Below are 144179 nucleotides of genomic sequence, written 5' to 3' on the forward strand. Positions count from 1 at the left end.
ATTAATCATATCCCAATTGACCAAACCCTCTGTATATTCTGTCAGCAATACAATCCGGACCACAAAATCTTGTTCTTGTTGAGAGGAGTTTCCACAGAATTGTTACATTGGCTAGTCCAATAAGCCTGTACTAGTTAAGACTGTAAGCATCCCACTTTACACTCTACAGAATAATCTTCAACCACTGGCCAATGGACAAGATCTCAAAAATACATCCTCTTCTACAGTATGAACACTCCCAGGTCTCTCAGCCTTTCCTCATACAGAAGATGCTCCAGACCCCCTAATAATCTGTGACCCTATGGTGGACTCACTCTAGAAGTCCTGTCTTTCTTGAACTGAAGAGCCCAGAACTAGATTCAGTAATTCTAGATGTGGCCTCAGCAGAAAGAATAATCACTTCCCTTGCTCTGCTGGCCATGGACTTTTTAACACACCAAGATACCATCAGCCTTCTTGACCACAAGGGCATACTGCTACCTCATGGCCAACCTGCTGTCACAAGGACACCCAGATCCTTCTCTGGAGAGCTCCTTTCCAGCAGGTCAGCTCCTAACCTGTACTGGTGCATGTGGTTATTCCTTTTCAGCTAGAGGACTCCGCATTTGTCCTTGTTGAACCTCATCAAGTTCTTCTCTGCTTAACTTACTAGCCTGACCAGGCCTCAAAGGAAAGGCTCTAGATCTTTGACCTCCCTCACCAGACTTAGTTTCAGGTGAGCCTTAGCTTTCCTTGTTGCATCTCTGCATGCCCCAGAAAAGTTCCTATACTCCTTCCACGCGTCCAGACCCCTTTTACACATTCTGTGGACTTTCTTCTTCCATTTGAGTTTTCTCCATGATTTCCTTGCTCATGCATGCAAGTCTTCTTCCACCTTTGCCTGATTTCTTACTATTAGGGATTCTAATCAGGAGTTTAGAATTGGTGCTTGAATGTTAATCAACTCTTGGGCCCTTTACCTTTCAAGGCCAGACATCTCCAAATAGGTCCTTGAAGAGATCAACATGCACTCCCCTAAAGTCCAGAGTTGCAATCCTACTTACTGCCTTGTTTCTTCCATGTAAGATTCTGAAATCCCACTATCTCATGGTCACTGCTCCAAAGGCTGCCTTCCCCCAATCATAAAACTCAGTTAAAACTATTCTGTGTTATAGCTCTGCCAGATACAACCACCAGTCATCCAAGGAGCTCAAGTTTATATAATAGATGAGGCCATTTTATCAAGCCAGCCAGATAAAGCATGCATGTATTGATCTGTCACAAAAGTTAAGTTCCTAGTGAAGTGGCTAATGACTTCCATGTGAAATATTCAGCCACAAGACAATGATTCACTTATATTTCTCACGTACCCTCAGAAAGGCAGAAAAATAATTTTCCTGAGGATGCAGCTCTACCGCCTTGCACCATGTAAGGCAAGGGGATAAGTTGAGGAGTCACTTCCAGGAAAGGGAGGTTTTTATTATTTTTGCATACATTTGAAGTCCGTGGTCTGGTCATAAACCAAGATGCTGATGATTAGCTTCAAGATTCCCATTTGCCCATATTATAAACATTTTAGCCAGGAACAGTCTTTGTTACCTGTCTGCCAGATCCTCCTCCAGGCTCCTAGGGAAACTTGATGAGTTTTGATGGAAAATTTCTGGCAAGATTTTCTGAAGATTTGCTACACTCCCAGAACTATCCTCCTTCCCACTGACAAGGTCCAATATTGCATTTGCAAGAAGAAATTGGAAAAGAGGGAAAATAGCAGCACTCCCCCACTTCTCACTATCTCTTCCTCTCATATATGCAGGAATGTGGAATACCCTGACTCCAGGGATAGAAACAGGCTGAAGGAGGACAGTTCCCTGATATACTCTGGTAAAGCATAAAGTGCGTAGTAATACAGGACAGTTTTTCTGTATTAGCTTTTAAACCAGAATGCCCCTCCACTCTGAAGGATTTACCATCTCCTTTCAGCACAACGATTAATTTGGATTTATACATATAGCATTTGGTACATGCAACCACAGCATATGACTGAACAGTGAACAGAATAGCTGACCAGGAGCCTTGTCTGTTGTTACCAGACCAACTTCTCACAGATTAACACCTTCCCATTTTCCCAAGTCTTTCTGGGACTGGGTCCAGGTTCAGAAGTTCTCATATCCATGCCAGTGACAGACTGTCTGACCAGCTAGCATTCGGAGCTGATCCTGAAGGGGTTGAGCACCTCATCTCAGACTGCTACAGGCATTGATGTTGCTGAGATGCAATCCTTAAGAGTTACCTGGACAGACTAGCACTATGCATACTTTTTTTTAATCTCCAAATGATACATTAATTACTCTGTATCACTTCTGTCAGAGATCACTCCCAGATGACACCACAATCCAGTAAACCACACAGACCTTGTAGTAAACTTAAGGGCTGACTCTTGAAGTCAACAGCTGGCTCAGTTAGGTATGTTCAAAATTAGAACATAAGTGCTTTACTACATCAGTGAGAAAGCAAGTCTACAGCCAAGGCCCCAGAAAGACAAACTACCAGCAAACTATAACAGTGCAAACAAAAAACACCAACATCAAGATATACAAAATAGTTATTTGTAGAAAAAAACTGTAATACGAACTATATAGCAATGAGTAAAAGGCTATGTGAAACTGGCTCTTTCTCAACACTTACACGCATGTGATCACGTTGAAAAATAAACCAAAGATAAGCCAGGATTCCTCAACACTGTGCTAATAGTCTTTGAGAGCCTGGACAATACCTTCCAGAAATATTTTCATAAAAGGTGCTATTTGTTTTCCTCTACTTTCCCACTGACAAAGACAGTGAGAGATTTCTTTAGTTTCAGATTTTCTGACTTCCCCAATCTCATTGTGAACATTAGCAGAAAACTTCTTTAGAAGCACACTTGGGAAGACTGATGAAAGCTATTCTTCAAAAATCTAAAGTATAGAAATTACATTGTTTTTTCCAAGTGTTGGGATTTTTATCCTACCTCTTCCAGTTTGGGATGTTTTGTCCAGAGTAAGCATTCAGGAAAGAAGATGGGAATGCTGAATTTTATATTTAACCCTCACCAATTAATTGAAGAAAATTTCTGGAAGTAGCGTAACCAGGTCAGCCAAACAGTGAGAAGGCACTGTAAGGGGAGGATGGATTTCCATCAGTGCCAACTGTGACTGTGGTTCTGCTGTGGACATGGGTCCAGGGCATTGAACATCTGGTCATGTTACTAAGGAAAAAGTTTTGTTCAGCATTTCCAGCCATTTTGTGAATACAGGAAGCAGAAGAGTTTGTCCCAGAAAATTTGCTCAGAATTCAAATGGGAAATAAGAGGAAGGCAGCACCTGGAAGGTGACTTTGGTTTTGTACTTGAAACAATTATTTGAAGAGAGAACTGAGTTCCAGATGGTTAACTCATATTTGCAAAGATGAAGGATTAGCAATGTTCATTTCTTTAAAAATGTACATACTTGCCAGGAGTAAGCAGGATTTATTCTTCACCTTCTTTATGAATTCATACTCTGCAATAAACAGGTTTGCCACTAAGTAAGTTTCTTTTCATTGAAGAGCCAAATTCATCATCCATCATTGGAAAAACTGCAACACTTCTGACAAATGGATTTATGCCTGGCTCCATGCTCAAAGTGATTAAGAGTTTTTAAAGTGTGCTCTCTCCCTGTTTCTCTGGTTTTTATCATTACCTGAGCACTCCTGGAGGAATGGAGTCGGCGAGTGATGCCATTAGGCCACTCTTCAGCACCCTCACCCAATGCAGCAAACAAGGCAGAGGGGATCATTCCTCCCTGTCAGCAGTGTTGTGGAAAGGTTGCACTGGAAGCACAGTGGTTATTCTGCCTGCTGGAATTTTAACTCTTTTTATTTTTTAACCACCAGAAGCTCTTTTCCAATATTTCCCTCCAAGTGGATGATGCCTGCCTGAAGCTTATCCTGTGTGACTGCTGCCAGATTCTTTTTAGCAGAAGTTTCTGGCTAATCAGATATTGCACTCAACTAATGCATGTTTTAAAAGGCCATCCTTGTTTTCCTTGGGAAATCACAGGTAATAAATGGCTTAAAAAGTTTGCACGTTATTTGTTTGTCTTCATGTGGAATTCCTGGGCAAAGCAGCACATAAGATTGACAGACTGATTTTGCTACAGTTTTCTCGTAACAGTTGATAATTCTGAACTCCCTTCTCTCCTCTGTAGGAACAAGAAAAAGAGCCCTGGGCACAAAAGCTTTTCATGGACCTTTCAAACTGCATGCATTTCGGTATTGACCCACTGTGGGAGCCAACTGCTGCATTCCCCAGGCCCCTTGGACAATCCCAGCTGGGAAATGGGGAACAGCTCACTTGCTAGTTTCACACAGAGGGTGTCAGCCCACTCTTCATGTACAGGAGGATGGATAGGAAACTGCTGGGAACTGGAGCGCCCCACAGAGCATAGTCCTGCCCTCATCTGTAAGCATGTTACATTTCACATAGTGAGAGCCCAACAGCAGTGGTTGCCTGCTTCTCTGATTAGCAAATGACGAACCCGAAGACTTCCTGCTGAGCTGAAAGCCAGCTGTTAATAGCCAGGCTCTGGGCATTTCCAAATAGCATCAGATGAGCTGGAGGAAGGTGATTATCTGATTACTGTAAATAGTTTATTAGGGAAATTATTTCTATCAACAGTCAAAACAACATTTTGCCTTCATTTGCCTTCAGAAGCTCTTCAAATGTAATATCTGTCATATAGGGCTTGCCATTTCCTAGTTTTACTCTTGATCACTTTGTCCCTGTGCTCATCCAGGTGGACTCATTGCAGCCCAGTTGAAGAAAGCTGCCTAGGATAGTCAGTTTGCACAGAAAATCAGTTGCATCTCCCACATCCCCAGCATCCTCCTCATGTCCTTTTTTTTTTTTTTACAGAACATTTAAACCCATTCCAACTTAAGCCATGTCAAAAGCCAAAACAACTGTTAGAACAGCAGAGATGCTTTCAGTGTAGCTGGTGTTAAAATACAGATTATGGAAATTTCTCCACAAGACCTCAGCCTCAGTAAGCACACAGGAATGACAGAACTCATTTAACAGCTTCTCACTCTTTTCTTTCAACTTCTATTGCTCAGCATGGGTTCCTAAGCTTTGCTATATGCACAGTGCTTACTTTCACCTCCTTCATCCATCCTGCTCACCAGCATTCAGTCTCAGTGACCCACAAGCACTAAATTTAACATGTTCCCATGACCATTACTTCAATTTACAGATAAAATAGCAGGATGGAGCTAAAATAAAGTAGTAACCATTTTGAGAAATCAAGGCCCAGGTTCTCCTACACAGTTTCAGGCACCCACTTGAAGCAGGGTCATCACAGCTCCTCCACACTACCCTCAATGAATATCAACAGCAAACATCTACATGTGATCAGTCCTACACCATCTTGAGGATGTGCATGTTTTGGGACATAGATTTGCAGTCTTTGTATAGTGTTTGTAGGATTTAACCAGCATTAGCCATGCTGAACTCTAATAGCATCTTTTTCAATTGCTTTACAGGGCTGCACATCCTCTCCAGACAGATGCAAACCACCAGGACTCCTTTCCTCCACTCAACACAATTTGACAGTGATTAACCAGCCTCATATGCAACCAATTATCTAACTTTTCAGACGAGTCCCCATGACTCCACACTTTATCTCCATGAGGCATTTTGATCATGATGGATAACCCATCTTCAGCACTGGTAAACACCTCCTGGGAAAGGTAACTTTCCTAGAGATTTGCGGACTGCTTGTACAGCTCTCAGGCATGTGTAAAGCAGAATCAGTGAGAAAAAGAAGGCCCAGAGTAGATACAATGGATGAGTCTGACAACAAGTGAACACAGCCCAACAGGAAGAAGCAGCTCTTGCACTACTGAGTAGTCTAGGAAAGTGACAGATTTCTCATCACTCAAGACCATTAAAGATAGTTTAAACAGTTTGGGAAGAAATAACTGTCCTGAATTTTTGCATGCATCATGCCTAATAACTACTATTTCAACTCTACTACACTGCACAACTTGCTTGCTACTATTTCAGTTCTCTGTATCAGTGTTTCACAGATACTGTTACAGTTACAGATGCTTTTTCTTTTTTTATTCATCTTAGCCTTGTTTGTTTATGCAGAAAGCATTAAACTACACCTGCATCAAAAACTGTATTGCCAGCAGGAGCAGGGAGGTGATTGTCCCCCACCCCGTGCTCAGAACTGCTGAGGCCACATATCAAGTACTACGACCAGTTTGGGGCCCCTTTGCAAGGAAGACTGTGTGTCCAGAGAAGGGCAACAAAGCTGTGAAGGGTCTGGAACACAGGTCTTATGGGGAACTGCTGAGGGAACTGAGATTGTTCAGTCTGAAGAGGAGGCTCAGGGGAAACCTTATCAACTCCTGGAAGATCGTAGCAAGGTGGGGAGTTGGCCTCTTCTTCTGAAGAGCTAGTGATAACATGAGAGGTGATGGCCTTAAGCTGCACCAAGGGAGGTTGAGGTTGGACGCTAGGAAAACTTACTTCTTGGAAAGAGTGGTGATGCACTGGCACAGGCCGCCCAGGTGGTGTCACTGTCCCTGGAGGTGTTCAAGAAATGTGGAGATATGGCACCGAGAAACTGATGGTTGGACTAGATCTTTAGTGATCTTTTCCAACCTTAATGCTTCTACGATAGTCATGCTTGATCTCAAGATCAGCCCGGCCCCCTCTACTCCCTTCTGACAGGGCTTGCAGCCATCAGTATTACAAAACTCCTCCAATCCTCTATTCTATGTAAAGCAGCAAGATACAGAGAACAATCTTCCACAGAAATACCAGGAATATACCTTGGCACAAAGTTCAAGGAACATTTTAGTGCAAATCACATTTTCTTTCAATCAAGATGACATCAGAACAACAGGAAATAAATAAAAACAAACAATTAGCACATATATGCCCTCACACTCCTGATATTTGAATTGCCCAGGTCAGGGTCTTAGCTAAAAAAAAAAAAAAAAAAGAAATGCAGCAGCCACTTATAATCCCTCAGGAAGCTTCTGCAAGGGAGAGAACAGTGAGGCTGTTGCAGATTGGGTACCTTTCCTATCACAAGTTTGAAACAGCCAGGAGCAAGATGCCGGTGCTGGAGACAAGATTTCCTGCTGCTCCATGTCAGGATGTATCTGCACATGTGCATGCTTATCTAACTCCTAACAGCAGCCTGAAGAACCACACTATTTCCACAGACACATCTTCTTCCTGCTATAAGATCAAGGAAGTTTTTTTTGAAGACTTTGGGGGCATGGCTTGCCTTCCATGGGATGATTTCTAGAAGGTGATCTCAAGGGAAGAGCCAGCTCACTTGAAATCTCTCTGGCACATCACCCCAGTGCACACCTCACTCCTCCATGGTGGCTCTGCCACACTGCCTGGGAGGAACCACCACCAGCAGAGATGAGAGGCAGCCATTCCTCACCACATGGTTCATATCACTTTGCAAACAGATTGTTCCAATATGTTGTGTTGGTTTTATGAGACACACAAGTGTCTTACTGGACATAAGGTGTAATTATACAGCAATTTCAATTAAGTCAAACTAGTGTTCAATAAGGTAAAAAGGTCAGTGCTATAACTAGCAATGCAGCTGGATGGTGGTTTTGCACTTGGCTACAAAATGAAGGGAAATCACTAACTGGGGCCAAAAATATCCTCATCTTAGTCATGATTTTCTGCCAAGCATCAATCCCAAAGCAAATTCTGAAAGGATATTTGCCTGGATTTACAGCTTAAACAGTGCATTATACTATTCTTTGTTTTAGCAGGTTCAGGCTGGAACTTCCACTCCTTCCAGAAACTTTTCTTTCCTCCTTCCCAAGTTCTGATCACAAAACAATCAAACTGAAGCAATTCTATTTGTGGTGAGTCTCTCATTAGACTATAGCAAAGAAAAAAAAGAACAACCAACAAAAAGCTAACATGCTGTCCTGGTGTAGTTTAAACAGAGATTGAAGGGACAAACCTGAGGCTTGCCAGTTTATCAGCAGGAAATTGTCTCAGAGCACCTCCTAGGGGAAGAAGCTTGTGAAAACATCTGGAAGGGAATTCGAAGCACTTAGCTAGGACAACAAACAGCATAGCACTCAAAAGGGTATTTCGAGCCCTAAAATTCTCTAGAAAATTCTATATGCTTTGTTTCTCCTCAGTGTTGGAGCGAGCTTAACATCAAAAGTCAGTAGCTGGGCATAAACAACAAGGATACAAAGAGGCTGAGTAGGTGACCACCTGCAAAGCCAGAAGGGGAGACCAAGTAAATTCAGATAGTGGCTGGGACAGGAGCTGTGGGTCAGCCCTGGCAGGGGAATTCCTTATTATGAATTTCTCAAGGGCATTCACAGATCACTACATCTTTCCCAGAATTCAAAGAAATGCCAGACAACAAGATATTTTCCTTTAAATAGATCTTACATTGGAAATGAATACTTCTAAGATCTGGGAATACCTGCAAATCTCATAGGTTTGCTTCTGCCCAGTCAAGTAAACACAAGTTTAGGATTACAGATTTAGTGAAATCCTCAGCCTGACTTCTCATACAAAGCCTGCAAAGGGTTGCAGGTATCGTACATGAACACCACTAATCCCAAATGCTGGAGACAGCAGCAAGCTTTCTACCCCAGCCCTTTTGGAAATGCCTGTCATCAGCTGGGACAATATCTGTCAAGTTTTTGGCAGGTACAAAATGGAAATCTGGTTTTAAATCCGGGCTAACTAAAGGGTCAGCCACTTAATATTTCAAGTCAACCAATCACATCATGTCAGATGATTTTAAGTGGAAATAGCTTTTTCTTTTTTTTAGGCTGTATAGCCATTCAAGTGGGGAACAACATCTCCTTGTAACTAACTCCAGAAGCAGATGATGCAATCCATGGAAGAAAAGGCGGGGCCAGAGCAATTAATTTCACATTGAACTGGAGTAGCAGGACCTTCCCAAGTAGGCAGACTTCTGAAAGAATTTGTGTTCATCTGATGTGCACAAGAGACGGAGGTGAAAAGAGACAAGGCACAGAACTACGCCAAGATCAGGACAGAGATAAAATGTCTGGGGGATGACATGCAAAGCAGAATGTAAGACTCTGAAGTTATCACTCCTAGTCACAGTATAAGTGGGATGAATCCTGAAGAATGAAATATCCAGCATGTTATTACCCAAAATAGAATAACTGAAAAACGCAACTCTATGCCTGCTGCAATTAACTATGTCTCAGGTAGATTCAACAGACAATTTAGCTCTTTTTCCTTTTTTTTTTTTTTAACAAAATTTGCTGTGTTTCTTCTAGCAGAGGAGCTATTTTCACTCCATTCAAAAATAGCAAAGTATTGAATTGATTAGCTCAAAGCTGCCTGTTGTACAAAATAAACTTGCTTCTGAAAAAAAGTGCCTCCATAACAGTTTGCTACTGATCTTTTAATCTGAGCAGAAGAACCAGAAGTTAACTCATTGCTCACAGGAGTTGTCTGAATCACTGTTGGCTTCTGAAATAAACTCACACTATAGAAAAAAGGCAGAAGAGCTGTCTGACGACAGACCACACTAAAAACTGTCCTCCAGATATACTCATGTACAACTGGGACAAATGCAGAAGCAGATTCATCATTATGTTGAAGACATTAAATCCATAAACTATCTCATTATAGTAGAAAAGGCCATTTTACAAACTCCTGCAGAGTTGACTTCTGCAAGCAGTATCCTTTATAAGCACAGTCAATACACTGACAGTATGTTTTGAGACAAAGGCAAGTGTTGATTGCTGGAACAATCTGTTGCTGTTGATCACCAAGCCAGAAAGAAGAGAAAATGATCCTCAGTATAAATGGAAGCAGCAACTGGCATTGCAACCTGAGGCATCCTTGCAACCTGAAGAAATTAAAGAAACATCTCAGGAAACTGTTGGCTGGTGATTCTTAACCTTCTGCACCTGACAGTACAAGAAGTTAATTAGTTTGGATATCTCGCCATTTCCAGTTTTGTGTGACATGGCAAACAAAACTTTTCCTTGTCCCGACTGCTATTTGAACCAAGCATTTAAGTCCCAAAGGAAGAAGCTTCTTAACACTACAAGACATTCCAAATAACACCCAGGGCTCTGGCTAATTATCCTTCCATCTCTCTCCTGAATTCTGTCCAATGAGCTGGAATCACATTATGAAAACACCGCTCTTGATCCTGCACATGGTGTTCCATCCATCTCTGTGATCCCAGCACCTTTGGCCAAGTCTCAATTCCCTCTCCTCAAGACCATCCCCTTGCATTCAGCTTCCTCCCAGACAGCCAGATGTGGAGCTCAAGCTCAGGACCCCTTCACTTTTCAAACCAAAAAGTTGAATCAGCAACTGCCAGCTTTTTTGTTATACTTCAGTGATCCAACTTGCATACATGTAATAACTGAGAAGTGCTCACCACTGCTGGAAAAAAGCAGAAAACAGCATCTCCTGCTTGCCCCATGGATGCAGAGGAGCCAGGACTCCATTTTTCATCAGGAATGCATCCAAACCACACTGGAGGCAGGGATCAGCCCAGGAAGCCAAGCTGCTATACACAAACCATAAACTATCTGTCAACACCCAGAACTTATCCTGCCCAACTCCCTAAATAACCCAGACCCACAGTGTTATTCTGGGGAATCTCTAAAGCTCTGTCAACATTTCTTGGACCTCCCAACCTCCAGTTGTCGATATATTGAGACTTAGATTCTCCTTACATTCATAAGTAAAATCAGAAGCTGGGGGTGCAAATGTTATCCACTCCTACAGCCTTCCCTGCATGGAGGTATTGACAAGGTATGAGAACTGGCAGCAGCTTGTTAATGTTCTAGTTACCTAGGTAATGACACTGCTGGGCATATGGGAATTTTGTGGCTCCCATCAACCTTGTACTCCTGGTGCAGATGCAGCAGCACAGCACACTGTCTGTTAACTATGGGTAAGTGATAAAATGCAGGGAGTGATCTAACACCTGTAGCAAGGAGTAGAGAAGAACAAATGCATTTTACGCAATATAAATCCATTTTAACTCCTTCATGAAGCACTTCAGGAATCCAGCAAGACACAACACCTATGGCAGGGGTTTTCCCGCTTCTGGGTAGAAAAATTGGTTTAATACAACCCTCAGTACATCAACTGCATACAAGCTCAGCTTAGGGCTGGTATGGGGCCAGTTCACACAATAAGGGTACATGTCATGATTTTAGGTTCTATTTTATTTGTTCAGTTCTCATCAGGGCTTCAGGGCTCTGATATTATGAATAACAAAAATCACATAGAAGATAGCAGAGCAGAAACCTCAAGAGTAGAAGAAAATAGCAGTATATTACAGCCTGTAACCAGACTGGAAGCACTATTTGGTTACAAACTGTAGTAGATGGCAAAGATTCCAAATTCTCTCAAAACACTGCAGTGCTGCAGAGATAGCATGATGGATTTCAGCTCAAGACACTAAAGAAATATCCAAGAAAACAAAGCCTTTGATTTACACTTATGTAAATCTTCCTCTGGGTTAATCTGCCCAGCTCTGAGATAACATGTAGATATTTCTCATACAACCTAGTATAAACAAATCCTCCACGTGCCATGAGTAGTGGGGCAGCAAAGAAAGCAATTTGGAAGCACATACTTTCCAGGGAACAGCAAAACACTTTATCATTCACTCTGAGTCTGGCTCTCAGAAATGCTCCCAGCAAGCACTTGATATGATTAGCCTGCTACAAGGAGCTCCACTTCAGCACCAAATGTCTGCATTGCTGGACAATTACCAACACAGGGAGACTGGGAACATCACCTTACTCTTGCTCTCCCCCAGCCAAACAATTGGGGATGAAGTTAGCGGGGACTTGTGGTGCTATATCAATTGGCACTACTGATCCCAGGGGGGTGAAAACTGAAAGGTAGTCTGACATTTTTCCACCAGTGAAGCCAGCCTTCAGCTGAGCACCATGGACTTTAAGATTTTGTGCCATCAGCTGCTGCATGTTTCATTGATGTTTCACATCTTTCTGTTCAAATAGGACGCAGTGCTGCCATGTCATGGACAGAAGTGTGATGAGCTCTTGTTCAATCAGTACAGGCCTCAGAGGAAAAATGTCTTGGTTTTCAAATCTTACAAGCAGTGAGCCTATCTCAGGGATAAAGGCAGTCCTGGCTGCATTCAGCCCTTTCCTGCCCTTTCACTACCTGCGTCAGGCTGCACAGAAGGGAGGACCCTTCCTTCTCTGTGGAGCAAGAGGCAACACCAAGGAAGGCTGTGAACACTCAAGTGCTGAGCTCTGCATGGGGAAAAGAACTCAGTCCCACAGATGTCTGCTTCAAAAATATCCCTGCTCTGTTAGCTTTTATCCGCAGTAATGTTTTAGGAGCAGCTGAACACTTGGATTCCCCTTTCCCTAGACTTTCCTCTAAAAAGCAAGCAAAGACAGCTAGCATACACAGCTGCTCCTTCATTTAGAAAGCGCTTTGCAACTGCTTGAGCCAAAGCATGGCAATAAACAACACTCAGATAAAAAACAATTAACATAGTAACAAAACATGTTAGGAAGTAACAAACAGAGCACTTTTCATGTACACTGAGTGCTACCCCAGCAAACAGGCTCTCTGGGATTTCTACTACAAATATATATTTTTCTTGCAATGGAAAGTATCTTAGACCTGCTTGACACATCTCAGGCACTACACTCCCTATAGACAGTTTTGGAGTAGCCAAATAAAGCCAAAGGCAGCAATATGGGTTCTTCAAATATACTCTTACCATCAGCAAATCCTTGCTAAGTGCTGTGTGTACACTGCACTGTAAGCACAGCTATGGAGATTATGCTGACCATGCTAGGGCTATGCAGAAAGCTAAAGGAATTGGGTGAAAACTCACACTGGTCATTTTACAGTGCTACTGCCTTTCACCTACCAGAGGGAACAGATTGATGGGATTTATCCCCAATCACTATCCCCATTACAGCACCTCCCAGCCAACTGCCTGCTTAATAGAGAGATCCTGGATCCAGGGAATGCTTGGGCAAGCATAGCACTAAGTTAATGTGCCTTTATTTACATGTCCCAGAGGGCCACATTTCCTGTAGTACAAGCTCCACAAAGGGAAGTTAGTTGTTTCCTTCATCAATGTCTGGCTCTGCTCCAGAACCTTATTTTCTCCACAGAAGCCTCTCCAGTGAAGCTGTTTCCTCAGGCTCTCTTTTCCTCACGTCCAGCCCTCAGGAGAGCAGGGGTAAGAGGAGCCCCTCTCAGGTACCAGCCTGGACCCAAACCAACTGGGATACTGACACTCATTCATGCATTGTGCCCCAAAGTTGCACTAAGGGCTTCCCACCAGCTTGCAGGGGCTGAAGTCAGACTCACCTCCTCCCAGGTCAACTCTCCCTCACCCTAATCCCTGAAATTAGCCAAAAAGCATTTCAGGGAGAAGCTGGAGTCATCTCTCATCACATACATACTCTTTATACATAATTTCAGGCTGAGCAGTGATAGCAGCAAAACAGTTTACTTCCAGATAAAGTTTTAATAGGTTCTGACCTCCAGCAGCCACACAGCCTGGCAACCTGCTCCTTTGTGTGAATGCTCATATGAACACTGCAGTAGAGACAGTGAAATGAGCACATACCAGATTCTTAAATTGTTAACTCCATCTGTAGACACTGTCAATACCCTAAACTCCGACTTATTTGCTACCCATAGATAAATCGTTTAGAAATACAGCCATGGCCATCTTTTATCAGTGGAAATGCACTTCAAACAAGGCAATGTCAACTCTCAGCCCAAAAGCAAGCATCATGACAGAAATCAGAGCTAAAGATATATTAGGTAGCCCAGTAGGGCTACACAAGGCTTGTTTTGCTGACAGCTTCAGTACACAAGGCAGCAGGCACATGACAGCAAGGAGAAGGGAATGGAGTTGTGCACAGGGTTCACAATAGAGGGGAAGTAGACAGTTTTCAGTGGTTTTCATACAGTGAAGTCCAATATATTTTGAGGCTATTCTGTACTCTTCAGTACCATTGTAACAAGAAACCGCCATCAATTTTGACAGAAGCAGGTTCATTTAAGCTATACAAAAGCTCCATGGAGAGCAGCACAACAGTTCTTAGTATGAGAGGACTCAGTAGGCTGGAGACATTGCAGATTCTCCGTACTGAAGGGATGTACTGTACTGAATTGTCCACTGCTTCTGGGATTCAGGTGACAAAGCTAAAAACTTCCCCTGTGGCAGCAGTAAGACCTTGGCAAGGAGCAGCATAGAATTCTAAAGCAGAGATTGCTATGGGGTGGGTCTGATACAGGGTAAACTCCTTAACTCATAAGCCACTCTTGAGAAAGTGAATGAGTAGAACAGCAATTCTGCAAACCTACTTCAACTTCACTGAATTTAGAGGATTACTACACAAAACTTCTAAAGAACAATACCTTTTATCAAATGAAATATTTACCCCTCTTAATGATACTCCTGAAGTACAGATTTGTTTCCAAGCAGTTACAGGAGAAAAAAAGAATCCCTTCTTCACAGCCATCCATGCATACCCACTGTCCACCCCAACAGCTGTATAGCTTCAGTACTGCTGAATACCTTTCCAGATTTATTAGCTGTCCTGCTACAAACTTCTGATTGTTCCTGGTTGCACAGTTTTGCCAGGGGTGAGGAATGTGGGAGGGATCTATAATATTTTTATGACTATTGTATGACCTTCTGTCAGCTTGATGGGATTGAGTCCCAGGGCTCTCCCTGAGAGCAGGGCAAGCAACCCTTGAAATGGATGTTTATGGAGAGACAGAGGTCAGAGTGACAGCACAGCACAGAACACTGGTAGGAGTTCTAATTATGAATGCAGCTACTATAGGTTGCTATTCTGGGAGCTGCTAACTTAACAGACAAGTAAGAAACAGGAGGTTCTTCTCAAAAGATAGAGCACTTCCACCTCCTGCTTATTAGGGATGTGAATTTTCTAAGCCAGCAGTGATTTGCTGTGTCTACTTTATCTAGGTCACAGAGAACCAAATCAAATCTCGTCTCCACTTCTATCTTTTTCTCCTCATACCAAGTTGGAAGCTCATTACCCTAAATCCCTCTCACCAGCACAGATCAAATTGCTTAAGAAAAAGTTTCACTTTACTGGCTGAAGGCTAATATTATTGACTTTGTGGCAGCATTCCCACACACAGTGTTTCCTTGTTAAAGCTGAGAGTCTTTCAAGCAGACATGAAGCTACTGTAAGGACAAATTCAGTTAGAAGTGGAACAACTGCATTGAGAGCTTGAATTTAAGAGAATTCTACCTCTCCTCAAGACTTCTCTTTCTCTGCCTGATTTTCTGAAAAAGATTAACTTCAGTACACAATTCAAAGCAAGAATTAAAAACAAGTTTTATCACAGGAGATGACAGTACAGAGGATTCACAATCCTGCAGTCCTGCCACAACTCATTTCTCATCTACTAACTGAAAATACTGGACACCAACTTGTGAAGCTGTCAAAGCAAGCAGTGGCCTTGAGCAAAGTTTGTATCTGCTGGTACTCTTGGGAGGAATACAAGGACATCAAAACGGCATCTTAAGCCCCAAACCCTCTTAGAGCTCAGAGTCCACTGTGAAGGGTTGGCAGCCTATTGCAAAGGCTGCCTGAACCTCAAAATCCTGCCCATATCCCCTGTTTGTCAGAAAAGCACAAAGCAGGCTGAAGAGTCCCCACATTGCCAAGTTTGGGGGAGAAGCACTTTTCATGCTCTTCGTAATTAAAGCTCTTCTCAGAGGGCACAGGGCAGTTTGCCTCCTCATGGTGGGGGGTTGCTGGTGCTCTGCTAATGGGAACAGGCTGCTGGCTAATAGGTAGTCTATGGACCCATTTGTTTGCTTAGGGAGCACTCCCAGGTCAGGCAGGTAAGCAGCATGCTGCCCTTACTGCTCCAGAAACTGAGCTCACAAACTGCACAGATCAGCAGCCATACAAGGTCTGGTGGGGACAGGACAGCTGAGCAAGAACCTACCACAGCCTGCAACAACAGCATGGGAGAACAGCTCTGTCCCCACTGCCATGGGACAGTCTGGGACATACAAAGCTGCCTGCATCAAATTCATAAAAGCTTAATTTGCTCTGTTGTCATTAGTAAAGGAAGGACTGAACACTGTGTTCTCGCCAGATGTTTATAATAAGGGAAGAAGAACTTTTCCAGGGGGCACCAAAGCTATTTGTGGACATAGACAGGCTCCAACAGGACTTCAGGAGGAATACTAGTGGAGCTACAGCCAGCTGCCTGCCACTGGAGATGATGGCAAAAACAGATCCACTCCTCCTCACATACACATTAGAAGGTGTTTTATGAACTTAGTTCCACTCCTTTTCAGCTGCAGAATCAAATCTTGAAACCTTGGACTATGGCAAAATAGAACCAGCAGCATGCCCAGTTAACCAGCAGTTGTAATGCAAGGCACCAAAGCGTATCATCTTATCTAGCCTAGATATTAATTTACATCAGTTGTCTTTGCACCTGACCTTACTCATTGCTTCTTTGTACCTGTACAGCTAGAACTCAGCTCAAGTGTATAAGACTAAAGCCTCTGTTTTGTTTTTAACGAAGGCAACCTGAGCAGATGCAACATTTAAACATCTCTGTCACCCAAAGGACCTTGTTAACACATGGAAAACAGAACCAGAGTTGGAGCAGAAGCAAAGTTGAGCTTACTACAACGGAGAACAACAATAGACCCGGACCCATCAGAGGCATTCATCCATTACAGCCTATTCAGGTATTGACCTCCCATTTCCCAGCTGATCTGGGCACAGTCTTCTGTTCTGCCAAATGTTCCAACCCTCAGACTAGCACTCTTCCCTGGATGGGGCACTCACCTTCAGGAACAACAACAAAATAGAAAAAAAAAAAAAAAGTAGCCAGTGTAAGCATACATCCTTACCTTCAAACCCAAGCATCTAGAGACAGCAGTAGTAGGGGAAAGTGTGCTTCACAAAGCCCACTTAAAAAAGGGTGGCTATATTCAGCTCCCCAGGAACAAACCCCAGACATCTCCCAAGAAAACTTGTTTATCCCTTGCCACTGATATTTAAGTACCCTGCTGTGCTCCCATAGGCCAGCACAACCTGTCAAGCCTACCTTGCACCTGTGAGGTGGCTACTTCACAGGTGCAGCCCATCTGGGCTTCTAAAATCCCAATCCCAACACCCCCAGGTGCAGTCTAGAAAGTACGAAAAAGGCTGGGGAGGGAACAAACGTAAAGATGCTAGCCAGTAGATGAGCAACAGTGTTTGTTTGTAGCCCGAAATCACAGGTTTGTATGTTAGGATAGTCCCATAGAAACATGCTGAGAACGTTCCTGGAGAGTGTGATGGCAAGCTGTGCTTAGACAAGTTGAAGCAATGCAAAATGATCACATACAAGTATGTTGTGCTCAGGCTCATGGTCTGTTTGCGTAACAGTGTGCCTGAAACTTTGCTTTCTTTTTAACTGAAACAGTTTGTCAGTGTGTTTGTAGCACGAGATGTGCTATTACTTCAAATTAGGAGTGTTCCTTCCTCCTGAACAGCTGCTCTGAAGCCTTTCCTCAGATTGAACCCTGCTGTCCACGGCTAGCCTAAGCCTTTACCTTCCACACCTGATGTGTAGTGCTGGTGAGTTGAAAGGATAGCCAACAGCCGCCCCATGCCCACAATGGGCTACTGAGCACCAATGTAACCTGATGTTTCATTTTTAATAAGTATCCTCAACTGAAAGCAAGTGCTGCCTCTCAGAGTGTTTCTCGTAAGCAGAAGAAGATGAATGCAAGCCAGACACCTGAATGTGGGAGGAGGAAGAATGCATAGTCCGCTCCCAGCTGTCATCACGTTGCTCTTGCAGGCAGCTTCCCCTTCTTAGTGGTTTGCACTGGAGGAGGGGATGGCTGAGAGTATTGCAGTGGGAAACCTCACACCTGGCTCTGTCCAGACTGATGGGATAGTCAGAAATTATAAATTTGGTCTTAGGCTGTGTCTGCTTGAAAAGAAGACTCACGGATACATTAGGTAAAGGTGCTTGTGTCATCTCAGAGCTCCTGGGGGATGTGCGTTGCTCACGAACGGCATTGATATAAGCCCAAAGGTAATGGCAGCTACTTGTCCTCTGATCTGTGCAAAATTCTTGGCTTTTCAAAGCAGCACTCTCAACAGCCAGCTTAGGAACCAAGGCAGCTCACAGGAGGGCAAGGCTGGGCCAGGCTGGCATCATTCTTGTGTTGCCTCTCAGCAAGTTCAGTCAGTGTGTTTGGGTGACCCAGTGCTCCCCAGCCCACATGCAGCCGTGTCGCTGCCCAGTGACCATATCTGGAGCACCTTCACTGAGGCTGGGTGGAGGAGAATGAATTGTTTTTGAAATTGCTGGCAGGGCACAGCTAAGTCATATTTAAGTGAATCTCCCTTTGTGAGAATGCTTAAAAAGAGCCTGAATCAAAAAGCTGGATCTGACCCGTGTTCGCATCCACAGGTGACCTCATCACCTATTGGTCCTTTTGCCAGCAGCAGGAGCTACTGGTGTTCACATTTGTGCAGCCTCAAGTTGCTTCCAGCCTCCTCAATTCTCACTCATGTTTCCCTCCCTAACCTCCACACGTCTTCTTCCAGCCTCATCTTTAGCTTACTACAACTGTGATGGCCTCTCTTACTAAATATAAATGTGCATACTCAACTACATAAATAAAATGGCCCACATGGTAAGCACACATGAGGGCAAGATGTCTTTCCCATGGACAGGACAACCAATTGCTAAACAAATCCCAAACTCTGCACTCCCATGCCAAGAAAGGAAGCAGAAGGCCTAGGAGCAATCACAAGTTGGCTTAGAACAGCTGATATCTACCTCCAACTGGGGTGAGACATGCTGACAGGACACTCAATGCAGGACAGCCTACTCCTCTCCCTCCACACCAGCCAGGAACAGTGGGGTCACAGGTTTGCACAGGAAGCCCCCTCTTTGCTGAGTTATTTCTCAGCCCCATCAGAGCCTCATCTCCAGGTGTTCAATCTCTGTGCCTGTTGCTGCTCCTTCTCACTCTCAGCTTCTCTCTCTCCCCAGCCCTGGCTGTGATAAATCTCCACTTTTAAACATCAACACTCAAGCCCCTTTGATACAACACAGAGATGATGGGTCCTGCTGTGCTTGTTTGCTTCCCAGCCTTTCAGAGGCAGCTCCAAGTACAATGAAGATCCAGAATAAATCCCACTGAACAGAAACACTTTCATAAATAACCTAAGCTATATAGCTTGAAAGTCCTCGTGTATTTCTTCATCTCCACAGTAAAAAACATGTGTTTTGTGTTGCTTCACATAAATCTCTCAGTATTTATCCTCACAAACTCTTCTATAAATTGCTCACTAGGCTTCAAAACGCAGCAAGCAGACTCTTTGATGTGTGTCTCAAACACCAGGTGAATCAATCACTGCTGCGTCACCTTGTTTGCTCCCACGCAGGGAGAAGTTACCGGTCCCCTTTGCCAGAAAAAAGGGCAAGAAGTCAAATGGTTTTGATGGATGGATAAATGTCTGTGGGCTGACCCTCCTGCACAGAGCTTGTTTATACTGCGACTTAGCAGTACTCCCTCCTCCTGATAGCTGATAAAATATTCCATCTCTCCATACACTCCATACACTCCAGACCAAGAGACTGCACATGAATATTTGATCTCTTTGTAAACTTCTTTTCCACTATTGCACTTCCCCCATGGTAACAATTCTTCTCTTACAGGAATAAGCAGAGCACCATTCCTGTCCTGTAGTGCCAAACAGGTGTACCAGTCCTGTACAGACCCGCTATGCAGGGGTGGATTTCACTCAGCACCATTGCAGCACAGCTTGTAGCATTTACCCTGTGAGAAATTCATGTTAATTCAGGTTACAGCTTAGGTGAATAATCTTCCTGGTTGAGATCCACCATTGGATTTCTCAAGGGATGTGCAGGCAGGAGGGATGCATCACCCTGGGCTGAGCTGTGCTGACCTGTTGTGTGCTGTCTGCATCGAAGCTCCCTGCCCCAGCTTCCACACACAGAATGGAGATGAGTCAGTGCAATAGGAAAACTAGGAGCCTCTCCTTTGTAATGACATAGTGTTCCCATTGGCAATGTCATCAGCTCTCAGCACTGAGAACCAGCCTGCACACCCTGCACACTGTAGCATGGTTGCTATTTTATCCCAGTGTGACAGCTCATCTTAGCAATGATTTGCTAGGGGAAGACAAGGGGATGGAGAAGTTGGAAAATGGGAACTGCAGCCTGAGGCTGCTTGGCCAGTGATGTGACAATCCCAGTGGTAGGGAAGGAGCTGGCTGGTTTGGGGAGCTCCAGTCTTTGTTCAGGGGTCCCAAGAGCAGCTGAGCTGCTGATCTAGAAACAATACATGTGATTGATTTTATCCCTTCTTCTGCTATACAGCAACAGGCTGAGTCTGCTCTGGAGTACCCCATGGGTAGTCTTTCTGCCCCTGCACCACTCCTGTGCAGTTACATGTTGTATCCCCTGGGCTCTATGCTTCCTTTTGACCTGTGATGTGGGAGCTGGACTTGCTTTTGCTACAATCCGCTCCTTTATGGTGGAGGTTCCTGTATGTGTGAGCTGCATGTATGGTTCACGTCACCAAGCTAAGATCTCCTGTCATCACCTGAGAGCCTAGGTCAGGCTCCAAGGCTTGAGTCCTGCCTGCGGGGAGCATTGCATAGCATGAGCACCGCATCCCTGCCACGGCTCTACTGGCACTGCAGTGTTTTCCAACTGTCAGCCCCACTCCTGCTTCAGCCGTCATACCATTCACTCTGCTGCCAGCAAATAAATGTCATGGGCAGCTGAGAAGCAGTGAGACCAGAGGCAGTAATTGCCGTGGGGTTTAGCAGCACCTTGACCCCAGTCTGATCTCTCCTGATGTCTTCTCTTCTTGCTGCATTCCTGCTTTAGCTCTGCTGTCATCCTATTGAAGAGCATGAGTTTAAATAATGCAATTAAAAGTAATACTAGTAATAACAGTGAACAGAGGGAAGGGTTCCACTTGGGAATTTTCTTATCGCTGGGTTTTGAGTCTCTTTTTGCAACTTTATGAGCTGGGAATGTATTTTCATTGGGGCTTGCATAAGGGGTACAACATTAGTCCACTGCGGGGAAAGCCGCAGAGTCAGACAGGCAATCATACAGGGGAAGGGGCGCTCATGCTGACATGTACAGATATCTTGTTCTGATGAGAGCAGCTAACCTGGGCTTGGAGGGAGCCTTGAAGGTGTCATAGAACTAGCAGCCCCACCCCACCCTACATAAACTGTTATGGACTGATGCCAGCCTCAGCTCTGGGATCTTCCGATCCTCCCAGTTTCCATGGGATCCATGTGGTGTCTATCACACTCTTCTTACTCAGATAGTAAAACTTTATGGCATCTTTCATCATTGCCTTGCAGAGGGCTGGCTGCAGCTTGCAATTTGCAGGGAACAGCCAGGTTGGCAGTGGGATCCTGCTGTTCCCTGCCAGCAGCCCCACATGGTTGTGACACCATCAGGGTGGCAGCAGGCCTGGCAGACCACAGGCAGATCACCTCATGACACCAGGCCAGGGTGATACTTAGAGAAACCAAACAGAAACCTTCTCTGATTCGCACCAGGGCTGAATGTTTGAAGTTACAGCACTTAATGCTCTTTCACAGGGCGAGGTGTGGGCCGCTAAGCGCAGACACAGCACGGTGGCCATGGTGGCCATACTCCTACAACGTGACTAAAATGAAGTGCAAGAAGTGAAGGATGAAAGTGGGGACTAGCATTGCTATGAAACAGAAACATGGCATAAAATCCTCTCACCTAAAACTATACATCACTGGAAGCAGCCAGTAAATGTGAATCCTGGCTGGCAGCCAGGGTGCAAATGGCAAGGTTCTATGCGCGGAAAGTAGCTTAATGTGCAGTGGAGACCACTGCTATCAAGGCTTCCAGAACAGGCTGTGCTGGCGCATAGGTTTTGCAGTGTTGGTTACAGGCTGTTAAACCCCTCTAGGTCATAGATTCTCATCATAGATTCTCATTCTCTTTTAACTGCATAAATTCACTCTGAAAGTCCTCAAAGAAACACACAGAAATGGCTCGTAGCTACAGTGGGGGTATCAGCTCCCCAGTTGAAAGAAGGCAGAATGAGGGGAGATCCCTCTACCAAGAAAGGTCACGTTTATATGACATTACTTCATAGGAGCACTAGCCAAAAAGCTCCTAAATGGAAGGAAATACTGGTAGTGTTGGCACTGAGGATGCCTGTCCTGCTCACACCATACCTTCCCTCACGCAGGGGACAAGGACTCTCAGCAAGTCAAGTGTAAGCCCACTCTGATGCTGGAAAATGGCAACAAGAATGCAGGAGGGAGACAGGAGGTTTAAATCATTAATGTATTAAGTTGCCTTTCCCAGATGGACTATGTTTCTCCATCACCACCCCTACCTACAACTTTATTTTAAACCCTGGGGCTTGTTGCTGGCAAGAAAGGAAACCTTGCTGTCAAGGGCACCCAGGAGAAGTCATTTAATTTCTGGTTGAGAACTCACTGCAATTGGCTGTTAGCCCCAGGATGACCAACTGAAGTTTTACCACGGTTCTAGTGTGGGGACCATGTTGTGAGGTGGGGGACAATGAGCGTGGGCACAGAGCCCCACTCTTCAGAGACAGGCACTGAAGACAAGTCTCAGGACAGCAGCTTCTTCAAGGCTGGGCTAGTGGCTCTCAGCAATCCTGAAATTCCTTCTGTTTTCCTTTGGCCTATGCACTTATTTTTCAGCTTTCATGCTTGTAAAGAAACACCTGGAATTCAACACATCAAGGTTAAAAAAAGGGAAAAGAAAAAAAAAAAAGCAAAATAAAATGCATCCAGACAATTTACAGACTTAAGGTTCTTCAACCAGTGCAGTAATTTCTGGAGCCATTGGCCAGAGGAGCGCAGAGGCCATTCCTGCAGCATGTCAGTGACAGTGGGCAGGGAGCAGGACACCAGTGGAGTCTGCTCCCCTTGATCTGCTGGTGTGTACTGGTTTGTCCATCCCTCTTGAGAAAGAAGTGCAGGCTCACAGCTGAGCCACCAGCTGTGGAGATCCTAAATCCCTGTTTCTTCCAAAAATATGCTGTGGGGCAGGTGATAGAGAGCGAAACCCCTTTGTGCGGGGTCTGTACTGAGCCCACACTGGCGGGAGGCATGGTGAGGACAGGAGCCATGGCGTTTTGCCCAGAAGATGAGATCACTGCCTTGTGAATAACAGCCCCGTGGGCACCAGTGTGTGCACAGGTCTCCTGTTGTGCTTTGGGAGCAGAGACTGTGCTCATCCAGGGAGTAGGTGGGGATTGGTGACCCCCGTGAGATGAGCTGTGTTCAGTGGGACGTGGGATCACGAGTAGGTGCACACTGCCCTATCTCAGCTTTCACTGTAGTGAGAGCTGCCCCTCCTCAGAAGCATTGTGTCCCAGAGAAACAGGCCAAGGATCCTGATGCTGTCTGCCAAAGCCAACAGAAATAGGCCAGAGTGTATACACATAGCCCTCCTCCTCTGACACCACTCCACATGCCAGTGGGACCCCAGTGCAAGTGGCTGTGGTGCCACTGAAAGGCTGGGGAGCCCAGGAGCCCCACCATCTACCAGGAGATGCTGCTCCCTTGTCAAAAGCAAGTATCATCCTCCTCACAAATGGTTAACCTGCAGGGAGCCGCACAGCACTAATGACTTCACATGCATTTAATCAGCTTGGGCTTACAGAGCTGCTGCCTTGGAGCAGGAAAGCCACGCATGCACCCCAGTTGCAAGGCTGCAAATGCTCCCAAAGCCGCACCCCCCCTTACCAATCATTAATCATCATAGGGAGGGCGGGTGAGGGGGAAAAGGCCAAGCATCTGTAACGCTGAGGCAGTGCTGACCGGTTCCCTGCAGTTCTGCCCCTGTGGAGGTGGCCAGTCCTTTGGGAAGGTCACCAGGACCTGCACACAAGAGGCTAGCCTGCAGCTGGAGGTCTGAAGACGGAGCCTCTGCTTAGCTGGCATCACCTCCATCATCTTCACCATGCGGCAGGAAGCATTCTGGAGTGCCTTGGAATATACCTGCCGATTGCTGGGCATCACCACCGCAGCAGGTAGGAGCAAGCTCCCTTTCTTTGCTACTAAAAGAATAGGGGTGGAGGCTCTTGAGCTGTTTCTCAGCCTTTGGCCAGGTGTAGCTGTTCTGTGCTGGAAGGGGGTTGAGGGAATTTGCTCCCTTTTGCTTTGAGACACTTCAAAGGAAAGTGCCGGGTGCATGGGCTGTTTGCAGAAGACAAGACAAAGTGCAGGTGGAAAAGAAAGCCAAGTTATTTTCTTGTAAAAACAAAGGGGAACAAGTATAATGTGAATGAGACTGAAAAGCAAAATACTCAGGACAGCACAAAACTTTTGGGCTGCCATGGTGGTGCAACATCTCATTCACTCAGAGTTGGGCTGTGGTGGACAACATCCCAGCCCCACAGCACGTCTCTGGGTGGGATAAATAGCCAGGGCAGGGACAGTGAGCTCAGAGATTCACTCTAGTACTGCTGCTGACTCTCTCTCACGGGGCAGGGCAGGCAGAATTCTGCCTCAGTTTCTCCATCAGCAAAGCAGAGATCAAAAGGCTTAACTTGCCTCATGGCTGGAGGTGTGAACAGAGGTTCCTGATGAGAGTGTCTCAGGTGCCTGTGTCAGACTCCAGGAATTTTGGATTTCAGACATCACTTGGTAGGTCACAGCAGGCCCTCCCACCCTGGCGTTTCCTTTATCAACTGCAGACACTTTGCTTAAGTCAGGGACGAAGCAGAAAGCACAAAGGTCAGCTGGAGAGCACACAGGTCCCCAGGGACACCCCGAGCCCTGCTGGGACAATGGAGACTGTGCTCCACAGTGTACTTTATAGACTGATAAAGTGCAGAGGTTCAAGTCATTGAGTTTGTACAAACTCCCAGCACATCATATTGAGGTTGCAACAGACAGGAGCTGGCACACTGCTTTAACTAGTAAATGCAAATCTGTCTGTTCCCATCCTCCTCAGGCCCACATGAGCCCACGCTGATCATATTCACTCTTAAAGCTCCAAACTCACACAGAGATATTCTTGGGTGAAAACACAGTCTTGTTGCAAGAAAACTAAAGCTAGAACAGTAAAACTGAACGTAGCTTACAGTTTGGAAGAGTCTTAATGGACTATAATTTCTCTTGACTGTTTGCTATTTTCCATACTCTGCATCATCCATACCCCTTCCCGTAGTTCTTTTTGAAACCAGCAGTGCAGTCCCCTCAGCTGAGCAACTGCAGAGTACAGACAGCTGCACCGCCAGTCTCTGTACTTTTCCATATCTCCGCTCTGATGCCTTCCCACTATCAACTGGTTTTCCCAAAAGGACAGTGAAGGAATGGGAGGTGCCCATGCTTTATTCTTTTGTGTGTCTCAATGGGGTAAGAAAACAGCTTGATGCAGCGCTTAGTGCCTGATGAGGTGTATGAGGTTTTCACATGAAATGGAAACCACGCAGAAAGGAATCCCTCAGGCTTTGGTTGAATAAGAATAATGAAAGGGAGAGGAGAGTGCATCAGCCTCACTAATTGATCCTGAGGAGGTCTGGCCAACTCCATAGGCTTGCAAACACAAAAGACTGCCCACAAAATGTAACCCCTTCTTCCCCCAGGACTTTGGTGTGCAATGGGGCTTCTTGTGCAGGAAATATCCTGTTGTCCACGGCTCGTCAGTGAGGAGCAATCAAACCATCCCATAGATGACCTCTTTGTTGGGAGTATCTCCGTAACTCAGAGATTTTAGGCCTCGTGATTTCTGCATCTAGAGAGTCTTTACTTTTTTCTTAATTCTCATGCTTTCAACCATTTAATTCCTAATCATGTGCCCTTAACCACATGATTTGGAGAAGATCCAAATCAAGGCAGCAACAAGCCCAAACAAACACTTCAGAAACAACCCTTTGCCTTTTGCAGATACTTTACCCAAACAGCTTTGCAGATAAAGCAGAAGCTGTGCAAAATCAGAAAAATTCCCCAGGCAAAGCAGAGACTAGAGCTGTTGAATTCTGCATTTGTCTGTGGGGAATGACTGAATGAATGAATTCTGCATTTGTATAGAAAAGTGTTAAGAAGGATGCTTTATCACAGGATAACGAAGGACAATTCCTTGTGTGTAGGACTGCACAGCTTGGTCCCTTCACAGCCCTTTGATGACAGTGATATCTCCTGCCTTTTCTTGGGCGTGGAGAAGAAAAGAAATTCTGCAGGGAACCAGGAGGGGCCAGTACAGGAGATCAGCAGCTGCAGGTGAAACTGCAAGAACAAACAAGACCACAGCATCCAGATGGGGCTTGGCTTGGCTGGATCAGCACAGCATGCTCAGGCACAGACCCACAGTACTGGCCCACCTTATGGGCATGGTGGGCTAGAGCTTGGCTCACTGCTTGTGAGCCTGGTACCCTACTTCTGGGTGGGGCGCAGCCACAGCTCATGTAATGTAATCCAAAATCTGGAAAAAAACTTTCTAACTCCAGTGTGGTGTTAGAGTAACCACAGCCAACTGGCACCTCAGGTCTTGGCCAGTGTCCACTGAACAAGCTCTCTGCAGCTGGTGCAAAGCACTTTGTTTCTGTGCTATTTTGGAAATACCCTTGAGGGATGTTGAAGGAAAGTTTGCATGCCATAAAACTATTGGCTCCCAATGACCAGTCCTGGAAGAACTTTAGACTTGCTAATACTCTTAATCCCCCTTAAACTGACTCCCCAGTGTGCTGCGCTGGCTTGTGTTCTGGGGGGATGTTCATTCCTTGTTTTTAATCTGCCTGCTCCTCTTATAGGTTTTTCTGTTTGGCTAGCAAAGAATTTTAATGCCATGGCTACAGCCCTACCTGAATGCAACTGGCACAGTTCCCCTATCCTGCCTCTGCCCTACAGCCACATGTGGGGTGCAGCAGAGCTGGTGGGTATGGAGAGGATCAGAGCAGAGAGGTCTCAGCAGAGGCTTGTAGATGTGTGGGATGAGGGGCAGGAGCAGATAGGAAAGTGGGACTGAAGTCTCCACAGCAGTAGAGGGTGGGAAAGACATGGGACAGACACCACTGCTTATCTCTGTCCAAAGCTGATATTCTCAGAGCACATCTTCCCAGGCCGTGCAGCAGCGAGGCTGCCTGTTGGTATACTGCTGTGCTTGGTTCCTGAGCTGTACATCAAGGCCAGCACTCAGCTCTGATTCCAGGGTTCCTGTATCAGCTTGAGTCACCAAAGATGCAGAGCAGAAGCAGCTGCACCAACAGCCACAGACACCAGGGCATGGATGCTGGGAGCTGACGGGACACCAGGGAATCACAAACTGAGCCAGCAGTCAACATCTTTGCTGCCTTCCCTTTCTAGTGCTGATCGGCGTCGGTGTAGAAACTCTACAGCGAGGGCAGTTCAAAAACCTGGCTTTCTACCTGCTGTGAGTATTTTTACCCTTGCACTCAGAGCTAGTAGAGGTGGCACAGTTGATTCCTCCACCAAGTATAGCACCAAACTAGCCTGCAACAGCAGCAGGGACAGCATTGAAGGCTTTGGGGAATTAAGAACTCCCTCATTAGGCTTCCAACGAGTAAGTTGATCCTGTTAGGGAGGATGACTTTCTCCTCATGCTAATGTAGATTCAGGCAGGCCAGAAGTGACACTGGCTGCAAGTTAGCCCTCCATGGGTGAAAGGTCTTGGGCCCTCCTCCATAAACCAGCCAGGTAGAGAGTATTCAGACCCTAGCAAACAGTCTTTGTTGTGAAAGGGACAGTAAATCCCAGCCCTCTATGCCCCTTCTTCCACCTGCAGAGCATGCTTCAGTCCAGCCCTGCTTCCCTGACAACTCTGCCTTTCAGTTTTTCAGGGTTTGCAGTTACTGTCTGTGAAGGCTTCTTCTTTCTCAGTTTGTTCCTGGAGATGTGCTTCACGTGAGTAGATCCTGTCCAGTCTTTCTCAACCCTTGTGGGACTTGTCCAGGGCAACCTGTTGCTTCCAGGCCTGTCAAACCTGTCAAAGCTGCAACTGCCACACCAAAGGTCCTGCCCCTACTGCCATGGCAGTAGTGCAGCAGGGAGATAAGTGGAGTCATGTCCACACCTAATCAAACCCAAGTTTGTGCCATAATCTTCTAAGTGTCAGTATGACAAACCCTAGTCTGCAGCATCTCCTTAGCACATGGTACAAAGTCATACAAGGGTCCAGGAGAAGTTTGAGTTAAAATGTAGAAAATCCTTACACACTTCTGCTGACTTTCAGCATAAGCTCAAAATCTCCAATTGCTAGGAGGCAACACCTTAATCCAACTAGTAGGTATAAGCATGCCAAGAAGAGGTCACATATAATGCTGACTTGTTACCTCTGCCCACCACACTCAGGACTCAGACTTCAGATAACTTCCTTAACCAAAACACCAGTTTTTCTTGGCAAACTAGACTGAGAATCTGAACCTTTAAATAGGTTGTGGTTAGGTCCAAATCCCCTTACCATGTACTTGGTGTACAAGGACTTCTGTTTCTCTCTCCAGATATGAGCCTGACTCTTTGGCACATTCCTGCTGGAAGCAAGCCAGACGCCCAGGGAGTTTCCAGAAATTCCTGGGGTACACTCTACTCTCATTGGCTTGCTTCTTGCATCCCATCATCGTCTGGCATGTCACCATACCTGGTGAGGAGTCTGTGCTGGGGTGGGGAGTGGTGAAAATGAAAGACGAATATGGTCTGTTGGGGACAATGGACTGGTATACCCACAGATGGTGAGGATGTGTGCAGTGCTGAGTTAACTGGACCAAACACTTACTGGCTAGCATTTCACATTAGGCCAACCCTCAACCAACATATCCTTCTCTCCAGGGTCCATGCTAGTGCTGACTGCCTTGGCCTACTTCCTGCTGAGCAAGAGGAGAAAGACTCCAGGGCACAAAGAGGCTCATCCTGAAGCAGGCCAGTATGTGGACCCTTCAGCCACCATGGCAGCCCCAACCATTGCTGGTGACACTGAGCAGACCTACACCTTCTACGAGTCCCAGAGGGAGCAGCACTGCTCACTGCTGGGCCACATGAAGAGCATCCTGAAGGGCAGCAAGGACAGAAGTCTGACCCATGCAGCTACACTCCAAACAGAGCTCCCACCAGCCCCACGTAAGCAAGTGCATTTCCAGGAGAAGGTGGTGCAAATCATCCCTTCTGTCAGCGAAAGCCTGGATGATGTGGAAAGTGAGACTGAAGAAACCACATCAGATACAGCACCCATCCTCACCCCTCCTGATACTCCTGTTGTCCTCACTCCCCTCAGTCCCACAGGACTGTTTTGAGGACTCAGCACCAACAAGGAGAAGGCAGGCACACTTGTACTGGTGTTCCTCCCTGAGATTCAGGCAGCTGATAGACCTTGTACCATGGGCAGCACTGCTACAATGACTAGAGTATCACAGCCTCCTCTGTGCTTTCTATGATCCTGGCAGGTCAGCAGGAAATCCCACAGGCCAACCCCACAGCTAGCAAGTAGGATGAGAGATGGAGTGTGCATCACCCATGCCCCAATGTGGAGGAGTGGCCCTCCTGGCCCTCCCTACTCTGGCTGGTTCACCTGTTATGCAGAGACTGCATGTACAGATCAGGCCTGTAGCTAGTGTGTGGTGGTCTGCAGCCCTACAGCATCATGCCCAGGGGACAGGCCGTGGATTGACCAGCCCATTGGAAAGACAGTAAGGTTTCTCCTCCTGGGGAATCTCTCTCTATGTCTTCATTCATCATCTGTTACAGAATGACATGCCGCAGCAGCAGCTTCTGCCTAACATCACAGCCATGGCATTTGCTTCCTAAGAGGCAGGAAGAGGGCTACCATCATCCACCAAGCAGCCTCTGCTGGGAACAGTTGTCTTCCAACTGTCCTTGTTGTGCCTGGAAGAGCTCATGGAAGCTTGGAGTTATCAAGCACTCTCCTGGAGATAGCTCTTGCTAAATGTTCTCCTTTGAGACATGCTCTGGGCCCAGCAGGGGAGTCATGTCACTGTGGGAGCAGGGAGGACCCTACGGAGACTTCTGGAGTTAGAAGAGCATTAGAATGCTGTAGAACCTCAAGTTCCAAGGTTCAGAAATGGTTGGCTCAGCAGACTGTTAAATATGGCCCCCAGAAGGCAAAGGCAATAATAAAGTTACAATGCTGCCCCACTGGCCCTCTCCAATCCCTGAAGTCTTCACTTTTGCCTTAATACTACTGTATCCTTTGCTCTTTGAAGACCTATAATACTTTGATTGAGCATTTCTTTCCTGCTCAATCCCTCAGGCAGGATTTGTAACCTCTCCGAGGTTCTACCAGAGAAGTATAGGGCAGATAGCCCAAGACTTTTCTCTGCTCCTGGATCTATTAGCAAAGGGACCTACAACTCAACCTGTGCCTGCAGATGCCATCAGCAAGACTCTCTCATAAGCATCAGGCAACTCTCATGGCTGCACATGGGAAGGAATAATTTGCTCGGACACTGGACATGAGTGCTGGAGTGCGGGATGGTGAAGGACAGGAAATCCTTGAGACCTGCTTAGGCTGATAATAATGCAGAAGTCAGTGTCGACTTTTTTTTTTTTTTTTTTTTAAATACATTGCTTCACTTTAAACGTTCATCTCTCTGAGATACAATCACCACAATTTCCATTTAGGAAAGTGATGTATTTTGAAGAGAAGTGGGAAAATGTGAAGTGCAAATGTTCAGAAATCGAAAGGCAAGTGATGAGAACTCAGTGCAATTTTTTAATAGATTCTGATTAAGTTGCTCCTGTTATGGGAGATGAATGGGGAAGAAGGCAGAAGATATTGACTCACAATGTTTGACTGCTTGTATTGGTTAGTGAAACTATCCTCAGGAGGGGCTTATGGTTGGTCTTAAACACTCAGTTGTTCCTACAACTAGACATGAGCAAAAAAGCTTCTTGTTCCGTCACTGATGTTTGAAATGATAACTGCTATCAATCTGCTCTATACACAAGGCAGAAATTACAGACCTCTTCCTTCCAGTTGCCCAAATTAAACCTCCACTCCAAAATAGCATGCTGGAGAAGAGTCACATATATATCTGACTTTAGGGAGATTTAGTTTCCTACATCTCCAAAACTGTATTCAGAAAATTGAAGCAATTTACAGACTAACACCACACCATTGATACCCTGGACAAAGTCACAACTCCACCCACAAGCTGGTCTATTCATCACATGAAGAAATGAATTCGAAACTATTTTCCTCTAAAGTAGATAATCAAACAGCATACTTGCACCATCAAAGGCCTCAGCCCAGCCATGCTGAAAGGGTATCATCCTTGTCCACTTCTCCAAAAGACTGTGCTCAGAGACGGCTCCTTGACTCAGTCACACATCTGCCCATTATACCCACTCTTAGTGGCATGCAACTTTCTGCATCATCCCAGGCTGTTCTCTGAATGTTGAATAACTAATTATATATAGAGAGATAAGAGTTATCAAAAAGGCAGAGCTCTTCATAGATCAGCTGATCTGCAGATGAAAGATCACATTTATGCCACTGCCTTTTTAACTCGAGCTAAGCTCCAGGACAGCCTAGGTGCGTACAGCCAACCTGCATCCCAATATCACGCATCTACCCTTACACAGCAGACCCACACATTATATCCATAAGACAGCAGAGATAGCTGGCAAGGGGAACACCAATGGAGTGAGAGTTCTTGGGTGGGGAAAAGGAAATTTTACCCCAAATTTTATTGTGCTGTGAAATGCATTTATAGAGTTCTTAATCATAAGCATCTACAGAATCAGGCATTTTGTTTTCAGGCATATCTCAATGTAGGATTCCATTGGGAAATGGGACTGGGGAAAGCTGCCAGTAAGGTGGCTGCTCGGCCTTGTTGGGAATTCCCCTGGGCAGAATGCTCTTCCATATCCCTAAATGCTTTTCTTGCCTGCTCCCTTCTGTTGGCCTGGCTTTTCTCCATCCCTACAGCTAGCTGCCCTAGAAGACAAAGGTTAGAAAAAATCTGCTCATCACTCCTGTGTTAAATTGCTCATTCAGTTAAGGTCCATCTCTGACTCACCAGTAATTCTGGAGATAAATGCTCCTTCAGAGGCAACTAAGCTATAGCCCAAAACAGCCCTGAAGGACACACTCATGTCACACAGGCTGAGCTGCTGCTCCACATTATCCTCTTTGTGCATCCCCAGCTCTGCTCCCTATTGTCTATCCCATCCTAGTACTATTGGCCAGATCCATCAGCTGATAGAGCTCATTAGTCCAGAGAAAAAAAAGAAAAAAGTAATTAGGAAAAAGAAAGCAGGTGGTTGTCTTCTAGAGTTAATGAGCCAAATAAATCCATGGAAGAAAGGGCCAAGCACAAAATGAAGGAGGTGAGGGGAATAAGAGCACCCTTTTCAAAGGCAGCAGACTGTTAGAGAAGCTCAGCTGTGCAAAGAAATGTAGCCTCAGGAGTTCCTTAAAATCCCAGTGTAGAAGGAATGCTCACCCTCAGAAGGAGATGGATGACCTTGCAGAGACTGCTTGCTGAAGTATTCATTTCTTCTTTGGACCCTCTTTCTATATGTTGTTATGAGAGGCACCTCAGGGTCTACCAAAAGCATCAGAGGCAGTGGAGAGTTGGAGGGTGAGGTATCAGCATGGAAAATTCACAGAGGCAGGGTGACTGCAGGAAAAAAAAGAGTAAGAACTTGATGCAATCAACTGTGAAGTGCAGTGATACCTGAAGTTGAGCTGCCTGAACTGTCAGTCCACACAGCATCACATGAACCCTGGTATATTATTTTTACATTTATTACTGCTAATTCATGATACAGCTAATCCACTAGGATTAGCCTACTGAGTTACAGTTAACTGTATCAGCTCATAAACTCCTAATGTGTCATATGCTGAAAGGAAAGAAGATGAATCACCCAAAAGTTGTATGTGTACAAGGTGAAACTCCACAAGGTAACCCTGACAGAAACAATTCCAAAGTTTCCTCCAAAGACCTTCCTGCATGAGTTAAAGTCTGCCTGCTTTGTATGTATAAGTGTTCTGGAAACTCATCACAATGCTATTTGACAGCAACACCTGCAATAGTAAAGCCTGGTGTTGGGGTCAGTGGCATGAGCAGCTCCTGACTCAGGGCTGAGTCACATGAACACGCAGGAGAGAACCTGCCTCCATTCTCTTATGTGAATCAGGAAATGAGTGCTGCATGTTGACATACCTGCAACACTACCACTTCACAGCCCTATGCCTTATCCTGTTACATTCATAAGCTTCTCCTACGCCTGGGCCAGAAATTCAGATCCGGTTTTGGATGGACTCCCTCACTCTGTGCTCTTCAGAGAGCTACAAGGACCAGAAACCAGGTGCCAGGCCTGCCTGGTGTTCCTCAGAACTGTCAACATCATCTTGGCATGGGGTGGGCAAGGGCAGGAATCTGGCTTCTAGCTGCCAAACTCCAACCTGCATACCACAGGTGCAATAGTTGCACTTAGGTTATAGCCTAGTGAATGATTAATATTCCTTTAGGAAACTAATTCTAGGCAGCTACTCACTCAGTATATGACTTTAATGAATCCTGTTTTGATCTTGTATGTAAAATGCCAGGAATCTGATTGCCCAACTAGCTCTTTGGATTACACACGAATAGCCCAGAGAAAGGAGGCTATACAGCACCCACACCTCTGAGAAGGCAATGCCGTGAGTGAAGGTCTTTTGTAGCTAACCTGGAAATGTTTAAGGCCTTTGCAGATTCAGTCTGAAGATGTAGTCCCTCACTACCAAAAACAGCATGACAACGCCTCTGTGTTCCAGGCCTGTGCATCTCTTCATAGCTGTTTTGCCTGCACATGTCTACAGTTCCTTGTGCAACACTCAAAAATTTTGTTACTCATAAGGTTGCTGTTACTGTCTGCCTTTGCTTTATAAATAGCATTTAATAACATAAACAGTACTTAAGTAACACTTTCAACCATGGAAACATGGGCACAAAATGATAAAACATATTTTGTTCGGTGTCCTGTAGCCACAGTGGAGAATGTCTCAAGCCGATTAATTACAACATTGCTATTTCCTGAAACAGCAGCAGGGAACACGTATCTTTTTAAAAAGGTGCCATAACCGACCATGCGATAGAAACTATCCAGGAAGGCAAAAGCAAATGCACCATATGAATTTGTACTGCGAGAGAAATGCTATTGCAGCCACTGCGCAGTTTCTGCCACAAGAAGACCCCCTGCTTTCTTGTTACCTGCTAGTAGCTGACAGTGATAGCAATATACTATTGCAAAGTTTGCCTCCAGCTGCCATCCCAGCATTTTCCATGGTTTCCACACCTGTGTGGCCAACAGCTGTGAAATGCAGTTACCTGGGGCTGTGTGGAGATACCATGTAAAGATTATTTTTGTTACTCAGTATTATTAGCCAAAGTAATTATTGTAGTTACTTCTCCAAAAGCATGAAGGCATGAAAACAATTTAAGAGTTTAAAGAAAAATCAGCTTAGGCAATGTCTTATATATTTTATATAAGACTGTAATTTCCATGTTTCTGGCATTCAAATGGGCCATTCAGATGGCTTTCTTTACTCCCTAAAAAGAGTAGAATCACAGAGTCATAGGACTGCTTGTGTTGGAAAGGTCCTCAAAGATTATCCAGTTCCAACCACTCACCATGGGCAGGGTTACCAACTACTAGATCAGGGTTTAAAAGGTTTTAAAAAATGATGTGTCAGACAAGAACACTGGAAATTATGAGTTGAATGGGATTAAGCTAAAGCTAGTCTCAAGCAGAAAATCATTAACAACAACTGATTGTAAACAAACTTCCTTAAGAATTTTTCTTATCCTAGAATCATAGAATTACAAGGTTGGAAAGGACTTATAAGATCATCTAGTCCAACCGTCTTCTCATTACCACTGCTACCACATCTGGACCATATCTCATAGCTCCTCATCCAGACGTCTCTTGAACACTGCCAGGGACAGTGACTCCACCACCTCCCTGGGTAGGCCATTCCACTGCCTGACCACTCTCACTGAGTAGGTGTGTATATGTCTATATGGCTCAATCTCTACACAGGACAGCTACTAAGAAGTTGTACTGAAACCAAGTAGACTTTATTTTCTACATTGTTCTTTACTTTTTTTTTTCCAAATCTGATTTATTCAAAATAGTGGTGAGAAACTTTAATGGGGCCCTAAGTTCATGAGTCTGTAAATTTATTCTGTCTCATTTGAGTCACTCTAAAACAGACATGTATGAAAAGCAGTCAGAAAATAATTTCATCATCAGCATCTCAGAAATAAAATCTACTACATGACTGAAACACAGAAAAAAGACCCGAGACAACAGGTTGCATTTGTTCTATAAAAAATCATATGTTGACTTTCGGGAGGATACATGGGTCAGGAAACAGAGTAGATGAAATGAACAATGACTGGAATAGAATAGAATAGAATAAACTTCAGCTAATATAAATGTAATTCCAACATAGGCAACACTTCAAGTATCCACTACTGAAGAAGTGGAATTGCTGAGGAATGCTCCCGAGCCAGACTTGATGTCCGAAGATAAGTTATTGATTCTGTTTTAAAACTGATAATTTCTCAAATGTACTTTTTCCCCACATCTGCCTGTCTCTTCCATCTGACAATAAATAAATAAATAAATAAATAATGAAGAAAAAAAAGAAAAAGAAAAAAGAAAAAAAAAGGCTATATGCTGTATGGTCTGGAGAAATAAACCAATAGTATGACACTGAAATGTTACTTATTCAGATCAGCAATCTGATTTAATTGAAAAAATTCCATGACTAAAAGCACTGGGATTTCACCTGGGGCTTTTGTGTGTGTGACTACTTGATAGGATGTGAAGGTCTACGGTGGACAGCAGAGAAACAGTGATGAAGTAAGGAAAACATCTATGAGGATCATGAAGGCAGAGCAGAAAATTGTGTGCAGGAAAGCTGAGAAATGGGAGGAATGTGGGTTTATGAAAAGCTGAAGAGCTGTAAAAGGATAGGTAGATGAGAAAACATAACAAGACACTAAAACAAAAAGTAAACATGAGAGATATGAGGTGTTGATGGACACACAAGAAAACAGTGAGAGCAGAGGACACCAATAGGACTGCAAGGAAGACTGAAGCACAGAAGAGCAGGCAAAGGACAGGAGACAGGCTAGGTTAGGAGCTGGCCTCACCTCACAAGAAAGGAGAGGGTAAAGGAAAACTTACTTCATTCATCCAAAGTAGAAGTATGGCAACATGTGTTTGAATTTGAAACTCCAAATTGCATTACATAAATTAGGAGTGGCTCTTTCCTCTTGAAAGGCCAGAAGGCAGACTGAAAAAAGCAGACATACATCAAGCATAAGCAAACATGTCAATGCATGAACCTGTGTAACTTTTTTCAACATCTTTTTGATTTTTAGGTGGTTTAAATACATTGTGCAAAACTCCTCTGCTTCTTGCAGCATAGCTGTGTGGTTTCATGGGAGGAACAGTGGGACAAAGTGCACTACCTCATTGCAGATGTAGGTGACAGGATGGTGCACAGAGACAAGGCACACCAGGGTGTGTATGGGAATTTTCATGACACAGTTGCAGCAAATTGGCTTTTCCTTTGCACATTCATGAGATACAACACCTCATCGTGCCACAATCATATTTGGCAAACAAGGCTTACATGAAATTACCTCTCATATCTTTTATGAATAAGCAAGACAAATGTGCATTGCATAGTGCCTGCTATGCAATGCAGAGAGCCTGATATTTAACTCTGTGTTACACCAGTAAATCCACATTGCTTTGGTGGGAAGTATCAGGATGACTGTCTCCAATTAGGTGCACTTACACTGCTGACTGTGATTTCCCAGGCAGAAATACATACGTGCTTGCATGGTAGTGAAACACAGTGTATTTGGTGTTTCAAAGGCAGCAAGTACTCTGGGATTAGCACAAAAATAGCACTAACCTCTGCAGCGTATGCTCTTCACTTCCCCACACAGACTAACTCTGTAGGTGTTGTACAGATGGGTGAAAACACAGTGGCCTGCTGTCCCTGTAGTGCATGTAAGGAAATATATCATGATCAGAAATGTCTGGGCATAAAGTAGGCTTACCACTAGAGGTAATTCCAAAACCAAATATATCAGTAATAAAATTAAAAAGAAATCTAACCTGCGCAATATGGAAGTACTGGATACAAAGATATAAAATTATCTGTCACATATTCTGAATTCTAAGGAGAACATCAGGACCTGTCTGCTTGTAATTCATAAGTGAAGCTCTCAAGGAACAAGCCTGACAGAGCTCAAGAAACTTTTGGACGATGCTCTCATACATAATGTCTAATTAAGCAGTCCTGTGTGGAGCCAGGGGTTGGACTAAATGATCATTGTGGGTTTCTTCCAGTGCAGGATATTCTATGATTATATAACTATATTTGCCATGTTTGTAGTAACTATGACAAGCTATAATTTAAATTACAATGATTTAATCATTAACAAATATACTTATTACACAGCTAGGATTTTATTGAAATGTTGGTCAGTATTTCCCTTAAAACTGGTGCTCACAGTCACATGAGGATGCCAGCCTCGCAGTGATAGAGAAAAGCTTAAAAACAAGGAGCTCCTAATGAGGCAGAAGTTTGCTCATGGCTCCGAATGCTGAGAGCTGGCTATTCTGTATCACCTGTAAAAGGAAAAACTGTTCAGAATTCCGCTTGTAAACAACCTCCCATTTTTAATTTGTGTTTTCTGTAATACTCAGCAGCAAACAGTAAACAATTTGCAGACAACAGATGCTCAGAAGTTTAACTAGCTTATGCCCATCAGCCATTACAGATAGAAATCTTTTCCACCTGAAAATCTGGTTGTTGCTTTGCTTAAACGAAGCAGAGGATACCTGCAAACCCAGTCTTCATTCTTTACTATTATTTTCATGAACAAAATGACCTTAAGCAGATTAGGATAAAACATGTATACCTCCAAACATAATCCAAGAAGAAGATGGTTCGTATAAACTGAATGCACTCAAAGCCAAGGTGTAATGCCAGAGGCAGGTAGGAAACCCAAGAACATCTAAAAGTAAGTGCTTAAACCTATGCTTGGTACTTCCTGTTGCTAGATCAATGATCTAGGAGCCTCGCGTAGCTCCTCATCTTGTTACACTCCTCTTCTTTGCCCAAGGTTCCACAGGTAGCAGAGTCCAGTGATTCTGGAAGACAGAAAAAAGAACGGGAAGCACATCACTGGTTGACATTCTCTAGTATGGTACCTTCAGTGTAGGTTGTCATTTACGTGAAAAATAAACACTATGAGTAGAAGGTTGTATGTACACACCCTATATTGCATATTCACCCACTAGTATTAATGATTTCACCCACTAGTAGTTGACAGTTGATGTACCACACATAGAAATATGTTTGACATAAGCAATTATGTAGCTCTGGCTTTGATTTTATTTTCTCACAAATAAACTCCAGGGTGTAATTCTCTGCAGCCCCAGATTAAAATTACAGACTAATCATCACTGAAGCCATGGCAGAACTGACCTGCTCCACATCCCTGTCAGCAGTGGACATTTCTGCACGTGTAACAACTGCCATGATGATGAACATGCAGGAACTCACTCTACACAATATCATGCATCTTTCTGTATCTACCGAAACCACTCAAAACTAGAACCTCCTGTTCACCTTCTGGAGAGCATTCTCCAGACAGAGAAGAGTTTCAGTTTCTCCCTCTTTGAATTTGAATAATGCTGACCAGTGAAAAAGGCAATGGCACCAGCTTCAGTGTGCTTCATAAGCTGGTTCTTTCTATAGAAGATGAATGCTGTTTTATGAAATTAAAAAAGCTGAGTGCCTGTTATATGCCAAGGTAAGAGTTTTATACTGCACATTTACTGTAAAGCTAAGGGTGAGTACATAACATCAGAGGAACTCGTTTATGCAAAACGTTTGTACGTCTTTACATTTGTGCATGTCTTTGAGAAGAATATAGCTCTAAAAAATCATCTTGCTTTGCAATAGCACTGTCACTTGCCCACAAACAAAGCCAGTATGAATCCAGCAACAGCATAGAACCATACAGTTATTTTAAGCCTAAGGGAAGATGGTTAAGCTGTCTTCCTAAGGAAACAATGCTCAGGGGATTATCGTCTCTGTGTGTCTGTATGCTCACTGGCAAATTTCGAGCCTTGTGACCATTTCTCACTGATACCAGCACATTCCTGGCCAAAATGACTGAGTCTTCATCTGTTTCATGGGGGAGAAGAAGAAAAAAAAAAAAAAAAAAAAAAAAGGATGACCAAGTAGAAGAGAAGGACTAAAAAAAAAAGGACGACCAAGTAGAAGAGAAGGACTGCAAGTATTTGTAATCATGTCTTACCCAGCATCACTGAGTACAAAGATCATGAGAAGAAACAGAAAACCAAGAGAAATACCCCAGTTACTGGAAATGTTGAATTTGCAACCAGCTGTAAAGTACCAACTGGTAAGAAACCATCATTTGCCTTACTTAGTGCTCAAACAACAATTTTTCAAACACAGAAGAGTTCTGATACGATTAAATGAAAATTCTGAAAGCTCCAATAATCTACTTGTCAGTTAAAAAATATTTTAAAATTGTTATTCTTTCAGATATTTATTACCTTATTTTAAAAGAAAATACAGAATCACAGAAAAATAGAATCCGTAGAGTTGGAACATTTAAAGGTCACCTACTCCAACTTCCCTGCAAGTAACAGGGACATGCACAGCTCAATTAGGTGATCAGAAGTCATTACTGACTTCTTCGTCGCCAGCAGTTCATTCTCCTACGTCTCTGTCATCACACCTCATAATAAGGACATTCCTGTCTTTATAGTTCATGTGAATCAAATCTGATATCCCTTAGGCAAGGATTTTAGCAACAATATTCATGTAGTTATCAGCTACTACCAGTATTTGGAATGAATACTCAGATTAACAGGAATGCAACTTGAAATACAACTCAGACACTGTTCAGACAAGTACTAGGAACAGCTTGTGCACAAAATCCTTGTAGACAGAGGTGCCAACTGGGCAAGGGAAAGGAAACAAAAACCCTGGAAGCAGGAGTGATTTAGACACAACAGTGATGAGCAACACTGCGGCTAGTGTCCTACTCACTAGCTGCAGCTCAGACTATGGCCTGTGCAGAATGTTCCGACACAGCCATCATGTGAAGGAGCACCTGAAATTTGTCCAGAATTTTATTGGTTCTGTTCCTATGTGACATTGTGAAACTGTGGTGGCAATAGCACATTAGAAGTACATTTCCTTCACGTAGCAAGAGAAAGGAATATTGTTGACACTAGTAAATTATACTGTGTAGACTCTTCATTTGTTTTTGAAAAGTATCAACTTGGGTTCAGCAGACAAATTTTTTCTTTATAAGGGAAAGCTTGTTCTGAAAACACAAACTGTGTTTGGTATGCAGATTTGCTATTTAAAGTACATTCTATAGATAAGTTTTAAACACTTCTATCATGCTGTTTTCCTTGCAAAAGACCAAAACAATATTCTACTCCCTAAGTGCAAGGAATCATCTTAATTTGTTACTATTTTTTAATTATTTTTATGGTGGACTAATTAATGTGGGAAAACTAATGCTGATGCCCACTCCAGGCTGCACTCAACTCAGGTCATCTTGGACCAGTTACAAGTGTGTCAAAATACCAGTTTCAACAAAGGATTTGTGATGCCATCAGCACCAATGAGGCTGCACCTAAACTATCGTGTTCAGTCTGGGACCTTTTGCTACAGGACAAAGAGTAAGGCCCTGGAACACATTCAAGGAAGGGCAATGAAGCTGTGAAGGGTCTGGAGCAGAAGTGTCATGGGGAGCAGCCGAGGGAAATGGAATTGTTCAGTCTGGAGAAGAGGAGGCTCAGACCATATCTCTCTGTACAACACACTGAAAAGAGATTGTAGCTAAGTGGGGGATGGTCTCTTTTCTCAGCTAACAGATAGAATGAGAGGTAATACCCTCAAGATGTGCTAGGGGAGGTTCAGGTTGGATATTAGAGAAAATTTCTTCTTGGAAAGAGTGGTGATGCACTGACACAGGCTGCCCAGGGAGATGGTGAAGTCACTGTCCCTAGAGGTGTTCAAGAAAAGAGTAGGTGTGACACTGAGGGACACGGTTAGTGAGCATGGTGGTGATGGTTGGCAGTTGGACTAGATGATCTTACTGATCTTTTCCAACCTTAATGATTCTGTGATCTCCAAGTCTCCCAGCAGCCTCTTTCAGTATTAGAGCAAGCCACTTACTTTAAATTGTACCTCTAAAACCACTACTCACTTTCTACTATTCCTCTGATCCTTAAAAGCAGCTGGAAAACTCCTGTAAATGCCAACACAAACCTGACTTGAGCGAATTGGCTAACGCATCACCACTGGCAACCAGAGCCAGTGCTGCCTGGTGCTACCACTGGCTCTAATTGTCCTGCCAGAGTATTTGAGCTCATGCCCCCTAACAACTTTCATTTCACAGCTAGTCAGAGTCACAGAATTGGAGTCACAGGGGTTGGCAGAGACTTCTGGTGATCATCTAGTTCAGCCTCTTCCAGGGCAAGATCCCTATAGTAGGTTGCACAGGAAAGCATCCAGACAGGTATTGAATAACTCCAGAAAAGAAATGCCAGAATATCTCTGGGCAGTCTGTTCCAATGCATACAAGAACAGTCTGTATATCATGCGGCTTTCCACGCATGCATGCAGATGTATGAATTCTTTTTTCTTATGAAGTGAATTTGATTAAGAGAGGGTGAGGAGAAATTGCATTATATATTACTACAAAATTAGCGGATGGATTAAAAGAATGGATTGTCATGTAATTGGACTCTCATGTAATACAATTTGGACAACCATGTAGAACAGATGAATTGCAGCAGACTTCATCTTCATCCATCCACATTCAGAAGTGAAGTAACCCTGTTTTGCATATGTCTCACAAACTTCATCATCAGCCAAATACACTGTAGAACATATTTCTATTGTCAAAAGCTGTGTCTTCTCTGTGCACACCAAAAAGAAAGGAGCCAGCACTGAGTATTCTGCCCTTTCTCCAGGTGGCTGAGGCTGTAAGATATGTGGGCAGGAGTGCAGCATTTTCTAGGCACTGGGAGATGAAGTGTCACCAGGTGTGCAGCACTCCATTCCTCCCAAGCTCTGCCCTTTGACTCTTCACCTATGTTACACAAAATACTCATAACTGTGGAAGTGCTGATTTAGAGTTATCTCAGTCATCACTCCAGAACACCGCAGCACTCAATCTGGTCACTAGAACATGTCCAGAGAAGCCCACGCTATTTGCCTTGACAACAAGAACCAGGAACATTTTGTGGGCCTCATAGATCTGAGGAGACTCCCTCATTCAGGCAATGCCACTTGAACACAGCACATGATGTTTTGCACTTGTGTCCTATTCTGCACAGACTCCACTCAAAGCTCTCCCTTTGCTGTTGGGAGGTGTAGGGTCCATTAGGAGTCCCTTAGGACTCTGCCTCACCACCAGGGCATGGTTGTGCTGGGAGGCAAGAGTATCCCAACCAGGGAACTATTGAGGGGTGGATGGCTGAGGGCAGGCCTTGCCCTGATGGAGACTGCAGATGTTCCACAGATGGCATGAAGAATGCACTAGTAGCCTTGTTCCTAGTTCTTACTGTGTTTTGCTCAGTCTTGGCAAACAAATCCTCACACCACTGGCATGAAATATTTTTAGGGCCATAAGAGTACATGGAGGGTTCCTTCTGTTTTTTCTGCTGTATCTCCTTGGAGACGACTGGCTGGCAGCTCACACGAATATGGCTGTTGCTCAGTTAAGCATACCATCCTCTAAACACCCACCATAACACACTCAAAATAGAAAGATTTCCCTGATAAAAACATATGGTAACTGGCTGAAGAAGGCAAAAGGACATATTTGATCCATGAAGAACTATATTCAGCATACTGCAAATATTTTCTGTCCTTACCTCAGTTCCAGGAAGAGCCAGATCTAATCCTGAATCATGAGGGAGTAGAAAGAGGAATAAATCTGCAGAAAATATCAAAACACCAGGGATTATATCATCCTGTGTGTTGCTTTTTGTCTAAGAGAGAACAAGGAGGAGTTGAGGCTTCATAAACTGAATGCATAGCCAACAATTTATACAGAGGCACTCATTTATACAATGACAGTTGGGATGACCAGTTTAAAGTTCTTTTGAGCATACCCACAATTGTGAAGCTGCAGCCACAACCCTGACAGCAGTTTTTCAACCTTTGAGCATTTCCACTGACTCCCACACCTGCTCATACTGTGAGCAGCTCCCCTTGAAGCCTGTCAGATAAAAATGGAGCATGTGTCTATGGTCAAAATAATCAGCTGAACACACCTCAATCACATTCTTTCCTCAACACAAGTATTTGCTCCAAACAAGTGCTAATACACCTCAGTGATTATTTTATCCAGTCTTCTGCTATTCAGCTTGCTATTTAACTGGGTTTTCTTGGAGTGAAGACCATACATAGAATCACTAAGGCTGGAAAAGACCACTAAGATCACCAAGTCCAATCACCATCTCACTCCCATCATGCTTACTAACTATGTCCCTCAGTGCCATGCCTTCACAGTCCTTAAACACCTTCAACGATGGCGACTCCACTACCAACTCCCTGAGCAGCCTCTGCAAGTGCATCATCACTCCTTCTGAGATGAAACTTCTCACAATATTCAACCTGAACCTCTCCCAGAGTAACTTGAAGCCATTACCTCTTGTCCAAAAAGATGCGAGATGTTAGTTATATGCAAGGAAATAAACACAAGATTAAAAAACAAACAAATCCCAATCCCACACGAGACAAAATTTGGAAACAGATGCTAAACCCAACTCTGAAAATCATTTATTTTCCTACTTCCTTGACACAATCTGAACCTAGGCTGTTATATTTCTCGTTGAAGAGTAGTTCAGACATCAGATAGGGAACATGGCTGCATCATGTCTATACTGTGTACAAAGAGCCTCACAAATTCCCTATCCTGAAGACGTTGCCACCTGCTCAAACCTACCTAAGTTCCAATACTGGGTGATGCTGGCCTGCTTGCAGTATGCTTGAGGCCCACAGCCTTGTGGGTATGTTTCCTATGTCCATAAGGATATGGAAAAACATTCAAGCTTCCTAACTACACATTTAGGTAATACCCACTTTGTGGGTATTTGGTTACAAATAACACAAATAAAGGAAAATGTCCTGCTACTACTCTTGCAACAGCATTAAACTAGGGAACGACAACATCAGCATTAAAAGAAGAGAATAAAAATATGTGCAATGAAATCTATAGAGGTACTACTTTTCTGAAAGAGCAGTCAGGCACTGGAATGGGCTGCCCAGGGAGGTGGCGGAGTCACCGACCCTGAAGGTGTTCAAGGAAAATTTGGATGTTGTGTTGAGGGAGATAGTTTACTGAGAACTATTAGTGATGGGAGGATGATTGGACTGGATGATCTTGAAGGTCTTTTCCAATTTTGGTGATCTGTGATCAAAGAGTCAGAGTGTATCCCATTCTTTCTACATAAGATGAAAAGCTGGAATTGGCAGGCTGCAAGTTAACAAGAAACTTATTCTATATTTACAGTTTCCTGAGGTATGATATTTGTTCTCAGAACAAATCCTGTCCTGATCCTGCAGTGCCCACTCCACAGAAGCTGGTATTCTCCTTAAAAATCCATCTGTGATTGTAAAGAGAAGGCAGTTACATATGTAATGTCTAAGGAGATGAAAAGAATGAAATCTGAGAATAAAAGGAGTCACCTCTCTGCTGAAACCTGAAAGCTCAAGCATTAGCACAGGGAATGAGGAATGGGAAAGAAATTGATGTTTATTGGCAATATTTTGCATGATTGTGGGGGAAACACTGGATGATCAAGACTTCACTGCCTTCTTTGCCCAGCATTGCTTTCAAACACCCACAAAATGAGTCTTCCATCCCTCAGCCACTCAGCAGAACACACGATTTCTGGCTCAAGGTTAGTAACACTTTCACTTACCTAAGAGCAGCTAGGCAAAAAGTTTTATAATGTTTCTTCCTTTTCCTACAAAAGAGACAGATATCAGAATATCAGTAATATCAGAAAGAAGGAAGCAAGAATATAAATTGTGCATTTGTTTTGTGATTAAAAAAAAAAAAGCAAGCTTCCTCATGAAGGAAAGCAATCACAATCTCATTGAGTGGGAAAGTAACACGTGCAGTAGATTTGCTTGCTAATTCAGTCCAGCTCAGAGATATGTCACTGGGATCACTGAGGTTTCAGCACAGGCTCCAGGTGTTTGTACATCGCAGAGAGAATACTCATCCAAACATCCTGCATCATCTTTGAGCTGAGATCATAGATTATAAAGTTGCTGCATATTCATTCAAACAGGCCAGTTCCTCACAGTTTTTTTTCCAGTTCTAATTCCATAAACAAGCCTGGATGTAATTACATACAGTCCTTACCTATCAGTTACATTTATCAAAGCTCTCTCTTCCTTTCCCTATCCTCATTTTACAGATTGGACGAATTTCAGCACTGAGCAGTTCTATATAAATTACATTAGGCAACTACAAATAAATGCTTCATTTAGAAGCCTTAATCCTTATCTAGATGATAAATAACTTAACTGATTTACCCAATAACTCTAGCATCCCCAAGAGTAACCTAGAAAAGTTCTCTAATTAACATACAGAATAGGGACTTGGCTTTGTAACACAAGTGACTTCCTTCTCCAAAGAAGGAATGTAATTAGTTTCTACAAAAATGCTCCTTTCCTTGGATTTTCTGACGCTTTTCACCTTGATGAAGAGTAACGTTCTAACAAATGTTAGCAGAGAATCCACACTGCTGCCAAATTCCCTCAGACTTGTTTAATGTCAGCTTTGTTCAGTTTAATTAACAAGTAGAGAGCACCAGACTAACTGCATTTAGTTTTGAGCAAGACTTCTCTCACAGAAAAGCACAGAACCTGCCTGGACACAAGTGCAGAGCAGGACTCCTGATGGGTGTATACATTGTTTTATCCAGAGAGAAGATATGGCCATTTTTTGCTGTGATGTATTTGTTTCAAGGAATTAGTTGTTCAGAAGGAATCAAAAGAATGATCCTGAAGCATTTATGAATAATGTAAATTTCTTGATGGAATTACCTGGGGACAAAGGAATGCGTGGTTCACAGCAGAGAAATTTCTAAGTATTGTGAATAAAAAGGTAGACAAGCTGCCTTCATTTACCCAACCCTAATCACTCTACATGCTACTGTTTTCTGCTACAAATCAAACTCCTCTCCTTAGTACATCTGCAGTATTAATTTCCTTTTAATATCAGTTACTAGTTTGGCACTCTCCCTGTATCTGAAAGAATGAACATCTGGAATGCTCTGCCAGTATCAGCAAAGAAGACTCTGAATTTCTAGTAACTCAAATGAGAAGAGCAGATTTGAAACAGACAGCTTTTCAGAAGAGCACATCTCAACCAAGCAAGCTCGTTTAGGTCTGTATTCACTTGCTAGAATCTTGTTTTGTTTTGTTTTTTTCTTTTTTCTGTCCTGCATGAAAAGTTACATTGAATAATTCTGCAAGTACAGGTTCTAAAAAAAACTATCCTCTTTCATAAACGCACCCAGGCAGCTCCTCATCTCAGCTCTGGGAAATGCAAGCTCCTGCTATCATGCTACAATAGTTCTTGCATCACCATAATGCAAGGATTTGTGATCAGATGTCAGAGGTGCAACAGTTTTTAAAAATTATTTTCACTGAATAGTCAAACCCTGGCAGTCACACAAGGAACAAAGGAATTTTAGTGGTAGTTTAGGGGTTGCAATATCCCCATCTAATATTGTTTCATACAAATACTTAAAAACCTGAAAAGAAACCCCAGTTGTTTTTGCTCTCTAATATTTATTTGTAACAAATATCTTAGGCAGGTAGTGTATGAAAAGAACTTGTGCAAACAAATGCATTTGTTCTTTCTCTTGCAGAATGAACTTATTACATACAAAGGGTACCCCAGCAAGGAGTACAAAGTAATGACTGAAGATGGTTATATCATTACTATTAACAAAATCTCCTATGATACACGAAATCAGGAAAATCCAGGTACAGTTCACTAATAGGTGTTCTAGAAAGAGATACTGCAGAGTTATAAGAAATCTACCAGAGTCTGTGCACACAAGTGAAATTTGAGCATTCTAGCTGCCTTGAGCAGCTTGCAATGTCAACAGGATTTTATGTCAAGCACCTCTGCTTATAGTAAAAAAACTACTGATATGAATTAAGCATTGTAATTTCTTCATAATAGGAGTTGCTGAGTAAAGTTCAGATATATGTACGTGTGTGCGTGTGTACATCAGATAGAAGGTGCAGCCTGTCCAATCAGCCCATTTTGCAAAAGCAGGTCCAGCTTCTGAGTTTATTTTGTCTTGCACCTGTTTAATTTCAGTGTCTGATTCATATTTTGGATACATGAAATGTCTGCAAATGATCCCATATCTTCCTTGTTCCTATCAGTATTAAGCATCTTAAAATATACAAACAGTGACCTGAGGCTGCCAAGCCACTGTTGCTGATAATTGGACTTAGGTTCCCATTGATCTTACAAGAGATCCTCTCTTTACAGACAGGCATACTCAGTTCTTATGATCAGCTAGCTCCCTTAAAGATGGTACAAGGCCAAATCCCAATATTGAATATGATACAGCAATATCCCTTAACTACCAGAAAAAAAACAAGAAATTTTATGAAATGTTGTTTTGTTTCTGGTACGGCTTTCATACATGCAAAACCTGCTGTATTTCTCCAACATGGACTACTGGGAGATGCCAGTAACTGGGTCACAAACCTGCTCAACGGCAACTTGGCCTTCATGTTAGCTGATGCTGGCTATGATATTTGGATGGAAAATAGCAGAGGGAATCGCTGGTCCAGAGAACATCAAAATTATTCCACTGATCAAGATGAGTTCTGGGCTTTCAGGTAGGTCAAAACATTGAGGAGTATATTAATCTCATTTGGTTCAATCATATTATTATCATATATTACTTTTTAAAAAGCTTTATTTACATTCACATTGGCTGAGATGTCTTTATGCAATTACATGGGCTTAACAGTAGTGCAGACTACTCACCTTCTATATTGCTAGCAGAGTTCAGGCTGGAGGCACAGTGTGAGGGAAGTTCAGAGGGATCTTCACAACTTGTGTCCCAACTATTCCAGTTTTGGAGGGCTTTTAGAAACACTGGCTCGTATATTTGAATGACAGAAAAAAAAAAATCACAAAAGATGCAAAACAGTTTTTCTACTTATCTTAACAAACACTGAAAAATACACCATTTACTGGCAAGTTGTGTAAAATGCATGAATCCATTAGCAAGATCTCTTCTAATGTATCACCACTTGTTACTTGTAGGTAGTCCTTTACAGTTCAACCCAATGCTCCTTGAAGTCAGAATCCTCTTGTTGAAGTCAGGGGAGAAAATAGCCCAGCAAAGCTCAAGTAGTATTTTCTATATGCAGTGCCCCTAAACATTGGATCTAAAACAGCTAAGTGATTCACAGAATACCTCATTTGCCAACAAGTCTATAATAAGAACGTAAATTCAAATGATATCTTAAATTATGCACACCTCTCTTTCAATCTCCTACCTGCAGTTTTAATGAGATGGCCAAGTCTGATCTTCCAGCAGCAATAAACTTCATTGTGAAGAAGACTGGACAGGAAAAGCTATACTATGTTGGTTATTCACAAGGCACCACCATTGGTAAGTTACACATAGCAGATCAACACTTCAGGAAAATAGGAGTAAAGCTTAGTTTGAGACACTCAATGTACCTGCGCTTTTTTATCAGCTCTTTGCTGGAATAAAAAACACATGATGAGATGTTTTCAGCATGTAGGCAGGTTTAATTTATTGTAAAGATGATTAAACCTAAGGGGTCAAATGTACCACAGCTGTAAGTGCTTCAGCTTAGAATTATACCAGAAATTATTTTGAGCCTTTTTGTTCCTTTTGAGATGTGTGTGCTCAACAGCAGCCGGCTAGCTAAAAATAATAATAATAATAATAAAAAGCAAAAAACCCACACAGAAAAGAAAAGCAAAACAAAAAAATACACACACACACACACACAAAAAAAAACAACCCACAAACAAAATAGAAAGAGGATGGAAGAGAAGGACATTGGCCAGTTTGGGATAGCAAAACACATACATACATACATAAAAGGGATTGAAAGAAAGGAAAACATCTGCAACTCACAACACTATACCAAACACATGCGTACATCAAAGTGTTTACTTATATTTAAATGAACTCAGGAGAAAATTGCAAATGCAAAACATATAAATTAGTGTCTCTGATGTGGGAAGTAAGACCACAAACTGATAATACAAGGAGCAGAGATACTCCATACCAAGCCAGGCTGAATTACAGCCTCTGAAAAACTAACAAGGCTGCCTGTAGTTTTGAAATAGCAGAATAGTATACATAAATACTGCAAAAAGTCTGAGGTACAAAAATGATTTTCTTTTCACCTTGTTTTTATTTCTTCAGCTTTCATTGCTTTTTCAACAATGCCAGAAGTGGCACAGAAAATCAAACTCTTTTTTCTTTGGCACCTGTCACTGCTACTAAGTATGCCAGAAGCCCAGCAATAAAACTCCTTTACCTTCCTGAAAAACTGCTCTGGGTACACGTAGGATTATCTACACTTTTTTGCTCAGCTCTTATAGGGGACATATAGAAGGTATAGCACTTTATAAAGTTTACCTATTTGCAGGTAGGTAAATTCACCTTATGATTATAGTTCATGCAGGACAACAGGAAAAGCTTTTCTGTAGGACAGTAACGTGATATTGGAACAAGTTACCCAGAGAAGCACAGCAACGCAGACCCTCGAGATTTCCAGCATCCCTCTAGAAAAAGCCATAGCTAGCTTGGTCTGTTTCTGCTTATATTTCTGCTTATAGGAGGACTCCAGATGAAACTTCCAAAAAGGTTCTTCCAAGCAACTTTTTGGTGGCTCCACAAACTAAATTAGAACTTCCTCTAATCTTCAGCTTTTAAAGGCATGAAAGAAGCAGGTTGAATGGCTAAGGAGCTGCCACGCTACCATCCAGGTGCAGCCTATCAGTAATTCCAAATTTGTGGCCATAGAGGATACTCTGAGCCCAAAAGTCATTTCCTCTCATCAGGTGTCATTGTTAACATCTTTTAAAGGTGCCAGCCATGCGACAATGAGCTGGAAATTGTAGGAAAAATGTTTCTTGATTTGTCTTTGCAGATTTTGGCAAACTGAGCTAACACAAAAAGGAAAAAGGAGGCCAACGAGAATAATGTGTGATGTTTTTTAGGATAGCACACAAGTACACACAAGGTTAGGTTTCTACACAGTCTTGGATCTGCCCGCAAAACATCCAGTTACTTATCCTATCAGTTGCCATTAATTGCAGCAGTAAAAAATTAATTTCTTGATCTCCAGACCAGCAAACACTAAAACCAGAAATGAGTGCACTCGCTAATTCATAGTGATATGAAAATCAGCCTCAAATCAGTGTGGCAGATCATATGTGCAATGCTACTTATGCATGGAATTATTTGCAAGCTTAGAGCTAAAATATAATCAGAGTTAACATTTAACATATACCTTCATTAAAAAATGATGTAACACAAGTTGGGCAATGCCTGACAGGCTGATGCAATGGAAAACACCTAGGATCGTTCTTGTTTGTGTTAACATCATCTCACAAAGGAAGAAAATATGAGAACCAACAAAAGCTCTGGGCAAGAGGAACAGGGTCCAAACCTTTTTAAAGGAACATTATACAGTGCACATTCTGAAATGAATGCTACCTTTCTTTCACAGGGTTTGCTTGGCAAAAGAGAATTCCTTACCCAGACTGAATGTCTAAGGAGGCAGCCACCATGCTTTTGCCAAGCTTTGTAGAAATGTCGTCTTCAATGTACAGGGCTGTAACATGAATAACATTGACATGGTATGTACTGCTCTTACCAGTTTGAACAACAGTTTAAGCTTCTGCTCCCAAAACCTACCTCCCATCCTGTACAATGAAGCCAGAACTCTATTTTTTTTGCATAAAACAGCAGGGAACAGTTCCAGTACCAGACAGTGCTATCCACTGTTTACCCCAGTGCTGGCAGGGCAGCATGGCCTTTCTCCTCACAAGAGCACCTGGCACCATCTCTACAGCTCCACAGCTGCTTCAAGACTCCCAAATAAATCACTTGCTGTGGTAGGAAGACTGCTGACTTTCCACCTAGGCCTTCTCCATCTGTTAGATTCTTTCAGGTTCTTGATCATCCTGGAAAATGTTCTGATTGGCAGCTGTCCTTTTTCTGTTGCTCCAAACCTGATGCACATGGAGTTCTAGGGGAGTCTCTGGTCACACCACTGTGCTTTCTCTTCGTTTTATTGGTACAAGATGCTGCTCTGGCTGCTTACGATGCGCAGCTGAGTAAGAGGGAGGAAGAGAACATTCACTGAATATTTTCTTTCAGAACCGGGTCAAAGTGTATATTGCACGAACTGATGCTGGAACTTCTGTGCAAAACATAATCCACTGGAGTCAGGTACAAGTGATCAGACTTCTGGCACACAAAATAAGTTCTAACCCCTGGTTGTACTGTATGGAATGCGGGTAGCTGATATCTTGCTCGGAAAACATTGCTCACTGCCAGGAAATACGTGCAATCTGTTCTTCACAATTAATATCTCAGTTCAACACATTATTTTCCACTGATCTCTCTTTTGCCAGCAGAACAGAAATACCCTGTGTGACACAGGTACATGTGAAACCAACAGTGAAACACTGAATTTGTGCATGCTGGAGGTTGTATATGCAGATGTATATGCAGATGTATATTATTGTGTATCCAGTATCCTGTACAAATGGTGTCAGCACTTCAGTGCAGAGCCTGCTTTAAGAAATCACCGTTTATTTCTCTAGTGTGGGGTCAAGAAATGAGCAGAGACATCAGCTGCTTTGTAGAATATCAGATTTGGTGAATAAGGACCCTTGTATTTTCATGTCTTGTTTTCCAAGTTTTCCGTTTGTGAGCAGAAATAGAACTATAAATAATAAATGGTTTATTCATTTACAAAGTACTGTCCATCAGCAATGCTGATAGAATATGCCTGTTTCTCTTTGGGCTTGTCATACAGATTGTTTTATGTAGAGAGGTTTCATGGCAGCACTGTGGGCTCTGCCCTGCAGCGGAGCAGGAGTCACTTGCAAGCAGGGTGAATTTGCAGGAAAAGCTTGTGCACTTTTCAACATAGCAAACACAAGAACGTGTTTGAGTTACAGCTGCACAGGCATTTACTCAAAATCAAGTAACATCTTGGCTATGAATTCACACGAGATATTAGATGATAAGTTGTTTTCATAACCATTGCAGACCTGTAAGGAAGAAAGGCTACAGAGGTATGGTGAGGGAGCTCTGCAAATAGACTGAGGTTTAATTCAGCATCTAGTCATAGACTGGCAGGTACAGACATGCGGGAGTAATACTCCCAAGCTGTTGTTGTTATTGCTATTATTACTATTATAGGAGTTAACAGACACCTTGCCTCAGTATTAAATCCCACTGGTGGCTTCTCTTATGGTGGAACAATGCATGCAGTAGGCCAAGCCAAGGAGCAAGAGGGGAAACCTAGAAATGGTGACTTCTGTATTCAAACAGGAGGGAGAAGTGAAAACCTAGAAAGGAGCCACTCCCAGAGCTGAGGGATGGTAACATGACTGTCAGAAGGGGATACGGCAACAGCATGGAAGGGCACTAGCTGGAGGCAGTCACTAGTAGCAAGGTTACAGATGCCTGTGACAGCATCCCTAGGTCTTTCTACAGGTGCACTGATTCTTTTGACGTGGATAAAAATGTTCAACTCATTTTTGCTGCTTGAGGCTTTTAACTAACTGCTGTCTCTTTCATAGTTCTTAAAAGAGAAAAGCTTCAGCTGAGGCTTTGGATTTGTGTCATAGGCTTAGTAGGGAAAAATCCCATAACCTTCCTGAATGACAGCGTTGTAACTACTCTTCTCTGGTTCATTCTATTAGGAAGCCCATTCAGGGAAGTTCCAAGCTTATGACTGGGGCAGTTCAAAGAAGAACATCGAGAAATACCAACAGGTACCATTCAGTGAAACAATATTGTCACCCTTTGGCAATGCAGAAGCACAGGGAAAGAGAATAATGATGTATTAGGAGTCACAGTTTCTGAATACATGTAGAAGGACTTAGCCACCACCATTTGTATTATGATTTCCAGTTTGGAAGTTAACAGAGAAAAATGCAAGCATTAATGTCAACAGAAACTGGGAAAAAAAAGAGAAAAAAAAGAGAAAAGGAGAAAAAAAGGAATAAAGTAGAAGAAAGAAGGAAAAAAATAGAATGAAAAAAGATAAGAAGATCAAACCTTTTTTCATGAAATGGCCAATAGTAATAATAAGAAAGAAGGGCAGAAGAGATGGAAAATGAATTCTGAAAAAGAACATCTAGTGGATCAGACCAAAGAGGAATTTTGCCTACTAGCATGGCTGACAGTTGCCAAAGGGAAACAGTATCAGGAATAAGGCAAGTGGTGAGTCCTAATGTGTCTAAAAGCTACCTCTAGATTCTGGACACAGGCGACTTTGACCTTACACACACCCTGAGCAACCTCTCCTCCATCCAAGACTCTGAGCCCATCCTTGACCCTCTGACCCTTTAGGTTTCCACAACAGTCTGTCATTAGGAGTTTAATGTTATGTGTTTTGATGATGGCTTGCATGAAAAGTAGCTTCCTTTGGTTTGTCTTGAATTTTCTTGCCCCTGGAAAGTCACTGGATGCCTTCTAGGTTTTGTGTTCTGAGAAATAATGAGATAATTACTTCCTGTGTTCTTTCTTCATACCGCTCGTGATTGTTTAAGCCTGTCTCCTGTCCCTGTGCTGGCCCCTATTCTCCAAATTCAGGAATCCTAAGCAGCTTCCTCTCTTCTACTACAGAAGTCACCTCATGCTTCTTTTCATGCTTGTGACACCTTGTCTTTTCTAACCAGACTATGTGTGTCTTCTGGGGCTGACCAGCACTCCAAAAGGAGTATGTGAGATGAGGACCAAGACAGAAGTTTATCCAGACATCCTCTGTCTTGTTCTGGGCTCCTGCCCTACAGTTTCCTAGCTGAGAGAGCAAAGATTTAATTGCAATTGTTTGTCAGCTCAGGAGGTGTGTTTCCTTTGCCTGTATTGTCATCTGATCATCACTGTGAACACAGACAGAAAAGGCAAGCAAGGGCACTTCCCCGCCCTTTGTCTTAGGCAACCCTACTTTGAACACTGACCTAAGAAAACACCAGATGCATGTTTAAAGGTTATTCTTCTTTACTGGACATTCATTCCAGCACTGCTCCATGTTTTCCAGGCTACTCCTCCTCTATACAAATTAGAACAGATAATTTACCAACTGCAGTATGGACTGGGGAACAAGACTTGCTCCCAGATCCCAAGGATGTGGCCATTTTACTTTCTCAGATTAAGAGGCTTCTCTATCACAAGATGATTCCTGAATGGGCACACTTGGATTTCATCTAGAGATTGGATATACTTTTGTGTGTTTACAGTGAAATTATTGATCTGGTGCAGAAATATCCTTAACTCACAAGCAGTAGTCTTACCTGCCTGACTTTCTCTGAATGTGATCATTGATCTCAAGAAGTTTTCCACTGATTACATAATTTCTCAGTTTATTGGGTTGGCAGTTTTTGAAAGGCCTGTATAAGCTGAGATAACTCCAGCAGTTACGGCATTTATCAGTTTTCATTTATTAGTAATATGAAAATCAGAAAGAAAAAACAGAGTTCACACAAAATGTTCGGTACTGAAAAAGAAAAAGAAAAAAAAAGTTGGTTTGTTTTCATTTGAAAGAGAGCCCTTCCCTAGGCTGGAAAGAGTGCTTTGGAAAAAGCGCTGAAGAAATTATCATCCTATTCCATCTCCTGGGGGAAATCTGTCTCTACAAACCTTGCTGCAGTGATGTAGTTATTGCATAAAAGCACTCACTTGAAGGGTAGCCTCCTTGGTTATTAGGCTACAGTATTATAGCTTTCTGCATCTCCACAATGAAATGTCATTAGTGGAAAAGAAATACAGTGCACTTAGGGTGTCACTTTTTCACAGTGTCACCCTCAGTCTCCATTTGAATCAAGATGAGTGAAGTCTGGGATGCTAACCAGCAGATACAGCTGTCGCACTCAGATAGTTTGCAGGTGACATTACATAACTCTATCTTTTTCATCTTTCCACATAATGCTCTCATTGTGGTGTAACCCCATAAGGTAGTTCAGCACCACACAACCCAAACCATGTTCTCTACTTTGTATGTAAAGTAGAACTGTTACTGTGTCTTCTCTGATATCCTGTTCTTATGTCACTTCTCTCCTTCCTCTGCCACCCTACAGCATTGTATTAGCAGCTGAGAATGTATCTTTCATCTGCTGCTCTTCTAAAAGCTCAGCAGTCAGTCTATGACAAAACACAAGTTCTTCCAAAGATATTTATGAATTCATCAGCCAAAAGCCTGGTACTCAGGCATGAGGATTCTGCTTTGACTGTAGCCTAAATGGCTGCCTAAAAAAACAAGGTGCTCTTCTAGTCATCATTCTAGCCATCAGTTTCAGTGAGAATGAGCCTCTGAGCTGACCACAATTAATCCAGCAGTCAGGAAGAGGGCCCCCAAAGATACAGTGTTTTCAAAGTTTCTGAAAATAGCTAGGGAGAAACAATAACTCTTGTTTATTCTCTCCCTGGGAGAAAGGTTTTACAAAGTGTTCAAGCCTTCTTTGACATGAGAGTGTCTCTATGCGAGCCGTGTCAACTCTGAGAGAGTAATCGAGAATAATATGGATATCCAGAGTTGTGGTCCTCACTCAAAAACACATTTAGGAATGTGTGTGCAATGATAAATTTGAAGTTAACATAAATAAATGCAGATTAGTAGCAAGAAGAATATTCTTCAGACAGTATGTTGTGAGAAATTAGACACTTCTTACTCTTCATCCTAAAATATTATATTTAAAGCAGCCCTCAAAACGTGAAACATTACAGGTCAAGGTCTGCCACAGCCCAGGGAACTGGAATGCCCAGGTCTGTGCTGAATATCATAACCACTGGTATGTAAGCAATTGTTAACCTCTCCTGATACATGGTTTTGTGAATTTAACTGGAAGATCTTTTTCATCACAAAGATTTCCTCACTTCTGAAGCACTGCCAAATCAGCAGTTAAACATGCTCTACAATACATGCTGCCAACTCATGACACTTGCTATCCTGAAGTGCTCATTGTGTTTGGACTTCCTTTTATTGGCATAGGTTTCTGCCAGTGAATCATTCTGCTGCTGGAGACAGACAAGGAACTGCAGCCAAAGACACAAGTAAGGCAGTCAGAGCAGAGGTAAGTTGCTTGTACATATGTGTTCGTGATCTCTTTCTCTGTTGCCTATCTCCATAAAGACATGCAGTCCTGGTTTTGTGCAGTCAATTGTAAGAATAGATGGCTTGTTTCCTCTCTGATCTGTAAGCCTATTGCTATGCATGGAAGTACATTTGCTCAAGTTGGAAGACTAATAAGTTCAACCTGCAGTGAAAAAAAGAAAAAGAGTGACTGTTTCATTTTCCTCTACTTATTTATTCAGTCTAAGAACAAGAGAATTAAAGTCTGAGTATTGAAGCAGTGTATATAAATTGGACATTCAGTTCTTGAAGTTCCATGCATATGTGCATTTTATTAGTAAACCAACAGATTCTCATTTATATGGATAAATTTCTGAAGGTCTTGTAGCACAATTTCACTAACCCTTAAAAGTCCCAAAAGATCTTTCAAGGGCATTTCCTTCTCTGACTTTTTCCTCCTGTTTCTTTTCTGACAGTTTACCATATCTAGCATTTCCCTATAGTTTCATTTCTCTTGAAGTCTTTGCTCCTGAAGCTTACTGGAGCTCTGACCTGCTAAGACTGATGTTACTTAGCCTGCTGCATCTGATTTAAAAGGTGAATACCTGAAAGCCTGTGAGGCATGCCAGATAAGCTATGTGACAATTGAGTGCTTTGAGAAAAAATTGCCCTAACAAGAGGAGTGATTTAGCCTCTTCATTGCCCCATTATGATTTGCTAGAGATTTGAAAGCACGCTGAGACATTAGCAAAGTGTTTTCTTCCCAAATGAGATTCTATGTACAGAGACAGGGAGCTGCATTTTACTCCCACTGGGACAAAATAAAACAACAGAAAGCAGAAAGGACTATTGTGCTGACTCAGCTTGTAGCTGGAAGTCTTCCTGTTTGGACAACAAAAATTAAGAAGTATTCAATATACAAACAGAACTGAATGGTATTTGTTTTGATGCCAAGTTTAAAGTTTTGGGTGTTTCCAAACTCTGCTTCATTGCAGTTGTCTGATGACTAAGGAGGTTTGGCTTCTTTAAGTTTGTTCAGTAAAATTTGAAAGTTAAATTGAAGATCAGAAAAAGCCAGAACTACTTTTTTCATAGGAGATTCAGAGTGAAAAAATCTCTTGGTTGCCTCCTCCCCCTCCCCCCGCCCCCCTAAATCCTGATAATCTTCCGCATTGTTTGCCAGGGAAATACTCTTATTTTCTCTTAATCTACAGCTCAATTTCCAAGCCCATATGAGTGACATGTCTTGCTATAGCAGATACCTGACACTAAAAGTAGAATCCAGAATGTGGAGAACTGTTGTCCTTCATTAAAATCAGATTCTCTGTGTTCAGTGTACCTAGCAATGCACAGTCTCAGAAAGACTTTTTACCCAAACCTTATTTACCTCCTAATGCAGATGGGTCTCCTATGAAATTCCCTCACGAATCCTGATGACCAGGCACACGTACTGTGGCTGCCTTGGAGCTGTATGAATGCTGGTTAGCTGGCTATGTCACTTGTGCTGACTGCTCAGCTCATTGTAGAACACGTTACAGCTGGCACAAATCCCCTGAATAGTCCTTCCCCTCAGGAGATCTTGGGAACCCCATTACTTCAGAGACTTGTATCTCAATGTTGCACTTAGCAGAAGTTCATCAGTGACATAAAAAAATAATAACAGGATGGACAGAACGATGAACAAAGATAAACACCCACAGTGACAGAAGCATGCCCTGTTCTGAGGAAACCGAGCCTACAAGAGCCATAATGTCCCCAGTCACCACTAGTGTGTCAGTCTTACAAGAAACCTCAGTGAGCTGAAACATTACATTGCATTACTCATCACTTTTGTCCCATAGATCCTACTGTTGAACTTTAGGTATTAAATCTGATCTGTAAGATTGTTATCCACTTGCAGAATGACTGCTACTTATCTTTTTCCAGCCCTTATTCTCTCCTCACACAAGCAGACACAGCACACAATCATTATTAGAGATATCAGAGCTTTTCCAGAAATGTAAGTCCAATCATGAGCTGCATGGATGAATCCTTTTTGTGAATTTCTTCACACTGGAAAGAAAATTCCTATCCCACTTATTTGCAGCTCTTTTGTAGGCAAGAAGCACTGAACACAACAGTATTTCTTTTGCTATCCAAACAGATTCAACTCACAGTCCCTAACCAGTAGCTTTCTATGACACATGGCATGCTCTTCCTTTTTCTAGGGAACTTTGGAAATAGAATTTGTGTGCTGACAAAAAGTTCAGGGAGGCACAGAGAGGGAAGTGTTCTATAGTCATCAACTGTGTTCTGGGAAAACAAAGACTAAAGCCTGGAAGTATATCTACTGTAAGAGGCATCAGCCTAAGCTGTTTCTAGACAGACTGCACTCTCCAATTTCCATTCAGAATAGCTACCATACAGTCCAGCCAGAAAGAGCAAGGTGTCACCTCCCCACAAGATTTTCAATGACAGCTGCTTCTTAGAGAGAAAGGATAGAGACCCTTGGCAAAACACAGTCAGTTTCCATTGTAAACTGCTCTAAAAATGAATAATTCCATGGTTTCACAGTGGTAACAGCCATCAGTTTGAGAGACAGAGAAACACTGGGTTCAGAACTAGCAATAGAAAAAATGAGGGAAAAAATGAAGATAGCAGAGAAGGCTCTTGGATGAAGTGGCAGAATTGGGCTGGTGAAGAATCCTGTTGTTATGGCAAATGGATGAGTCAAGCAACTCCGCATGCATGGCTTCCTGTGAAATCACAGTTCTCTCTTCCTAAAGCAAGCATACTGCATCTGCTCTTTCACACAGCCCCAAGATGTGGTGTCTCCTCATGCTGCTGTGCTCCCAAGCTGTTGCCTTTTCAGCAGGATTCACAGCACTCCATGCTCTGAAATCAGAGGAAGGACTGTACAGGAAGCAACGCAACCCTGAAGACCTCATGAACGTTGTAAGTTGTGTCATTTTCCCTGCATACCTTCTTAACATGTCTTTCACAACACCACTACCACTGTACCATCTTAAACAGGCCATGTGAAGAAGTCTAAAGAAGAGCCCCCTCCCTATTGCCCACTTCCCCAACCTGCCTTTCCCAAAGCCACTGCATTAGAGTCAGGACCGCAGTGAGGGCCATCTCCGAATGTAGTGGGGACAGACGTGATTTATGTGCATTGCACCAGGACACTGACACAGCACTAGAATAGAGCGTGTTGGCTCTCGCTCTTGGCTCAAAGGCCCAGCAAGTCCCCAGAAGCTGCTGGAGAGCTTGGAGATCCAGGCCACTGAATTTTAACCTCAGCAGCAACTGGGGTGTGTCACACTCCAGTGTGTGTCATACCCACAGTGTGACTGCTGTGGGTAATGCACACAATACACAATTTCAGCCTGAACAATAGGATTTCTCTGCCTGTATTTAGGGTGAACCCTAATAGATACATGACAAACACATGGCTTATTACTGTGACTGTTGCTTGTACAGTCACATCTCCCAACACACCTTGATGTTTCCAGCTAAAGCTGCACACAGGAAAAAAAGATCTGGGGGTGTTAGTTGACAGCCAGTTGAACATGATCCAGCAGCACTCCCAGATAGCCAAGGCCAATGGTATCCTGGCTTGTATCAGAAATAGCTCAGCCAGCAGAAGCAGGGAGGTGATCATCCCCATGTACCTGACTCTGCTGAGGCCACATCTCAAGCAGTGCATTCAGTTTGGGACCTCTCACTGCATGAAAGCTGCTGAGGCCTTGGAGTGTGTCCTGAGAAGGGCAACAAAACTGTGAAGGGTGTGAAGCACAGGTGTTATGGAGAGCAGCTGAGGGAACTGGGATTGTTGTCTGGAGAAGAGGAGGCTTAGGGGAGACTTCAACTCTCTCTACAACGGCTGTGGCGAGGTAGGGGTCAGCCTCTTCTCCCAAGTAACAGTGATAGGAGAGGAGGTAATATCCTCAAGTTGTGCCAAGGGAGATTCAGGTTGGATATTGGGAAAAATTTGTTCTTTGAAAGAGCGGTGATGCACTGGAACAACTGCCCAGGGGGATGGTCGAGTCACTGTCCTGGAGGTGGGTGTCTAGAGAGAAACGTGTAGATGTGATGCTGAGGGACACAGTTAGTGGGCAGGGTGGTGATGAGCTGATGATTGGACTAGATGATCTTAGTGGTCTTTTCCAATCAACCTTAACGATTTTATGATTCCGTGCTCAGTACAGTGGTAAGGGAGGTTGAACCCTTCCTTCAACCAGCAAATTCTCACACCACTAAGTAATTCAAGTATTGTGAATTTGTAATAGGCTTACATGGCTTACCTAACCATACTTTGGCAGGAAAGGACTCATTACAGACTACAGAAAACATTTTTTGGCATAGTCTTATACCAATACTGGTGCATGTTATTACTCTCTGGAAAGGTACCATCTGTATCAGCCTGGCACAACATGACAAATTATCTCCCTTAGACTTGCTCTGAGAGCTGAGGTAGTCTCCCTTGAGGAGACAGCACCTGAACACAGGGAAACCTGACTTTCCACGCTCCTTTCCCCAATCATCTCACTTTACAGCATGCAACTGATCTGTTACCTTGATTTTTAGACACATGGGTCTAGTGAGGAGATGAAAGCTTTTAAGATTTGCAATGTACTGAATGCTGAGCGCAGCCAAGTACTACCTGCCTGCCTTCCTCTGCTTCAGAATGGGATGGCTTGCGTGTTAATAAGCTCTCCTTTGGTTTCCCACAGAGTGAAATGATCAGGTATCATGGATACCTATGTGAGGAGTATGAAGTTACCACGAAGGATGGATACATACTTGGTGTTTTCAGAATTCCCAGTGGGAGGAACATGCATAATACAGGTGTGGCACAGCTATAACACATAAGGAAGGTCTGGGATCCAACTCCTGCTTGGGTGCCCCCATCTTTCACACTTGCATGTGCAATGGCATATTCTATGCTTTTCCATCTCAGCAAAAGCAGCTAGCCAGGAGTTCTGAATCCATCAGAATCCTCACATTTAATGTCTCTGTCATTATTTCAGATTTTTCCAACAATTTTGTTATATTCCAGTTTTTCCCTGTCATGTGTGTTGAGGGAAGGGTTTTAGAGAGATTTACCATTAACATTCTAATATAGACTTAAAGTAGCAAACAGAGGCTTGACAACTGGCTAGGCACATCAGTAAGAATGCTCATTTTTTTGAAAGACAGATGATAGCCTTAAATGTGATGAGAAATCAGGTTATCATGGAGGACCAAATGCATTTCATCTGAATAGAATTAAAAAATTCAACTTGGAATTCAAGGTGCCTTGGATTGCACTACTTCATTTATTACTCCTTAAAATTATTCTGTAATTTGTTTTGGATGCCTTCCTTGGAGATCTGGACCAGCCTTTTCATCCTCACGATAAGACTGATCAAAGTTAGATTGGCAATCCTCTCTTCCACATTCCGTTCTGTCTTCAGCATTTTTCATCTGTAGATAGGTGGTTTCAACTTGTACATTGACTGTCCAGAGCAAAATTAGCTGGGGACTGGCCACCTCATTAATTTTTTTTTTTTTTTTTTTTTTTTTTTTTTTTTTTTTTTTGCCAGTCATGACATGAAATGGTTAAGCTGCTTGCATGGTACAAACTCTTCAGGTTTCTCAGCCCAGTATCTATGCATAATTATTCTGGAAGCTTCTTAAAGGAAAGACTTAAAATCTCTCACAAATGAAACTCAACTCAAATCTGAAATCAACATTAACTACTGCTCCAGTATAAGAATATTTTAATCTTTTCCAGGACAAAAGCCCGCAGTCTTCCTACAGCATGCTTTTCTAGGAGATGCCACCCACTGGATTTCTAATCTGCCCAACAATAGCCTGGGATTCCTCCTTGCAGATGCTGGCTTTGATGTCTGGTTGGGAAACAGCAGAGGGAACACCTGGTCTTTAAAACACAAGACCCTTAAGCCCTCCCAGAAAGAGTTCTGGCAATTCAGGTATTGTGGGGAGGGGGAATTACTCAAGATGGAAGGTCCCAAGGGTACTAGATAGCTTCATCCTGATGGGATTTTTGCTTAGCATTAGAAAACAGGGTCTACAAAATGCAAGGAGAGTTAAAAAGCCAGACAAAGAAGGATGACCACTGGTACTCACAGTTGGGAGCACAGGCTGAGGAAGAGATTTCAGACACTGGTAAATGAAAGGGGATGCTGAGGAGAAGAGAGGCAGCACTAAGAAAAGGAGAACAAGAAGCTCAGCTGGAACAGGTTGAGCAGCCTTGTCTGAGCTGATCTCTCATAGCTGAAATCAACCAAAAGAAATGTATTTTGTAACCCTTGCTACTGAAAGCCCTGATTAAATTCACTTTATCAGGGGCCACATATGACAGTTTTGCACCTCCTCTGCTGACACCCCAAGGCATCAAGCAACCTATCAGTACAGATGTGTCCTTCTGTCCTTTTCTTGTCTTTCAGTGGATCCTGCTCAGTGCAGTGAATGAAATTAACATTCAGTAATTCACATTATGATAACTGCCTGCCAGCTTTCTTTGTTTCTCTTCTGTAGCTTTGATGAAATGGGTAAATACGATATTCCAGCAGAGCTGTACTTCATCATGAATAAAACTGGACAAAAGGATGTATACTATATTGGTCACTCTGAAGGCACTGCATCAGGTAAGGTCAGGACACTTATGGTTCACAATCACCTGTGTTCCCAGCTGATCAGGAGGTAGGTCTTCCCATTGACTGCTGTTTTCTTTGTCTGTGGAGAAGTGCCTTCTGAGATTAGAGTGCAAAACAAGAAACTTTTCTAAAAACAGTTTTGGGTGCCATTAATAAACAAAGAAATCTAACAGGAGTTAGAAATATAGTCCGACTTTTTAAATAATTAGATACTTAAAAGCCATTCCTTAGTGTACTCTGGATACTGGCACTGGGCATTTTTCTTAAGTTCTCTGCACCTGGAATTTTAATTAAGTTCATCTTTTGTGTTAAGATATACAGTTATTTTCCTTGTGAACTGCAAGGAAAAACTAATAAGAAAAAAAATGCATATAAAATACACAATTTCAAATAATAGAAGACAAGGAAGAAGAATTTTAACATTACTAAGTTGTATGACTTAATACCTATCTTATAAACACTCATGAAATATGGTTTAAATAGTCACTGGCCATATTACCATTTAAAGAGCATTGCCAGAGGCTGAAAATTAGGATCTAAAAAATGCTAATAACATATTTTCTCCTTGAACTAGCCTTTAGCATTAACCAAATTTATGGCTTTTGAGTGCAACTTTTTTTTCAGAATCAGCTAAAAGTTTTGATGTTTATAGCTTATGTGTAAGGTTCATAAGTGGATGTCGATTGAAAATGAACAACAAACCACTCATTAGGGAAAACTGTTTGGGAAAAAAAGATATGAAATTGTGGGAAAATAATATACCATCATAGGTCTAGATCTTTCCTTTCTTATCCTCTCATAAGATTATTAAAAGATTCTCAAGGCAAAGCTAACTGATCCTACAGATGCCTCTGGTGTAAACAATCAGTTGAAAATACTCAAAGTTCTAGTATTCAGCTTATTATTCTACTGTTCCATGGATGTATAAAAACCTACGGCCATTTAAAGGCTATAATCTGAAATTTTTATTTCTTTTTACAGCGAGTTTTATGAATATTAGAGGGAATCTGATCTTGTCACCTAAAACTCTCTGCCATGTCACCTGTAAAAACTGTTCTGATAAAGGCAAAGTTTAGACATTCTGTCATGTTCAAGATGAACTCTGCCTCCCAGATAAAATTCATTTCAGGATTTAGCATTAACACTTGCCTTAGCTAGAAGATGCAGCATAGATAAACATGGACAACAGGAAATGGGCTACAAATCTTGTCTCACTTCTCATTTGCTACCTATTTCATACTTGTTTATTTTTGCCCATTGAAGATGTTTTCACTAACTCAGATTGGCTCTTCTGTGTTTGCAGGCTTCATAGCATTTTCTACATATCCTGAGCTGGCTAAAAGGGTGAAAGTATTCTTTGCTCTGGGCCCAGTAACCACTTGCACATATGCTATAGGCCCTTTGATGAAGATAACAAAACTTCCTGCAGCAGTGCTCAGGGTATGTCTTTCCTCCCCCCACAAAGCACAAGGTCCAGCTTACCATCTCAAGGTCCAGGCTGCACAGTCTAGACAAAGAGCTTTCAAAGGGACAAGATGCTGATACAGAGCTTGGGATAAATTGTGTGCTTTTGAAAATTCTCTTCTGAAACTCTGGGGTGGGAAAAACACAAGAGAAGAGAAAACTGGGTTTGCAGCAGGACCAGTGGAGTATGATATTCTCTCATTACTGCTGTTATCAAGGGTTTTGCTGGCCTTGTATAGGAGGAAGTAAAACAGAGCTGTAATAACAGCTATAACAATCTCAGACTTCAGAAATAAGTAGCACTGAGGCCACAACATTAGAAACTGAAGGATGGTTTCCTCCAGGACCGAAGAGAGTAAAATAAGTAGGAATGACTTGTGCACCATGGGGAAAATAACACCTCAATGGGTACTAAGAGGGCAAACTGTTTCAGAAATCTTTGAATACAGAGTTGGGAGGCTAGGCTAGTATCAAGTTTCCTGGGTAAAATGCTCTTGTAACAGAAAAAAAGTGTTGCACTTTTCCCTTCCCTCAGTTAGCATTTGGCTGGAAAGGAACCATGCACCAGATTGGATTTATGCAAGGACCTGTGACGCAGTTCTGTACAAACAGCGATAGATTTTGTGGCAAAATACTCTGTTATATAGCTGGGGGCAACATACAAAATCTGAACACAGTAAGTATATGCAAAAACACCTACACAAAGTAAAATTAAAGTTATTTTGGAAATTATATTTTGCACTACATCCTTAACCTTTTGTCATACACATTAATGTAAATAAAACACAGCATAGTTCTCAGCAGAGAGAGTACAGGACATTGTGTGGACTAAGACTAGAGTTGATGATCAGACCAACAAGCAGACATACTCTGTCTCAGAAGGAAAAGGCTGAATTTAGTCTGCCGCCATATTGCATACATCTCTAGGTATGTCCTCTTTTGGGGACAACCAGACCTGAATTTGGTCATATACACATGCTCTTTAAAAAGAGCCAGTGGATGATGGAATCAGACTTCAGTGTTATTCCTTAGCAGGCAGACACTATGGTCCTTTGAACAATAATTAAAAAAATGGAAAAGTTCTGCTTCTGTTTCCAAATTTTAGACTACTTGAGACAGAATTCAGTCCCAAAGAGCTACACAAAGGAGAATGTCCCATTTTTGCTATTCTCAGAAATGGGCCGAACAGTTTAATCCACAACACAGAGAGCTACAGAAATTCCTTGCCCTGTGCCTGAGGACTGCAACACTATGAGATTCCTAGAGAAAAGTACTTGACTTGGGTTAAGTCACTAATGTTCTCCTCAGGGCTAATGTTCTCCTCAGGGCAAGGTAAGTCTGAGAAAGAAACTGAGGGGATGGAATTAGAACATCCCTTTAAGAAAACAATAAATACAAGCAGATGAAAAGTCCAGCCCATGATTTGTAAGGTTGCTTCTTTAGCACCTGCAGAAAAATAAGGAGAAAATGAGTCTTCAAAAGACTTATGCATGTGTGGAGGTTAAGCAAGGATTCTACTCTGAAATGACAGGAAGGTTTTTTTCTGCTGTTGAGAACCATAGGATTCCAGTGGTACTGTATTACGTCCTCAATATAAGTTGCCTTCAGGAGAAAGATCTGTGTGCAGATTCACACTGTTAATGAGCTACTCCTGTATCTGTCTACCAGTTTTCTGTTTGATATTTGAAGATTATCCTATTAAAATGGAGCTATAACACAGCATTGTGTTGCTCAGCATTGGATCCCTGCCTTTATAACATTTTTGCTTTCTCTCCAGAGTCGAATAGATGTATACGTAGGACATTCCCCAGCTGGAACATCAGTACAGAATATAATACATTGGCAGCAGGTATAACTGCATACTGAAATATAAGCACTTACTACAGCTTCTTATGCAACTGACAGGCCATGGGGAAGTCCAGAGACAGTGGTTTTGGGAAATTCCCACCATATTTTCTCTAATCATGTCCTAAGCAGCTGCCACTGGGGGAGCACTGCTTCCCACACCATTACCCTAACTGACCCTTTGGTAACAAGCAAAGAGATTTCCCCATGGCACATCAGGCCTCTCTGCTGTTGGGCTCCAGTGGCTTCCAGCCTCCAGCTTTGCTTTTGCCATGAAAGTTGCAGAAAAGCACTCAAGCACAGCCTGGGCACTTGGCAGGCAGTAGGAGGACAGTGAAAACCTGAGCAGGCAGGGGATGAGCCAGAAAAAAGATGTGATCCAGGTTAAAGCTCTCTTCCAGAGGGGTAACTGCAGACCTGAGTTTGAACCAGAACATGGCGAGAGAGTGCCAGCTCAGGAGCACTGCACGTGCACAGCAGTGTAACTGTTTCTGCCAGCACTAAATAAAGAGTTCAAATCTCCAGCATCTAGACCATCAGCAACCAGATTTGGCAAAGGGAAGCAAGGTAGCAGATTTCTATAGCATCCTCAATTACTCAAACCTTCAACTCAGCCCATGTGGGAATAAATGAGGAAGAGCTCCATAATGGCCTCTCACTTTATCTCACATTATCTAAAACCACACACTAATCAAATTACTAATCAGGTCTGAATTTAAAAAATGCACTCACCTTTCCAGTAGGACAGAGTCCATTTAATTCCTTTTTATAACAAAACAGATTCAAGAAGACTACTGCTAAGTGACAAACTAATTATAATCCACTTATAGAAGCTGAACTCTTGTAAGAATAACGGTGTGTCTGGAAAGGTCACCACTACTGTGAGCAGATCAGACCCCACTGACACACAAATGATGTATCCTTGTGATGTGTGATGTGAGGAGATATCACAGATTACACTACACAACTAATAATAACCCTGACAGGTTCTAGACAGGTCCTCTTCACAGTGTGAGAACTGAATACAGCCCCACGTCACAGCTAACTGAAGTGACTCCAGCCAAATTTGAAAAACAAAACATCCCAATGGTGGCAGCTGGGGAACAGGACAGAATGTTTGCAAGGGTAAAGTTGACAAAGCCACTCATCCTATGGCCCATTCCAGGAAAGCCTGCAACTAGAGGAAGGGCAGGAAGGAACTCCCAATGCACTGTCTGATCCTTGTGTTCAATCACAGGGAAGAAAAATAGCACCAGCACTCTGCTCTGTCTCTTAACACTTGCATTTTATCTGTCCTTGTTACAATATCCACAGGTATTCCATGCAGACAAATTCCAGGCTTATGACTATGGCTGGAAGGAAAATATGAAGAAATACAATCAGGTAAGGCAATATCATTTTCCTGAGAACTTCTTGAGCTTTGGCAAAACTAAGAACGCAGCACACATGACCTCAGCTGCTACGGATTGTCTAAGGTGTTCTGAGATAACGTTTCACCTGAACCTAACTAATGTAAAAAGTGTATTGTTCATAGACAAAGCATAGGCAGTTTCTTGCAGACAGCTAACTTCATTTTTTTTTCCCTACTGATGCAGGGATGTATTTATTGATATGCTGATTTACCAGCCATACTCGATAGACCAAGATCCATGGCTAAGTCCTAGGACTGGATGAGTATGAAGCTCCAAAAAATCCTCAAGGCCTGCCTTTCAGTTAGGGAAGAGCCTCCATATGTGATCTCTCCATATGGTTGACAATCATTAAACTTTTAATTAGCACATTTTATTTGGAGCCTGCCGTTCTGTACTACAGCAAGTTGCTTTCTACAGATCGAAAAGCTGCAAAGACATCAGTTGAAAAGCAGCAAAGTTCTGTCTATGCACAAAATTACAAATGGACAAATTATATTATTGCTACTTCAGTCCTAAATATAACAACTAAGACTAACAGATGCACTTCTTACCCCAGCAAAAAATTAAAGAGATTTCCATGCTAGGTATACACGCGAGTAAGCTCCACAGTCTTTTCATGGTAAATGGATACACTGCTCTTTCTACATCCATACATGTATATGATCAGAATAAGCAGATGTCAAATTTCAGGACAACTCATAGCCACGCACTGCAGAAAGATTCTAAGAATAGGATGGATCATTCCCTTCCATGATACATAGGGACTGGAGCTAGGGAAATATGCATTAAGAGAGTGGACTTGATTCCTACTGTTTTCCTGTAATGAGTGCAGAAGAGAAACAAAAACCTCTGCGCAGAATCCTTTTTCTAAATAGCTTCTGATATAACAGCATTCACTCAGATGTCCTCCCTTTCTTACAGTCTACTCCTCCTGCATACAAGATAGAGAAGATAAGCACGCCCATTGCCGTTTGGAGTGGTGGACAAGACAAATTTGCAGATCCCAAAGACATGGCAAAGCTGCTTTCTAGGATTACTAATCTCTGTTATCATAAGCATTTGCCTGATTGGGGACATCTTGATTTTATTTGGGGCCTTGATGCAGCTGAGAAAATGTATATGAAAATCATTGAACTACTAATAAAATACCTTTGAAACTACATGTACAGTGTTGATCCATTCAGTAAAATCTCCAACGTTTTTATTTCGCAAGAAGGATGATACCTGAAGATAAATACAGAGACAAGAGTAAAGAATTCTAGTATAGGTGTTTACCTGCACTTGCTTATTTCTTGCTTTCTGCATAGTTTGAGGTTTTCCATGATGTTACTGTTTCTTAGGAATTTTCTTCCTAAGAAAATTAAAGTATATGTGAATAAAAATTGAAAACACAAATACAATAGGCAACATTCTTCAAGGATAACTTAATTTGGACAGCTCTTACTTACACAAGACTGATTTTTGTAAGCCTAAATGATATATTCTCTTGTATATCTTACATCTTACTCCACAGTACCATTGTCCAATGTTTAAACTGTACCTTTTGTCCACCTGGCAGAGCACTTGGCTTTTTTCTTTTTCCCTCCTCATGTTTACTAACATTGCCATGATGAGAAAGAAATCTTCAGTGACAAGAATCAGAGCAGGCAATCAGTGATTTCCAAATACTGAGGAATTCAATTTCAAAAGACAATCTCAACCTTGTTTTTTTGGACTTATCCAAGTATTCTCCTGCCCTCCTTGCCCACATATCACCCAAAGATTTGTTCACGCACTCTAAACCCTCAGCTACATGGGTTGTAGATGAGGAATAAGAAGATGCAGATACATCAAGCAAGCCACACTCCCACCAATACAGTTGTCACCTCATGCAGTAATCTTAAGACACGCAATTAAGTTGTTGAAAGCACTGTGCTGTTGACTTTGAATTTTACATAGTTTTGTGTCTTGGCCAAAATTTGTTCATGGCATTTCTGAAAGCATTCAATTGTTCTCCCTTCCAAGCCATTAGCTGAAAGAGACAATATCTTAAACCTATGCCATCTGTACAAGTACTTCACATCTACTGATATATATGTTGATCTGGTTGAGTACCTGTCCTCAGGTTATGCACAAAGTGGTCATCTCTACAGTCTCAGACAGGTAGCTTTGTTTCCTGGGATGATTCTGGGAGGGATCTAAAGCCTGACTATATGCTCAGCCAAGACTGCCTGCAGTTGGAGTCAGTATCCAATAAGTTAGGTACACAGAAAAGTATGCCAGCTTTGCTACAGCACAGGAAACATACTCTAACTTTGTCCATGCACCTAGTCTAGCAGCCAGTAGCAGTGCTGATCATAGCACCTATATTCCAAACTTATGACAGCTTACACAAAACGATCAAAACTGCTGAGACAGATAAAGATCCATTAGACCAAGGAAACAAGACGCAGCAATGTTTGAAAGCAGACTCCCATATATAAGTGCATTATTAAACCACAAAGAGGCAGGTCAAGCTAACAAATTGTTTACCACTTCTAGTTTCCTACGTCTTTACCCATGCAATAAAAGATTCATGAATTTATTATTGTTTTGGTACATGCACTCTCTGCTGTGTGCACCACTCTTAAAAGCATACTATCCTGTCCAGTCCTCTGAGAATAATATATCTGGCTCCCATCATTACAGCATTTCACTGTTTTATTTTTTTAATTTTAGTAATTTTTTTCTATATTGGAAAAGTAGTCAAAAGATTTGCTTCAAACAGATTTTCATTGTTATTTATTAATTCATTAAAGCAACTTGGGAACTGTCTTTGCTTCTGGACTCCAATAATTCAATCTCTTCTTGATGCTTCTTTTATGTAAAAGCATAAGATAATCCTTCTCTCATAGCAATATCTTCAGAATTAATGTGTGTGAAATCTGCAGGAGTGAAGGAAGAAGTGCTAAGGAGAGCAATCTATTTGAATAGTTGTTCCCATGGTAGGAAAAGAAGGCCTTGTATATGCTGTTGTGGTATACTTTTCAGTTGTATCCCGTAAGGATGCTGTAACACAGAAGGATATTCTATTTCTTCATTGGCTGCTTATCATCACGTATGGTGCTTAGGTTTCCAGAAGCCTTATCTGTGCAAGTCAAGCAGTAAAACTGGACAAGCAGATGGGAAGAGCAATATTTTGAATGCAATTGTACTCATTCACAGCTTAGTAAAAGCAAATAAACTCCTTTCAGTTCACACAGTCCTGAGGGTACTCACAAATCTCATACAAAATAGTCAAAGCCTACATCAATTTGGATCAAGTATCTATCAATTATCAGTCTGCAGCCCTCTGCAGGACTCTTGCTGCTATACAGAATGTATTGCCTGATGGAATGATTTCCTCCACTTTCAACAGTCCTTGATAAAGTCCCACCAAGCATTAGGAAGTTTTCCTTAGCATGCTTTCAATGCTGCTGAACTGTAGTCTTCTTGCAATATCTAAAGGAGTCTCCCCATCCTGAAAGAAACAGATGAAGTACATCAGACTATGATAAATATAAGTACAAAGAAGTTTCCTGAACTTGCCGTCCTTGGTGTTCTGCATGAATTTCACTGTCACTTCTTTGTTCTAAAGAAAAGTTTTCAGTATGTGCTGTGTCTAACAGAACTCTTACTGAAGTATAGGGTAGCATCCTTGCCTCTGCTCGAGTAGCAACAGCTGATCCACCATTCCCTGGGGATAATGTCCAAAGATATTGCAGAGTTAAGAGCTAACACAGTCAAGAGCAACACAGTCAAAACTTCATTTGTCTCAAATGAACAATACAGATACTCCTGGATATTTCTTGTGACAGTATTTGAGCTTCTTAAAGGACAGCAGAAGCTTGACTTAGCCCCTTTCAGAAGAATGGTGTCTAGTGCTACACAGAGCTCCTTGGAGGGCTCTTAACACTTCTCTGCATCCTGCATCTTAGGAACAACTGTAGCATAGCTCTGAGTTGAGCAGTTTTGCCAATCTAGTGAATGTGTAGACTGTTGCTGATGGTAGAAATCCAGTGTGAAGTATCCGGACTTAAAGTACCTGTTGCCAATAAAGGAAATTGGGCAAAAATTGCTTTAAACCCCACAGCAAACAAGTTTGCTGCCAAGAAGCTGTGCACTACATTTTTTTTTTTTTAATTGCTACACACCATCTAAGGCTTACAACATATTGATTCACCCTCCTGATAAGGTTACCCAGTTATAAGCTTCACCTTCTTACCTGATTCTTTACAGAAATATCTGCATGAGCTTCAAGCAGGAGAGGAATGACTGCCTGATTTCTCATTTGACAAGCGTAGTGAAGGGCTGTGCTACCATACTGAAGGGAAACAGTAGGACACGGATTTTAGCTTTATTCCTTCTTTAACAGAAATTAGGTAAGTAGTGCTAGCAATATCCCCTTATATCTTATAATGTTCCCCCTAAAAATTGGATGAATAAAATATATAATCTCATGTTCCAATGCACAACACAGTAAAGCACATTGTCATAATAGCAACAGGAAAAAATCCTCTTCTAGGATGCAGCTGCTAAAACAAGTCTGATACCTTTAGCAGGAAGCCAGTAACTCTTCACTTACTTCAAGGGATTTCATGATCTCTAGCTCAATAACTATTTCTTAATTTATATTCTTTGCTCAAACTTAAGTATTTTAGAATTTGATTGCTATTAAAATTGTAGTTTCTCCTTTTGTGCATTGGAGGAAAGGAGCTCCTTGCCACACCCAAGCAAAATAGTCAACACAAACACTACACGTGGCAGACCAATACACTCTAAAGACCAAAAAAAGAAACAGGGTCTAGTGCTAAGGCATGACCTTTGCCCAGAGGTCAACCTTAGCCTAATGGTGATAAACTCAGAAGCTATATCATCACATCACAGCAGTCAAGAAGCTGATAATCACTCACACTGGTCTAAGTAAAAGCATACATCTAACAATGTCATGCTAGATTTTAGATGCTGTGTTTTTCTTAGCTTCAGCAGTTGTTCCAAACAAGTTTGATCAAAAAACTACACTAAGCTGTCAGTGGAGAATTGTTTCTGAATACATTACATAAATATTGCTAAAGGGTCAAGTACAAAAACTAAATCTTCCTGTTATATCAGTTCAGTCTCTGATCCTACTCCGAAAGCCGTATTGCATAGCTAGAAGTCTGAAGTCTGCTTTTACTAATATAACATGCATACAAGCCACAACTACATCTATATAAATCCACTTACAGAGTCTGTAGCATTAACATCAGCTCCAGCCCAAAGCAACATCTTGACCAGGTTTTCATTCTGTTTCGTCTTTGAGATCTGTTTAGTGGCAGTGAAAATGTACACGGTGAGACATTTCAACTGCATACACTGTTAAGTAGATGTTGGTTAGATACTGTTTTCTCTGAATAAGAAGTGCCTGACTTCTGCAAATACCAGATTGATGCAGTGACATAACCCTGCCCCTTCACCAGCTACGCTCATAGTGAAAACTTTGCTTCTTCTGTTGCTCTCCATCAGTGTTTGCTGCAAAAAGAGCAGCCCATGTTCTGTGTAGTTTCATGGCCTGAAATATCTCCATAAGGAAGGTGATAGAGGAGAAGTAAATGTGTAGGGCCTTTTTTGCTTTCAACCAGACTCACCATGAGAAGATATCCAATAAGCAAAACTGGCATGAGGATTATGATGAGCACATAATCAAGGAAGGTAAACCGTTTTCTGACAGCATAATGCAGACAAGTGCGGAGTTTCTAAACATAAAATAAAATAACTCTGATTAGTATCAAAATCACTTCTCTGATTATATCTGTATAATATTGACAATACTAGATCCTTTCTGTATTTGACAAACATTTTTATTTAGGTTATCAACTAGAAGTAGTTCTCTGATTTTCAAGCAGAAACCATCACATGCAGTTTGTTTCCTTCAAGTGGGTGCACATTTGACTCATACAGACTCAGGGAAACTAGGCTCCACATGTAAGAACAATGGGAGATTCAAAGGATTTCATGAATATGGCTGCAGACTTGACTGTTGAGAGAAAGAAGGCAGAGTGGAAGTCTACCCTGACCCAGCAAGTTAAATCAGCAGGAAGAATCCCTGCCGCTCCTCACTTACAGAGGTTTTGTTACTGAAGTAGAGACATAGAAGAGCTGATGTCACCTACATGAAACAGGAAATTAGCAACACCCATAGCAGACTCCAGTGAGAAGAGTTTAACAATCTTTGAATATTGTATCTACCGAAGAAGAAGAGAAGAGCTATTAACTTGGACATTAAAGAAGATGAGTGTCCTACAATTCATTAAACTGGAGTCTGACAAATCAGGTTATGGTGTTATGTCATGGCCCAAAATAAGCTCAGAAGCCTTTCTGTGTAATCATCTGCTTCCTATTCTCAGTTCTGAGCACCAGTCAAGCTCTTCACCCAAGAACTTAATTCCATCTGTGAAGGTGAAAGAGAAAATAATTTAAGAAAACCAGGCAAGGCTAAGAAATGGCTGCCAATGCAATAAGAACGATCTTTCTGCAAAAAGAACATTTCAAAGGGACTTCAAGGTGAGACAGAGTCTTCTGGATCAAACAGAGCAGATAGAAGTAAACATTTCACTAGTCTCATACACATTTGCTGTGAAAAAAAACATGCTGGACACCAGAGGTGTAAAATAGCACGAGTGTGTAGGAACTTGCTAAACACTGACTTAGAGTTTGAGATGATACAACAGAATTGACAAGTTTAGATAATTTTTCCTAGCACTTTAGCACCCTTAATATCATTCCAGCTCCCACAAGAACAATTGTGAACAAGTGAAGCCAGAATATGCATTTTCCAGGCTCCTTTTCTTTGTAATCTATGGGAAACCTGCCACATAAACACACTTCCTTATCACCCTAGGGAAAATAACCACTCATGGCTGTTCTAGAAGGCAGGCAGATTTTAGAAAAATATGGATTAGGGGAAGAACAGACAGAAGGCTGCTCCCTTCAGCCCTCAGGTTCAGTTTCCTCAGGGATCCTTATGGGAGGAACGGACAGGCTGTCTTTCAGATCTTCCTTTTAACTATAGGGTGAAGATAAAGACAGATGGAAAAGAAAGGCTACAGGAAGAACAGATATAAGCTGGAGGGCAGATGAATGCAGAGTGCTGCAGGCAGAACTCACTGGGGACTGGGGATGACATGCAGCATTGACTAAATGGGAAACAAACAGAGAAACTGAGGATGGCAATGTTTGTTATATCTTGTGTGCATTGTCAAGTCAGGAAAATAAATGAGGAAATAAATAGAAACATAAAGGTTTACTGAATTACAACGTCAGGATTAGACATGCCTGAGCTGCAAACAAAGCTAAGGTTTAACAGTACTGCCAGTGTTCTCAGACATGTACTCAAAAGAGCAGCCAGTGCAAAGGCTGAGTCTGTGACTACTTACCTTGTTTCTGAGGTTGACATCAGCATTCTTTTTAAGAAGATAGCTAGCAATTCTGTTGTTTCCTTGCTTGCATGCACAGATTAAGGGGGTATCTCCACCGAAGCTGTCCTGGATATTCAGGTAGTTGCTGTTTTTATCCAAAAGGAGCTGAACTTCATTGAAATCGTTATTATAAGCTGCCTGACAAATGGGCTGAAGAGAGAAGAGAATGTTTGTCAGCACACACCATTCACTAACATCTCCGTACAGTCCATCCTGACTGCTTGCACGTCCCAAGAGTCTGCCGCGCAGCCCCGACAGAGGGTTGCCATTCCAAGCGTCTTCCAGAAGATGGCGGTAAGAGATACACCTGCAGCTGTACGTAGCTGTCAGCCCTCAGTGTGAGAAGTCTGACATGGACCGCGTACAGAGCATTAATTTTCTGTTCATTTTGGAACAGAAAGCAAGCAAGCTCTGACAAGCCCACACCTAGCCAAGCTTACAGCAAGCTTTCCCTTCAGATGGGCACTGCTTGAACAAGAGGCATAACTCCTGACTCATCAATTCACAGAGCAAAACCACATAGCTGGTGAAAGTTGAGCCAGAAGTATTTTTTTTTTTAATGAAAAAAAGAAAGGAAAAAAAAAAAAAAGAAGAAAAAAACACCACATTTCTTTTATTGGGCTTCAAAGTTAAACCTCGTACCTGAAGAATGTGGACATATATGGCCACAGCTCAGATCCTGCTTGGCTTTTGAAAACTGCTTGCTGCTCATGTCTTTGCTCAGTATGTTCAAGCACCTCTGACCGTATTTGCTATTCCTTCCCCCTTTAGCAGTAAGAAGTCAGAATAAGCACAGGTAGAGAGAAATAGGAGTACTATACACTTTCAGTCACCAGCAGGCAGAAAATAACAGCCTAACTTGTAACATTTGAAGTTCTTCAATCGAAAAAAAGAAAAAAGGTTTCTTTCTTATTTCCTCTTCAATATCAAGGTTCTTTGCCATTTTCCAATATAGTGTATTTCTTCAGTTGCTACCTGCAGGTTTTCATTCTGATCCTCTCTGTATCACAGCCTAAACATGCTACAAGATCTATCTCTAAACTCTGAGTCCTCTCTACTCACCCTCTCCTGCTGTTACACTTTTTCCACATAAAAAAGATTCCTCTTATTTACATTTTTACCTCAAACATTTACCTACAGTACAAGCTTGCCTCCAATATCATTGCTGCTCTTTTGAACAACTGCACTAGATAAATGATTTCCCAGTGTAGAGAAAGTACTTTCATGCTTGCCAGACCTTGTGTCACTTCTGGTTTTGTTTTCATTATATCAGACAAGAATTTACAAAGAACACATGCAACAGTGTAAACTTGTGTCATCTGTCCATATTCTTTTAATCCATTCCTATGACATTTGCTACACATTCTTTCAGAAACAAACCAATTTTAATGATTTAGAGGAGAAATCCCTCTTTTAAATTGCCTACTGGCATAAGAACCTTGAATATCTGTGCCATTTAATTAATCTGTTTGGCTAACAACCTCATTCTCAGTCATGTCTGTGTCTAGGACTACACCTTCACATCCACAGAAAAGAAGCTCCAGTGCACTCTGTCAGTAGTGAACAGTAGACTGTTACTCTTGCTTTTAAATACAGCTCTGTTCCTTTAAAGATGCAGGAGATTTGCTGCTTGGCTGAACACTGGCTTAAATCCCAGCCATTTACTACACAACCTTACTCCTTTCTACTCTGATTCTTGCTATGCCAGTAGCTAACGTCATCAGATGACATGCTGTAGTGTTTTTCTTTCCACACTGCTTCACAGAGTTTTATTGCTCAGCCACTGACAGAAGTATTTTTGACTGATATTTTCATTGACCCAAAGAATCTTTTTCTAAACCTCACAGTACTGTTGAATCCAGTTCTAGAACCATGAATAGTGATGAAGAAATTATTACACTCTAACAGAGTACATTACTTGGAACTGCAGTCATCCACAGACAGGCATGCAAGAGCCACACACGCTCTTTTATCTTCTGAAATTGGCAGTTCTAACAAAACATCTCAAGTGCAGATAATTTAAGGAAGCAATTCCCAACCAGCTAATATATGTGTAATTTAAGTACTTAAAGTAACCTTTAAATGATTACCTTTTCAGTGAAGCGGGGTGTCTTTTTTAGAATTGACTCTTTCACAAATTAATGCATTCCATTCATTGAAACAAACAAAAACAAACAAAAAAAAAAAGAAACACTGCACACAAAACAAACAGGTTTTGTGGGTTTCTCTTAAGGCCCATTATTATTCTGCAGGTTTGCATCCTAGAAAATGTCTATTTTAATCAAAGAAAATGTATTAAAGGTGAAAAGGCCATAGCTCTGACATACAATATACATCCAAAATTGACAAACAGGATTTGAGGTCTGGAGGAGCAAAGATACAAGCAGGATATTTAACAAAGGAAACCAAACAACTATGAGCACATTGTTTTGATCACAGTAGTATTCAGGACATCACAATAGTATCTTCTTCTATGGAGAAGTACCTGGGTGTTCTGGTGAACAACAAGGTTGGCCATGAGCCAGCAGTGTACCCCTGTGAGCCAAGAAGGCCTATGGTATCCTGCAGCATATTAAAAAGAGAGATCCAACAGGGTGAAGGAGGTGATTCCCCCCATCTACTAGGACCTAGTGAGGCTACATCTGAAGTACTGTGCCCATTTCTGGGCTTGCCAGTTCAAAATAGGCAGGGATCTCCTCAAAGAAGTCTAGTGGAGGGCTGCAAAGATGTTAAAGGGCCTGGAGCATCTCTCTCATGAGGAAAGGCTGAATAACATGGGTCTGTTCAGTCTGGGGAAATGATGACTGAGGGGGACATCTGATTTATAAATGCCTAAAAAGAAGTGGGAGGCAAATGGATGAGTGGACTCTCACCTACACATCACCTACCAGCAGCCTGACCACCCCCACAGGACTCTGAACAGACCTACTCCTGCTTGTCAGTGGAGCACAGGAGATGTAGCATTACCCCCAGCATTACCCCATGAGCTCTGAAAAAAATGGCTGTGAAGAGTGGGAAGCAAGAACTTGAACTTGAGCTTAGGTATAGAGAAAGTGAGTGCCTCTTCCAATGCAGCAAAGCCCTTCACTTCTTCCCTCACACTCCTGCAGAACCACACAACATGCAGACATGCTGCACACCATGAACCTAACAGCGTGACGCTGCACAAAACACATGCTAATAGGGACACACATTAGGCAACAATTTTCATGGTTAAAATCACTCAATGCAAGATCACAAGATATGAAGTGAAAGTAAAAGAACATTAGCTGACAGATGGAAGGGTAACACCTCTACAGAACTGTTTTTGGTATCAGTTATAGGCCATGTGGCTGGACTGAGTGAACCTGGTAGTTTACTCAGATCCAGATGAATTGCACACTAAATTTTCCTACTTGCTTTCAGTGACTCCTTGCTTAGATTTGCTAAAGTAGTAATAAAAAACCAGCTAGCAGTTCAGCAAGTTCTGCCAAACATGATAAAAGTTTGTTAAAATGAGGGTGGTGAGGCATTGGAACAGATTGCCCAGAGAGGTAGTGGGTGTCCCATCACTGGAGACATCCAAAGTCAGGCTGGATGGGGCTTTGAACAAGCTGTAGGTGTCCCTACTCGCTGTAGAGGAGTTGGACTGAATGTCTTTTAAGGGTCTCTTCCAAGTCAAATGATTCTGAGATACTATGATAAAGTTTCAAGGCACAATACAAAGAAAAAAGCATTCAGCCACTAGGGAGTAGGCTAAAGGTAAATCTGGGACAAGAATTTCAAGTGGAAATTGCCTTCTCTTTTGAGAACTGCAAGGGACAGCCAAAGTTATATCAAATGTTTTCAACTGTCTAGACAAAAAGGAATATTTCATGTTATAAAGATATTCTGAATCAATCCACAGCCTTTTCCTGTGTGCTAAAAGTCATGCAAAGGCCTTCTACAAACTAAATGGGAAAATATAAACCATATTTGGGATGCTAGGGAATATACTAGTATCTCTTCCATACTTCTCAGCAAATAAATCTTGCACTTTATTTGCACTTCCGTAGATTTCTATCAGTGTAAATAAACTATCTTACCAAGAAAACTACATCTCACTAAAAACACTTTAAGACAAGAAACCAATGCATAATATATGATTAACTAGAAAGGACAGAAAACATGGAGAGCCTTTGAACATTCCCTAAGCACCATTTTAATTCTACTAGATGACTGTTTCTTGTACAATACTATCTCTGAGTAGCCAAACTGGAGAGAGACAAAAAAGAATGTGATGCAGTCTACTCATTCCATCAGTGTGTGAATGCACAGATTCAAGGTCCCTATAATACTGAAAGAAAAGATACTTTCATTGAATAGCCTTTTAAAATTAAAAGAGTGTCTTTCAGGATGAAAATGTGACCTTTTAAAGGAACAGATATACAATGCTATACCCAGAAAAAGAAGCAGCAGTGCTACACATTGTATTCACAATCAAAAAAGAACTGAAATCTTTATTTGTTCCCTAGGGTGCAAATGGAAAATTTATAAAATAATGAATATGCTTACATAGCATTTATGTTGAAATCCAAGGTTGTGCTGACTTATTTACAGTCTGGGGAAAAATTCATAAGATCTAAAAAATTTCTTTTAAGTCACATTTCTAAACCGAAGCTTCTCTAGATAATGTTTCCTTGGGCACCAGCTTTATTATCTGTATTCAACATAAGTTAAGGAGTCCACATGGAGTTCTTAGTTATTCATACACAATGTTCAGAATCACTCTGATCTCAATACAGTACAACAAAAAACGTTGAGCAAACATGAACTTTGTCTACAAAGCCACAATAATTATACTGGTTGTTGTGCTTATTTTGCTCCTACTAATGGTACTTTTTTCAATTTGTAATAGCTGAAGAACAGTATTCCAAAGGAAAAAAATTGCCATATTTTTAAGCCCATGTACGTGACGACATGAAGGAAACAAAGTAAAACCAACATATATCCATAGCTTCAATAGCTTCAGTTACTGTGCAGAAAATGACCACGTACCTCTGAATAGAATATCCCCATACCTATTCTTCTCTGCTTGAGTTCTTTCTTGTTCACCAGCCCAACACGTTAACCTCGTTTGAAATGCTCTTGAACTTGTTTGAATCTGGTTAACATTTAACTTAAAACACAGGAATCACTCTTCAGCTACATTTGCCTTCTGTGCTTTCTACTTGGTGATATGAAACAATTGTCTTCAGAAACCCAACCCAGCAAGGTAAACGTGGGAACAGCAGCTTACAGGAGACTGAAAGAACAAGTTGCAACAGAGAGAAACATTTCCCTTTGTCATCTTTGCAATAACAGCCTCTGGTTACCAAAAAAGGAAAGCAGTAAAATAGGCTGGGGAGGGGATGGGTGGTAGGGGAGGAAGGAGAGAAGAAAGAAAAAAAATAAGCTAGTGAACAAAGGGGGCAGAGGGGGAAAACGAGTAACTAAGAACAATATGTAGCTTGCCACTCAAGCTACTTTGGGTTTACATATCCCAAACTAACTTCAAGAAAACCTCAGAGGTATACTAAGATTCCATACCTTATTAAAGAGATTTCCTGGTGTAATTAGTTTCAGTCTCTTATTAACTAGACCAGCCCATTTCATCATCTGCTAACTCACCTCTTCCTAGCCTTGTCCAAACATTGAACATGACTCACAGTAGCCTCCTTTTGTGGTTTCACACTGATGAACAACTAAATACCACAACTGCTCTTACACCCTCCCCTGTCAAAGGAAAGGGGAGAAAATATGGTGGAAAAAGGCTCAAGGGTTGAGGCAAGGAAGACCACTCGCCATCATGGGCAAAACAGATTCAACAGAGGGAGATTAGTATAATTTATTGCCTACTACAAACAGACCAGAGAAGTGAGAAACTAAGATAAAAACACCTTCCTCACCCTGCACTGTCCCTCACTACCAAAACTTACTTCTAAAATTCCCATTCCATTTGAGTTTTCAAAGTTCTGAGGGTAAGATGACTGTATTTCTGTAGTACACTCAGCCAGCCTTTCTGAGGAAGATATGTGTATTTTAAATATCTATAAACACTCCAAAATCTCTCTTCTCTTTTTAATTTGTACTCATTACGTCTCCTCTCTTTCAAGCATATTAAAAAAAAAAAAATACATGTGCATGCAACTGCCCATTTTGAGTTCAAGTCCTGCGTCCAATTTCCAGGAAAACATTTGAAAACTTGTTACCACACAATTTTCACATTTCTTCTTCAGAAAAGTTGGGAGACAAATACAAAGGCTGGTTTGAAATCAGCACCTCCTATTTTATTTTGTTGGCCCACAACAACAGGGGTACATATTTGTGACACAGCAGTAAGACACAGCCTTCCCACCAGTATTCCATGTTGTTGCTGTGCGACAGATGGCAGCAGAGGGGCAGAATAATAAAATGGTGTCTGACGTGGAAGTGCATATGAACCAAAGGTGTGTCCCTGAATTCCTCCACGTGGAAAAAAAGGCACTCACTGACATTCATGAATACTTGCTGAGTTTTTATGGAGATTGAACAGTGGATGTGAGCACAGCGAGGTGGGGGGTGGCACATTTCATTAGTGGTAACAGTGATGTGAAAGACAAATCATGTTCCGGACGGCTTGCAGAGCTGTCTCATCATGAAATCAAGAGCTTCTCGATCAGTTCATCTGTCTCTGGATTACAGCCCGTGTAGTGCGTACAGAGCGGGTATTGGCTTCAGTGCATTGGAAATGGTGGCAGCAACACAGGAATATCACAAAGTTTGCTCAAGGTAGGTCCCAGGAATGCTTACACAAAAAGAAAGAACTCATATGCAAGTTTGACAGGATCTATCTCACCAATGAGGCAAAAGGTGGCAGTTTCCTGGATGGTACCATTACTAGTGGCAAGACATGGCGTTACCTTTATGAGCTGGAGTCAAAACAGCAGTCCATGGAGTGGCAGCATGTGAATTCCCCATGGAAGAAGTTCAAGATGCAGCCTTCGGTGGGTAAAACAACATGCACTGTCTTTTGGGATGGGAAAGGGGACATCCTTCTGGAGCATCTTGGGCCTGGAGCATCTCCCCTATGAAGAAAGGCTAAGTGAACTGGGTCTGTTTAGCCTTGAGAAAAGAAGACTGAGAGGGGACCTGATCCAGGTTTATAAATATCTGAGATGTGGCGGCCATAGTGGTGAGGCCAGTCTCTTTTCAGTGGTACGTGGAGACAGGACGAGGGGAAATGGACATAAGCTGCAGCACAGGAAGTTTCGCACGAATGTGCGTAAGAACTTCTTCACGGTGAGGGTGACGGAGCACTGGAACAGGCTGCCCAGGGAGGTTGTGGAGTCTCCTTCTCTGGAGATATTCAAGTCTCACCTGGACGCCTACCTGTGCGACCTGGTGTAGGGAACCTGCTTTGGCAGGGGGGTTGGTCTCGATGATCTCTAGAGGTCCCTTCCAACCCCTACAATTCTGTGATTCTGTGATTCTCTGGAACCAGTCAAATAACCAACCCTGACTGATACACTACAATGCTGACTAAGCTGAATGGTTGAACTTCCCATGCGTGACCAGAGGAGAATACAGCCTTTCTTGCAACACAAGAACACCAGGTCCCACACCAGCCTGAAGATCATGGAACACACTGCCAATCCTGGCTGGACTGTCAAACCACACCCACCATGTATTCCAGATTGGCACTTCTTGACTACTAAACTTTTAGGCAGATGAAAGATAGTCTGCGTGGGCTACGTTTTCCTAGCAACAGTGTTGTCACAGGAGATGTGATACAGTGGGTCACACCTCTACTGGTGTAGATTTTTACAAGCCTGGCATGCAGGCTCTTGCTCATTACTGGTGAAAATGCATATTTAATAGTGATGATTGTGTTGAAAAATAATGTTTTGTTGCTCAAATAGTTATTATACTCTTTGTATCTGTTATAGTTTAAATGGAAATAAATCAGAGACATTACTTTTGGAGCAACCTACATAGAACTGCTTACATTCAATCTTTCCCTAGTTAAAGTAGAATAGTTTCATGGACTAGCATTAGTTTGCTAACACAAGTTCTAAGCCTTTCAATGGCTGTTTACCATAAGAAAATTAGGTTGGATTGTAACTGAATCTTATTCTACATGTACCTGTGATAAATCTCACTACAATTCTCCCAATATATTGATCTTTCAGCATGGTGCAGAGACACAGAAGAGTAACATCTCAGAAGTGAAAGGTCCTTGCCAGTATTTCATTATGTCCAAACCTTAAGGAATGGGCATTCTCCCAAATAAACGCCACCTACTAGCTAAGTGGTTGGAATTTATAAACTACAACTCATTTAATGAAGCCTCAATCACTCAGCTGTTCTCTATAATAACTTTATAGGATACTTAATCCTCTGCTAACACCACTACACAAATCCACAATAGCAAGGTGGATTTTGGCTAGGGGATAGTTTATTTATGGTGCTGTGTTTTGTGTTTGTGAAGAAAATGTTGACAACACACCAATATTCTAGCTCTTTCTTGGCAGTGCTAATAAAACTTCACATCCTTTTTTTCCTTCATGTTGCCTTACCTGTGTGTGGTCTGGGAATGCACAAGAGGTTGTGAGGGGATATAGTCAAGACAGATGACCCCCAGCTGACAAAAGGATATTCCACGTGATATAACACCAAGTCCAGAAATAACAGCTGGAGAAAAGAAGGAGGTACGGAGGGCACAAGACTCTCACAGTTACAGCTTTTATCTTCTCAAATAAAACCTACACATAGTGGAGCTCTGTTTAACAATTTACAGGAAAACATCTGCCTGTCAATGGGGTGACAAATGGTCAAAGCAGTGAAGGAACTCATTTTGTGAGTTTTTTTTTTTTTTTTAATTAACTTTCTGTGTTCTTACCCTTCCGATTCTCTTCTCAGCCCCACTGTGAGGAATGAGCAAGCGGCTGTGTGGGAATTACTTGACCAGAGTTAACCCATTATAAAAGGAATTTTTTTAAATAAGAAAAAAGAGCACCTACAAACAGCACAGAGATAGCTTCAGGCATCACCTTTCACCAGATCACGTAGGTTACCATTTAATCCAGCATCACACCACTGACACATTTGTAAATCAGAAAAGTGACTACTGTGGCCAGAATTTTAGCTGGAAAATAGATAAGCAGCCCAATTAGATGAGAAATGAGATTAGCACAAAGGAGATTTGTAGAAATTTATGTATTCACAGGTTGACTTCTGCTTCAGATATATCCTTAGTGGTTGATTGTACTTACAAATGATTCTTTGAATCCTGATTATTACGATTTTTTTGTAGTTGATAAATAAGTCATTTTTCTCCAAAAGATACCAGGATTCAGTTCATGGGCAAACTGGGAGCTATTCAGCCTGTGTACTTCTTGAAAGAATTTCACAACACCCAAAATGTTTCCTGAAAGTCAGAAGTATTGTCCATTTGAAAATCTCCACAACACCAGCAAGCACTACAAAACTGTACAATGTATCCTAAGGACAGAATACAGGAGCCAGAGCTGCTGAATTTCTGTCTCTCTCTTCTGACTTGCTCTTAGGATTCATCATTCATAAAAGTTGATTCAGGTCTGCCTGAGCTACCATCCCCATAACCAGTTCTCTAGTAGTATTGCAAAATTTGAAACATAACAGCTCTTGAAAAATGAGTGGAGCTTTATATTTGCACAAGCCTGTAGATATACAAGCATTTGCAGCATCAGTGTTATCCTATAGGGTATTTCTTAATCTAAATTAGTCAAGTAGCATACTGAATGGGCGATGCCTCATCAAAGTCATGTATCTGATAAACAAGTAACTCCTTTCCCATGCACACCTGTTCAAACAGATAATCATCTGGAAAACGTAGGAAGAAAACTTAAAAGAACAACAAAAGTACTCAGAAAAAGGAATAGAGCTCAGAATCAGAAGGAAGACCATCTCCTTAAATGAATACTTATATTTCTATTTCAAAGTACTTATTTGATCTTCCCCAGAATGAATCCCTGAGAAAACTAAATCCTCACTTACAGCAACCACATTTTTGCCAGAATTTGTAATGTCTTCTTTAACCTTAGTAGTAGATAGTTTTAAATGAAAAACATTGACATGGCATATATAACTCTTACTAGTTAGATCAAAAGTTTAAGCTTCTGCTCCCAAAACCTACCTCCCATCCTGTAGAATCAAGCCCAAACTTCTATTTTTCCACATCACGCAGCACAGTCCCTGTACCAGACAGTGCTATCCACTGTTTGCCCCAGCACTGTCAGGGCAGCCCAGCCTTGCTCCTCACAAGAGGGCCCAGCACCATCCGTACAATCCACAGCTGCTTCAAGTCCCAAAATACTCTAGTCTGTCCTCTGCCAGACATCATCTTGCACACTGCCTCCTGGTCTCATTGCAGATCTTCAGTGTGCTGGCACACCATGGAAAAGGAAAGTTCTGTTTCATGTTTCCAGCAGTTCTACGCAAGGTGTATATTCCTCTTGTCCTCCATCTCCAAGCCTGCAAATCACCAGGGATTAGTTTAGAGGCACAGAATTAGACGCTGGGAGTTAAGACATACTTAAGTAGTTCGTGCTATGTCCAGCAGCAAGTCAGACCCACCAGGGTCTTAAGGTTTTGCTCCAGTGTTTTCAAGAAAGAATACTTACTATCTCAGCTGTATGCACCCTCTGTGTGAGGAAAGCACCACAATATGTTCAAGAAAATGACTGTATGTCTCTCAGGTTTTGTGCTTCCTTTGCTGTTTTTATAAGCACTACTTTCATCATCACTTTTCCGCGTCATCCTCTCTTTTCTGAACAAAAGATAAGAGACAAAATCTGGCTTTGTCTACCTTTTGCTCTTCACTTGATCACTAATAACTAACAATATCATAAATTATGTGAACATCGTACATCTTATCTGCTTGTGTGATATGGAACTAGATAAAATACTGTAAATTATTACAGACTGAATTAAAATTACAGTATTGCGTTACCTCAATCTACAGGAGAGCAAGGTCTGCTATCTCATACTGAGCAAGGATATCAGAATAGACATGCTGTGACATTTTTCACTGATCAATCACTTTTTTTTTTTTTGTCAATTCCACAGACTACTTACTACTTTAAAAAGCAGAACGATCCCTGTCATTACTGTTAGGTATTAGGTTGATCACTAACAAAGACTTGCTTCACTCCATTTTTCATACATGAAACAGCACATTAACAGCATCCGCATTCCAGTGAAATCGCTGTACAAGAATCACTTTCACGTGGTGTTCTTCTAAAATCCCACCATGATAAAACACAAGTTCTTCTGACAACATTTAGCAGTTAATTCACTGAAGGGACTGGTGCACATGCAGGAGAATTTGACTTTGTCTTCTAGCTCCTTAAGAACACACACTATCATGGCTATTGTCAGGAGGCCAGCTTCAGTGGGGACTGAGCCCCTGGGCTGACTACAGTTAATTCATCAGGTAGGAAAGCTTACACAGAATTAATAGAAGTAACTTGGAATAAACAAGAAATCTTGCTAGCATACTGTCTGTGATGAAGTTTACTGATGTTTTCAAACTTCATTTGCAAATTCCGAGCAAACTGGTCTTTCTTTACTCTGCTATTCACTGATCTACAAGTTTAGGAATACATGTTTAGTGCTAAATACAGACATTCTAAATCATCTGTCTTTTCATTCTAAGCTTACCTAAAAAACAAACAAACATCCAAAAAAAAAAAAAAACACCTGTCCTCAAGAGACCTGCAAGTGCAGTTCAGAAAGCAAGAGATAGGTGTTGAACCAAAGACCACAGCACCTTCTTCACAAATCACAATAGCAGAGATTATATTCTTAGTCAGGAAGTTTTGAGAACAGCTGCATTCATCTTCATTCCAAAATAATATGAACACTCCCCAAGACAGGCAGTAGTACAGAGCCTGCCACAGCTTCAGGGAACACGAACCCCCAGGTCCCTGCTAAACATCCTAACCACGGGTTAGGTGCCTCTTAACCTCTCCTGATCCATGGTGCAATTAGGTCTTTCAGAATGTCATACAAAGGTGCTGTTTATCATAAGTACTGCCAAATCAGCACATAAGAATGCCTGCCTATACACATAAGGAACACACAACACCCTACTGCTGCTCTTAAATGAATTTTTATTTCCTTTTATTGGCGTAGGTTTCCACTAGTGAATCAGTCTGCTCGCAGAGACAGACGAGGACCTGCCGCAGAGGATTTAAGTGAAGCAGACAAAGTAGAGGTAAGTTGCTTCTACATATATGTTTGCGGTCTCTTTCTTGTCTGCCTCCATAAAATGTGCAATCTTCTTTTGTTCGGTTTATTGTGAGAGCACTCTGCACCCTCTGATCTGTAAGCCTGCAGCTATTCAAAGGGCACATTTGCTAAACTTGAGGAGACGAAGAAGTCATTGACCAGCTAGTGCAAAGAAAGGAGTAACTGACATTTTCATCTTGCTCTGCTAATGTTTTCCTCTCAAAACTGTTATTATGGTTGACTGAAAATGTCAGTGTTGAAAAACCACACATGAAGTGACCATTTGCTTTCAAGTTTCAATTGCATTTAACTTTTCCTCATAAATCAACCAGGATATTCATATATCTGCTAGAAAAGTTAACTGATTGTGTGGCTTTTAGTCCCACTTACTGTTATACGTGGAAAAAAATATATCCTCAGGATTATGCTGATAGATTTCTAGAAACTTTAAAACTTACTTTCATGAAATAGCAAAAATCTTCAGAAGTTTTGAATAGCTTTCTTAATGTCTTTTAAGTGTTTATTCCTTTATTAATTTTTAATGAAATATTTCTGTTAATTCCCTTTTGCCTCAGATAAATATTTCCCTTTACAATGCCTTATAACATAGAAAGAATAGAAAGTAGTTCAAAGCTCACACGGTCAAAACTTCATCTCTGAAATTAATGAGGCAACTCCAAGTCTTGGCATGCATTAATTGGTGCACTTTATCTGATTTAGAAAGCATTAATCTTTAAGTGCCTTAAAGCATACCAGCTAAGCCAGATGACAATACAGTTGATAGGAAAAAAGTAAGCCTGAAAAGGATGATAATTTTTCCTTATAGAGTAGTTAGTCTGTAGAATGGTCAAAAAAAAAAAAAAAAAAAAAGTAGATTGGTCAATGAAAAATGTGACGGTTTGGTAACAGCGAAGTAAGCGTACTAGAGTAAATCTGCATAGCAATCTTAAAATTGAGTGTATTTCCTATTTAACTTAATTGTTCTAGTGACTCAAAGAGTATGAATGATTTAATTAAAAAAAAACTAAGAGAACTGAAAACTCACTCCCTCATGAAGAAGTTCAGAGAGAACAAATTTCTTAGTTATCCATTCCTAGCTCTCTAAATCTTGAAAGTCTTCTCCACCAATGTCAGATAGTACACCCTGTTTTCACAACCTCTGTTCTGGTTCCTCAATGCTGATTGCAAAGGCAACTACGGCTAAAACCAATGTAACAGCTGATTTTGCTTGTGTTCCACACAGTGAGGCACTAACTAGGTAGATTCCAGTTCGCAATTTCTATTCAGCAAATAGGCTGTCTCACAACAACTCCCACCTCCCTTCCCCCTCCCCCCCCCAAAAAAAAACCACCACAAGAGAAGGCACAATCTTATTCTTCAAGTGGTTAAGACGCACATTTACAAGAAGTAGGACCATATGTATAAGAAAGGAACGATCTCATGGCACAAACTGGCACTGTTGTTCAGCAATAACATTCCCCTAGGACTGTTCCACATCCTCCTGAAGCCCTTGACTAATTCCTTCTCCTGTTACATGATATTAACTATAGACAGTTCCACCTTACTCAGGTATGTATTTCTGTGAGCCCCTTAGGAAGCACACCTGATACAACCTTAGAGAGACTCCAGACTCAGGGCTCCCTGCAAAATTCCGCAGTTCTCTCTTCCTAAAGCAAGTATACTGCATCTGCTCTTTCACACAGCCCCAAGATGTGGTGTCTCCTCATGCTGCTGTGCTCCCAAGCTGTTGCCTTTTCAGCAGGATTCACAGCACTTCATGGTCTGAAATCAGAGGAAGGACTGCACAGGAAGCAACGCAACCCTGAAGATCTCATGAACGTTGTAAGTTGTGTCATTTTCTCTGCATACCTTCTTAACATGTCTTTCACAACACCACTACCACTGTACCATCTTGAACAGGCCATGTGAAGAAGTCTAAAGAAGAGCCCCCTCCCTATTGCCCACTTTCCCAACCTGCCTTTCCCAAAGCCACTGCATTAGAGTCAGGACCGCAGTGAGGGCCATCTCCGAATGTAGTGGGGACAGATGTGATTTATGTGCATTGCACCAGGACACTGACACAGCACTGGAATAGAGCGTGTTGGCTCTCGCTCTTGGCTCAAAGGCCCAGCAAGTCCCCAGAAGCTGCTGGAGAGCACTGGAGATCCAGGCCACTGAATTTTAGCATCAGCAACTGTAACTGTGAATAGCGCACACTACGCACAATTTCAGCCTGAACAACAGACTTTCTCTGCCTGCATTTTGGGTGAACCCTAGCAGACACGTAATGAACATGTGGCTTATAACTGTGACTTTCGCTCGCACAGTCACATCTCTCAACACATCTTGATGTTTCCAGTTAAAGCACAAGGAAGGAAAGAGTGGGATCCTGTCAAGACAAAGATCCTTCCAGCTCTTAGGAAGGTAGAGAATACCTTCCTAAGAGAAAACTTGACATCCTATCCAAACAGACTGAGCTGCTAGACAGAAGCGGAGGCAGAGCCTAGTTTCTAGTCTCAATAGAAGTCCTTCTCTTCTGTAACAACTTGTTTGCTCGGTACAGTGGCACAGGAGGCTGAACCTCTCCTTCAACAAGTAGACTCTCACAACACTAGTAATTCAAGCCCCCTTGCTCTGACTCACCAGAACAGGCAAGACTGTAAAAATAGGTGATATTTTGTAATAAGAGCTCCACCCTACATGGCTTACCTAACAATATTTTAGCAGGAAAGGACTCATTATGGACCAAAGACATCCATTGGCACAGTCTTATACCAACACTGCTGCATGTTTACTCTCTAGAAACATGCCATCAGCACAACATGATGGTCTAGGTTGTATTTGCTGTGGGAGCTGAGACAGTCTCCCTTCTGGAGACAGCATCTGAGCACAGGGAGATCCGACTTCTCATGTTCCCCTCCCCAGCAACCACACTCAAATCAGTTTTCATTTTAGAACGTGTCTGTCTTCCTCTGTCTCTACTTCACACAGCCATGCTCTAGGAAAAAGCCTTGCTGAAACACAATTCTGGCATTGTTTCTCAGGGCCAGGTGTGACCCAAGGGCAACCCAGTGCAGTACTCCACTTAGGCAAGCAGCTTAGTCACCCAGTACAGTTCTGCTTTGTCCCATGCGGAGTCAGATACCAGACCACTACTCCCCTAAGCAGATGTGAAGCAGATTTTTGAGGCAACTTTTTACAAGATCTGTAATATTTAATTTTTGGCCACAGTCCCTGTAGCCATGGCCCTTACACTACTGTTACAGAACAGCCCCACATCTATGCTGCTCAGCTTGTTTGCCCTTAAAAACAGGCTGGCTTCATCAAAGCTGTCTAACAACATCATCTCTAAGCTCCAAAGGCACAAAGATGCATTCAGAAAAGAAGTGGAAAACACTGGGATGGAGAGAAAACACTACTCCTAGGACAGTCGTAATACAGTACAGCATATTCAACACATTCAATCAAGTTCTAGAGTCCAGGAACAGTCTTATTTGCATCACAAGTGATATTTATCATCTCAGCATTGTTGTCACCTTGAGTATACATGTACCACTGACACAGTAATCATAGCCAGCCAAAACCTAAACAATAGTGTGGTATGTCAGGAATGCTCCAAGCATAATTATGTGCTCTTGTCCAGGCAACAACATCTCTTGTTATTTCAGTTTGAAAGATAAAGTACTGAAGAGCATCAACCACATCAACCAAAGGCAGCTCTTCTGCTGTCACCATTTTTGATATCCTTCAACCATATATCCATCCATCCCCAAGAGAGAAATGGTAGAGCTTTGCTGACCCACAGGAGTCTCTGTAGGGTCCCTTCCCACCAGTATAACATACAACAGTAGAGAATAAGCCAGCAACACAACATCACATTCGTCTTCCTGGCACATTCTTGGCTAGCTGCACATCCCTAAACAGAAATAGCCTTCAGACAGTTTCCACTCATTTCCACAGAGCAAATGCAAATTAACAAGTTCTTCTTGGTTTCCCACAGACTGAAATGATCAGATATCATGGATACCCCAGTGAGAAGTATGAAGTTACTACAGAGGATGGATACATACTTGGTGTTTTCAGAATTCCCAATGGGAGGAACATGCAAAATACAGGTGCGGCAGTCATAGCACATAAGAAGAGTCTGTAATCCAACTCCAAGATCCCATCTGTCATGCTTGCACATGTTCCACACCTTCCCACCTTAGAAAAAGTGCTACTTCAATTCAGAATTCAGGTCACATTTCTTCTTCCTATATTCAGGTTTCAAATTTTTTACTTTTTTCCTCCCATGATTTCCTTTGACTTTCATGTTTAGTATAACTTTTGGCAGTCTGGAAAAAAATCCTGCCAATTTCTTCTTAAGCAATTCAGATTTAAAAACAACCTTTCATTTAACATAATTAAGGAAAATATTCTAGGAAAAAAAAAAAACCACAACTATTTTGACATCAAAATAAAGATTCTCTGCCTCGTGAAGGACAGTTAACCTGCTGTCAAGAAGGCGAATGTTCTGTAACATCCTGTTGGTGAGAAACACATCATTGGTTGATAAGAAATATTTAAAAAAGTTGAAAAACTATAATGAAAGTTTATACCTGGAATTCAAGGCCACAAATACTGGACAGTGCTGCTCTGTTTCTTGCTCAGATTTTGTTGTCTCTATATGTTATTTTGTCTTTAATCTTTCACTTTTAGAAATTGAGGGATCTGTAGATTGTTGTTTTTTTGGGGAAGGGGGGGAGGGAGGGAACTGATGTGGGCACAGGCCATCTAAATGTATTCTTCATTTACTACTCTTGGCATGAAATCATTAGGCCAAAACCAAGTCCTCCAGGCATCTTACCCCAAAATGCTTGTGCAGCTTTCATCAATTTCTTGAAGAAAGAATAGTTTAAAAACTTTCTGTAAAATCATACTCTGTTTTGAGTGCTTTTAATTTATTGCTATGGCATAAAAATAAATAAAAACACTCTTTTTTTCCAGGGCAAAAGCCAGCAGTCTTGCTGCACCATGGTACTTTTGCAGACTGTACTTACTGGATTGCTAATCTGCCCAACAACAGTCTCGGCTTCATCCTTGCAGATGCTGGCTATGATGTTTGGCTGGGAAACAGCCGAGGAAACACCTGGTCTGCAAAACACAAGACTCTTAAGACATGCCAGAAAGAGTTCTGGCAGTTCAGGTACTGTGTGGAGAAGGACTATCCAAAGAAAGCAACCTTCAGTGGACTAGCAACTTTGGGCAACTAATACTGGGATATAGGATCTTTACCCTTCAGGCTAGTGATTTTCATGTAACCTGACTTAAAATGAGACAAACAATACCCAAGAGCACCAGACCAATTCCTTCTGGATGCATCTACTTCTAGGAATGATTTGGCTAGGTGACCTGGACAGGCCTTTCAGCAAACAAAGAAGCAAAGATGGAAGTATACATGCACCCCACCATTTTTGTACATGTGTAGTGCTGGTTCCTCTGAGGAAAACATTTCCAGAAGCAGGAAGCATCTATGACCTTGAGGTCTCTCACTTGATGTCATTACCACAAGTGCAGACAGGAGAGAATAACGCTCACTTAAGCAATGAAATCTGATCCATGATAATAGACATTAACTGAAAGAGAAATGTATTTTATTACTGAAACACAACAGCAAGCATAACAAGAAGGCAGAGCAGCAAGATCTTAGGCTACAGGAAACAAGGAGCTACTTAGATATAAGAGCAGTAGGTGCATAAATAAGAGAAAGCAACTGCCTACCTTCAAAAGACCTGTAAGGTACTCAAGTATGCAAGAATCTCCAGATGAGATTAAATCACCTCCCCTGCCAACCCTGAAATAAAATCTGGGAATGGGTGGATCCTGGCCCTACCCTTTCTGGTCACTCAGGATTTTTGCATGCACCTGAGCTGCCTGGGTTGGCCTTGCTTTCCTACCAGGTGCTCAATCACTACTTCAAGCTGTGATTCAGCATTTCCACTACAGTTACCCCTGCTAGTGAGAGTACTTAAATCTGTTCCCAGAAGAGCCTCACCTAATGAACAGAGTGGGTACTTTCTCAGTAGAAAGAGGAAGGCGTTAGGCAGCCTATCAGTACAATTGCATCCTTTTGTCTTCTTCCCCAACTCACAGAAAAGAATGCAGACTAGGTGTGCATTTGAATGGGTGCTGCTCAGCGCTAAGGAAAACTGACGTTGAACAATTCACACTGTGATAAACAACCTGCCCCTCTGACAGCTTTTGTTTTTCTCCCCTGTAGCTTCGATGAGATAGGTAAATATGATCTCCCGGCTGAGCTATACTTCATCATGAATAAAACTGGACAGAAGAATGTATATTATGTTAGTCACTCAGAAGGTTCAACTGCAGGTAATGTTAGGATTGCCTGGCTATGAAATAGTTAACATCATTACCTAACCAGAATGTGCCTCTCTTTGTCAACTATCTTTCTGTCTCATAAAAAGTTACTCAAGGGAGAAATACTTTCTAACTTGATACTTGAAAAATATGGGAAACTTTCCTGCTAAGTGTTCTGCCTGATACAAACAAGCAAAACAGAATCCAGAAATGCTTTAAATTCTGTAACTAAGGTCTACTGATACAAAAAAGTTATGTACCAGGTATATTGCACTACAGTTTGCTAAGTATCCTTTCTTATTACTCTCTAGCCATTCATTATTACTTTTTCCAGAGTCTTCCAGCAAACGGATACTTTTCATGAAGTATCAACAACAAGGAGCTTTTAAGATGTGTGTGTCCAATCTCCATGGATTGGATGTAAATGTTAAAAGCAACGGTTCATAAAACAGTTTGAGAAGAAAAAGCAGAACTTACATATTACTAAGTCTCGTAATTTAACATGAGACATTTTATTTGAGGTATAGTTTATCTATGACTATAATGCACCACTATTGACTATTTCTAAACCACTGAGGAGATATCTGGGGGAAGTTGTATGTATCTTTGTTACTAGAATATTATTTTCCTTTCCTCTTATAAGAGCATTCACAGGGTGTGTCTTTGGGCAGCACAAATCACCCAGGCTAAGACATCTCTGCCCTTATCCACAGGTAAATCTGTTTTAGGCAACCAGCTAAAATTGTCACCAAATCTGCCAGTGGAAAAATTTGGATGTGTTCAGAAAACAGGATGAAATATACCCTTTTTGTTTCCCACTTCTTTCTTCCTTCCTCATACTGTTTCTTTATGTGTGTGTATTCACACTCACCTGAGTTTGCATGTTAGAAGTCAAAAATTGTGTTCTTAATGTCTCAGCCTTCATATATTTATTATGTGATGATATGCCATCATAAGCATAGTCTTTTAGAGACTGCAGGGTGAAAAACATCATTATTTTATTAGAGTTTGGGGAACTTTAAGGGAACTTGAATTCCAAAGATCGGATGGATGCACCATCTCTCAAAAACTGGCTTAACAGAAACTTGTCAGTTTTGAGAATTTTTGGATATGCTCTAATGAAGGTTCTCATTCTCATTGAGAAAAACTCTCAATCAGAATTAAAAAGAATCAAATGCTTTCCTTAGGTAAGGAAAGAGAGTTGTAATATAGTCTAATTTCTTGTTTGTCATCTTTTTTGTCATGTTTTTATGTATTAGGTCTGTGGAAGATCTCATCACTAACTTGATATCTGTCTTTTGTGTTTGCAGGCTTTATAGCACTTTCTACTTATCCAGAATTGGCACAAAGGGTGAAAATGTTCTTTGCTTTAGGACCAGTACTCACTGTCAAACACGCTACCAGTCCTTTTGTAACGTTTGCACGTCTTCCTCAGCCAGTGATCAATGTATGTCATTCCTCCTTCTGAAAGACCTAAATGCCTGCTCTATCTGTGATGGATTCACTCAGTCTAGACTGATTTTTAAGAAGATGATGAGTTAAGATTGAATTTAGGGTATCAAACTGTTGATAGAGCTGGTAGGCTTCAGACCTTCCACGGAACAAAATTACAAATCTTGATGCAACAAATTTTTGGAATTTCTTCAGGAAAATTTGCATGTTGTACCACTGTTTGTTAAAATCCAATAATTTTGAATGACACAAATATCATAAAGAAAAGTTGTGTACATACTCTACTAATATAAGTCTTAAGCTTAAGAAGAAAACTACAAATATTTCACAACTTAAATTCATTAGACACACAGTTGCTTTATGCTTGTGAAATATTGACTTATAAAATGATATAGGAAATTTAAAGAGTTACGTCTATTTCATACTGTAATTTGCCAACTTAATAGTATATTCTGTGAATTATAGAAATCTCCTGTATGACAAAATGCAGGAGTATATGCTTTTTCTTCCCAAGTTGTACCAATTATGTGAAAATATAGTGCCCAGCTCTACACTCCCACACTTGACTCCCCCTCTTTGCTAAATATCAGTACTCAAATTACAAGTTACAATTATTAAGTTTTGTGCACCTGTCTGAAAGAAGTTTTAGGGCACAGAGGGTCTTCCTATTGTCTACAGCTGTGACTGAAATCAATAGGCCTATCTCACTTCAGTCTGCACTCTGTAAACAGATGGATAGCAACCTCCAGGACACATGTCCAGGACAAAGAGACAGAAAGAATGCATGGTGTATTCTGAGGAAAAACTCACTTTAAATGACAATGGAAGGACAAGCAGTTTGAGCTATCTTAGTTAAGAGTACAGTACTAGAGAAGAAGGAGAGGCAATTTTCTGCATGATATACTCCTGCAACAAGATTAAGTTTCCCACTCTTCTGCCCCTCAGTTGGTCCTTGGTTACAAAGGAGCTCTTCACCAGAATGAGCTGCTGAGAAGGCTTGCAATACAGCTGTGCAGACTTCTGCAAAAAGTTTGTGCCAATATCTTCTACTCCATAGCCGGGGGCAGAGCGCAAAACCTGAATGTGGTAAGCATGTCCAAGAGCACATTAATGTCAGTAGAGAGGAGGCAATTTCGGAGGAAAGTGATTTTTCTGCCTTGTGTCTATATACAGTTGCCAGGAACATAAAGAAATAGATTGCACTTTTCAAATAATTCCAGCCAGGACCTCCGCTGCTGATGAAATGAGTCGCTTGTAATCAATTCACACAAGGGAGAAAGGAAAACAGTTTTCTGTTTTGGTCTGGTTTTTGTTTTTGTTTGTTTGTTTGCTGGAAGACCTTCTGCATCTCTCTTCTCATTGTTTTTTGCTCTCTGACACTCATTATTTAACAAGTCCTCCCATAAAAAGCTCTTACATGTGTAATCTCATTATGTTCACACAGGTAGTCTATTAATAACCTTCTTCCTCTCATGATTAAGCAGAATTCTACTTATAACCATCAGGCAAACTGTAAAAATAGGGAAAAGATCAATCCATGTTTATTCCTTACATGCAGTTTTCCATGCAACTAAGCTATAGTGTAGGAAAGACTCTTTCGTAAGGATAAAACTCAACATACTAATTACTTCTGTACAACCACACCATCTGTGAGTTTACCATCAATTTTGTTTAATATTTTAAAAACATTCTCTATACTAATAGGGGCTATAACACAGCAGCATTGTGTTGCTAAGGTTTTTCTCAGATTTATTCTGTCACAGCGTAGGATCCCTGCCTTTATAACACTTCTGTTTTTTCTCCAGAGTCGAATAGATGTATACGCAGGACATTACCCAGCTGGAACATCAGTACAGAATATTATGCATTGGCATCAGGTATAACTGCATAATACTGAAATATAAAACCACTCACTAATCAAATTACTAATCAGGTCTGAATTTAAAAAATGCACTCACCTTTCCAGTAGGACAGAGTCCATTTAATTCCTTTTTATAACAAAACAGATTCAAGAAGACTACTGCTAAGTGACAAACTAATTATAATCCACTTATAGAAGCTGAACTCTTGTAAGAATAACGGTGTGTCTGGAAAGGTCACCACTACTGTGAGCAGATCAGAACCCACTGACACACAAATGATGTATCCTTGTGATGTGTGATGTGAGGAGATATCACAGATTACACTACACAACTAATAATAACCCTGACAGGTTCTGGACAGGTCCTCTTCCCAGGACCTCTTTGAACACAGCCCCACGTCACAGCTAACTGAAGTGACTCCAGCCAAATTTGAAAAACAAAACATCCCAATGGTGGCAGCTGGGGAACAGGACAGAATGTTTGCAAGGGTAAAGTTGACAAAGCCACTCAACCTGTGGCCCATTCCAGGAAAGCCTGCAACTAGAGGAAGGGCTGGGAGGAACTCCCAATGCACTGTCTGATCCTTGTGTTCAATCACAGGGAAGAAAAATAGCACCAGCACTCTGCTCTGTCTCTTAACACTTGCATTTTATCTGTCATTGTTCAATATCTGCAGCTATCCCATACGGACAGATTCCAATCTTATGACTACGGCTCAAGGATAAACATGCAGAAATATAACCAGGTAAGGCAATATGGTTTTCCTGAGAACATCTTCTTGGGTCTTCACAAAACTAAGAACACATGACTTCAACTGCTGCAGAAAGAAGGAAAGAGTGACGTGAGATAATGTTTCACCTGAACCTAATACTACTAAGCGCAAAAGGCACAGGCAGTTCCTTGCAGACAGCTAATAGAAGTTCATGTTTCTTTCCCTACTGATGCAGTCCAGTGACGTGCCCATTTACCTGCCGTTCCCAAAAGACCACATCCATGTCCTAGGACTGGATGAGTGTGGGACAGCTCCTCTTCCCAAGAAATACTCAACCCCCACCTTTAAGTAGAACACTAGCATGGCCAAAAAAGCAAACAAACGAAAAGAAAAGGAGAGAGAAAAGGAAATGTATCTCTTGCCTTGATTTTGAGAAGGTTCTTACCTCCAAAATAAAATGGAAGGGATGCTTCAGAACAGCATAGTGAAGAATGCTGTGGCAAACTAGTGTATACTCTAAGGAAAAAAGGAGATGGACAAAAATTCATTACTCAGAAATGCTGCACTCCTGCAACACTGACAATTTGCCTGACAGTTTTTTGAGATTTGAACTGACCTGTTGACTTCTAGTGATAATTTCTATGTCAGAGCACACTATTTCATGGGTGATATGCTATTTTATAGGCAGAGAAATATTCCAAAGATTTATCAGACACTTTCCATCCAACTGTGGTATTCAAATACCAAAGCCTGAATTGGATAAAGTTCTATTCCCAATACATGTTTAGGAAACTGTCCAAAAAAGCAAAACAAAACCCATACAACAGCCAATGAAAAAAATAATTGAACCACTTTTAGATAATAGAGGTTATTGTCAAAGCACTTTTTGCATGTTCTCTCATCAGGCCGTAGACTAATCCTGCATTAAGTTACTTAACTCAGGGCTCAGAAGATCCCTGCTCTGCCCTGTGTTTGGTCAGTTTCCTCTGTGATAACAAGCAAGTAGCTTCACTGGCTATTACTCCCTAAGTAGCTATGATGTAGCTTCTTTCTCACTGTGCCACATAAAAGTGTGAAAAGAAAAAAAAAAAAAAAAAAAAAAGAAAGAAAAAGAATAGGACATGAACAACACCTCTGCAGTTCTCTCCTGATAAAAAGAAACACTGTTCTTTCCATATCCCTATCTATGATTAGAATAAGCAAGTGTCAAAGTTCTGGACAACTCATAGCCATGCACTGAAGAAAAGTCTAGAAATAGGATAGATGATTCTGTTCCGTGATATGTAGGGATTGGGGCTAGGGAAATACACATTAAGAGAGTGGATTTGATCCCTGCTGTTTTCCTATAGTGAGTGCAGAAGAGAAACAAACCTCTGCACAGAATCCTTTTTCTAAACACGGCTTCTGATATAAAAGCATTCACTCAGATGTCCTCCCTTTCTTACAGTCTACTCCTCCTGCATACGAGATAGAGAAGATAAGCACGCCCATTGCCGTTTGGAGTGGTGGACAAGATAAATTTGCGGATCCCAAAGACATAACAAAACTACTTTCTAGGATTAATAATCTCTATTACCATGAGAATTTTCCTTACTGGGGACATCTTGATTTTGTCTGGGGCCTTGATGCAGCTGAGAAAATGTATATGAAAATTGCTGAACTAATTAGAAAATAGCCTTAAAGATTCATACAGGAAGTTCCTTCATTCAGCAAAGCCTTCAGTTATTTCTATTTAGCAGTAGAATATAGGTATAGGGATTGGTATAGGGGTTTGTTTCTTTCTTGCATTCTATCTCAGGGTTTTATGGTATTTTGGTGAAGGCGGGTAGGTAAGTAGAGTAAGGTATGTTAGGAATGTAAGAAACACGAGGATGACCACTAAATATACAATCAAGAAGGCAGCATGAGTTATTTTGAAATATTTTAACAGTTACAGGACTGATTTTGCTACAAACAAGCTTTTATCTCCCTTGTATACTAATATTATATATTCCACTTGAGCCAGAGGTGTTATCATATGAAATCATAAAAATTGGATATAGTCATTTCTCTGTTTTAGTATTACTGATCTTTGCTTAAATTAAATCATTATCCTCTTCTTAAAGTGCTTGGCCTGTTTTTATTTTCTCACATTATCAAGAACAGCAAGCCTGAACCCCAAGATCTTCTGTCATGAGGCATTGCCTTATTAACCCAAATACCAAGGGATTCCTCCAAAGGCTACCTCTCAAAACCTATGTTGGAGAGAAACCACTTGCTGCTAAACACTTGTTAGAGAGATGCAGATACTCTCTCATCCTTCATGCCCACATATCATCAACTCTTTTGTTCACTCCCTGAGTACAAAGAGAGCAAACATCTCTACAACTATAACCTGGCAACTGAGAGTTGAGGAGATGCAGCTGTATCAGGCAGCATGCACATCAAGGACTAGAGCACCCATCTCAAGAAACATTCCTGATATTGTCAGTAAAGTTGTTTCAGGATCTTCTAACTTCTCAGCTCATCATGTCCACATGCTATGCCAATCACCTACAAAATAATCCAGAAGGTGAAAGATCACACCAAGGGTTCATCAATACACTCCAAGATAGAGTAACTCAGGTGCTGTGGGTGTTTCTGGGTGGAGGGTTAAGCCCAGATTCCTCAAGCAAGATTTGCGGCAAATGAAATCCATTTGATTGTTATCTGGAGACAGTCATCAATGTTTGTCTAATGTAGTAGAGAAAATATATGCAAAGCAGATGAAACACCTTGTCTAGCAACTACCACTGGGAACTCAACTCACAACTTATGGAGAGCTTTATAGTCCACAACCCAGAATGGACTCTCACCCACACCGCATCACCTGCCAGCTCCCAGCAGCCTGACCACCTCAGAGAATTCTGAACAGACCTACTCCTTCTCCTCAGGGAGCACAGGAGACATAGCACTGCCCCCAGTACAAACATGAGCTGGCTCAAATCCTCCTTTGACAGAGCTCGTGGCTCTGTCCCACTGAAGAAAGCCAAGGATAGTCAATGGGACCATTCCTGGGTGACGAAAGAAGGGGAATATAGCAGTTCTTCAAAAGCCAGTTGTATGGATACAGAGCTAAGACCAAGCTCACACAGCCTGGAAGTGGATACCAAGAGGCACTCAAGGAAATGAGCTTCTCCAGAGAGCCTTTCCATGTTCAACTAGAAGAAGCAGCCATGTATATACTCTGCAAGAGGTCACAGGGAAGTATTTGGGTAATGAGTAAAAAACTGCTCAGAAAAAAAAAGGAGCTAGTCTAACACCACCTCTGACCCAAGATTTACAAAGGGTTGCCAAAATTGTTTACAGAAGACAAAAACAACTTCCAAACAATTAGATAGGCTTGACACTTGATGATAAGGATTCCCACAAACAGTAATTATCTTTATATTAAAATCCACGAGGAACACAATCCTGTAATGGCTTATGTCAGCATAAAAAAGCATTCATCTCTTCCATGTCCTGTCAGTAGACTGTTAGCTACACAGACTACATCCCTGCATTGCTGTGAGAAGCCCTTGCTCCTCTGGACCCACTCCATCAGCTTCTCATCCTTCTGCTGGAGGCCCAGCTCTGAACACAGTACTCCAGATGGGGCCTCACATGGGCAGAATAGAAGGGGACAATCACTTCCCTCTCCCAGCTGCCACCCCTCTGTTGATGCAGACTGGGATACAGTTGGCCAATGGGCTGCAAGCGCACACTGCTGCCTCATGACCAGCTCTTTATCCACCAGGACTCCAAGTCCTCATCCACAGGGCTGCTCTCAAGGAGCTCTTCTCTCAGAACGAATGTCTGGGATTGTCCTGATTAAAGTACATTATCTTGCGATTGGCCTTGTTGAACCTCGTTAGGTTTCCATGGGCTCACTCTTAAGCCTGTTCTGATCCTTCTATATCGTTAACGTGGTTCTAGCTTCAGCTCTGCAGCCTTGAAGACCTTCCAGCAATGACTGCATCCCAGCAAATGCCACATGTAGAGCATAGGTGGGCACGCAGGACAGCAAGGGGCACCTGCGCTGCATTTGTATCCCAGCCCTTGTTCCACTCTGTGGGGAGAGACGCTCTCCTGTCCAACAATAATCCACCTTCTCAAGCCACATGCTGAGCACTGCATCGTCACTGAAACCTCTCTCCTTATCCAGACTCTTCCCTCAGGCAGTTAGCGATTGCTGTTGCTCCTTACCTAAAGGAGATTTAGATTTGCCCGAGTGAACCGTGTGCGCCCACTACTATATTCGGGCAGATGTGGAGGTACTGAAGCGGCGCCTGCCCTGCCCTACGGATCGGAGCTTGGAAGGGATGCGGCTCCAGGTGCCCGGCGTGGGGCAGCAGCTCGCCACCGGACTGTAACGGCAGCCACGGGCGCACGGCGGCGCCCCGGCCGCTGGGCATGCAGGCAGCGGCCCTGCCGCGCTGCCCGGCGCCGCGCAGGCTCCTCCCTTCGCCCTGCACCGCGCCGTGACCCGGGCCGGCTGCGGCAGCGCGGGGGGCTGCGCTGCGCCCCTCTCCGCGGCACCGACGGAGTGCGGGAGAGGCCCTGGCCGCCTCCGCTGCCTGGCGTCCTCGCTTTGTCTCTCGCCAGGGTCGGCCACGCGCGTGCGAGACTCGGCAGCCGCTGGCGGAGAGCGGCCCGGCTCGGCGGTAAGCAGCCGCCACCTTCCCCGGCCTCCCTCCCTGCCTCCCTCCCGCTGCTTTCCGTCGGTGCTCGCTAAGGGGAAAGAGGTCGCGCCGCGCCGTGCCGCGCCGTGCCCTTCCTGGGTGCGCGGCCCCATCAGCCCGGCCGCCTCCCTTCCCCTGCCTTGCCTTGCCCTGCCCTGCCCTGCCCTGCCCGCTCTCAGGTGCCGGCAGCCCGCGGGCCACAACGGTTCCGGGCCACCCCGCCGACGCGGGCGGAGCCGCGCTCACTGACAGCCTGTCGGGGCCGCCGCATGTGCCCGCAAGGAGCCGTCAGCCGTCAGCGCCTGGCCCGGCTGCGGAGGAAAGCATAGCCTGTGCTTGCACTCAGTTTTTAAATCGTTCCCGTCCCCAGCTACGTACCTATGAAATATTGTCATCGGATCAGAAAGTGAAAGAATGTAAAAAGGAAGAAGTGCTGTTACTTGTTCACCTGTAACTTTCACCTCATTTTGTACCTACATCGTGGTGATCACTGTAGGACCTCAGCTATCTCTCCAACGTGTACCGAGCAATGTAACTTAATGGCTCTGTTACATCGATGCACATTCCCATTTCAGAAGGGTGACAGAAAGTCCCTTTGAGGGAAGTCCTTTTATTTTGGAATTTTTTTTTTATATATATATTTATAATGTGTGCAGTACTGAGTGTACATCCAAGAAGCCATGGGCAGAAGCGGCACACAGTCTGTTTTCACATGAGCAGGCTTTTCCTTGCGGTAGGCTGAAGTGATTGACTGCACAAAGCTGGAGCTTGCTTATGTTTGGTGAACTGCCTTAGAGCAGCAGGTCCTAGGAAGTTGTATACAGACCCACAACCTCATGAAGTACTCCTAGGAGAAGGTGGATGTTGCTGAGGTAATGTTTTTGTCTCATGTATTGCATTTCTACATGCTCAGGATACTAACTAAACCAAATGCCACTACTAGCAAATCCAGAGCTTCTTAGATCATGGAGAACTACAGGAAGCACTGTTCCCAAATGCAATACAATACTGAAGGCACAAATCCATGCTTGTTTTTTCATTAGTATTCTAAGAGCATGTAAGTGAGAGGAATTTATTGTATGGTTTTTGGTTTGAAAATAGGATTTGGTGGCTCAATCAATGAGAATACCACAAATGTGTTTCTTGTGGTTCTCTTTATGTGTCTGAATAGATTCACGATGAGGCCTTAAGATATTTCCTGGAAGTTGATCACCATGCTAAGGGAAAGTACAGCTCGAGGTGAGGGATGTCATGAAATCCTCAGCAACTTAGGGAGTGGCAAGGTTATTTATGTGTGAAGACACTGAAGAAAATGCAGTATAAAAATTAATGCTTCATCTGTCTTTGCCCAACTTGTATGCATAGGGTGTTTTCTTTTTCCTGGTCTTTTCTGGCTCCTGATATTTTATTTCTGTATCAAAAGTTACATTTCCAATTTGTGTTCTGAAAAGCAGGTTGCTACCTTGTAATGGAAGTCTTTGTCTATATCATTTCAATAAATATATAACATTTGGATTGCCATGCCAAAAAAAACAAACTTTCAGGGCAACGTTTCAACTAGAAGTATCTGTCCATGGAAGCAAGTGATCTTGCCAGTACAGTACAGATCCTGACTGATCCACATATGGCTTTCTACTGTTCCTGCATAGATATCCTCGTATAAAAAAAATCAGCATTTGAGATCTTACATGGGTGATGACACCTCCCAGTGATGCCATGAGTCAGGCACCCCCTCAGGCGCATCCTTTGCCTATCACTTCCTACTGGCAGTTCCAGATGACTCACAGTTCAGCACACAATGTGTTGAACTGAGCTAGGGAGGTAGTGGACTCTGTGTAATCACTGGAAAAAGTACCTGCCTCTTTCAGCATCTCCAGATCACTGTCAGAAGGCTTCCAAAGATCTACAGCTTTTCCACTGACTAAGAGTAAAGCCTGCATAGGGGGAGTAAATATCATCAGATTCGTCCTGAAAGGGCAAGTCATTAACTGGGAAATTATTTTGGTCCAGAGATGGTCTGTGTATAGCTTCCCTGGGTGAGCTGCACAGCACTGCACTCAGCTTTCAGACTGTGGGTAATCCAGCTGGTTTAAAGGCAGCTGCTGAGTTACTCTCAGTGCTGCTATGAAGTGTGTGCCTATTGTTGTCAGTCTTAGAAACTTAGAAACAAGAAATTAGGCATTGTAATCCTTTTTTAACAAGAAGAAAAAAAATAGACCGAAGCACACTGAATCCTTCCTGTAAAGGCAAATACCTTTGGTTGTTGGGTTTTTTTTTGTTTTGTTTTGTTTTGTTTTTTTCCCATCTACTCATAGCACAAGAGATCCTGCAGCTAGATTAGAGAAGGAGGTCAAAGACTTCATTATGAAATCAACTTACAGTATTATCTTAATATGTTTCTGCAGCATGGTGCTTACGCCTGATTAACTGGTGGTTATTTGTACTAATTGACCACACTCCATCCCATAGGTAATGGCACTATCAGTTTTTACCTGCATTTTGCTCACTTAACCATTAGGGTGCAGAATCCACTGAACTAATGCCCCAAATTGTTGTGTTTTTTTTATTATTATTATTATTTTTCTAGACTTCAGGCCACAAGACAGGCATGACTCTGTACAGATAATTTAATAGACTCCAAGTGGACTGTGAATTTGTGCCAGAAATGTCTGATAAACTTAATTCTCCTTTTTCTCATCATGTGCATTATGAGCTGTAATAAATAAGACAGTAGGAATTTGTCATCCAATAGGAACCAAAATGAATTGTTGCACGTGGATACTCACCCCATTAAAAGTATCCTTATTAGTAGTTACAGAATTTGGAATTGTCATAAAATTAAGTAACAGATATTGTCAGAAGAACCATTACCTTTCATGGGAAGGAGAGCTCTTGCTCCTTCCTGGGGCTTTGTCTCTGAGACAAGCAGGACTGCAGGCAAGAAAGCTGCAATTCCTGAGAATTTGGAAGTAATCCTGCTCTCTTTGTTTCATGGGAATCTCTGATGTGTCACAGACCTCTGTGCTGATTTTAGCCTTTGTTTGTTTCCCTTGGTAACACAGCTTCTTGTCTACATAGTGGATGACATGTATTGCAGGTATCTTCTCTCAGTATTTCAGCTGAATCATCAAAGAACAAATCTCATCATAATAACTATTTCTTTCATTTCTTCCCTCTACTGGCTTAATATGCGCTAGTACACTCGTTTTGGTGGGGAACTGTTGTGGATTTCCTAGATGTAGGATGGGGCTTTGTTCCTTAACGCCTTGTCTAAATTAACCTTGTAATAGGTCATAGGAGAGATGCTGACCTATGCTGTCCTGTGCTGCCTGAAGGTGTTACAGATTCAAGGCATTCTGGTGAAACTTTGTTACATCAAAAATGGGTTTCTGCTGTAATGGAATGGTGTTACCGGAAAGAGGGAGGGAGGGATTAAGTTTGTCCCAATACAAGAAGCCATCAGAGAAAATGACTCGGTGGTCAATAGTTCACCGGTGCAGGTTCCAGTGTTCGGGATTTCCAGACTGTTTTTCAGGACATTGTTTTACAAGAGGTCCATATCATTACAGGTAGAGCACATTAATAAATCTGGTAGCAAGCCATCACTGACGGCTCAAATGCATGGTTGTTTTTTTGTTTGTTTGTTTGTTTGTTTGTTTTTTGTAGTAACACAGACACTACAAATCTTGACTTCAGAAGCCTACTTAAAAATGAAGGTCAGAGTCCTTTGTGCTCTGAAGCAATGAGAAATGTCTGTAGGTTCTACAGTCACGTTGTCTGTAGCAGTGACGTTTGTCCTGAGAGCAGTTAATTCTGCTTCTTAGTCAACATACTCTTACCCTAAATTTTAAACATACATCAGCACATGGTCCCATCCTGTCCCTAGCCTCTAGCAGTTAACCTCCATGGGCTGCATCAGCATTCTGCATGCCATATGTTAGAGAGGAACTGAAATAACATTATCCTAAATTAAGATTGTGCCAAACTGGAAGAGGATTGAGTGGTGGAATAAACTGTCAGTTTTGAGTTATTGCTCAGGATGGCAGGTGAGGTTTTATTCTGTGAGCTGCCTTTTTGCGGAAGGGAAGCTGATGAGATGCATTTTATTTCCTGTGGGTTAAGATGAGAGACTTTGCTCATGGATATATGTTGAATGGTTTTATTCCTTACCATGGACATAAAACATGAATGAATAAAAGATTATTGCTATGTTAAATTATGAACGTTTACTGAGACAATCTTTTACAGAGCCCAGTTTGGTAGTTCCTACTATGAAGAGCAATTCTTCATTGAGCAAGCTGGGGCTGTCAGCAAGCAGTTCCTTGCACTTCTCTTCATTGAAAGGCCCTTCTGTTCTTTTGTGTTAGCTGCTTTTTTTCTCTGCACCAGAGAATGATCTTGCTGTGACATTCAGTGCTTTGTGTTTTTTTTCCAGAAAAGACTACTTACTCTACCAGCTGAATCACTTGCTGTTGTAGGGAACTGCTGTTTCAGAAAACATGCTGACAGATGAACACGCTATTTCTTTTTGGAGAGAATCAACAGAAGGCCTTTTGCTGTTTAGGCTGTTTTTAGCATATTTTGTATCCAAACCCAAGCATGTGTGGAAATGATTATATGCCATACCAATATGCTTGGTGTTTCAAACAGAGCTGGAATGAGTTAGATGCCCGTGTTTCTAATCTTTTTTTTTTTTTTTTCCACCAAATTCAGCTGAACATCAACTTCAAAATGCAGAAGTACAAATATTTGAACCATGGGTGACTTGTTGGCATGAAACCGTCCTTTGCCTTCATCTAGCAATGACTGGATGTTCTCTATTTCAAGTTTGCTGAGACGATTAAGTTCCATCATGGGAAATCAAGGGTTTTTTTGCACTTGCTTATTTGACTATTTTAGTGAGAAGTGACCTTCTTGTGGTTTGAGACATCTTTATTCTAGAGTTCTATAATCATCACACTTCATAGAGTAGTAAAACAGAGCTTAACAGAGTTTTAACTTCTTATTGCAGTATTAAAGGAAGCTTTTTTGTAATCACAGTATGAATATAGATCGTTACTTCCAAGAGTATCTTGTAGAAAAGTGGAATCATGCCACGTTTTAGTTCTTTTATTAGCAAATATCTCCACACCTTGATTGCAATAAACTGAAGCAAACGATTTTAATGCACTTTACATTCTACCAAAGTATCTAACAAAGGATGAATATTTCTAAAATAGTCTACTGTTAAAAACATGCAAAGAGTAAATGATTGCTAATGCCCCAGGCTCCTGTAAGTTTTAGCAGAAGTTTAGCTTGCACATTAAAAAGTGCTCTGTAAAATTTTACTGGTGATCTCTGTAATGAAGCTTTATTTACTGACAAACACTGCTGGTGGTAGGGAAGTCAGTGTAATGCAACTACATCTCTTGAAATGTAAGAAGTATGTTACAGGGAGGCAAAGTGGAAACTAGTGATTAAACTAGTCATGTATTAAAGTTCAGCTGTTTGTTATTTATAGATCTAAAAGGTCATTCAACATCTACAAATCTCATTTGAAGACACAAGAAAGACAAGCAACCTCAAGCTGACAGTAACCAGTGGCAATTCCATCCTCAAGCTTCTGCAGCCTGCAGGTGTCAGTGGCAGTGTCTCTCTGAGCTCCTCTCTGCACCCTGAGCTGCCCAGAGCTGTGTGGCTGCATGTCCCTCAGCAGAGTTTGCAGCCGGTAGCCTGGCCAGCCATGTTGGCATGCTATGGCCTCACATGGTTGGGTTGCACGGCCTGTTGGTGCTCCAAAGCCTGATCTAGGCCTGGGCCTCAGTGGTATGAACTCCTTTTGCCCAGACCAAGCTGGCTGTGCACAGCCACTGCAGACACAAACCGTGTGATTTCATTAGTTCAGTACTTCACCAGGGCTAATTAGCCTTGCTGTGCAGCCAAGCGTACCACCTGCTGCTATCACAGGTCACGGTTCTTCAGCTTGCCATCTTAGCTGGGCTCAGGCAAAGGGACTTGCTCTTTTGTGCTCACACTATTGCTAGAAACAAGCCTGTGCAGTATCCTGTGAGAGTACTACCATCTCTATCTCATTAGCCCTCTTGATACATGTTGATATACTTCATGTAGCTTGATGTTTGAGTATGCTCTAAGTTAAAGTTGCTCTCTGATTTTCATTTGCCTTCCACTTGATTCTGTGCTTGTTAGCCTGAACTGAAACAATTGTTTTTAATAACATTTAAAACACTATTTTTCTTTTTGTTTTGTTTGTTTGTTTGTACGGACATTTCTTCTTAATCAGACATTACCTAAGTCCATCTAAATTAGTTGGAGTGCCTGAAACTGTACAGCAGAAAAATGCATGTTCACTCTTAGACTTTAGAGCACTTTACACTATAGTAGACGACAGCTGCTGTTGGTATTTATCCTCCATGCTTGGGGCTGGAATGTGGTTCCCTGTATTTGCATAACTATTCTGTGTTTCTGAATATAAAATTTGTTTCAGTTACTTGCATTTCTCTTTGCTCTTGTAGAGTAAAACATGAGATTATTTCCACAAGACAAGGAGCAATTGATCAGAGCTCCTGAAGCTAAGTTCGAAAAGTCCATTTCCTCTTTCATCCGTTGTGATCCCCCTGCTCCCCTGTACTCAGTGGCCTGGCTGTGCTCAGTGCCTCACTCTCTGCACAGCTGCTGCATCCTTTCTGAGCACTGGCACAATTTGAGGAAGTGGGAGTTGCTTCTTCTCTTTAAAATACCCGATGTTGTACGTGGGTTTTGGTTCCTAATAATAGTGCTTCTTTTGGTTAAAAATTGCTCAAATACTTTCTTCGTTTAGCCTTAGATTCTTAGAGGCATCCAAGGGGTTCCATGATGCTCCCTTGCTAGTTCACAAGATTTTGGCTGGTAGATACCACAAGCTTCTTCAGCAAAGATTTTTTGGTAATGATGGAGGAAAAACAAATGGGAAAAAAAAAAAAAAGTCAAAAAAAAAAAAAAAAGGTGACTTGTGTGTTTCTCAATTGCTGCCCTAAGATTTTCCCGTTTGCTGACCAGCAAGGGCCTAGGTGGTCCAGACTTAAAGGCCTTCAAGGTGTGCTATCAGTTGAAAGAAGTGTATAATCCATATCCTATCTTGTGTCCATTTCCATGCTAGATTTTGGAGAAGGTCCATAAGGGAGACAGTGCTTGAAAAGCAGTTTTGCCATCAAGTGCCAGAGTTTAAGGAACATCTGGGCAATACTCGCATCTCAAACACAGGATTTGCATTTTGGGTGGTCCTGTGTAGAGCAGGGAATTGGACTTGATGATCTTTGTGGGATTGCCAACAGGGGGTATTCTATGACTCTATGATTCTGTGACTAAAATGAATGCTTTTTAGATCTGAGGGGTTTTTTTAATTAGTGTTCCTAAGCCAGTGTATGAATGCAGAGCCTCTTATTGAAAATGTAACATGTGCTGAGCATCAGAGCTGCAGGAAAGAAGACTAATGTAAACTCTGCACTATCCAGGCTTGTAGTCCTCCCCTTTCATAGCCTACTAGGGCTGCCATGATCCAGCTAAGTTCAGGTGGAACTAGCCACAGAGAACCATAAGCTTAGCCTTAGCTAAAGGAAAACTATTTCATTACTGTGGTCCCGTGAGGCCTTTCTGCAGCCTGTGAATAGACAATGAATAGGGCTCTCCTGTCAAGATTATAATTTGTACCAGAGCTCCATTTGTATAAAATTAAATCGTTTAGATAACTTTTTTCCATCAATGCTACCACCACGGCTAATATTGACGTCTTGGGTGTAAAAGCAAAGCTTCATTGTTGGTTTTTTTTAACTTCCATTAGTGTGCAAGGGTTTTGAATACCTTAACTTGAAAAAGCTAGTCTTTAAATTAAATGCACAGATCTGTGACATGCCAGATAACAAGAATAAAATTCTTGAAAATGGAAAACATGGGAGTAAAATCAAGCAAGAATAAGTTACTTGAGATTAGGAGATAATATGTAAAAACAAGGTAAGGCTCATTCACTAAGCGTGCCAAATAAGGGATTTTGCAGTTAAGCAGGATGATTCCAATTATTTTTAAAGAAAGCATATTGCTTACATGAATTTAATGTCTCCTATAACATTTCATTATAACATTGACAACTAATGGTTAAAACTGAAGGCTGACCTAACAGACAGTGGTAGTTCCTGTAAAAATGATTCAGAAATCAGTGCTTCAGCAGCAAGTGAAAACATGATAGGATTGTTATCTTCCAACCCAGAGCCCTCCGGCTTCTAGAGAGAGAAATGCTGAGAAAAGATCTTTGCTGAACCCACAGTTGATGCTTTTACAAAACATAAAGCAATTATGTATTGCAATATATGAAGCATCTTTGACATTCAGAATCAAGCCTGTTTGTTTTGAGAGCACAGAAGTGAAAGGCCACATTAGCTGCTTCACATTTATATTTCCAGTATAATTTAGATAATTAATTTTCTTCTTTTTTATGACCACGGCATGTCTAAATATTTGTCTTTACTTGTTCAGAGCTGCTCAGGGAATAATTACCATCAGTCAACTTGTCATATTTCATTGTAATTCGAGTGGAGTTGAAGTGAACAAATTGTACAGTTGGAGCATGTGGTACTTTATATTGCTGATATGAGTTTGTATGCTGTCTTATTTTTAATTATAGGCATAGCAGGAAAAAAAATATGGGAGATTCATACTGGTTTAAAATATACTAATCATGACATATGCACAAGGAAACAGATTCTGTGCTTAGTCTTTGAACTATTAAGACTTAATGCTTAGAAGTTGGTTTATTTGCTCAGGCCTTTTTTTTTTTTCTTTTTTTTTTTTTTAATCCAAGTTGCTGTAAAGATTGTAAAAATAATTTGCTATGTTGTGTGAGTCCGCTGATAACATTAGAACGAGTCAGCTAGTTCACAAATGTTCTGTGCATTCCTACTTCAAATTCGACATGCCTGCTGAATTCTAGATTGCTAGTAAGCATGTAAGCACTTGAAACTGAAGTAATGAGCGGATACAGGCATACAAACTGATGTGACATTTGAATGTATTCTTAATCTGAATGACTTGTCCTGTTTCATCCAGCACCTGACCACGATCAGTGTACCTCTGTTAAAGTTTCCCCGGGCTGAGACAGCTGGCTGCAAATACTGAGCACTGGATTAATACTTGAGGCAGCCTATCCTTCACAGCTAGATGGAGGCTTTGAAGCAGAAGAGCAACCTCCTTGATTTGCAAACAGAGGGCAACATGGAACAACCATTCAGTATTAGTTCCTTGGTATGTATTACAAAGTGATGCTTTAATGGCTTAGTACCTTTTCAAGTAGATAACAGTTTCAGAGCAGTTCAGCAGCACTGATGTCAGCTGAGAGAGCATTTTCTTGAGTTCTGCCAGCTCCTCACCTCTTATGATTTCACTGGATTTGTGGTTCCATATGTACAGTCTTTCGGGTTTTTGTTTGTTTCAGTGGACACAGTTTAAAAGAGTTGAAGTGAACATTTTAAATAGAAAAGGTAAACCCTTTCAGCAATGTAAGAGGAAACAACTTGCAGTAGCCACTTACTTAACCACTTAGCAAAAAAGTAATTACTACAATAAGAAGCTCTGTTTCTTCTCCAGCAGAGTCAGTTCTAGATCCTTAAACTTAAACTGCCTTATCTGAAGCTGTAAAATGAACTGTTGACTGCTCCAGGAACCTTTGGTAGCTGTACAAATTAGCTGTACCCAGAAGTCATACACAGTACAGCACAGAACTGTGTAACAGCGATTTGCACCTTCAGACCTTCCACTAGATTACTTCAATAACCAAAGGTAGAACCCTTATTTAATTTCATTTTTGAAGATTTCTGAAGAAGACACATTTTGTGTCGCCTTTGGTTATTTCTGCTGGGGTTTATTTTATTTTTTTTTTTCCCCATAATTTCCTTTCTGAGATTATCTTACAGCTTGAAAAATAAGGGAGAGGGAAAGGATCCTTTCCTATTTGTAATGCAATTAAGAAACATTAGAATGCTTTAACAGTTACTAGCAGCGTAGAAACTGATACCTGTTTTGAAGATTTCTTCTGAGTTTCTTGAATAAGATCATTTACTGAAAGTGAAATGCAATATCTGGTTCTCCACGCTACACCGTTCTTTTTCAGAAAAAGCTTGTAGCTATTCCTGACCACACGGACATCTCTGTGACCCCAGAAGAGAGAGTGCGTGCCCTAAGCAAACTTGGCAGCAATATTGCAATCAATGAGGACATCACTCCACGTCGTTACTTCAGATCTGGAGTAGAAATGGAGCGAATGGCATCAATTTACATGGAGGAAGGAAATCTGGAGAACGCTTTTGTTTTTTATAACAAGTTCATAACGTAAGAAACAGTTTATAGTAATTGTAGCTACTATTCTAAGTTACAGTACTAGAGCTGTAGTTGTCAGTGGAGGGAAATAAATATTTGCAGTGAAAAATGGAGCACCCTTTTAGCTTAGGAGAAAAAATGCTCACTGTTTTCTTGCAGAATAGCTACCTTCTTTTGAGATCTTCAATCTAATTTCAGTCTTTATTATAATTTCTTCCCTACTGCTAGTGGAGTAGCCTTACCTGCCTCCTGACTGCCAGGGTGAATGAATGTAATGTACGGAGGCTGAAGTTTGCAGTACCAGGCTATACCATGAGCACTGTTCCACACAGGCTGTTGTGTATAGATCAACATGTTGGTAAAATACAGTGTAAGCCTTAACAATCCATGTTTGCATAAGATTTCTGAGACTAATCATTAAGCCCTGTGAGCCTCAGCAGATTTTAAAGGCGATAACACGGCACAGGATTTAAAAGAAAAAAAAAAGAAAAAAAAAAAACAGGAAGAGACAGCTTTTTGCCCCAGAAGGACTAAGCATCATCGCTTCTTAAAGCAGTAAATGCAAAATCCACAATATATGTTTGCTGTATGACTATTTTCCCCGTTAAAAAAAAAAATCTGGACAGCTTTCATTACACCTCTCAAAATAATCAACTGAAAACTCTCAGTGGCAAATGTAAACTTAAGTAGCTCCCTTTGCTGTAGGAGGGATTGATTTATTTTGCTGCTTCTAAAATATGCGTATTAAAAAAAAAAACCTTTTAGATTTTTTTTTTTCCAGAAGAAACCTTCTTTTCTCTCTTTATTTTCCCAATATTCTGAAAACTAAACCAAATTTTTCTTCCTCAACTATGTTAAATGCATGCATCTGTCTCAAAAGAAGGTCTGGAGGTGAACATAGCATAAATTGCTGGAAAAATGATAGCAGCTGTGAATTCCAAACTTTTCTACAGTCAAGTGTTGCAATAATTTAGATGTTTGGATGGGTTAATAATCTTGCATTTAGCTGTACAGCTTAGTCTGGTAGAAATAGCTGCTTTAATGACAGTGTCTTATTTAAGATTCCTCAGTTCAGCTGAGGCAACATCAAGATAGCAGAAATAAGATTTAGTAACAATGTCTGGTGTGGAGGGGTATTTGCAGGTGCTGAGTGCTAGTTAATCCTTTTTTGACCCAACCCACTGCTAATGAGAAACAAAATATATTCAGATGTAGAAAATAACCTCCTGTCATTACCCCATGTGTCTCAAACCAGCCTGTACAAGACTTCAAAGCAATAGTTTAAACAAAGGAATGGTGTAGAAGTCTGCTCCAAATCATCTGAAATTTGGTGTTTAACACTTGCAACAAGTGAAATTGATTTTTCTGCCAAAGAAAAGCTAACAGAGCTATTCCTCTGGCTATCAAGGCAAATACGCATGTTTAATTTTTCTAGCTTGTTTGTGGAAAAGCTGCCCAGTCACCGAGACTATCACCAATGTGCAGTACCAGAAAAACAAGTCATTATTAAGGTAGGATTATGGTTTCCTGAACTTTGAGACATGTTTTCATTTCTGTTCTTTCCTATCATTCCTTTTCCCCCAGTGCATACGTAGCCCAAGGCAGCCAACAGAGCTTGAAGTTCTGATAACTTTCTCTACCAGACATTTGTGTTTTATTTTAGTTTAACCACTTGGTCATTGCTGCACATTCCAAAAGGTGAATAAGGCCAATCTCTGAACGAGTCTGTAGATTGTTGAAACCCAGGTACATCTATTTCGAAAAGTTTACGTGATAAAAACACGCTAACCTAACTGCATACAATTTCATTCTGATCTTAATTATATGTATGGCTACTGATCCAACTTCCACTGGAAACAGAAGGAAAGAGAAATGCGTGGCCTTATGATGTCTGCACATTACTTGCTTACCAGCTTAAGAATCAAAGTGAATTTTTGCTTAGTTTATTACCAAATATGTATTGTTAAGTTTCTATCAAGTTTTTTTTTTTTTTCTTCCAGCATGATTCATCTTATTTTTCTAAAAGGCAATTTTCAAATACAGCCTTATAAAGAACTTAAAATCTGGAATTACTCACTGAGGATAGTTAGAATAACAATAAATGCCTTTTCTGCTTTATGCTACTGTATTTGCATGGCTTTCTCTACCTTAAAGCTACATAATGTCATATTTAAGGCTAAAATATTTCATGCCAAATGCTGACTGTTACTCACAACCCAGGATAACATCCCTGCTGAGAAAGGAAAAAGCACTCTAACGTTCACTCCCTTCTATTGCATGTGGTTACTTCCCCTCCCTTGCTTACAGCCTCTAACTTACTCTGTAGTGGCCTCTGCATCAGCTATAAACATTGATAGTGCTGGTTTTGTTTAAGTTAAGAATCTGCCAGAGCTGTCACAGAACCCACATGTGCAACTGTAGCCTTTCTTTTTTCCACCTAGAAATGGGCATATTATGCTTTATTTCTGCCCAGGGAGCTCTACAGTAAAATGTGTTGATCCTGCATGAAACACTGAAAGTTGGCCCTGGCTTTATTTATAAAATATGTCTTTAAAAAAAAAAAAAAAAAAAAAAAAAAAAGACATTAGTCATCACACACCTGTTAAATAGAGGTAACAGACTGCTAGAAAAACAATCTCCTCATTAGATCATTAGATAACAAGTAGTTTTATAACAGCTTCTACTTATGTAAATTAGTATAGTTTGTCAATGTGCTATGTAACCAATGTACTACGTAAGTGTAGTAAGCTGATTATTCTCTGTATAATTCCTCCTTGCTTTCTTGGGAAAAGAGCAGTATTTTTTAATTTATTTTATTTTATTTTGAAGTCTGTATTACAGATGAGTTGATTTTTTTTTTTTTTTTTTTTAATAAAGTGAAAAGTTAACTTACCTATCTTTCTACCCCACCCAAAGAAACTGAAGGAGGTTGCATTTCCACGGACAGATGAACTGAAGAGAGATCTTTTAAAAAAATATAGCTTAGAATATCAAGAATACATGCAAAACAAAGTAAGTTTTATGTGGTTATAAAATCACTGCTGTATGAATATTTTTTGCATCTATACTTCATATAAATAAAGCAATAAAATAGCCATTCTGCACAAACCTAGTCACTGCTTAGAATCTGGGTTAGAATCTGATCAGTTGGCCATTTGAAAGTAAGCAGCGCAAGAGTGAGCTTGGAAATAAATGTGCTATAGTAGCTGCATGATAGTTGAAGAAGATCAGAACAGTTCTTTGGTATGCTCAGGTTCAGTTTTACAGGGAGAATATTGTTCAGACACTTGCATGAGTCTATAGAAAATGCATGTTGGCTGTGAGACCAGAGGGGTGGCAGAGATGGCACCTAGCATGCCTGGGGCTGGGGTGGGCACTTACACAGCATTGGGATTAAGCCCCTCTCAGCAATTCAGAGAAAACTAAGGAAAGAAATAAACAGGGGAAAGTCAACCAACCTATGCAAACATCTCTTGTTGTGTTGAAAATTGTAAGGATTTATACTTGTATCTCATCTCTTTACCACTGCTGTTCTGAAAACTACTTTTTTACTAACTTGATTTAGTAGCTAAACGAGGAAAGCGATCTCACTGCTTAAGTAAAACATAAACCATCACAGGTATGCGGCTTGGAAGGTTCGTGTTAAGACTTCCTTGCTTACAGTATTTCATTCTGTATTGTACTACTCTGGGGGATAGGCTTGTGTTTGGCACATTAGCTAACAGCTTCCAGAAGGCTTTTTAAGAAGAGATTTTTAATATAATACACTTTTAATGTTCTTTAATACAATTAGATTGCTGCTTTCCCCTCCTTTTTATAGCCTATTTTAGTGACTATGTAACTATTTTGCTTATGTTTCAGAACAAATGTAAAACTGAATCTCTGAAGAAACTAGAGCAGCAGAAGCTGATAGAGGCAGAGAAGAAACGAATTGCACATATGAGGCAGCAGCAGCTTGAATCAGAACAGTTTCAGTTCTTTGAGGATCAGCTTAAGAAGCAAGAACTGGCTCGAGATCAGAAGATTAAAGAGAGCATGGTTATGTCTGAGCAGATAGATGGAAGTATGCTATCCTGTATTTCTGTACCTGAGAACAGTTCCTCACCTACCACACTGCTAGAGAAAAAAGAGAAGAGTGGCATATGTGTCTCTACTGGAGATTCACCTCCAGTAAACCGGGCCCTAAAACCAGCAGCTGCTTTAAGTGCTGTTCAGAGTAAGTGCATATGTTCTCTACACCTTATCTGCTTCTTTACTGCTTAGAGTAGACCATGTATTGCACATACTTGTGACAGTTGGCCTTAGAGGTCTTTTCCAACCTAATAATTCTATGGTTTGCACACTTTGAGAGAATCTGTAGTGGAATAAGCATGAATAGATAGATATACACACAACAGTTCTAGAGTTTCCTCATTTTAAGAGAGACGTACGGTTCTACAATTTCCATCTGAGCACCAGTAGGCGCATATGGAGATGGAGCCGCAGTGTCCCTATAGCATAAAGTCTGCCTGAATCTTGAGAACAGAACCAGAACCTGCAGAGGCTTCAGTCAAAGTTTGTTGAGAAGCCCTGGCCTGAGAAATGAGATCAACTCCCTGTCACCACAAGAGGCAGGCGACGGCATATCTTATGAGTTAGTGACCTCAATTCAGCATGATGTGCTTGCAGCGTAGGTGTAATCTCATTTTAGATATCTGTGATGTGATGAGTTTAATATCTTAATCTTTAATAATTTCCTCTGTGTATATTGCTTTATAATAAGGAATGTCGCTGCGTAGGCTACGTATGCATTTTTATCTCTCTCTCTCATTTGTTTGCTAGCTCAACTGGCTGAAGCACTCAGAGGTGTAATTTTACCCAGGGATCTCTGTCACAAATTTCTGCTGCTAGCAGAGGCGAACACATTAAGAGGAATAGAGACATGTGGAATTCTCTGTGGAAAACTGGTACAGTTTAACTTTCACATTTGTATGGGGAGGATACTCCTCCTTTTCCTCTAAGTTAGTTTGTCAATGTTTGTTTTACAGACACACAATGAATTTACTATTACCCATGTAATAGTGCCAAAGCAATCTTCAGGACCAGACTACTGTGACATGGAGAACGTAGAAGAATTATTTGGTATTCAGGATCAGTTTGATCTCCTCACTTTGGGTTGGATACATGTATGTATGACAGAGATTCTGGCTTTCCTGTATCAGTTCTGCATGTTATGTTTAACCAACCCCGGAAATGACAAGCCAAAGAAATAACTGGCAAGATTCAAATTAATTTCTTTGCTTAATTCTAATCATAGTGATATAAATAAGCATTGATGTTCTACCCAGATAATGAATGTCTTTTGGTTAATGAAGTTGAGGCACACTGTTTACACCACAAGGCCTGCTTTTGCCAGTGCAACTTTCGTTTCTCTCATTTTGGGGATCTTTTATTACTTCCTAGTGCCATCTATTTTCCACTGTATTCAAAATCCATTAAAAAATCTGAGGGTATTGCATTGTTTATATTCATTATTAATTATTTGAATTTCACTCTAGAGATTTTGAACAGTAAAGTAATTTCCCTTCTATCTTGTACTTCTTCATTCCACTTCTTTTCCCCCCATAATTGAAAAACGGTTTGTGCATCTGCTTGAGGTTATGTCCCATGAACTTCACACTGAGAAGCCACCCTAACAACCAAGAATCTGTGTTAATAAGAAGATGCCAACCTGGGGAAGTACCAATGCTTTTACTTGTTAAAAATTATTGTTCCTTTTTGAATGCACATTGTCCCTCACTTTCAAGAAATATTTCACGATACTGAATTTTCCTTCTTTTTGTAGACACATCCAACACAAACCGCATTCTTATCCAGTGTTGATCTTCATACTCATTGTTCTTATCAGCTCATGTTACCAGAGGCCATTGCAATTGTTTGTTCACCAAAACATAACGAGTGAGTTCTGATTTTTCTAAGTAATATGGTGATATATTTGCCTACTTCTTATCTTAAAATGGGATCAAATGCAAACAGCACACGTCAGCTGGGATGAAGAACAGGAATGAGTGTATTGCAAGTTTGTTTTCTTTAATCTATTTAGACATGCATTCCAGTCAGTCTGTAAGCACAGTATTTTTTCTGGCTTCTTTTTCCTCCTCCCTTCCCAGCTCCTGGTTTTAAATTTCTATTTATTTTTATACTCTTCTCAAACAAGTACTAATGACAGGAGCTGTTTCTATAGACTTCATTGCCAGTGGCCTACCACAGACCTATCTTCCTTCCATCTGAAGGAGGAAGTGGAAGGGTTAGACATATTTCTATAGGATGGCATGAAAGCCTCAGTTTCAAGAATAGATTGGTAAAGGTCACTCTTTGCCTAATCAGGTTCTGTTTTCTTATGTCATAAAACACAAGCAGTAAGAACCTAGTAAAAATTGTAACTGTAAGAACAAATGAGAAGATTTATAATGTTAGAGGTTTTCCAGAGACACTGTTAGAACTCTGTAATCAGAACCCAAGTGGATATGGTCCTGGACAGCCTGCTCAGTGTGACTCTGCTCATGCAGGGAGGTCAGACCAGGTGATCTTCAGAGGTTCCTTTCAATTTCTATAGCTCTGTGAATATTGTTTGGTGTGTTTGACATTTCAAGGCCCTTTGGTTAACTCTGATATTTAGACTGTGCATTTTTTGAGACTGTCTTTCTGGCCTTCTGCCTCCATAGATAACTTCTATGAATCCCATTCTAGTTGGCCAGCTTTTTGTATGAGCCATTCAGGTTGCAGAGCTGTAAATACAGCTGGAATGGTAAGTGCACAAGTGCTATGCAGCAGTGTCTGCATACTTTCTCCAATCTCTGTAGTCTCATAAACTTCATAGCTTCTGCTGGTACCCTGTAACCAACTCTAACCTGTTACTCTTGTCTGTAACATTAATTAATCTGGTGTCATCTTGTAGTTACTAGGCTATTACTGTTTCTTGGAGAAAATTATTGCAGTTTAATGTGAGTCCAGGGTATCAGAGGTGACTGAGTACCATCCCATTATCCTTCTGTTAAGTTATTTGTGTGTGAATTTCTGTACTTGCATTACATAGGCATTGCATAACAGTAGTTTCATGTTTGCTTTCCAGTACTGGCATCTTCAGACTGACTAATGCTGGCATGCTTGAAGTTTCTGCATGTAAAAAGAAGGGATTTCATCCACATACAAAGGATCCCAGGTTATTTAATGTAAGTATATGATCCAACACGTTTTTGATTATTTGAGTTCTTGTGCATAGCCCTGCAAGCAGAAATTACACCTGCTGCACTTTGGTTTCCTTTATACTTTTCTTCTATCCTAATAACTCTTCATCACCAATGAAGGTAGACATCAGGACTTTACTCAAGCAGTCAGTAGCAGCCATGAGACTTTTGTTATGCTCTGTCATTCAAATAGCACCTAATCACAAGCAGCTGCTATCAGTCACCATGTTTGTCCTACAGAGCAGCAGAACTACTTCTGACAAGTTCTTTGCAACACCAGGCAAAATTCTGTTAGGAATACCAATAGTCATAATGCAGGGGGGAAAAAAAAAAAGCTGACTCACCCAGCAGGTGGTGAGGAGTTCTGACTAGGGAACACTCTTTCTCACAAAGCAGCCTTCATCCAGCAGATGATCTCCTTTCTGAGGCTACTCCTTAAATGAGCCCAGGGGGACCCAGGGCCCATCCCTTCCAGTCAAGAGGGAAGCACAGGTGAATTGCTTGCACCTGTGCTCTCTGGATCAGCCACCTGCACCTCTTCACCACTTGCTCAATCATCACATCAGGCCGCAACATAACAGTTCCCCTACACACCACTTACTTTCAGAAATAAAAGCCACAGTTTCCACAGGAGTTGGTCCTGAGCTCTCCAGTTTTTAACAAAATAAATTAGCTCATCTCCCTCACCGTGTCATTTCAACACAGCATTCCAGCTGCTGAACGCTTCATTTTCCATTTTTTTCTACCTTCTCATAGGCTTTTTTTACTAACTACTGTTATCTTTTGATGTTTTAATAGCATAGCATGCTATGCCATAGACATTCAGAATTATCAGAAAAGTTACTGCTATCTGGAAAAAACAAAACAAAACAACCATCTTTATCTCTGAATAATTAAGATATTTTAAAGAGGGCTCATTTCAAATACAAAATAGTTCATATCTCTGGCTCAAAAATAAATAACTAAAAGATTTTAAACCTTACTTCTTTGTGGTAGGACTCCCATAGTATCAGTACTACTCAAAAAGTAAGAGAATTTGGGTTCTGTATTTTGTTTTATTCCTTTATCACTGACTCTAGGGGGATTGAGAAGGTAATCCAAGTCTGAAACAAAATCTTAAATCTTTTGTTCCAGATAAACTCTTTTCAGTGGTCCTTTATTGACCTAGTTCATGAATGAAGTTACCAGGTACTCAAACTCATAAACATTAGACACATTGCTACTATGTTGAACACAAGACATCCTGTCAAATACAATTCCCAAAACACATTAATCTTCCAACAAGAACAGTAAGAGCACAACATTCTTTTCCTGGAGGAAAAATATCAGAGGTGCTAATACAGGAAGCTTCCTGAAATCTGACTGGAACAATGCTTATGTGTGTCTGTCTGATTTACAACAAAATCTCTTCTCCACAGATCCAACATATGCTCTTATTTAGTCATGGCTGTGTCTAAAGACACAGTCCTAAATGCTTTAAAAAACACACAGAAAATGGATGGGCAGACACATCTGAAGCTTCTGCAGGATGTGAGCAGTGTTTAAGCTTCCCTTGCCACTGTCCTCCGTGCACACATTGTAACATAGCACACATCTCCTTCCTCCTCCATTTCAGGTATCCACTGCTGGGATATGTAAAGGATCACACTGTACTACGCCCTGTGTCACAACCAAACATGAAGCAATATCCTCTACAGAAATTTATTTCTTTTTCTATATTACAGTCCTTGCTTTATACAGCAGTCTACAGCTGTGAAGACAAGGTTTGTCTGTGAACAGGCGCAGTGATAGGCAGACTTAAGGCTGAATATATAGGCAAACTATTAAGCAGGCTCAGGAAGAAATAGTCTGAAATAGACTATTAATTTACTGAAAATGATTTCTGAATAATGTATTTTCTTTCACAGCCATGCACCCATGTGGTTGGGAAGGACATAAAGATAATTGTGCTGGATCTGAGGTGATACAGATGGACAGTCACAATGTTGTTATAAAAGTGGCCAAAAGAGAAAAATGGCTTCCTGTTTTTCTTACATTTTCAGAAACAACTTTTATATTTATACATTTTAGATTGAATGGTTTGGTATTTATTGCTTTTGCCTGTTTTGGAGTTACTTTGTTGCCCTGTCAAGATGGAATTCAGTGGCATTACCCCTGAAACCGTAGATGTATCATCTCACTAAAAACAACAATAAAATGAACTTCAAGCAACAGTAACGAAGTTGAAATAAATAATGCTCCCTTTGTAGTTTGTTCTTATTAACTGAGAATCACAGATATTTTTAACAGTGGTTGGCTTTTGATGACTTCCAGCTACGTAGATCTATTCATAGCTTCTTTGAATTTACATTATACGTAGCAATGTAGAGGCAAACACATCAATTCAGGGATTTTCTTTCATCCTTGCATAACTCAAGTTTATGCTAAGTCATTAACAGAAAACATAATTAAATCCTTCACCTGAGTGCTGACCATCATTGCATCCTGGAATAGTAGAGAAGAATCAGTCTTTTGGATAACTGTGTTTTTTTTCCAGCAACTCTCTAGATGAAACTCCTATGTTAAATCAAGCTCTTATCCTGACAGTGATTTCCTGGATGTGGCTAGAGTTAGGCAAAAAGATCTACCTAGAGTTAGAAGGAAGAACCATACGAAGGTATTTGCTCTTACAAGAGTTTATTTAGTGTCTGTCCCAAGAAACCTAGATGACCTAGACTTTAAATAATAAGGTTAGTACAAAAGAGTTCAGAATATGCACTGAGTCTGAAAATAGACAAAATCTGAAACCCAGCAATTATGCAGCCATGGTAAATAACAGGTGCTGCTGCAAAAAGCTTACAGGTTGAAAGGTAAGGAGTAACAGGTAGGTGAGATAAATAGTTGAGTTTAAGGCAGGAAAATAAGTAACAAAAATAAATAGCATCCTTCATCCTGAACTCTAATGAATACGGATTGCAGCAAGATCCTTAGAACTGACCTTCTTCAGATCTGTCTCAATTAATTCTTTGGTCATAAACATATTTATATATATGTATATATATATATATATATATATATATATGTACTTCTAAGACAGCAGTATTGGCTTCAATGCTTATGCGTATACTTTTCTTAAAATCAGTTTCAATGTATTTAAGACAATAAGTGGAATCAGAAAAGTCACAGAAAAAGGACATTGTCTAAAAACATTTTATCTGTTCTGATTACATTACATACTCCCCTTCAAAAAAAAAACAAACTTCTGAAGAGCAATTGTATTAAGCCAGCTTAATTACCCTTTAGACTTTGCTGAAAATCACAACAACACAAGCTACACTCATTTTGAGGACATATAATAGCAAAGTCACGTTTTCAAGCTAGTATCAGAATTTAGATATGCTCCCAGAAGGAGAGGCTTAGTTTCTATTAAAAATAAAACAAAAAAAAACAACCATGGAAAAGATATAGCAAGCATCGTACACTACTGGACCACAGAGTATAAGAAGTGCCTTTTCCAGCATGGTAGCTGTGAACTGAGAAGTGATGTGGTCAAATAACATTTCTGGATAGAGCAGATGCAAAGCAGAGTGCACGTGCTCCTCTTGGTATCAAGCAGACGCTGTGCCCCTCTGGTGCTGCCCAGAACTTTAGGAACACCATGACTCGCACAATGAAATGCATACCGAGGCTGAACGCTGGCACCGTGCAGGCTGGCAGCTGAGCGTTCTCTGGCGTTGATACCATTGGCCAACAGGTGCCACTTCCAAGCCCGCAGCGCAGTAACAAATTTACGCCACGAGATGGAGCTTCGCACCAGCTGTAAAGGCAACTCCACAACTGCATCTCTAAAATAGGAGCAGCGATTTCATTTGCGTATTTAAAATTTATTCCAAAAAAAAATACACTGTATCCAATCAACCAGCCATTACGATGAAAGATTTATGGAATGAAGTTTTAAGAATGTATTTTCCTGAATACATTCACAGTAATATGCTAAAAAGACACACAGGGATAAAGTGATTTAAAAGCATTTGCGGTGAACAATGGATGGGCCAGCTTCATCATATTCCTGTTTGCTGATCCACATCTGCTGGAAGGTAGAGAGGGAGGCAAGAATAGAGCCTCCAATCCAGACGGAGTACTTACGTTCAGGAGGAGCAATGATCTGTTTAAGAAATAAAACCATTAAATGCAATGTTAAGCTATGAATTTGTTATACAGAACTATTACAGCAGTGATACTTTAGAATAGTGAAAACACTGTGCATATGCACTAGCGTCTGCCCTTGCCTTGCAGTTAGCCATTGCAGCAAGCCATAAAGTTACAAAGTTGTTGCCTGAGCCTATACCCTCAATTCCTCTGGTTGAATCAGTCTGCCCAACACAGCAACGTGTGTGTGCAGTCATATCCACAAAAGACAAAAGGGGAGGCAATCAGTCTCATAGCATGAGACAAATGTATAATGGTAGCTCAGGGGGGCTTGGAAGAACGAATGACTGATGGAACGTTCCTATTAGTGCAGCTGACAAAATGCTTGCAAAGCAAGGAAGAGGAGAGCTGAAGTAGCAGAAGGATGAATAACGTTATAATCTTTTTCTTAACTTGTAAGCCAAGGACAGAAGCAGCATTTTCTACACCTAATTCCATTAGCCAAAAATTGCTGAAGAAGCTGCAGCTCTACAAAAATGTACATTGTTGATTCCATGCTATTCCTCTTTGGCCTTGTTAGGTCAGTTTGCAGAACACAGCATGAGAAAGGAAGCGAGAGGAGAGAAGGCTCCTCTCTTCTTTTAGCAGCCAGGGTGACTCATGTAACTCATCCAGTTACTAGGAATCTAGTAGAACATATGGACTTGATTGAAAATATGTACAAAGCACTTTGTAAAGAGTTGCTATTTTTTGTTAGATTTTTGAGGATTTTTTACATATCCCCTCAAATAGTTTACAAACAATTGCACTGTACCTTGATCTTCATGGTGCTGGGAGCTAGAGCAGTTATTTCTTTTTGCATCCTGTCTGCAATGCCTGGGTACATTGTAGTGCCCCCAGAAAGTACATTGTTGGCATAAAGATCCTTTCTGATGTCTATGTCGCACTTCATGATGCTGTTGTAAGTGGTTTCATGAATGCCAGCAGACTCCATGCCTACGGAAATGACAGCAGAGCACTGAGGAAGCAACTCCATACAGAGACTTAAAATTGTTAACTCTGAACAGACAATGTGAGCTGCAGTTTGTCTTTGCAAGACAATAGTCTTCAAGGTTGCAAAAACATGGAAAGTCATTCTGCAGCTGTTTGAATTATTTACTTAGGAGCTCCTTCAGGTACAGCCCTCCTTCCCCACACCCATGTATATACTCAACTCCTCATTAAAAAGAAAATCCAGGGGTATGGAGTAGTACAGTTTCCAGTAGGTTTTTGCAGACAATCTCATATGTCCTAAGAATTCCTTATATGGTCCTGGAATCATCCTGGAATCGTTTGTTTTCTTTTTCTTACTTTTTTTTTTCTCCTCTTTTTTTTTTTTCCCCCTTCTTAAACTGAAACAGTTCAGAGATCAAACAGTCAAAATATGTCCCAATACCTCTAAGTATGCAGCTACTTAATCTATTTCTGAACTGACATTCTATCAAACTAGATTTTTACATGACCTTGCTGCAAGCTTGCCTCCATGACCATTGGTTTATTCTGCAATTGTGATGGACTCTGGATTCAGATTTTGGGGCAGTCTTTCAGTAGAATAAAAGTAATGTTTTTTGTTTGTTTGTTAGTTTGTTTAACCCCCCCCCCTGCAACACATTCAGACTATAACCCTCACACTATTTAGAAAAGTGTTTCTGCAGCCAAAATTTTCATAGTAAGCAATATGTAATATACAAAACGGTGTGGGGTCAAAGTCAGAAATAAACACTCAGAGTTTATTTTTGGAAAGCATTTTGCTTTACTGTTTGACGTACTGTTCCTCCCAGTGTATTAATAGTACTGTTCTGAAAGATTATTTAATAATGGGCACTAGGACATACTTGAGTATACGTCTAAAGGAGCCTGCAGTGGGATAAAATCTGAAGAAAATATAGACCCAATGTTTATACAAAAGCATAACAGTCATTCAACCTACCGATGAAAGATGGCTGGAAGAGAGTCTCTGGGCAGCGGAAGCGTTCATTTCCGATGGTGATGACCTGGCCATCAGGAAGCTCATAGCTTTTTTCCAGAGAGGAAGAAGAGGCAGCAGTGGCCATCTCATTTTCAAAGTCCAGGGCCACATAACACAGTTTCTCCTTGATATCACGGACAATTTCACGCTCCGCTGTTGAGAAGATTCAGTTCTTAGAATGGCACTCAGCCACACTTTCATTCTCCAACATCCTCTCCATTTTTACACAGATACTCTCTGCCAGTCCTGCAGAGAAAGTACTTTTCCCCTGTTGGATTCTTTCTTGTTAATAAAACAACTGCAGAACCACTGCTACTCCTCCTAAGGCAGCTAGAAACATTAAACAACTCCCCTCCTCGTCTAGCAGTGCATCCTTACCAGTGGTAACAAAGGAGTAGCCACGTTCTGTCAGGATCTTCATGAGGTAGTCTGTCAGGTCACGGCCAGCCAGGTCCAGACGCATGATGGCGTGTGGCAAAGCATAGCCTTCATAAATGGGCACGTTGTGGGTGACACCATCCCCAGAGTCAAGCACAATCCCTTTGAGAAGATAACACACAATTCGTGCTCAGGTGCTCACAAACAACTGCTTTGAACACCAGTGCCACCCCCAGAGGCCTACCTGTGGTACGTCCAGAAGCATATAGGGACAGAACAGCTTGAATAGCTACATACATGGCTGGCACGTTGAAAGTCTCAAACATAATCTGAAATGCAATTAACATAATTAGCTTATCAGTAGGGATTTGAGCTTAGTTGTATCATTACAACAAAGGAAAGGGAAAATATAAGATTTTCGTATTTAGTGATGGTAGTAACAAGGAAGGAAAATACATTTAAATCAAACATATTGTCCTTTAAGACCCCTCTGTATCAGATCTACATCTACGATGTAGTAATACAGATACATTTAAAATCATTTTGTAGTTGGCCTGGAAACACACACAAAAAGATGATGAAAATGACAATACATGGACAGACTGGAGTTCTCACATCCAAAACTGATACACAGACTTTCAAGTAAATGTAGTAACATAGAAATCTGGCACATAGTCATGTGCACTTTCTATCTTCCCTTAAGAGATGCACACTACAGAGCAGTCAAGTTATCATGGCTAACTGAAATGATGATGTTCACATCCTGCTCAATTCACAAACTTGGAATTATTCCGTAGCTGCAGGGTGAGATTACCTGGGTCATTTTCTCTCTATTAGCTTTGGGATTCAGTGGTGCTTCAGTCAGCAGAGTTGGGTGCTCCTCAGGTGCAACACGGAGCTCATTATAGAAGGAGTGATGCCAGATCTGAGGACAATGGCAGAAGGCAAAGGAGAAAAATACCATCAACTAGCAGCTCAGAATGACTTTCAGACAGGTTTAATGCTCCAGCACTCTGCTTATAGCACTTTTGAGACCGGTGAGTAATGTTTCACATGCAATTGTTCTTACTGCCTTTGTAGAAATAACCAAGGTAACTGGAAAAGGAAACACTCAATCCTCAGATTAGAAATATCACTGCTAATGATAAACGATTTCTTCAAAGGGCACACAAATTAATGAAAATAAATATAATCTTACAATAGGAGAGAGAGATGCACAGGCTTAATTCCAGCTTTCAGCTAACATGCTTCTTATTCACCTGACAGCATGACACTTTCATCTAACGTTTACCAAGGAATGTGTTAAACATTCAGTTCAAGTGATTGTCTACCAATGATGCACATTATTTTAATAATGATGTACCTTCTCCATGTCATCCCAGTTGGTAATGATGCCATGTTCTATGGGGTATTTCAAGGTCAGAATTCCTCTCTTGCTTTGGGCCTCATCACCTACATAGCTATCTTTTTGACCCATACCAACCATCACACCCTAAAAAATAACACAAATAAAGTTAGTCTCTCAAAGAGAGGTGTCACAAAGTAGTTACATTAGCTGAGATAAATTCAATCGCCAGTGATACTAATTACAAAACACTTTATAAATACTAATGATTGGAGAATTCATTGTTCTTTAATTTTCAAAATGAAATGTTTAGCCAATTTAATCCTCGAGTTCATTTTTCCACTACAATTAAAGTAAACAGCACACAAGTACAATTCTTTGTATGATGTTAAATTGCACACACACACAAGAAGTACAATGTCAAAGTCATTGAGATGAAGTAGAATGATAGGATTGTTTTGATGTTCTTTGTTACTTAGGGAAGACCTGTCTGCTGAAAGAAAGCAGAAAGGGGACATTGTGCCATCTAAGGGCTACAGTGCAGCGATACACAATTCAGATTTTCCAAGTCTGTGAGTCAGAAGTTGGAAACTATTCTGGATGTACAGTAGTCTCTATGCTTTAAGTTAGAAATACTGTTAAAAAAGCAGTATACTGTAGGATGCTTTGACTACCTAGCACTCTTACCAGAACTTTTGCTCCAAACCTTGTCTTCTCTAACAAGTCATATCATATTTTTCTACTGTGATTGTGTGATTTATTTTTGAGCAATTAATATAGTTAATCCTGTCTACAGAAGATGACACTTAAATATTTATTTTTTTTTTATTGTGGTAATGTTCAAACACTTCAGTTAGAGCTAGAGGCTATACTAAAAGACCAGTATTTCACTTGCCTTCAATGGCTTGAAAACTTATTAGCTGGGTGCATAAAGTGCCACATCTTACAGCTAGTCTCTCTCTTCTCATTTCAACATGCCCTTAGGTAACACAGAAGAAATAAGGTGGATTTTAAAACCCAGCAGCCAGCTTAGTTTGTTATGGACTAGCTAAGCTGCTCTAGATCTCACTAATGTTGATATGGCTTAGCAACCTTGTATTTAACAACTCAGCTAATAAATACACTTTGCAAACTATTAAAATTGATGGGAATGTATCATATGCTCAAATGTAAAACTTGAAGCTAAAAAAAAAAAAAAAAAAAAGTCAGCCCTAGAAACCCCAGAGAGGTGTCTGTCTGTGACACAGTTAAAAGAAGTAAAGTTGACAGGAAGCAGACTGACAACTTCTTCTCCCCTTAGTTCCCGGCACATCATCTGTTGTCAGTTTTAGGGCAGTCAAAAATTCCAGATACTTCTCTGGGATTGTTTGCTTTTAAACTGGCTGTAGTCACCAAGTTCTCTGGGTGATGCAAAGTACAGGGAGAAGAGAGCATAAAAGAAATGAAAAAAACTGAGGATTCCTCTCACAAGGCTAAAGATCTGCTTTGACTCAGATGAGTGCACTGCTGGACACATTTTGCCTATAAATACCACATTACACAGATCATCCAGGGCTCAGTTAGCTTCAGATGCAGGAAAAGATAGATCTGGGATGGAGAGTTGGGGATGGGGCACGTCTCCAAGTTCAGTATGGAACAACTAAAGCACTTCATCACCTGGTGCCTGGGACGACCCACGATGGAAGGGAAAACTGCTCTTGGAGCATCATCCCCGGCGAAGCCGGCTTTACAGAGCCCTGACCCATTGTCACAAACAAGGGCAGTGCTGTCCTCCTCTTCACACATCTTCTATGTCAATGTCCTCAGGCACTCCAAGCAGAAAACAGCCTATGAAAACAGCAAGAAAAGAATAATTGAAAAAAACAAAGTGAGGTACTAGAACCACTCTGTAAGACAGAGAATGTGGTATAAAAGGAACTGATATGCAGGAGGGCTCTATGCATCAGACATAGTTCAAGGTATTCCATAGAACTATTCCAGTCCTGCTGCATGGGCAGACAGATCATTACAGCTTTGAGACAGCAAATGTTTATCTAAATTCAGTCACGGAAATCCACTGCTGGGGAGTAGGTGGGAGATAAAGAAGACCGCTGGACTGACAGCTGCAAAAACAAAGATCCCTTTGCATGATGTCCCCTGCCTCTATCATCCTGACAAGACTTGTGCATGTAGAAAGATGATATCCTGACTTTAAAATGCAATCAAGGACAGCATGTGTTTTAAAACTGTCCACAGTATGTGCTTCATCATCATTTCAAACCAGCTAATAAGCTGCATTTGTAGAATGACAGAGTAATTTATGCTGGCTCCCTGCTTCACTAAAGCAGAAATTGTTTTTCTCCTCAGGCAACAGGAAGATAACAAGGGTAATAAAAATGTTTTGAAGGTTTGTATTAAAATCAATTATGGAAACAAGCCCTGAATACCAGCACTCGAGAAGAACTATTTGCCCACAATTTATAGAGTGTTAGATCACTTGACTAGCTGGGAGCCCGGGCTTCCATGCAGAGTTCAACAAATTGCAATGTGTTAACAGCTAAAGGAGACAGTTGTCATCCAGCAGCCCAGCAAGCACTACGCGCAGTCGCTCAAACCTTCTGCCATGGGAATGCTGGAAGTGCAAGATGAAGCAGCAGTGGGGTCAGTGAGAGCCATGGCTGATGAGCATGGGAGCATGAGGCAACATTCAGCCTCCACAGATGGACAAGCAGGGACAGCCTCCCCCAAACTCTTCACTGCAGAGCCTTCACAGCCACGAGACACGGCTGTGAGGCTGCTTCTGCAGGCTGCAGTTCTGCATGGATGTAGTAGCTCCCAGGAGAAGGCATGGAGAAGGAAATCCCACCTTGATGTACTCCAGATATTTTGTCATTATTACAAGAAAAGGAAAGTAGGTTGCAATTTTTGCATTTATTAAACTCTTGGGAAAACAGGCTCCTTATATTTAAGCATTTAGTCAATGGAGTACAATTGTTATCTAACATGAATGAACAGACTGGTTTAGACAAACCATTTCCTAATTAGGAAATATGCTTTCCAACCGTCTGTTTTTGGAACAGAGTTCGAGGTCAGGGGGTTTGCTCAAACCAATGCAGAGAATGCAATGCCAAAAATCACTTGGGGGAGGGGGGAGGAGGGAGCAGGAAAGACTACATTTCTGAGCTTGGTGGACTCTAATGAAAACCATATTTAGTAATACAGCACAAAAAGCTGAAAAATCAAAACTGAATCATTCAAGCAGGACACTCTGCTTCCAAGGAGTGCGTTACAGCTCAGGACTGCCATGACATGCAGTAGTAACATCCTCCAGCAGCAAAAGTCACTCAGCATTGCAGAATAGAGGAAAACATTCTCCCCAGAAATTAATACAGTATTCAGCCTCTTACTTCTACCTGCTTTACACTGAGAGACAACCAATCACTTCCCCAGCCTCCATAGCATGCTATCAGGAGAACAACTCCAGCCTCACAAGGAATGCTGTGTATAGCATGATCTTTAATAAAATGTTTGGCATTTTGCAGAACACAGTTTCATAAATATTGAGACAGCAACAAATACATCCTCTTCGCATCAAATTAGATACTGCTATTTTGTATCTTCCAGCTCTTCTTACAGTCACATTCCAAAACGCTCATGTCAATTTAAGCTGATTTAAGAGCACTGAAGCAAAGCTGCTGAGAAATCACTACATAGTGTGCAAATTCACCCATTCAGTAACCCTGTTCTGTCCAAAAGTAACTTCCCAGGGACACACGGGTTCACTTAAATTCCAGCTGTGCCATTACACAGTCTGTGTCTTTATATTACTGTTGGAGTGTTGCTGGAATCGGCAAAATCATCAGATCCATTTCCATTTCAAAAGTGCTATAAAATAAATACAACTTAGCATAGACATTAAAAGCATTTTACCAATTCAATTCTAGTAAGTAATGTATAAGCAAACTGCAGCACAGCAGTACATCTTTCTGAATAGTTTCTATTTGACATTACTTAAAGTCATCCTGACAAACATAAATCACAGTTTTGGTTCAGTGCCACTTACCCTGACAGTGCTTGGCTGGGGATAGCAGCTCTGGGATGGTGCACTGTGTATCCAAAAGCACCAGGGTTATATAGCCCCTTCAGCTCTTCTCCTCCCACCAGCCTCCCAAACAAGGAACAGAGATGAGAGAGAAAGAGTTGAAGTCTCTAACAAAACCATATAGGGACCTTATTACAAAAATCTCTAATCTGGGTGGCCACAGGCCCTGAGTCCCTTCCACTGCATTCCAATGCAGAGCTCATGAAACAGGAGGAGACTTTCAGCTGTGTAAGATAAACACTGCAGAACTTTAGGAGAGTTGCTAAAATGCAGCGAGAAAAGCATGCCCTTGACAGACACCTTCTGACAGGAAGAGCACATGTTTGAATAAGATAGAGAGGTCCAGGCCTCCACAGGAATATCCAAGAAGCAGAGCAAAAACTGAAAGAGCAGTCATTTGTAATAGGGAAGGTGTTTTTAAGGAGACACTTTGCTTTTGTTAAAGATTTGAATCAAAGCAATGAGAATACTTTCAGCAAGTTAACAGCTGCTGAATTTTGCCACAAATTCACTTCAAAAGGTTCACACTTAGGGATACTGAAAGAAGAACCTGCCATTGCACAGGGTTCATGGTAGGGTCTTTGAAGGCTACATAAATGTTCTGCTTACAGATTGTTATGGTGCCCCTTAGCGTGTGATGGGTGACAATCAATATCCTGTCTCCATCAGCCTACTTCCAAAGTACTAGGAACTGTGGACAAGCTTCATCCTAGTGTCAACTCCACTGATGGACACAAGTTGTAAATTCCTATCTCAGAACATTCATAATAAAGTTGTTGGATTTCATAACCTCCAGCTAGCTTTGTCGCTGAGCATATTTTTAGCAACTAAAGCAAAGGTTCTCAATCTACAAGCTATTTTCAGAGGACTGGATTTCCATGGCTGCAGCCAACTGTTCTCTAGGCAGACTGTGTCTCACGAGCAGCCCCTTTCACAGTCAAAAATACATTGCCCTTGAATTATTACTAGAGATCAGAAATTAGCGTCTCTAAACGCTATTACTAAGGCATGACAAATTCAAAAATGGCCAATGCACATGAGCCATGAAAGACACAAGACTCCAAATGAGATCCTTCCTTTGTGAGTCTTGTTGCAACAGGGAGCAGCATCATGTGTTTGCTTAAGGAGTGCTGTCTAATTGAGTAGTCTTAATGCTAGAGATCTCCCATACAACCACACTGGGATTTCTTCCACTGCAGAGATTTGAATACAAGGCAACATGTAAAGACAGCAGATAGGAAGAATTATGGACTGAAGACGAAAAGGAATTCAACTTTTAAGGAAAGGAACTTCTAAGGAATGCAATTGCCTTTGAGGCACAGATACAGAAGCTAACAAGTGTTGGATCATGAGCCATGTAAAAGCTATTCTTAATTTCAACTTTTAGCACTTGGATACAAAAGATAATAGGTATTAAACAAACAACAACATACAACCTACCAAGTTAAGCAATCTACTGCAGAGGATATAGAGAGATACCTTCTTGCATACCTTCAACGGGCCCTTAAATGACAGCCAAAAAGAAATAATTTCTTTTCAAATAACATTCAAAACATAGCAGATGGAAATTATGTACTTTTCATATAACTACATTAAATCAGCAAATCAGGTCGAGGGGAAGAAGAATTTCATGCAGCAAAACCCTTCACTGCAGTAACATGTCTGATTTTGAGACAAGCATTAATTAATAGAGGAAGTATAATCCACGGCTTTTAGATCCAGAAGAATCCAAATTAAGGTGAAGACTTAAACGACAGAAGGTTCACTCATCCAAAAAAAACACCAAACAACCTTACTGATGCTCTACTGGGTACAGCATGTAGGAGATTGCAAAGCCAAGTAAACGCTCCTTCAGCAGGACTGCCAATCAATTCACACAACCCCTCTGCATAGCTAGAAATAGAGGCAACAGTTTTCTGCGGGAGACCTTTGTAGGTCATGGGAGACAGGGGCCATGCAGATATTACAGTTTCTGCTCCCTGTTAAACTTCATTATATTCTGAGCAGCTCAGCCTGGTGCATATCCCAACACCAGTTGGGGCAATGGCTGCTGTGAGGAGTGGTCGTATGGCTGGGGGAGCATAGTCACTTTGAAATACCTTGCATGTCATAGGCATCAAAGATTTGGGAATTCCAACTTTCAGGATGCTTGTGAAAGGTACAGATGACACAGAAGTTTACCCTGAGAAAGCAGTTATTGATATGACAAAAAGTAGGATACGTAGTATTTGGAGAGACTATTTCCAGGGCATCTGCTAGAGTTAGGACTGTGCAGACTGGAAGGGGGAAGTAAACTCAGAGACTGACTTAGCAGTTGCTGTGGATACACAGAAGCAGCACAGCAAAACTCTGAAGATGCAGTACAACCATGCCTCCAGCACACAAAGGAGAGCCAGTGCTCTGCAGACAGCTTGTCTCTGGGGTGTTACACTATGGAAGGTCCCAGGACAGGAAGGAAGGCAGGCAAACAGGTAAACTATGCAAGGAAATGAGCTCAGCACAGCTTAAGGGACATTACAAAACACAGGCATTTCTTCTCTTTATAGTGATTCCATTGCTTAAGATATGATCACAGATATTGCTAAATAAAAACACATGGGGAAAAAATGACATTAATAGTTTATACCTTTATTCTCAGTGACACAGGTCATTGCCAGAGGGGTGAGAAGTGGGGAGTGAATGTATGTGGCATGAGACAGGAATAAGAACCTAAATAGAACAGAGCAGAACAAGTATTCTGAGAACCAAACCTAAATGTTGGGGATAAAATCTCTGAACTTTCCTCTATGGATACAGACACATACCAGCTTAGCCCAGTCATGTTTCTGTTTTCACCAGGAAAAGAACAAATACCAAAATACCGCTCCCGAAAGCAGCCAAACTCCCCCTGTGGAGGCCACTTCCATCACCACTTTCTGTTCTCTACTTTTAAGTACTTATGGTGCTCATTTGTATAGAAACCACCAAGTGCAATTTGCCTGGTGTGTTACCCCAAGGCTCTATTTCTTTCACTGCATCCATTGCCAGAAACTGTTTTCATGCTATTTATCTGCCTAAAATGTTGTCCATCAGAGGAGTATGTCTGGAATACAATGAGAGAAAGAAAAATAAATAGAAAAAGCAATGTTGTTGCTTTTTTTCCAATATGCTTTTCCCTGATCTTTTTATAGTATTACTAACAAAGCTCCCATGTACATTGGCAACTTCTTTATTAACCATCTTTCAAGGTATCAGTGGAAACTCTTAGCTACATGTTTCTTAAGACAAGTTCTTCATTTTTCTGTAACTTGTGCATATTTTCATCTGAACAGAAAATATGCCAGTACAGGAGCTATATGGTTCTGCCTAGAGAACAGGCTTCGGCTGTCCCAAGGAATGCAAGCTCAAAGGCCATGCACTAGCATGTAGATGTCATACTTTTTTGGTAAAGAAGGGCAGAAGCTGCAGTTTTATCACAACTGCTGTAGAAAACTGGGAAAAAAGTAGCTCCTTTTCTCATAACATTACAACTCATTACTTTATAAGGGAAAACAGCTTCTCACATGTGCATGAAAACCTTCCTGCTTAGATCTAATTGGCTGCTTAGGAATGAGACTCTGCTAAATATGTCTCTGGCTCCTTTTTATTTGGGGATTCCTTTCATCTTCTTGGCATTAGCAGAATCCCAAAATGTTTCTGTTTGTCTGGCTTCAGGCCCTCTCCTCTATCTCACTGATAGGCTTTACACTTTTCTTCTTCCCCTTCCCCCACCCTCTTAAGAATGGCAGGAATAAAGAAGCTTTAAGGAGCAGAAAGTCCTAATAACCTGATTCATTGCAGCTGTTGTGCAGTGCACATCTGTAAAGCATCAGAGCAACCATTACCTGTCAGACACACAGACTGTCTTGCTCTATCACTATCAGGCTCTAACATCTTAAGACAAAACAGCTCGAATCATTCTCAAGACAGTAAAATATGGCAGTTTTCAACCTGCAAAGTTTAGAAAATAGTTTTGTCAGTGCTGTTTAAGAGCTAAAGGATAGTGTTTGCCTGCAGGGTGGGGGATGAGCATTTTAATTCACAATTTCCCTTCATCTTCTTAACAAGGATCTTCCTCCATGGTAACGTTAAGTAAAGTTGCCTCTCATTCAAAAATCAAAGGAAAATACTCAAAGTAAAAATGAGCTAACAGCTCCCTCCCCATCCTTCTTTGATAAATAAGCAGAACGTAAGAACGAGTCCTGCTGCATCAGGCTGATACCATGTCTTTGCGATTTCCTTCCATCTTAAGCAAATTCTTAAGAAAGGGGGCAGCGATAATTTTCTTCCTATACCCTTCCAGCTTTCTTATGAGCATCAGAAGGATTACTTGAGACAAGATTTTGTATTAATATTAACATGTGTAATAGATGCTGACAGATTTTTTTCCTCCAAAAATTTGCTTGATTTAAACGCAGTTTTGGAGATACATTTTTCTCCATGATTTGCTCTGGAAATAAGCTCTGCATTTCATCTGCAAGACACCACCCACAGCTCAAATTGCAGCTGGAGTGGACATCCCTCATGTCAGAAAGAAAACATCAAGTATATCAGAAGCACAGTCGAAGGAATGCTGTCTCCATACCAAGAGCTGCAAACCCACCAGAGATCCTGGATCAGTACTCAGGCCACTAGCCAAGGCTGAGCTTTGCCCTACTGTGCCTTTATACAGCAGCTACTCAGTAGCTAGTCTACAGTTCATGAAGACTGATCTGCCCTAAATGACACTGCATACAAGGGTTCCTGATAACATTACATCAACATGTTTCCTAAGAGTCATGAGAGAACAGATTCCCTCAGAATCAGAATCACTCTGATAACACAGTCTAAACTTGCCAAATACAAATGACATCTTCCTACTGCATTACTGTGAAAAACAAGCACTGTACTTGTAAGAAACTCAGAACACATGACACATGTACATGGGCAGGCAGAAAGCAGGGGTCCTTCCTCCTCTCTTCATTCACATATGTTCTTAGCTCCTTAATCAACATATTCCTGTACTGGCAGCAATAAGAAAACCTAATGGCTGTGTGGAAGATAAGCCCTGCTGCTAGCTCACCAAAAGAAAAGTCTCAAGATGAGCTCGAGCATTATGAGAGATCAGATATTTCCCATCAGAAAAAAATATTCTGGAAGCAGGTTTCATAAGGCTATTATTTACAGACTAAGATGTGGACTCATTGCATGTTTAGTCAAATCACAGTTCCACGAGCTTCAGTGCCTGTATCAGCCAGTCAAGCTGCCCCTCCAGTGAGCAGCAAGGAAAAGGACCTCTAGAGGGCAGTTTTTCCACTATTGAATTTACCAGTTCTTGTAGTGTTAGAATTTCACTTTTTCTGATCAACACACAGCTTCTTTGCATGCAGGCTCTGGCTGATAGCAAACTGTGCAGTTCCCCTCAAGACAGATTTTCACAAGCAGGTACTTACCTCTCCAGATGGGCCAGCCATGACTTCCAGCTCTTTTCTCCTGGCTCCTTGGCTAGGCACATGCATCATAACTAGGTGTTGCTACTAGGTAGGACCAGAAAACCTGTCCTCATAGCAAATTCTTTGTCTCCTGGATCAGTTACTCAGCACAACTAACAAACAACTCCTGAGAGTACAGTTGTACTTTTTTTTTTTTTTTTTTTTTTTTTACACAAGAAACACTATGTCACAATGGAGGAATGAGCATTAAATATCAATAAACTGAAGGACATTTGAAAACAAGTGGAAATATACAACCACACAAAGTTTTGAAAATATCTTAGGATAAAAAGGAAATGTACTTTTGAGACCAGCATACTACTACATGGAAATATATGCACATACATAATTGTCAAAAACAATACACCAAATGCAAACATAATTTAATTAATGTATTTATATGTATTTAATAATGTATTTAATAAAATAATTTAATACATGTATGTTTTCTGTATCATAAAAGAGCCACGTGGCAATTCAAAGCATTGCAAAATGGATTTGGATTTTTATATCCACTGCAAGAGAGTGAAAGAACAGGCAGTAAAGTTAGGTACATGCAGTGCAGCCGCTCTGGATAGACCACATCCATCCAAGTAGTCCAAGACAATAGGCTGAACCATGTCCAGAGCAATTAACGCTTTTTCTCATTAGAAGAATCTCTTAGAAGTGATTAAGGGGATTTTACAAAACAGGAAGAAAGATGGCTTACCAAAAATGCCAAGCATGTAACTGGAAAAAGTAGCCTCTTGCAAACTTGTCAGGTAAACACATTCTAACTGCCACAGCCACCAGCACAGAACTGAAATAATTTAAAAAGTAAAAGGAGATACTACAATAGACGATGAATGTGGCTTCACGAAAATTACTTCTCATTACTTCTCAAACTTTTTTTTTTATTTAAAGCAAAATATTACAAATACAGGTGTAAAAGATTATTCCTAAAGTTTCTAACTTTCTAAAACATAGTATTGTTAAAAATCAGGCCAATACAGAGTTGACATACTGTAAGTCTCACAACACAGCAGTGCAGCAATGTTGCTGCTGAGTGGGTGTGACTGTGTGGGACCTTCCCTTCTCATCATTGGCTATGACATTTAATGCTTTTAGCAGTGGTCTGAATGATAACAATTACAGATCAACAAAGCGTCTGCAAGTATACTTACAACTTGCTATAATCTATGTTGCAGATCTAAAAGAAAGAGTCTTCCTCTGCATGATACTGTATATTATATGAAGCCCCGAGAAAAGCCTTTGCATCTCTGACCTGTGCAAAAGGATTTCCACCTCTATCCTGTAGGATTTTTGCTGGGTGTCACTTTGGTTGATAGGAACAAGGTGCAGACAATCACACATGGTAAAGGGGTGCCTAACTCACTGCTGGTGGTAGGAAGGACAGAAGAACTCTGGTGCCCACCCTCTGTCCTCTATGCAGTGTCCAACTGCCTCTGTGACATCTCCCCACAGACATCTTGGCCACCGTCTAGAATTGCCACTCTGTTGTCTTCTGTAATGCTCCAATCAACTGATGGCCAAAGATGTTTGGTCACTTAGCCAGGATAAACTTACCACACAGCTGTTGTTCATATTCTGGCACATTCAGTTTGTAAACTTCTCCCCAGGTGACAACCAAGTCTCAGAAAAACACTGAGATAGGCAGGTTTTCACCTTTGCTTTGCAGATGCATCTTGTTTACATAAGGTAGGTCCTTCCTCTTTCTTGCAGTCTTGTCAACTATGGAGAAGCACAAGATGATGTCATTTTTGTTTAATAATTTGCTTGGTTTTCTGAAAGCGTATCACCATTTTCCAGCCAAATGCTCCTTTTTCCTTTCCCACTAAAAGTGTTTTATTTGCCTACCTTTAACTATTTACTCAAATTCTCTATCAGACCAAAGAATATTTTGCTGTTTTCCTTTTATGAATGTAAGAGAGGGTTGGACATACATACATTTCTTAAAATAAATAAATAAATAAATAAAAACAAGAAAAACAAACAAACAAACAGAATTCTACAAAGTTTTCATTCATTCCAGCCTATTTCAAGGTCAGTTTTTCACTGGAATCAATAGCAAGACAACCTCTGGCTTCATAGGGGGTGGAAAAGAGAGAATTTGGATCTGATCTGCTGGTTGTCCAGCTGCAGTCTTCTCTGACCTCAACTGCTTTTTGATGTATTTCTTAACAAGGAAAGGATCACAGGTACTGTTCTGTATTGCCCATACACATGTACTGTACATGTACAGACTGTTACAGACACAGCTCTTGCTGCACACTGGCCTCTGTTCCACAGATGGAAAGCTAACATCCGCCCAATTTCACTGAGGTTATCAGGACTTCATGAATATTCCAAGTACTCATGAGCAGAAAATGATTTAACACGCTTGTTCAAGTTCTGTTCTTCTAGCAAGTTTAACAGCACTAAGTAAAAGACAAGCTTTTGTAAACTTCTGTCCCAGAATTACTGTTTGTACCACACTGTCACTGTTTTGAGTACTTACCAGGTTTCTCTTTCTTTCAGTTCCTCGCTCGTAACTCCTTGAACAGACTTAGTAACTTCTTTCACTGCTGCAAAACACTGCTGTCCAGGCATCTGAAAATGTCTGGACAGCTTTCACAGGAGGATACCAGAACTACACACACATCTTTTGGCATCCTAATTAATCTGTCACTTCCTGTATTGTACTCAGCTGTCTCTGGGAATTCACTGACAAGGCCAAATGCTCATACCTCTTCAACACAACGTAAATCTTTCCTTTGCACTCTGATCTGCATTACACAGCACGAACACATTGCTTAACAAAAGGAGAAAATTATGTAATTAGCAGGTCTGCAGCATAAACACATTTCCCTTTCTGAACTGTACTTAAATAAAGCAACGTTGGGATGGTAGTGGCAGCATTAAAAACTCAGCACCACTCCCACTGCAAACAGCCTGGCCTCCTCAGAAACACAGGCTGCAGGGGGAGTGGGAGACAACACCACTTGGGAAAAAGGGTTTACATCTGTTTTTTTTTCTTCTGCTTACACCATACAGGCTGTTGTTTCCATGAACTTAAATCTTCCCTACTTGATTGATTTTTAATAATTTATAGCTACACTTTGGCAGGCTTCTTTGCCAGATCCTTTTTTACATGTAGGCCCTCTAAAGAGAAAACAAGACGGTGGATTCTGAACCAGGTCACTCAGGAATAGAGGAGCTGTGGCTGGAAGAGCCAAGAAGATGCTCCTCGTGGTAAAAGCCCTTTAACACATCAAGCCAAGATGGTCCAGGCTCTGCCACATGTGAGGCACAGGGCAGAGCATCTGCCCCTCTGTGAGGCTGAGGGAGAAGGGAGCCAGCCCTGCCCTGCAGAGGGCGGGAAGTCCCCTGTTACCAACACAACACATCTTGACATCCGCTTGGTGCACATGTGGTAAAATCTTAGCTTCACTCGAGAAAACATCAAAATGACCACTGATCTCACATATGGCTCACCGAAGTTACTCAGTAAGAGTGGAGAACCCTTCTGCTTGTTCCCCCTCAGGAGCCTTCATCCCATCCACTGTTGCAGGAGACAGGCTGGTGACAGTAGGAGAGAGGGGGATCCCATGCTGTGTGGAAAGAATGCCATTTCAGAAATGCTTGGCTTCAAATAAGTATGTATATGAGAAATGAGTCAGCTGAAAAGTATCATGAACATCCTATCTGGGAACTAAACAGACTGTTTCATCAAACACCAACATTACTGTATCCCTTGTTGTTACAGCCACCCCCAGAGACACACAGGATTCTAAACCCATAATTTAATTGCTGATGAGAACACTGACAGAAAAAAATCAACTGTTTTTTCACAGAAATATATATTAGTCTGTACATACTCCTTTTATCTGCTTCATGCTCACAAAAGCTCAACTCAGAGGAGGTTGTGCAGCTGAGCAGAGGAGATATGACTCATCTCTGTCGTTGTGTGATCTGCCCAGGCCTGTTTGTGCAGAAATGCAATGAATGTGGGTGTATGAGTGGGGGCAAGGAACGGTGATAGTCCACCAGGTCCAAACCTGCTCCTGCCGCAAGTTCACTTTACCAACATTTTGCTCTTGACTATCTCCCTGAAGCTCAAATCCCACTGAAAAAGCACACAGCAGTGCCTGGAGACAAACATTCAGAGTGAGAATACTGCATCCTGTTCTCACTCTGAAGAATGTTTGATGTTACAGAGGATGGCAAATTGCACCTGAGATGCTAGTGGGAGGGATAAAATTTTCCACTTCATTGTCTCTCCCCCAGAAGAATTTTAAAGGTTAAGTGATATTAAAAACACAAGAGTTGGGAGCGTCAGCCACCAGGCATTGCGTTATCTCAGTGTGCTAATGTCAATTGTCAGATGATATCCCACAAACAGGATCATGACAGAAAAAAGCTGACTGGAGGTCCTAAATCACAAATGCACAATATTTGTTACAGTTTTAGAAGCTGTAATCAAGGACAGTGTGCTAAGATCTTTCAAGATGTTTCCTTTAGTTTCTCCTCTCTACCATCGCCTTTAATAAAATCTCTGTTAACTTTAAACACATTGTGAAAATGCTTTTCCCCAGTGTGTGGCCAGTTTTTTAATACCTGAAATTAAGACATCTGCCATGCTTATTACTTCCACCTTCAGACCAACAGTTAAAAGCAAAACTAAATACCTCCTTTTACACACATTTATCTTTTAACTCCAGACATTCCTCTACAGACATTTCTGTCTCACTGTCACCACTAGGATTCAGCCTTGGATTTTATTCACAGTTGTAGGAAACTGTAACACAATTCATAGACCAAATCATGCCCAGGCAGTGCCCAAAGGAATAGGCTTAAGCACTTCCTCACTCATCCCCTGGAGGACATCTAGACTGCCTTGCACGTTATCTCTAGAGCTTTTACAGTTCATCTGTTACACACTGGAGAGTTAGCATTTGCTTTACACTAAGCTTTGCATGGAGAAAGCACAATCACAGTAATACTACCCTCAAAAATGCTGCTAAGAGGAAAAAAGCCTACCAGCAAGCCACTGAAGCTAAGCTGCCAGCTGCAAGCTCTGGATAAAGATAGAGGTCTGTAGAAGTTTCCAAAAAGATGTATTTACAATGTATCAGATGGTCACAAAGTCAAATTTTAACTGAGCCAGTGAGATGTGCAAAATATTCACTAAAAAGTGCAGTTTTCAGGATCTCAGCACTCACAGTCATAGGGCACATACCCAAACGACTGGGACAGGACAGTCCCATGGCTAAAATAAAATCAATAATCAACCCCAAGATAGAAATACATCTACATTTATGGTAAGGTTATAGTGATTGGCTGTGAGAGCTACCAGGCATCCAGCCAATTTGCTTTTCCAGTCTAAAGAAATGCTCAGTTTGTTTGAAAAATGATTTTTTTTCCTGCTGTGAAGAATGCATTGACGTCATCAAACTGGGCCTGCCGAACAAGAGCATGGAGCAGTAGTGGCATCAAAAAGCTGAACTGTGGGAGTAAGGGTACACATCTATTTTAGCTTTCAGTGCCAGGGACAGTTTCCAGGTCTTATTCATCCCCTCTAGAAGAGAACTGCTAAAGGGATAAGTGACTTGTAACAAGTTTCAGTTTCCTGCTGTTTTGTTACATCAGCCACACACACAGAGAGACCAGAGATACAGAGGCTCCTGAGACCCTCCCACTGAGAGGTCTTTGGTTAAATACAGCTGCTACCCTGGATCTCACCTGGGTTCAGACAACATCTGTATCCCTCATTCCAGCAGTCCTACTACAGATATTTCTATCACCAGTGAGAGTTTTACATTTACTCCCTTCCCTATCCCCTCTTTTTTATTTTTAAATACACCATCATCTATGGCTCTGCCTGATTATCCAACTACTATTTCTTCTGACAGCAACATGCCAGAACTCTCCAATCTTTTTGATTAACAACAAACAGCAGCAGCCTTACAGAACAACACAGGAAGCAGCAGAGTTTGCAAACTTCTGAGTTGACACACTGCTTTCCCATTTCTATGCTGCCAGGGTGTTTGGGCCCACCCAGGGCTTTGCTACCACATCATCTGTGCAAGATCCTTTCACTATTACCACCAACCCAAGTGGTTATCAGTAGCACTTTAGAAAGGGTGAAGAGCAATCCTGAGATTTTACAAACAGGCCATATCACACTGCAATACAAAAGCCAACACTTACAGTCACTGAAGATCATTTCTAATATTCTCTCACATTTTCTTCCCCTTTCATTCAAATCAGGTTGTCAAAATACAACTGTTATCCTCCTTAAATTGCACTTTAGGGCAAATCTATTATCTACTGAACAACAGTCAACATACACAAAACCAAAAAATGCAAAGTTAGGAGATGAAGACAATTGTATTGAGTTCATTACTATTCTAAATTTCTAGAGATCTTACATCTAGTTCACTAACGTACTCCACATGTAAGCCTTCTGTGCAACAATCTTCTAAAGTGCATTACAGGTCAAAGGAGAATTTAAGTTTGATGGAAGCGCTTTGGTTAAGTCATACTTAAC

At 41.4% G+C, this 144179-nt stretch overlaps 6 protein-coding genes and 1 pseudogene across 7 annotated transcripts; 5 read left to right on the forward strand and 2 right to left on the reverse strand.

Moving 5' to 3' along the window:
- Positions 1-24073: 24073 nt before the first annotated feature.
- TMEM72 (transmembrane protein 72) lies at positions 24074-29456 on the forward strand. The gene is made up of 5 exons (XM_003208024.5): positions 24074-24143; positions 27421-27487; positions 27907-27978; positions 28575-28714; positions 28900-29456. The coding sequence occupies exons 1-5, from the start codon at positions 24074-24076 to the stop codon at positions 29358-29360; spliced, it is 810 nt and encodes a 269-aa protein (XP_003208072.1). The 3' UTR covers positions 29361-29456.
- A 15508-nt stretch (positions 29457-44964) lies between these two features.
- On the forward strand, positions 44965-54729 carry LOC100550598 (lipase member M-like; annotated as a pseudogene).
- Positions 54730-56420: 1691 nt separating this feature from the next.
- Positions 56421-69195, forward strand: LOC100550754 (lysosomal acid lipase/cholesteryl ester hydrolase-like). Its single transcript, XM_010714486.4, has 10 exons — positions 56421-56525; positions 59320-59458; positions 61240-61354; positions 62283-62481; positions 63050-63159; positions 64472-64608; positions 65168-65308; positions 66410-66481; positions 67792-67860; positions 68811-69195. Exons 2-10 carry the CDS (start codon positions 59327-59329, stop codon positions 69042-69044), a joined length of 1209 nt encoding a protein of 402 aa, XP_010712788.1. The 5' UTR covers positions 56421-56525; positions 59320-59326; the 3' UTR covers positions 69045-69195.
- Positions 69196-70633: 1438 nt separating this feature from the next.
- On the reverse strand, positions 70634-80986 carry ANKRD22 (ankyrin repeat domain 22). Of its 2 annotated transcripts, XM_085229239.1 has the most exons (7): positions 80891-80986; positions 80360-80606; positions 75302-75493; positions 73514-73621; positions 73113-73190; positions 72112-72210; positions 70634-71367 (listed from the first exon to the last, which is right to left on the reverse strand). In XM_085229239.1, exons 2-7 carry the CDS (start codon positions 80378-80380, stop codon positions 71290-71292), a joined length of 576 nt encoding a protein of 191 aa, XP_085085365.1. In that variant the 5' UTR covers positions 80381-80606; positions 80891-80986; the 3' UTR covers positions 70634-71289. The 2 variants fall into 2 exon arrangements, with proteins under 2 accessions (XP_085085365.1, XP_010712789.1); XM_010714487.4 differs by lacking the exon at positions 80891-80986 and having other exon boundaries at positions 80360-80642.
- Positions 80987-87441: 6455 nt separating this feature from the next.
- On the forward strand, positions 87442-100068 carry LOC100550909 (lipase member M-like). The gene is made up of 10 exons (XM_003208026.4): positions 87442-87578; positions 89296-89434; positions 91593-91707; positions 92579-92777; positions 93852-93961; positions 95260-95396; positions 96347-96487; positions 97207-97278; positions 97940-98008; positions 99423-100068. The coding sequence occupies exons 2-10, from the start codon at positions 89303-89305 to the stop codon at positions 99648-99650; spliced, it is 1203 nt and encodes a 400-aa protein (XP_003208074.3). The 5' UTR covers positions 87442-87578; positions 89296-89302; the 3' UTR covers positions 99651-100068.
- Positions 100069-102337: 2269 nt separating this feature from the next.
- STAMBPL1 (STAM binding protein like 1) lies at positions 102338-123459 on the forward strand. Its single transcript, XM_085229759.1, has 11 exons — positions 102338-102636; positions 111730-111924; positions 112790-113007; positions 114431-114506; positions 115912-116007; positions 116857-117211; positions 117817-117941; positions 118023-118160; positions 118820-118932; positions 120107-120206; positions 122129-123459. Exons 2-11 carry the CDS (start codon positions 111841-111843, stop codon positions 122183-122185), a joined length of 1362 nt encoding a protein of 453 aa, XP_085085885.1. The 5' UTR covers positions 102338-102636; positions 111730-111840; the 3' UTR covers positions 122186-123459.
- On the reverse strand, positions 122881-132242 carry ACTA2 (actin alpha 2, smooth muscle). Its single transcript, XM_019617643.3, has 9 exons — positions 132123-132242; positions 129737-129907; positions 128099-128227; positions 127550-127660; positions 126980-127064; positions 126736-126897; positions 126319-126510; positions 125164-125345; positions 122881-124365 (listed from the first exon to the last, which is right to left on the reverse strand). Exons 2-9 carry the CDS (start codon positions 129863-129865, stop codon positions 124222-124224), a joined length of 1134 nt encoding a protein of 377 aa, XP_019473188.1. The 5' UTR covers positions 129866-129907; positions 132123-132242; the 3' UTR covers positions 122881-124221.
- Positions 132243-144179: the final 11937 nt, after the last annotated feature.

Source organism: Meleagris gallopavo, chromosome 8, assembly GCF_905368555.1.
Source record: "Meleagris gallopavo chromosome 8, MGAL_WU_HG_1.1, whole genome shotgun sequence".
Taxonomy (NCBI): Eukaryota; Metazoa; Chordata; class Aves; order Galliformes; family Phasianidae; genus Meleagris; species Meleagris gallopavo.

Excerpts from the sequence above, each read along its gene's own strand:
- TMEM72 (XM_003208024.5), top strand. The coding sequence starts at position 24,074 with ATGCGGCAGGAAGCATTCTGGAGTGCCTTGGAATATACCTGCCGATTG. Across the intron at positions 27,488-27,906 it reads AACCTGGCTTTCTACCTGCT|TTTTTCAGGGTTTGCAGTTA; the intron begins GTGAGTATTTTT and ends TCTGCCTTTCAG. Across the intron at positions 27,979-28,574 it reads TTCCTGGAGATGTGCTTCAC|ATATGAGCCTGACTCTTTGG; the intron begins GTGAGTAGATCC and ends TTCTCTCTCCAG.
- LOC100550909 (XM_003208026.4), top strand. The coding sequence starts at position 89,303 with ATGTGGTGTCTCCTCATGCTGCTGTGCTCCCAAGCTGTTGCCTTTTCA. Across the intron at positions 89,435-91,592 it reads CTGAAGATCTCATGAACGTT|ACTGAAATGATCAGATATCA; the intron begins GTAAGTTGTGTC and ends GGTTTCCCACAG. Across the intron at positions 91,708-92,578 it reads GAGGAACATGCAAAATACAG|GGCAAAAGCCAGCAGTCTTG; the intron begins GTGCGGCAGTCA and ends CTTTTTTTCCAG.
- STAMBPL1 (XM_085229759.1), top strand. The coding sequence starts at position 111,841 with ATGGAGGCTTTGAAGCAGAAGAGCAACCTCCTTGATTTGCAAACAGAG. Across the intron at positions 117,942-118,022 it reads GAATTCTCTGTGGAAAACTG|ACACACAATGAATTTACTAT; the intron begins GTACAGTTTAAC and ends TTTGTTTTACAG. Across the intron at positions 118,933-120,106 it reads TGTTCACCAAAACATAACGA|TACTGGCATCTTCAGACTGA; the intron begins GTGAGTTCTGAT and ends TTTGCTTTCCAG.
- ACTA2 (XM_019617643.3), bottom strand. The coding sequence starts at position 129,865 with ATGTGTGAAGAGGAGGACAGCACTGCCCTTGTTTGTGACAATGGGTCA. Across the intron at positions 126,511-126,735 it reads CTACTCCTTTGTTACCACTG|CGGAGCGTGAAATTGTCCGT; the intron begins GTAAGGATGCAC and ends TCTTCTCAACAG. Across the intron at positions 124,366-125,163 it reads CCAGCACCATGAAGATCAAG|ATCATTGCTCCTCCTGAACG; the intron begins GTACAGTGCAAT and ends TTTCTTAAACAG.
- LOC100550754 (XM_010714486.4), top strand. The coding sequence starts at position 59,327 with ATGTGGTGTCTCCTCATGCTGCTGTGCTCCCAAGCTGTTGCCTTTTCA. Across the intron at positions 65,309-66,409 it reads ACATACAAAATCTGAACACA|AGTCGAATAGATGTATACGT; the intron begins GTAAGTATATGC and ends CTTTCTCTCCAG. Across the intron at positions 67,861-68,810 it reads ATATGAAGAAATACAATCAG|TCTACTCCTCCTGCATACAA; the intron begins GTAAGGCAATAT and ends CCTTTCTTACAG.
- ANKRD22 (XM_085229239.1), bottom strand. The coding sequence starts at position 80,380 with ATGGGGATATTCTATTCAGAG. Across the intron at positions 75,494-80,359 it reads TGGGGATATTCTATTCAGAG|CCCATTTGTCAGGCAGCTTA; the intron begins GTACGTGGTCAT and ends TTCTCTCTTCAG. Across the intron at positions 73,191-73,513 it reads TTATTGGATATCTTCTCATG|ATCTCAAAGACGAAACAGAA; the intron begins GTGAGTCTGGTT and ends GCCACTAAACAG.